The sequence below is a fragment of the Bradysia coprophila genome, unplaced genomic scaffold (genome assembly GCF_014529535.1).
Source record: "Bradysia coprophila strain Holo2 unplaced genomic scaffold, BU_Bcop_v1 contig_232, whole genome shotgun sequence".
Taxonomy (NCBI): domain Eukaryota; kingdom Metazoa; phylum Arthropoda; class Insecta; order Diptera; family Sciaridae; genus Bradysia; species Bradysia coprophila.
This window is the reverse complement of record NW_023503493.1, coordinates 16391100-16535278: the sequence shown is the minus strand read 5'-3', so window position 1 is coordinate 16535278 and position 144179 is coordinate 16391100. Positions and strand designations below refer to the sequence as shown.

The 144179-nt window shown below is 34.4% G+C and overlaps 2 protein-coding genes and 1 long non-coding RNA gene across 8 annotated transcripts; 1 reads left to right on the top strand and 2 right to left on the bottom strand.

Moving 5' to 3' along the window:
- Positions 1-17336: 17336 nt before the first annotated feature.
- Positions 17337-19027, bottom strand: LOC119075559. Its single transcript, XM_037182027.1, has 2 exons — positions 17821-19027; positions 17337-17755 (listed from the first exon to the last, which is right to left on the bottom strand). Exons 1-2 carry the CDS (start codon positions 19025-19027, stop codon positions 17337-17339), a joined length of 1626 nt encoding a protein of 541 aa, XP_037037922.1.
- Positions 19028-33807: 14780 nt separating this feature from the next.
- Positions 33808-130670, bottom strand: LOC119076979 (ADAMTS-like protein 1). 6 transcript variants are annotated; one of them, XM_037184077.1, is made up of 26 exons: positions 129641-130670; positions 90132-90194; positions 76370-76477; positions 76162-76314; positions 75725-75852; positions 72203-72359; positions 64720-64864; positions 61632-61761; positions 61462-61564; positions 61205-61300; positions 57316-57486; positions 56295-56566; positions 49296-49514; positions 48848-49133; positions 48634-48788; positions 48355-48568; positions 48216-48289; positions 48037-48156; positions 47766-47960; positions 47296-47392; positions 46207-46305; positions 39207-39390; positions 39058-39143; positions 38657-38989; positions 38378-38528; positions 33808-34424 (listed from the first exon to the last, which is right to left on the bottom strand). In XM_037184077.1, the coding sequence occupies exons 2-26, from the start codon at positions 90165-90167 to the stop codon at positions 34336-34338; spliced, it is 3801 nt and encodes a 1266-aa protein (XP_037039972.1). In that variant the 5' UTR covers positions 90168-90194; positions 129641-130670; the 3' UTR covers positions 33808-34335. The 6 variants fall into 6 exon arrangements, with proteins under 6 accessions (XP_037039972.1, XP_037039976.1, XP_037039970.1 ...); XM_037184075.1 differs by lacking the exon at positions 33808-34424 and adding an exon at positions 37995-38269 and having other exon boundaries at positions 39207-39372; XM_037184076.1 differs by lacking the exon at positions 33808-34424 and adding an exon at positions 37995-38269 and having other exon boundaries at positions 49317-49514.
- Positions 78666-94989, top strand: LOC119076997. The gene is made up of 3 exons (XR_005087729.1): positions 78666-78743; positions 84029-84032; positions 94977-94989. It is a non-coding gene; the product is annotated as an uncharacterized LOC119076997 (long non-coding RNA).
- Positions 130671-144179: the final 13509 nt, after the last annotated feature.

Sequence of the window (144179 nt, the reverse complement as noted above, 5' to 3'; positions counted from 1 at the left end):
ACCACCTTATTTCTTTGCTTGTCGAATCATGTACTGTTGACTAATTTCTAATTTCACATGTAAAATGCAAAGGCGACGTTGTATTTGTAGTAAGGCTCGGAACAGGTCAGGTCAACCTGAAACCTGACCTGGAATATCTGTTAACCTGACCTGATCTGAAATTTAATTACCTGACCTGACCTGAAGGGATCTTCAACCTGTTTAACCAAGGTATATTCTGCTAAGTATTTATAAATTAAAAACGAAAAAAAAAAAAACATTTTGAAAAACAGTCAAGCAATGAAGACTATTTTAAACGCGAGCCTGATGTTGATTTAGGGTACTTTTAAGAGGCAAGTCTACACCATTACTACAATACATCCCACCTAAATGATTTATATTGACAGTCAAATGAAATGCCTCAATATTTCATTGTTTTGTTCTGATAAGCGTCATGTAAATTGTCCTTGTATAACAAGGACATTAATGTTTTGGACTACTGAAAAGCCAATTCTGGAACATTTCACTCTTTCCCTCCCTAGACTTCTGTGGAACCGTTGACGTTATTACTCCCACCAGATGCTCTCGCACACACAAAACTATCCACGTGGCTCTGTGCGTTAAATCGTGGTACAGACCTTAAATTTTTGTTCGTCTTACGAAAATAATGAATTATTGTTTTTTATGTTTTTGATTTCTACCGTTGAATAAATCGCTAAGAAAACCAAAATAATAAATTGGCTAATCAGTTCGTTTGGTATTCTCTCCAAAACAATGCTTCTTGACTCAAATCTAAGCTGGAAACGCCCATAATATTCAAATTATTAAATTCAAGTCAGATCTCAGATCAGGTCAGATCAGGTATTTTTCATATTATTTCAGGTTCAGGTCAGGTCAGGTCTGGAAATTACCTGAACGTGACCTGATTCCCTCCGGTATTTTTTCTACTGACCTGACCTGATCTGAACCTAACCTGTTCCGAGCCTTAATTTTTTACCACCGTAATTAAGTTGCAAAAGAGGGTATTGAAAAATCACATGAACACAACTTCATCGACTTGTGCATTCAAATTCTGTAGAGCGATAAAAATGGTGGTAATTCAATTGTAGTAACTGATGTACCAGTTTCCGAGTCCAACAATATTATTCACCTATGTCCAAATGTTTATTTTGACGAGTGGGTGATTGTGATCCTAAGCCGAAGGCGTGAATCATGATCCAACTCATTTTTTATGCGTCGATGCAAAGAAAAACCCTGACTCCCTCTACGAGCTGATCCATAATGTCGGTCTTACCACACAGAGCATATAAACTATTTTCCTTTACTAGGGAGGGAAAATTGACCTTCCGTCTCTAGGGAAAAGTCTTTCCCTCCTTCGTAAAGGAAAACGTCATACTACACTCGGGAAATAATTTGATATTTCGTATCACGATGAGTAAAAGTACCTCGGGCTAAAGCTCTCTGACACTTTTACTCATCTGGATACGAAATATTAAATTTATTTACTTGTATAGTAATATACTATATGTTACACAAAAATATTTTACATGCTACATGCGTCGCATCCATTACATAACTCGGGATGAAAATAAAAAGTCTAGTTTTCGTGTGTTTCTTGACCTCGGCTTCGCCTCACACGAAAACTCTACTTATCATTTTTTTATCCCTATTTTTGTAATAGTATTTTACATGACTAGGGATAAAAAGATGAAAAGTAGAGTTTTCGTGCGAATTTTGTTGATCCGAGGCGTAGCCGAGGTCAATAACCACACGAAAACGAGACTTTTCATTTTTATCCCGAGTTATGTAATGGATTTTACATGCTGAGGGCGTCGAAAGTAGTGCTTGAAACATGAAAAGTACGGTTTTCGACGCATGTAGCATGTAAAATACTATTATATGCCTTTGATTTCCCTAAGGTCGAAAATGCCTTATTACCCTACTAAGGAAAACAAAATAATTGGTTTGATCGCCTCAGATCAACAAACTTCACACGAAACTGTACTCTATGTAAATAACTATATTTTGTAAGATTTGACCCTCTGCATGCCCGCTGACTGACTTTGTTCGAACAATTTTAATTCTTTGCAAGAAACATTGGTCATAAGGTCATGAGTATTAGGTAACACTGTAACACAGAGGTTTACAACAGATTAAGTTGGGGTTTTCAGACTATTTCTTTTGCAACACTTATCGATAGTTCAGACTTTGAAAACGCAGTGACGTTGTAAGAAACAATTTATAAAATTCAATGACGAAAACTGGACCTTTTGTTGTAATGCTGCCCTTGTTGTACAAAAATTAAAAAGTATTCTTTGCAACTCAGTGATAAATGATTTTTGAGGCATTACATGTGTAAATGTCACAATTTATTAAAATAGGAATACATAGGGCGTCAAAAACAATTTTTTAAGCTAAAATTTGCAATGAGCTGAACATTCATACACCTCAGTTCTTAGCGCACTAATTTTCACAGTGCTCTCACAGTCCATGGGATAAACCAGCTCTGATTACAAGGTACACATTTTGAGTGTGTATTATTCTTACATGAATGGATCGTCGTAAAAATCATTCAATATCACTTCTGAAAATATCGATGAGCAAATCATGTCTATTTTATCGTTATGATTTTTTCCCAAAAAGCAAAACAAATAAATCCTGAAATACCTTCCCCTAGGGACGATAAATTAATCAAAAATTGATAGATATTAATGAATGAGAAAGCTTTATTCCGTATTCTCCAACATAAACAAAACATATAGACAAGTATAAGTGTTTGATATCTGAACGTCACTGAACGTATGTATCGAGGCATAATGTTATATAATAAATTATTGAATTGATACTGTGGTATGCTTTTACCATACATATATAACATACATTATAATTATGTATGCATGTTTCGCCTAAAATATGTATGAAGCACTCGCTATATAACTTGTCATTCGATTTGTGTGCTTTACTCTCGAATCGATATTAAATTAGTTCCATTCGATGCCATTTAAAAATCCAAAAATTTTATGCTGCACATCCATAAAGTTTTGTGGCACTGTCCATGAAATTTATAGCGTCAAAAAGAAATAACATTTATACCAATGGACGGAACATATTACATTCGACTGGTTTTATTATTTGACTTCTGGGTTATCACAAAGTTTGGGAAATTATTTACGATTCCATTTAAGCAAGGAATGACGATGAATATTATGCTTTTTTGAGCGAATTAGAGTCTATGGAAATTATGTCTACGATAGAATTAGCCATGAAGCTATATATATATATAACAAAACCATTACCGACTGGGCATCAAATCATAGATTTTTCCAAAATAACGTTATCAAAACTGATGCGATTTAATTAGGTATGTTTGCAATATATAGACTCGTAGGAAATATAGGACTACTTCCGCTTTAATTGGTTGGTGAGCCAGATTTCCTAGATTTATTTCGCAATTAAGCTAAAATTGGCAGTTTTTTTTTGTGTAATTCTATTCTATTTCGTCATAAAATTACTAATAGATTAAGGAATTTGTTCACGGATTGTCCGGTGTAGCGGTTTCTAGCGGGTTTTAATCTGGTTTTTAGACCCGTACGAAGTACTAGGGTCTTATAGGTTTACGCATACGTTTGTAACACGTCGAATTGGACTCTCTGAGTAAGGGGAAACCTATTGTGGTTGTCTAGAGATGCCAAATCAGTGAAAAAAAAATGTCCGTCTGTCCGTCTGTCCGTCTGCACGATAACTTGAGTAAAACGCATACAATACCGATCGACAAAAAAAAAGTTTATGGAAATCGGATGACCGACTCGTGAGTTAGACCCCTTGGTGTGAAACAGGCACAGGGCGGCAAGCAGTTTTTGCTTGTAGGTCGGCCACATTTGAACACATTTCGTCTGTTTTAGCTTTATTAGATAGGTATTGACCGTACCAAAAATTATGTTCTCCGGAGCGTGAGCTAGGTCTTTTGGAGTGAGCTCTTATCTGGCTACTCGGCCGTACAGTGAACGTGGAGTATTTTGTCAATATCTCGAGTAAATTTTGACCGAATTTCATGATTTTTTTTTGTTTGAAACGTATTAACGAATGTAAAGCGTCGGTAAAATTTCCGGTCTCCTAACAAAATGGCTGCCGGTGGCCATATTGGATTTTAATAAAAGTGATATATCTTGGGAAGAATGGTACTTAGAGAGTTTCTGTTAACATGGAAATAATTTGTTATGTGTGTGGGGTGTTTCAGGCATTCCATATATGGACATCTATATCTATATCTGTATTCACCTATATTGAGGTATATACAGGCATATAGAGCTATATAACAGCATATTCATCTATGAAATGTTTATTTATAGGAAAATATAGGTAAATATAGCGGTATATAGCTGTTTAAATAGGAATTTATGAAAGTTGACTTCGTACGGGGCTGTCTATATTGCCCCCGGCAATTTATTTGTATATGCTAACAAGGCAAAGAAAGATAATGTAAGTGATTTTAAAGGGCGAATAGCTTTTCAGTAGAGAATGAAGTAAAAGAAATGAAGAGTTTCACAGTAAAGGCTTTTGATACGAATAGGTGTTTCGTACGGGTCGGCGTTAGCTATGTTTTTATATGTTCCTTCACGTTGTTGACAAATTTCTATTGGATTTTTATTTTACTGCCATGCCACCTACACGTAAAACCAAATACTGAACGAGCCTATCTTAACTAAGGTTCGGAATAGGTCGACTGCGGTCAAAAATAGTAGCGATCTGAAAATTCAGGTCAGGTCAGGTAATTTTTTTCAATGTTACCTGACCTGACCTGAACCTGAATTTCTGAAACCTGTCAGGTCAGGTTTCAGGTATACCTGAAAATTTACACTGGTCGACATGAAATCTGACCTGATTTATCTGACCTGACTAGCACTTTCAGTTTCAGGTCAATGCAGGTCAGGTCAAAATTTTTAGAATCAGGTTGAGGTCAAAACAGGTTTCAGGTAATTTCAGGTCAGTTTCTGGTAAACCTGACCTGTTCCGAGCCTAAATCTTAACCTATGTCAGCGCTCTATTTTTTGTGAACCAACTTCACTTCTATGTCATTTAATGGACATTTACAAGTGTAAAGTTCTTTTACCAAAAGCATAGAACACAAGAAGTACTGAAAAAATTGTGGCGACTCGACATGCCAACGGAGGTGACAGGTGTCAGCGATTGGCTGCGTACAAACTTAAAAGGGATAGCTCGGCCAAGGCCATTTTTTCGCGTTCGGCCTTAGACAGGTATAATTTTTAATTCGAAAATACCGTTTTTTGTTTCAGAGATTGTGGCGCCACAGTGTAATTTAGCAACAAATTTAATGCACAATTTTTACATAGCAACTTTTAATACGGAGATACCCTTCTAATATAATGTTCTCTGCATCTGACGCCTGCTTGTCGCTACTTTTTCTTAGTGACTCAACGTTTATTCAATTTTTTTTATTGATACACAGGACATGACCAAAACCAGTTCTTTTCAGTTTTCCCAGAGATGATCCCAATTCCCATTTCTGGGTTAAGAAGTCAGATTCACAAATTGGCAGGAATTGATTTTCGGTGTATTACACAACATATATTCGATTTCATCCATCATACTAACAAATATTTATGTTGGGAAATTCGCAATCGGGATATATATAATATTGATCGCCAATGTATACATAGCGCTCACAACAGTTACCAATTATAATATGTTCTGTTTCCCATTCTATAGCAAGGATTAATTGATTATAATATTTCGATTTCTAGCTTTCTGTTTACGGTTCCATTATTATTATTGTACGGTGCTTTGTACGAAAATCAAATATTATGTTATAACCGAATCGGTTGAAATTATATAATCTATATCTATCCCAAACCCAGTGCTAGACATACAATGTCTTCACATTGTTGGTTAAATGAAATGGTAAAATAATTTTATTGATGGTAGACTCGCTAGATGGACGGTATGATACGATTTGGAAAATATCATTTTTCTATGGATTTCCGGTATTTGTTGCCTTGAAACGTCTAATTTGTATCTTCTTGCATCAATGAATTTTCTTTTTGAAAGTTTGCATATTCCAACTTAAAGCTTCCGATTCAGGATATTTGTACACAATATCTTTCAGTACTTCATTCGTTGTGCTCCATTTTCAGGTGAAATAACTTCACACTGGTTTGTCCATGAAATTTGATAGCAGTGAAGTTGGTTCACAAAAAGAGCGCTGACATTACTAGTAATTGTACTAGAAATGCAATATAATTATACAAAAATCTATTACATTTACAAGACAATCGGTATAATTGAGACTTGAAGACAGCGCCAATACGGGTTTGTTCGATCAAGAACACCTGAATTATGTGTAATTACGATGAAAACACTTTAAAACTACTTGCCAGGAACACAACACAATTTTAGTAATTCAAACTTAGTCAAACCGTTATCCACATTGTGGTGTAGACGGTTAAATCAAGATTAAAAAGCTGGAAATAAAATTGTTTGTTCGTTTAGCTTAGCTTAGCGGTGAAAAGTATAGATTTTATACTTATTTTGGGACAAAAATCTCATTATCATTCGAATGTGTATGTTGCGAGAAGCAAGACAAACCAATTAAAAAGAAAAGAAAAAAACATTTTTGGCGTGCTAAAAATATCCTTAACACATTTATCAAACTACATGAGCCATAAAAAGTTTCCAAAATCACATTAGACTCGAAACTTTTCCCAGTAATCTCTTCGAATAACTTACTGTAATTTCAAATTTCCATGTGAAATGGCATAAAACACACGACAATCCGCACACATGCGACATTCTCAGTCACATAAAACTTATTTTCACACACAGCAGGAGATATAGAGAGCTTTGACAAACTTGCATACGCGACGGCAATAATGGGTTGTCTTGCATACTTTGGCACATATATATATTTCATATATTCAAACTCGGAGTCAAATAAAAAGGATTTAAAAAAAAGTTTTTTTTTCGCTAAGAAATTGCTCTTGGGGGAAACATTTAAATATTTTTTATCATTACAAATGAATGTTGATATTATAATTTAATGCTTTGCACGTAAGGTTTTTGTATAATCATATTTGAACGTCGCGTACGTCTTAGTCACATGTATCATGCATACAAACAGAAGGAAATGAAATGTTTTACCCCATATAATGCTATAATGCTACATACATGGCAATATGTTTTTCTTTATGGGTATATAAGAAGATTGATTAATAGATCCTCTTTTTACTCACGAATAATCGGAAGCGAAAGTGAAATAAGATTATCTAGCAAACACTCCGAACAACTGATAATTCTTTTCTCTCCGAAGTTCAGAAATTATGCTTACTGAAAATATCAATTACTCGAAATCTCTAAAAATTCACTTCTACTGTTGCATTTAGTCCGTTGCTAAATCGTAACGTAAAAAAACCCGGCGCTGGCCTTTCTACTTGTACATATAACCGATTCTCTTTATTTCCGTTAAATTCCTGTAGTTGCATTTAATCCGTTAGAAGGTGCCGTCCATAAAGGACATCCAACATAGAGGGGATGACAAAGTGCGACATGCAAAGTTATTGGAACAACGCTAACAAGGGGAAGGGAGTCAAAAATTCTGAAAATTGATTGTACGTAATTTATGGACGAGCCCAAATAGATTTTCAGAAACTTTTCGGTGATTAAAAAGTTTTAATTTCCAAGACTTTCTGTTACTTAGATTGAGCAATGCTCAATGAGCATATTGTCAGTATCAGTACCACCACCTCTCGTGGCGGTGTCTGCGTTTTCTACCAAGGAAAGCTATCATTCTTAGGGTTAGACAATTTGCGCAAATGAAGAAACGCAACAAGATTCCAGCCACGTTCCGTATGAAATTATAGTTGATTACTGTGCTGCCGCATCCGTCATCACACAAGACATTACGGTGTACCAGTATTCACGCGGACATTACGATCGAATGGACTACCAACTTAATCAGATAAATTTCCAACACGAATTCAGAATTAGAGATGCGGAAACGGCGTATGACTTCTTTGTACACACGATCAAAACTCTGATTGAGAATAATGTGCCAAAGAAAAATGTCAGGAAATATTCAAACAAGCCAAAATGGTGGTGTCCGGAATTGCAGCGACTGAAAAATCGACGTAACAAATTGTTCAAACGTAAGACTGGAATTCAAGCAACGTTGGAGTACGAAGATGCACAGAAGTTATTCAGCGATGAGTGTGACCGTCGATACAACGAACATATCAGACGTATTCAAGCGAACATCAATTCAAATCCAGCGGAATTTTGGAAATTCGCCAAACTGAAGGGAGACAACGACCATACGTATCCTGACATAATGTATCTTGACAACAGAAGTGGTAAAACAACGAAAGAAATCGCCGAACTGTTTGCGGATTATTTCGAATCGATTTATGTACCGGACGAATCGAATTGGGAGTTCGATGACGTGTACGTTCCGGTGAATGGAGCTACAGACATCAGCCTGACATTGTTTGACATCGAAGCGGCCATTCATACGATTGATTGGAAAAGTGGATCTGGACCAGATGACATTAAGCCGAGTGTAGTCAAATCATGTGCGACAGCAATGGCTTGGCCCATTTGGTTGCTATACCAAAAGACATTCGACGATGGTAAAATACCGGCAGCATCGAAGGCTTCACGTATTGCTGCAATTTACAAACGGAAAGGAGACAGATCAGATGTGAAAAATTACAGGGTCGTAGCCATTCAAACGATTTTATTGAAAATACACGACATCGCAGTTAAACGAAAGATCAGTGAAAGAATCCAGCCTCAACTGACCAATGCTCAACATGGGTTCAGAGATAAAAGATCAGTCGTAACCAATCTGCTCTGCTTGTCAACTTTGGCTCACGCTGCTTTTGAACGATCGTGTCAGCTCGATTCTTTTTATGGCGACTATAAGACAGCATTCGACAAAGTAGTGATTCGATCAATGGTTGTCAAATTCGCAAGATTTGGAATTGGAAGGAAAACGGCGAAGTGGTTGTGGCAATTCTTAGTTGGAAGGACAAATTACGTTCAAGTTGGCAGTGACAAATCCAGGACGTTCGAATCAACCTCAGGAGTGCCTCCTGGAAGTTCACTTGGACCAGTGATGTTCACCGTATTTATCGACGACGTGGTTGAAGCCGTAACATTCGCTTGTGTTTTGCTATTTGCCGACGATATCAAACTTGCTGCCATCATCAATGATCATATGGATATACGAAGATTACAGAATGACATCGATAACGTTAACAGTTGGAACACGGCAAACTGTCTTCAATTCAACATTGAAAAATGTCACGTCTTCAGTATTTATCGACTTGATTCAGCATTCATCAAAGCCGATTACACTTTGGGTGGTCAAATTATCGAAAGAGTCGAGGAAATCAGCGATTTGGGTGTTTTGGTCGACAGATGGTTCCACTTTGGTCACCACATCGAAACAATGGCAATGAAATGTCGACAGACGATCGGCTGCATAAAACACTTTTCGAACGGTAATTTTACGAAAGAGACGCAGCGAATATTGTATGTGGCGTACGTTAGATCAAGACTAGAATTCGCATCGACCATTTGGAATCCGGCGGCACAAATTTACAAGGACGACATCGAATCTATTCAAAAGCAATTTGTCATTTACTTGCTTGAGAGCCGAAGAAATGCGTCATCATATCGGCTAGCACCATACGTCGATCGGTGTAAACAGTTGAATCTGCAAAGTTTGGAAACGAGACGTACGATCGCGGACGCTGTTCTTGCCTTCGACATATACAAAGGGAATATTGTGGACGATATGATATCACCGAAGTTTGTACGCAACACGAGCGCATACGGCCTGAGGGATTCTACGATGCAGTTGCTTATTGAACCGCGAATGTCCAGAGCGTATCTTTCGAACCAGCCAGTAGTCCGGTTAATCAGAACTGTAAATGAATATAAATCGCTAGTGAGACGGACTAATAGCAGAACGGTTTTCAAGAGTCTTTTGTTTGATGTTTTTAACCTTTGACGCGCGTATCCGTTAACATTGTACATTGTCAAATTCATTGTATTTTTTGTATTATATTTATATTCAGCCAGTTTTTGGCGGTGCAATAAAGTTGATTGATTGATTGAACAAGGGGAAGGGAGTCAAAAATTCTGAAAATTGATTGTACGTAATTTATGGACGAGCCCAAATAGATTTTCAGAAACTTTTCGGTGATTAAAAAGTTTTAATTTCCAAGACTTTCTGTTACTTAGATTGAGCAATGCTCAATGAGCATATTGTCAGTATCAGTACCACCACCTCTCGTGGCGGTGTCTGCGTTTTCTACCAAGGAAAGCTATCATTCTTAGGGTTAGACAATTTGCGCAAATGACGCAAATGACCGTTCATTCCAGTTAAAGGGATTGTATCGGTTCCACTCAGAGGAATATGATAGACTATGATTTTACCATGATTGAATTACATCTGAATGGTGCGTAATTTTTCAGTTCCTATTTTTTGCACCTGAATCTCTTTAACCTTAAATCGTAGGATCGTAGAATTCAACAGATTGAATTAAAAATCTTTCACTTCATTTGCTTTCCGATGAACATCAATATCTGAAAAAGAAACACCTAGCATTATGTCTGTCATCACAAATATCAGGTTCAAATAAGAGTCGCTTTGACGTTCGAGATTTCATTACCCGGAACCTCGCACAAAATTTAAAAAACACATTAATAATATCCAACAGTAGCATTCACACGAATTACAATCTTTAATGCAATCATTCGACTTTTTTTTGTATGTAGGCAGCAGAGCTGGTATAACATTAATTTTTTTCAATACTCACATTCGCTTCAATCAATTAATCAATCTATCAATCAATCAGTAAAATCTGTATAATTAAAAACCTACAAACCTACAATATCCGTACGGAGAAATAAATAAATTAATTCGATCCATCAGAAAATGTAATTGTATTGAACGTAAAAAATGAATTATATTCTACCACTTTAATAGCAGCTCTTAAAAATGCATCCATCAATGAACCAACAAAAATGAAAGAGTAGAAAAAAAAACTGATTTCAAATGCATCCCAGCCACTGAATCTCGTTTCCAGTTAAAAATACATCACATTCTGCCGCCATATCTTTGAAGTGGTAGACGACTTTATATTTAATTTTATGCAAACAAGTAGCTGAAAGGCACAAGCATAAAAAAAGAAATTCAGCCGATAATTATAGAGCTACTAATATACCGAATCGTTGATTAGAATATTGGATATTGGAAAGAAGCATAAAAAAAATATCTTTTTTAGCCAGTCTGTCACTTCCGAAATTGGGTTGTCGCGGAACGTGATTAAGTTTGGTTTTTCAACAATTGAATTTTTTCCAAAAGAATTCTCGCCTCTCATATAGTGTTGGAGAAGTGGTAGACGTATTTTTACCGAACCGTATTCGGATTTAAAACCTAAAAGCGATCACACAATCTTATAATGGCAAATGCGAACCACAAGGCTACAAACTTTGTAATGATGATGGATCACATAAATCAAGATTAAAACACAGAAAGGTAATATTTTAAAGAATTATTTAACCACACTGTTATTAACTTTTATAAAATATTGAGGTTACTGAAATATTATACGTGTACGCAGTCGGAATTGTTAATTAGGGTGAAACCGGCTGTTTCGAAAATTCGACTCACAAACATATTTAATTGAATGTTTATTAACTGAAAATGTTAATGAGAGCACAATATGCCTACAACATTTTCATTTATTAATTAGAGACAAAAATGGTGTTTCACATTGTATGATAATCTCCATTTATCGGAAGAAATTTTTGCTGGTGTTGGCAATCCTTTCAAGCGAAGGTTATGGTTTTCGGGGCATTTATTTCTCTGACTGTTATACATTTATTTTCGCTTAATATACAGGAGTAGATTTTTAAATAATTGAATTCAAAGATGAAACTAAGAATTATAGGTCTGGCTGCGGTTCCGGCAGCAGATTGATTCTTTTTCCAACAGGAACCATTAACATGTTGATATCTAGGAACACAAAATGAATTCGAAAAGTGAAAGATTTCATTTCCGGTCATGAACGACAAGTTTAAGAAATATTTTACTATCAAATTGGAAGTACTCTTGGGTTGGCTTCCTCCTTGGGTTGAAGAAATGAAAGTCCACGGAGTGTCAAATATAGTAATAAAGCCAAAGCGGAGACATCAGAAGTGTAATTTCCAAAACAAATCCTTGTGGTTAAGGTCGAACAATGTATACGGTGAGGAAAGTGTTTTACAAAATGAAGTGTGGGCTCTAGTCTAGAAACATTGAATTTACGACACTTGAGTGTAGGTTTAAAATAAAATCCAAAAGACTTGACGAATGACCTATTTTTATCCCATTATCCTATTTATCCTATTTAGATAAATTCGTTACATTACAAGAAGAAAAGAATTCAGTGGTGTAGCCAAAGCAACTGATGTCGTTAGACATTGTTAAGCTTTCAGCTTTAACATCCAAAGATTTTACAACTAAATTCTTTACAAATTGAATAGCGGTTCTCTCAAAATAACTGAATTTTCTGAAGTATTTTCCATGAATCTGAGGCTCACAGTATGGCAATTTTTGGTCGATTTTCCTGTGTTGTTTTTTTACTTTACTTTCCACTTCCCGATAAATTTTTCCTCTAAATTGAAATCTTCACCATTTTCTGATCTTGTGAAGTTTCCATGGCACCAGAGAACCTCTAAAGAAGGATGATAAGGGAAATTATTTTTATTATTTTATCGTGAATCTTTGTGAATTCTTACTTTCTGGGAAATGATGCAACCTACTCAATACATTTTTGTCCATAAATGTGACGTCATCCAACCCAAACTATAAAACTGAAACAGTCCGTTCAACTTCAATCATGTCTCCAGACAAGTATCTTCAACATAAATGTTATATTGTCTCAGTGGCATCGCAAAATTCCGTTGTCATTTTTATATCCGAACGAGTAATTTCCAAATTTACTTTTTGATATACTTAACCCTGCTATACATTTAACTGCATTCAACTCTAAAAAAGCGAACTAATTTTTCTGCTCAAGTAACATATTATATTACAGTACGACGTACAGCACATAATGCACCAAAAAAGCATCATCATACATTTTCTCGTATTATACACATATTATCAATTTGGCAAAGCTCATTTCGTCTAGAGATGACTCGTGTATGTTCTGTATACACATGATATGAATGGTAGAGTTCTGTGTGTTTCAATCTCCTAAGCTTATTTAATATTTTTTCGTCGTATAGTTTCATAATTTCTGTTAGTGTACTGTTCATATACACATCTGTGTACTGTAGCGTAGTGTACACTAGTACCAAAACGTACATATTTGTCGTGATGTGGCACTATACTTCTCTGTACACATTCTTCTGGTTGTTAGAGTTGAACAAGCATACTACACACAACAAAACAACCTAAAAATCATTTTCTTCAGATGAAGATGGGAGACGGGCTCCGTACGTATTTATTATATTGTGAAAGAGTAAATACCATTACACAAAACACACAAAAACATATATTCCAGAACTGTAGTCCAAAATAAACAACATTCACGTCCTGGTACAAATAAAGGATTTTATTTTTCTTGAAAAGGGATGTTTAAGAAATAGACAATAAACTGCACTTACCATACATGGGGGGATGTATGCCAGCATGAGATGGTATTTTGTTTGACGTAGTTTTTTTTTCTAATTTCACAGGTTTACCCTTTTTAAATTGATTTTATTTCGCAACAATGGTGTATAGGATAGCTTCTGTATCTTTGTGAATGGGGTTAAGATATGACACGTTTCTGTTCTCGTTATGTTGAGTCTTTATCGACAAATGAGTTTTTGGTCAGCAATTGGATGGGAATGGTAAAGAAAATGTATTTGGCTTTAAGACGCATCGATCATCGATGCTTTACTGAAAAAACATACACTTGGGCGTTTTTTAAATACTGGTTTTTAGTTTACTTTTTAAGGATATCTTTCCGCCAGAATCCTTTTTCAGAAATATAGGACCGCAATAACGACCACGAATGTGTTAGCTTTCAACATAAAATAGATTTGGTTGTAGCAGTTGACCAGCTCTGAGAACCCTGAACAGTAGATGAAAATTTCGTTAAACTGATGACTTTCGTCAGAGTTGGTCAAACGACTACAACCAAAACTAATTTTTGTTTAAAAATTTTTTTTAGTGAAAAAAAATTCCCAACTTTTCCGTTCTTCCCACAGTTTTTCCGATTTTCCGAAAAATTGAAAATTTTAAATTTAGGATTAACGTTAAAAGATTTTTTTAAATTTATTCTAAAAGTTATTTTTTTTCTTGATTTACTTTCGAAATTACAGACTTTTTCCCGTACGAGCCATATTTCGAATTTCGCACATTTCCGCCAAATATTTTTTTTGATTTTTATCTGATATTTGGTGGGTCTGCTTAGAATGATCTAAAAACAAAATTAAACCAATTTTTACGATTTCAAAAAAAAATTATTTAGAAATCAAAATCTGCTAAAATATACAAATTTCCCTCAGTTGGTGAACTTTGCCGAGCACTCCAACACCTATAATGGACTCAGACTTTAAAAGATTACTTGTGACCCTTGCAAAGCTGTGACCCTCAGCTTTCAAATGATACCAAACGACCACTGGAATTTTTCCTTTTACAAATATTTTAATTCTCTCTACCGTTATATTCATCACATTGCATGAATATATTGGTAAATTGAATTATTTTTAACGCTCAACCAAAAACTAATAACGTTCGATTATTACCATCCGATACCAAACGCTCCACCTTTTGATAAAAAATGTATGACCTAAGATGTGAGACATGTGGTGCGACCCTATTTCAAGCAAATTTCGAAATATTTGGGAGGTAAGTGAAAAAGGCAAAACTGAGCCAATTATGACTATTACAATGGAAGATGTGAATATTGTCAAATTATTTCCATCCAAAATGTTCCCTTTCCACTCCTTCCCGCCCTTCCCAGGAGGACCTACAACTAATTTTCAACCATTAGGTCTGGAATAGGAAAAAATTGATTCCTTTCTACATCATTATTGCGTCTGGAGCACCCCTTCCGACTAAATCACACAATTTCAATGTGGAATGACAATTTATTGAAAGTAACTAAGTTGAGGACTTCTCACCCAGAGGTTTCACCACTCAGAATGCTTACATTTCACTAAAAATTCCTTTGAAAGGTCGTATAATGTAAGCATTCTGGGTGAGAAGTCCTTTGCGATACAAGTAATTTTTTTAATGTGGCTTCAATAATCGCTTCACAGAAATTCATCAAAGTTACCTCTACATCGAAAACTTTGAAGGAGGGCCAGCGGAGCATTTGGGGAGGAAAGTTTGGACACCCTATCCAAAAATGTTCAGAATTACAATCTTTATCGATGGTGCAATTTTTACGCCTTTGTCATCAAATGCACAATAAAATGACCTTTTGTATGAATATCCGTTGGTCGTATGCTAAAAATTGATTCTATAAACCATCAACTTTAGACATACTAAATGAAATGCTTGTCGACTTCAACGATTCATTTATCGCTCAACATGTACAACATTAGTTAATCTCATGGAACTTTTTTTCACCAATACTTCTTGACAGAATTGCATAAATTTGTTTTGTTTTTTAAAATGAAAGGTGAAAAGTAATTCCAACGACTTAACCGCTGCAAAGACAAGTGGACATTTATGTTTTCGCTGTGGAAAGCATGGAAAACGTTGTCTTCGATAGACTGATCTGAATAGCTGTTACTGTTTATGTTTTACAAAATGTTTATCTCTCTTTCTGTCTTCATAGGGAAATTAATTAGTTTTTGAGGTAATAAATTTAATTGAAATGCTCAAGAAGGTTGTAGATATTTATGCTTGAAATATAATACTGGAAGACGCAAAATTGATTCCCGTGAACTGTAGCATTAGATAATACCTTAACGCAAAACGGATACACATCGTCTACGATGTCGGTTACAAGATTATTAATTCAGTTATGTGTCTTACGATGAAATTTTATATTTGATTGAAATTTGAGAAATGAAACGACATTTTATATAATAGCGTTACTGCCAACATCTTATGTGTTAGCTTACAGTTCAATTTGGTGGAACTCAGAATAGATTTTCGTATAAATTATAGGATAATGCTTTACTGAAGTGGGCAATGATGTTGCTCTGCGACCATTGAGAGTGGATATGTCAAATACTTAATTTAATAATAATGTCTCGAATTCGTTATTATATTGGTTTGGCTAAAGTTGTCAATAAACGATCTACATTAATTTAATCCATCTTTAGCTACATATGACACAAATAGTAACGTGACGTCATACGTTATTCTAAATGTTTAAAATAAAGTGAGATATACAGCATGTAAGAAACTCCCTCTTTCATTGAGTGGTAGTTACTTTCAAAATTACTATTGGAGCCGACGTCTCCAGCTTGGTGATGTATGATTACCAACATGTAACACGAGAAACAACTCTTCATAAAAATAGTATTTTTTCCAACCAATACAAAATCAATATGAGAGTCACTGGTAATAACTTTATCATGTTCACAGTCATCGGTCAATGATCGGTTAACTGTCTTTTCGTCTGATTCATGTCAAAAGCTGTAAAATAGAGTTTAATTGTGATCAGTCAAAAAACCCTTGAAGGGTAAATGTGACGCAAGTCCTTTATCTTACTTACAAAATAACTGGTATCTCGGAAGGTGACGCATTGTGCGACGTACGCAAAAGTTTTATCAACGAAAAATTGGTCCAAAAAATTTGTGAAAGAAAATTTTACAAAAAGAAATTTGCGTCACAAGTGGCAGATGTTGAGGAAACTATTGTTAGGAAAATAGTTAAAAAATGTACTGAAAGAATTGAAATTGAAACGTAAGAAAACCGAATCATCTACTATTTGTGACGCAAATTTCTTTTTGTAAAATTTTCTTTCACAAATTTTTTGGGTCAATTTTTTGTTGATAAAACTTTTGCGTACGGCGCACAATACGTCACCCTCAGCGATATCAGTATCACGATGGAAAAATGGAAATAAGACGTAAATGGTTTTCTGCGAACAGGCCGTATCTCAAATTAGCAACTGCGTTATCATAATTTAAAATTTTGCCACCTTCTTTACCTTTCAATGCAAATGTCATTATTGTCATATTTTCAAAACATAACCACAGTTGATTTCGTCAATTCATCTCAGTAATTTTGAGGTTCAAGATTCCTCTATGGAATTCTTCAATAAGCAGAAATGCGTAAGTTTAATATTGTTTTATTCAAGTGAATTTCATTGACAATGTGTCGAAGTTAGAATTATTTAAGTTTTTGTATTTTTTCGTACAACTTTTCTCTTTGCATTTTCTCGAACTACTTTCGGCTTCACATTTTTATTAGTTGATGTGGCTTCGACGAGATTAATGTTCGCCATTACTTTTTTCAGTTTGTCGTTCTCTGATGTAATTTTTTCTTCGCCAACGCGGTGGGGAATGTTATCATAAAAAGAATGGCTCTTAGCGTCAATAACAGATTTAAGCTCCTGCAGGTGCTTCCACTTGGTCGCACTTATTGCCAGTCGGTCTTTGTGCAAATTGGTCGGCACCGAAATGTTTTGCTTGTTGAAGGCTTGTGGTAGCACTTTAAACTCGTCATCAAAATGAAGTTTATAGAAAATCTTTCCATCTGGATCGTATCGAAGGGCCCGGATATCAGTGACCTTAGGGTCGCCCGCTTTTTTACCTGAATTAATGGGAAATGTACAAATGAATGAAAATTGTCAATAAATTACTGAAGGAAAATATTACCTGGACGAATCGATTTCAATGTCAAGTAGTTCGGGTCATCGTAATTCCGGAAGAATTTATGTGTCAAATGCTCAACAATGAATGGTGATGGTTTGTCACGCGCCGTTGAAATGGCTGTTTCAAAGTCAGATGGTAAGTTGAACGTCATTCCTTTTGATCTTCGTTCAATACACGCATGCGTAGAATCACACTCCATGTGAGTGTGACCAACTTCCAAAAACTTCTGAGTAATCGATCGGGAATATTTTATCGCCAACAATCGAAGCGCATTCGCCATTACAACATTGCGATTCTGATAACCGCATCCATCAGAATAAACTGTTATCGGAAGAGGTCCAGACTGAAGACGTTTCTCCAAATGATGAATGATTATGCTAACAAATGTAGATGATTGCAGGTCGCTCTCGGTTTCATCCCAGACATAATTTGTTGAGTCGTGAGTCAATATATCGTAGATAGTAAAATTGTGCAGTTGAAGCTTCGATTTGAAATACAGGGCACTCGCCAATAATTTCGGACACAACACAACGCCCTCAGCATCCATACATAAAAGAGTGAACAGTTTCATAGCTGCGGCATTCAAGTCATTTTTTTTTTCCTGACTAGCTCGGTCAACGTTTCTTCGATGTTCAGCAAATTCATTAGCATTCAATGTTCCCACCTTAAACCCAATACATGTGTCACACTGGTCCTTGCGCGGTTTGAACAGAGAATAATTCAAATTTTTCATAGTTCCGCTAAAGACAGGGAATGATAATGAAATCGAATTCTCGTGATTGCAGATGTCAACATAGTCTTTGTACAAGTCAATTAGTGTTTGATGCGACGTCTGTAGATATTCTTTTCCGGTGTCTTTTCGGCAATAGTGAGAGTCTACCTTAGGATAGTCCATCAAAAAAGTCAGAAGCCCGATTTTTCTGTTGAGTAGAGCTTGATTGCTGTCAGATTGTTGCCGTTTTGTGTCTATGCGCTTTTGAACTGTTAGCGGATTTTCACGGAGACCATAAGTGCCCTTATGCTTCAACCATTCTCTCACCATCTTTTCCTTCAAGCCGAATGTGTTCAAAAACATTTTAATGCACACTTGAACATGCCGTTCATCCGTTGTTATCAAGAAATATTGCTTAGAACGTTTTCTTCGTGATGATTCCTCATCGACCTTACGTTCTTTTATGGAAACGTCCTTGACCAGTTGACAAATGTACATTTGTTTTTGGTCCCAATTCATTCGCCAAAAATTATCGAACAGTTCTTTTCTGTCCTTTTCGTCAAAAAGATTACATTGACGAAGAGAGCTTCGTACACAAAATTTAGAAGTACATCGAGGTCCTTGTCGCCGAGCTTGCCGATAAGAATTGTGTAAAACTTTGGAACCCATCCGAGAGTATCCCAAATACGCTTCACCTTTCTCGCGTTGAACACGAGCACTGTCCCTTTTGCTTAACTCTTTTACTTTCACAGCGCGCACTATGTCATTTGGACCGAAAGTGTCGTTGTCGTCTTTATCACTAATCTCTAATGTCGAATGATCCAAAGCATTGAAACCTAGAATGTAAATGATTCATAGATCTGCATCTGCAGTCGACATGTTTATGGAAATCTAACGTTTGGGCGCACCGATTTCCTCAATTATTGCAGCTTCGGCTTCAGGGATCGCATCATTTTGGGTTTCGAAAATTGGGGACGCGTTATCAAATGAAAAAAAATTGTCCAAGTCAATTATCTCTTCGAACTCATCGTCAACTGAAAATGAAAAATCTGATTCGCAAAAGTCGATTCTATTTACTTATTTATATGAAATTTTACATTGACTTAATTCTTGCTTCTCATTGATAACTTGATTTGTACACAAAATAGAATTTAAATTATCAATTTCGAATTCCATCAACACTTCAAATTCTGAGTTTTCAAATTTCATTTCCATTTTTTATTACAATTAAATGATTGAATCACATATCAAGATATTCTGTTTAACAGTTGGCTGTCGGCCGAATATCACAGGCTACTAAGATTTTTAAAATAATCGAGGAAGACTGTAAATCGATAAATGATAAAGAAGGTGCAGTTTCCCGGACTTACGTCTTATTGAGTAAATTGGACGGATCCGACATAGGGCCTATTAGCATTTTTTCATCGATCAGTTATTTTGTAAGTAAGTTGAAGGACTTGCGTCACATTTACCCTTGAAGGGTTTTTTGACTGATATCAACACTTTTGTGAGTATATCATTTCGAAAACATCAAAAAACCTTGTGGAAGTTCAAAAATTCCAGAGAAATGAGCCTGAATCCCAAAAACCAATCTTGGAACACCACACTTATGTCGAAACTAACCCAAATATATCGAAAGATCCGATGGAAGTTAGGTAGTGCTAGAGGAATCATCTGCCATCCCTAAATTTAGGAACCGACCTTGGAACACCTCACTTATATCGAAAATAACCCGAATCCATAAAAAACCGATTAAAGTTAGGTAGTGCCAGAGGAATCATCTGTCATCCCAAAATTTAGGAACCAACCTTGGAACACCTCACTTATGTCGAAACTAACCCAAATCCATCAAAAAAGACTGATGGAAGTTAGGTAGTGCCAGAGGAATCATCTGTCATACCAAAATTTAGGAACCAACCTTGGAACACCTCACTTCTGTCGAAACTCGAAACTAACCCAAATCCATCAAAAAAGACTTCGATGGAAGTTAGGTAGTGCCAGAGGAATCATGTTATTCCAAAATTTAGGAACCAACCATGGAACACCTCACTCATGTCGAAACTAACCCAAATATATCGAAAAATCCGATGGAAGTTAGGTAGTGTCAGAGGAATCATCTGTCATCTTAAAATTTAGGAACCAATATTGGCACACCTTACTCATGTCGAAACTAACCCGAATCCATTGGGAAATCCGATGGAAGTTAGGAGTGTCAAAGGAATCATCTGTCATCCCAAAATTTAGGAACCAACATTGGAACACCTCACTCATGTTGAAAATAACCCAAATCCATCGAAAAATCAGATGGAAGTTAGAAAGTGCAAGAGGTATCGTATGTCATCCCAAAATTTAGGGGCCATGCATCAAAATATACAACACACACATACAAATTGGCTTTTATATGGCATTTGTATTGTATGGAGACTTTGGAGAGCTTCATTTTTTTAAACATGCATTTTACTATATAAAGGACCATATTACCCAGAGCTTGTCATTATTTTTGTCGTCATTATCGATCCCGTATGTGATAGCAGTTAACCATACTGTCTAGATTAAATCTTATCAAATCTAAAAGTCTCTTTTCTAACCCATTTAATTACAACATTAATTCAACTCATCAACAATCAACACAACTTTTATTTGTCAAACTACTGACTCTTTCCGTGATTGAATTAACAAAAAAATTAATTTCAACAACAACGACGGCAACGTATATGTAGGCAACAACAAATTGCTTATCTCCAACTTCCAAACGCTGTACCGGCTATACCAACAAAACTGCGCCCTATTTTCAACAATGATACCGCCAAACAATAACGATTACTACAAAATTTCATTGGGAAAGGATTTGTATAATTTATAGGCTGTCTGGAGTTGAATGGTAACTACGAGTCAAACTTATAAGTTAATTATACTACTCAATGTAAGTCACAGTTTTCGGTTCAAAAGTATGATAAAAGAAAACAATTGCAATAAAACGAGAAAGTTTCACACAATTGCTTTTACATCGTACATAAATACGATTCGTGCAACTTGATGTTGGTCTTTGCTGACTAAATAATTAACCGCCCGAAGCTGTATATGGAACGGATAAATTGAATGCATCAGATACGAAATTGTCGGTAATTTAATTTTCCATAACATTAAAATTATGAAATTGTTCGAATTATCAATGTCTACATTCATTAAGTTCGATAAATGCAGGGCAGTAGACATCATCGGACACGTTGGATGATATTTTTTCATAATTAAATTACTGGACGAATATTTGACATATTTTATAGCTCGATGTGTGGTAGAATGACATGCGAAAATTGCGTAATAGACTATAAAGGTGTTGCCGGCGAAGTCTTGTCAAAAATGAAATGTATACCACATACCGAACGTTATTTACAAAAATTCGTTTGTTATCTCAGCAAAGAATGTTGGATACCAACAATGTATGCAAAAACAAAATTGCATTTAAGTCTTATTTTACACATAGCGCCAGAGGTTTTTTACACCGTTTACGATGGTATAATACGGTGTAATTTGCGACAAAAATTGTTGTTAGCCGAAAAGAACAGACGACATTAATGTCCACCAATTTTCGCGACAGAGAAGAAGAAACTAATTTACGTTTAATTGAGTAAAAAATTCAGTTTACATTTTTCATTTGATTGGTCCCAAAGTAAGTTATTAAAGTCGGAGGTCGACGTAAAAAAGAAAAGATAAAGTGGTTACGGCTAATATTACCAAAATTATGTCTCTTTTCGCATGAATTATTTGAATAAATTTTTTCGATAAGACGGCATAATGTTTTCATCATATCGTAAGTAATAAGTAAAGTTTTAGTTGACATTAGGAATATCACTAGAAAGAAGCTGTGACTATCATGTACCAGTATAGCATTGTGACTACCAGGTACTTTATTATCCTTAATCTGTTGCCGGTAGCGATAAAAACAACATAAGATTAGATTGCCGCGGTTTTATATATATTCAAACATTATGTTGAATGTTGAAACTAATGAAGTAAACGATTCTGGTGATATGTTTGCCGTATGTGAAAAGATGATTTTTTTTTCATTTGACAAGAGTCTTTTGTCGAAAACCTGTGTTAAAATATTATTCTGACTGGATCTTCGTAGAAAGAAACTTGGTATTCTTGAGGTCAGTAATTGATCATTCTTTATTAGTAGGACTCGCTAGTTGAACAAAATACATTTTTCGGTGCATTTTGGTATAAAAGCGTGAATTGATAAATATGCATTTTAAGATTCCAAAACCATTAAGAGGAGACTTTAAAAAAGTGACCTCTAGGGCCATCTACATACGCTTGAAGTTTTAGATGCAGAGGTAACTTCGATGAATTTCTGTGTAGCGGCAATCGAAGCTACACATGTGATATTGCGCTCAAACGAAAGCTAAAGGTTTAAAGTTTTTTTTTGTATTTTAAAACTCACATGAAAGTTAAGTAATTTTTAAAATTTAAGAGTCATATCGCCAAGACTTCAGGTGATTTAACTTTGGGAACAAGCCGACTCCGATTTTAATGAGTGATAGCTCGTTGGATTCGTCTTTCAATTCTAGGAAACACGTATCTTTTACTTTTTCTAAAAAAAATTTGTTTTCTGTGAAAAGTGTTCAAAAGTGATCACATGTCAGAGGGTACCGAAAACAGTTTTTCGGCAATAACTCAAGAAAAAATTATTTTAAATTGTTGTAATGTTGTACGATTGTCGGCCTTGGAAAGACCTACAGATAGAGTATACGCACTGCTTGGTGCTAGTTGATCCACGAGAGCTATGACTTAAAATATAGTGAATGTTCGGAGAGTACGGCTTCTCTGCAGCTTCGTTGTTCCACGGAACTAAGTATGGGGTGTTGTAGCTGGCCTCACCCACTATCGTTCCACACATAAATGAGCCCAGTACTTTTGTGCTGCAAGCCTACAGAAGTGTTGGAAAAAAAAGTTGGTGCCAAAATGCAGATTTTTTTCTTCTTTCCGGGGGCTCTACAGCTGGAACAGCATCTGGAACGGTACTATGGCAGTCATTCTTTATCGTCTACTATTCTTTTACCTTATCAATAGAAAAACGCTTCGATATGTCACGAATATATCAGATCCAATGTTAGTAATATCAAAAGAAAAATTATAAAATTTTTCTCGGAGGATTTTAGTCAAATAAAGTGTTAGCGTATAGCAAATGACCTCAGGACTCCGGAACAGTAATCAGTTTTTCAATCGGACCAATATTTGCTACGCGACAGAAGTTTGGCAAACCGTTTGCTCCCACTTGATCGTATCGTTTTTCCAAACTTCTGTCGCGTAGCAAATATTGGTCCGATTGAAAATCTGAAGTACTGGGCTCATTTATGTGTGGAACGATAGTGGGTGAGGCCAGCTACAACACCCCATACTTAGTTCCGTGGAACAACGAAGCTGCAGAGAAGCAGTACTCTCCGAACATTCACTATATTTTAAGTCATAGCTCTCGTGGATCAACTAGCACCAAGCAGTGCGTATACTGTATCTGTAGGTCTTTCCAAGGCCGACAATCGTACAACATTACAACAATTTAAAATAATTTTTTCTTGAGTTATTGCCGAAAAACTGTTTTCGGTACCCTCTGACATGTGATCACTTTTGAACACTTTTCACAGAAAACAATTTTTTTTAGAAAAAGTAAAAGATACGTGTTTCCTAGAATTGAAAGACGAATCCAACGAGCTATCACTCATTAAAATTGGAGTCGGCTTGTTCCCCAATCACCTGAAGTCTTGGCGATATGACTCTTAAAATTTTAAATGTTTTAACGATGAAAAAGTTTTTGGATATTTCGCAACAGAGGCAACTAATTTCAGTTTTCATCGAAAATTTGGACCCGTTTGCATAGTGGAAAAGATGCAAAAATCATTTTTAGATGGATATTGATTAGAAAACGGAAGCTGTCAAAAGCTGACTCATCCGAAATAATTAAAATCATTGTTGTTTTGCCTTTTCCACTTACCTCCCATATATTTTGAAATTTGCTTGAAATCGGGTCCCACCCATCACATATCTCACATCACAAATCATACAACCTCCGATCGGGAGGTGCAGTGTTTCGTATTATTTGAAAGCTTAGGGTCCCAGCTAACCGTTCAAAGTATTTTGGTGCTGTTTGAGGCGTTAATGGAATTTGTAGGGTCTGTCAAAGTTCGCCGAAGGAGGCAAATTTGCAGCTTTTAGCATATTTCGGGAACTTAATTTTTTGTCCGAATCTTCGATGAAAACTGAAACTACTTACCGTTGCGGAGAATCCAAAAAAAATTTCGTCGTTAAAAGTTTAAGAACGTGCAACGATAATAGTAAAGAAAAAAAAAACTTTTTTGAACCAATTTTAAAAATTATTGAACTTTCACGTGAGTTTTAAAATATCATTTTTAAGAAAATTCGGAAAAACTGCCGGAAAAAGGGAAAATTTTTGAATTTTTTTTTGCACCAAAAAAAACTTTGAATCTTTAGCTTTCGTTTGAGCCTAATATCACCTGTGTAGCTTAAGGAAGTTACCTCTGCATCTAAAACTTCAACCGGATGTAGATGGCTTTAGAGGTCACTTTTTCAAAGTCTCCTAATGGTTTTGGAATCCCAAAATGCATATTTTTCAACTCTTATTACCCTTATTTTCTGTGAAGTTTGAAACTAAATGTACAAGGTACTTCACACAAAACAAGTAAAACGTCGATGAAAGATCAAATATATATCACCGTAAATACCTAAAACCTGAAATACCTAAAAGAAAAGAAATATAAAAAAATGCCCACAAAAATTATTTGCGTTTTCAAAAATTTCGCGCACAATAAAAATCCATATCACCCTCATTCATTTGTTGTCATTGTATAAGCGGCGGATGTAAGGAACGAATCCGACGTTTAAAAATCGGTCAACTTTTGCCTGGTATAGAGCCTTTGCTTAGGTCCAAGAGCTAGGAAGGTTATGGTACTTTTACTAATTGGTGTTGTCTGGTGTGTAATTTGACATTGAAAGACTGACCTATATCTTGAGTTGAGTATCACTCACCCCACATCCAAGGATTCTTTATCATATTGATATTATTTGATTATTTAACAAATTTCAAAAGGTATTTCATCCCCTTTGTGTCGGTTACCACCTCGTAACGGTGGTATTTTTTTTGCTCCATAGCTTTAGCTGCTTCACTCCTTTCATTGTTTACGTTCTGATTAACTTTGTTCATTTGATTTAATTTATTCATTTTCAGGCCAAACACTCCGTACAATTATGTAGTGAAATGCATTTTCCTTTCTTTTCTTTATTCTCCTTTCATCTCTTTGCGCTTTAACGAGATACGATTTGAATAAGTGCCAGCATTCCGTGAGCATCTCGCAATTCAATTTGAATGGTGTAATATTTTCATAGTTTTGTGTTGCATCTTTTCCATTTTGAAAAATTTGATTTCTCTTGCGATGATTTTTCTTCTCTGACAATTTAGATATTATTTGCATTATCGTTCCGGATGAATTAACTTCTTTTATTTGTACGGAAGAATGAATGATTAGCATTCTGAACACGCAATTTGTATACTCGTTTAACGTTCTATTACCCATTAAAGATTTGAAAATTTTGTGATTGAGAAGATGTGTTGATAAAAATCAGCATGTAGCTGGATTGCAATGCATCGCGTGTGAGTCACCGTTTCAGATGAATCTGTAATTAAGTCAGGAATAACTTAGACTAAAAATGTAATTCCTATTCCTCCCTTCATACCGTTCATGTATACATTCACTTATGCATGTCAATCGAGCGTAATCCATTATTTCTGAAGTGATTTTAAATTCCAATTAGAAATGGTTATAAACAGTTGAGGGCAAAATTATAAATAGAAATAAACATTTTGAATGTCGACGTAATTTCCATTTCATAATGGCGATTTGAATACTGTGATTTTCTTCCACTTTTTATGGAAATCTGAATGCCAAAAAACTTTTTTTTTTTTGCGAAAGCACTACTTTCAATTTAGATTTTATTTATAAAATGGAAAATACGAGTTCGTTTTCGGAATTTACATGGGGAAAATGGTATTATTTCTAAATTAGCGAAAAATAGTTATTCACATAACTATGGACGAAAACTTTGTGAAATCGGATACGAAGCCAGGATCAAATAGCCAACGAAAACGCTACGTTTATGTTTTCTTCCAATCTACGACATTTTTATAGCTTGTATTTCGTGGACACAAATACTTATGCTTCGTCATCGAAAAGGCATCTTTGACCTGAACAGTTGTATTCACAACTCGATGTCATGAACAGCAATGAAAAAACATACTTTCGTCCTGAATGACTTTAACCTTCGCACTTCAAGCATGAGTGGTACTCTAAATTGAGTAATGAAGCTGGACAGTAACAAACGAAAAAAAAAACACTTAAAACCTTTTCGTGTAAAATAGAGTAATTTCTGCAGCTGACCTCTATGATCACTCATGCTTGAAGTGCGTTGCTTTAACTCATGTTTTCGCTCCAGGTTACAGACTCCATTCACGGCAAAAATCATTTAGCGCTTAGTAACAATGAATAGTTTCTGCATACTAAACTAATGAAAGTACGCTTTTCGGCTATGCAACATTCAACACAACATTCGAATGCCAAAATCTCTGTGCTATTTTTCATTTGCCATTTACAGCCAGGTGGGCTGAAAAGGGGGTTGAGAGTTTTTCTTTATTCTATATGCATGCCGCATAACAAATCGAGTGCTGTTCGTTTTAAACATAATTTTGGCCCTTCAAGGTTTGCAGCCAGAGAGTAAAATATTGTAATGGAGTATTGTAATAATTTGAAATTTTCTGTTGTTGATGAAAAAAATAGAATTTTAAATTGTGATAAGTGACGCGAAGTAAAAATTAGATTTTTTTTATGACATTGATGCTCACCGGGAATTTTATTTTACGTGTCTGACTGTTGCAACATAACATCCAGCTATTCTCCAAAGGATTTAGGTTCTACGCTCAATTGTTTTATGACTACACCAAAGTTAACTTTCGACATTCAAAAAACGAATTTTTCATTTGCCGAACAAAGTTTATTTATCACCCAATTTACCCACTATACCTTTTGCTGCAATTTTTAACTGAAGTATTGCATTTTTAGATCTCGTATTATCCTATTCTCTAAGGCGTCAACACTAACTGAAGTAACAAAATTCAGCAAGTCTGCATAGTCAAGCGGTTCTTTTTATGTGAAAGGTGTGAAAACTTAAGTGGTATTTCGACACCTGGGAGTTTAGGTATTCTGTTCAAACCACCAAATTTTACTTTGTGCTCTAGTTGTCTTGGAATTTTGAGCAGGTCATGCAGCTAGTGAATCAAACCAATATTCTCACGCTGTTCACCATGTATGCAAAGTCTGGCCGACAACGAATAAATAGTCAATTATTTATTTCGGTCTACGTGTTATGGTATCGAATATGGTTATATGGTTTACATAGCACAGTAAACCTGAAAATTTGCATGTCTACTGTAATGCTCTACAGACACAAAGTACGTTCTTGTTGCGAGACATAACAAACTTCTAGGCATAATCGTAAAGTCGAGTTAAAAGCATTAAGCAAATTATTCGACTTTAATACTTCGATTTTCCGATACAATACATCGGTAACCTGCATATTTACTAACCTCAAATCGATCATTCGCCTCGTATTATATGGTAGCGTCGTTCGATTTTATTTATTCGGTGAACTTTAGCACGATATTTCGAAAAGAAAATCTCATGCATAATTCATTGTTAGCATTTTCCGTCATAAACCTTATCATATTGCTACGACAAAATGTGTGATTCAACCGAACGAAACGACTATATGTACACTACTAGTGATGTGGTATTAGTATTGTCTTAAACAACTACGAAAATGTCCTTCGACAATATTGTTGATGGTTTTTGTACATAATAATGTCCTTGGAACAAGCGTTTGCCAACTTAAATTAAACCGATAGTCGCCTGACTGTCTGCCTCCAAAAAATGCTTAAAATGAAATAGAACGTTCGCTGCCGAAATATTCCTAGTTATAGTCGCTCGTACATTATATTTAACAAAATTTATACAAGGCAGGATTTTGGCAGTAAAGCCACTTGATCGATTGCCAAAAAATATATTTGTGCTTTATACAAACCATTTCAGAGCGCGGCTGGTATAGTTCAGGCTTTTCTTTTCCATGTACACACCGCATCTACATAAAACGATGTCATAATCTTTACGAATATTGCACAGAGAACCCCAAAAAATGTGTATGTCCCCAATGTGTGTCAGCGAGTATATTTTATATGTTTGGTTGTTTAGAATTTCATGGCATCAAAATGTAAAGTCAGGAGACAGAATAACGTTGTGTTAATAATATGGGGCTGCGATGGAAAAATGCCATGACTTTCGTATTATATGCTGGAGAGTTTTGAGACATTAATCTATCGTTGTTCTACGCTCAATTCGAACGTACATATTTCACGAAATTCCATTTTTTTTGTGTGTGTGAGTATTTCTTTCTGCTTTCGCGACCAATAAAATTGAAACCAAAACACATAAAAATAAATAACATTATATTTCCTTTTGACAATATAACCTACATCATTTTTATATAAATATTTACAATTATTCTGTGTGTCTTCCATGATGGTTTATTATTTATGCGCAATTATTTAAATATTTATTTGCATTTTTATTTTCAACATTTTATGGTTTTTGTCATTATTTGTCAAATAATATATATATTGAGTGCCTACACAATTTCTTCTCCCTTATTTTATTTCGTTTTAAATAGAGTTTGTTTTTTGGTTTTGGTTTTACTTTTATTTATCCTTAACTACACCTAGTTAATGTTTATTTAACACCGATTTTTATTCAGGGTTTTATCTCCTCTTGGAGCCCTTCTGTACAATAAATGTTTTTTATACGCGCATCGGTAGCACACGTGCCATTTTTTTTTTTGTTACACCGTTAACGAAAAATGCTTTTATCACTATTTATAGAACATTAAACAAATTAGACTTTAATTTGTAAATCAAAAAAATAAATAAATAAATTCAAATTGCAAATAATCAAGTGAATCTCTTAGATTACGATTGATTCTAATTTTATTTCTAAAAATGTTTTAACTTTAATTTCATTTATAAAAGAACATTTCTTGTCATTCTTTGCATTCAATGTCTACATCATACCGGCTAAATATCTACCATGAAGATTAATGAGCAATTCTTTCAGAGCATACGATACGATATTGTGAACGTATATGTTCAGAACATAATGTTCTATCCCTTGTATCTGCAACACTCTATTGTCTTAAAATACGAAGCACTTGAAGCCTTTAAAGAGGAATAGATGCTCTGGGGAAAGCCTACATTAGGGTTTTTTAAGTATTATATTTTCGCTGATATCTTTTTACAAAAATCTTTTCTTTTTTTAATTGTAAAACGATAGAAACCACTGCAAATGTGTTAGCTTTCAATAAAAAATAAATTTATTTTTGATCGTTTGACCATCTATGCAAACTTTATGCAAATTAAAGCTAACTATTACCTTTCTGAGAACTGCTCATGTGCTCAAGCTGCCACAAACAATTCTATATTTTATTGAAATCTGACACATTTCTGGTGGTTATTAACGTCATAAAGATAATTTTTGTAAAAAGATAGCGGTGAAAATACCCTGCTTAAGATAAACTCTAATTTCAGCGAAGTATCCATGTCTCTTAAATTAGGAAGTAGGAATTGTAGAGAGCTTAAAACTTTTCAACCTTTCACAGATGGAACAGATGTAATGGAACGTTTAACGAATCTATTACTTGACTTTATCTAAGTATTTTCAACTCAAATAAAATCTTTTACTTCATTTGTCTGGACACGTATTTTACGATATAAGATAACTTTAGCTAGAGTGCATTCAATATGGTCATCATTTTACCGTCCGAAAAAGGTGTAATCTAAAGTTGTCCATATCTTTGCATGTATGTTCACATACAAAAAATCAACGGAAAATTCAAACAACAATCCTCAGATGGACACGGATAGCTAAAATGTGCGTTAAAGTTTTCATTTTGTTTATTTTTCGGTCTAGACACTCACTGTTGTAAAAGCAGAAAAGGATGTCTGTAAGTTGTATTCATGAGGATGTGGTACGAGTAAGTTAACAATGCAAACTTGTATTCACATATACACGTATGGTCTTTAATTTCAATGTCTGTTTCATAAACCAACTTTTGATTAAATTAATTTAGCAAATGTTAGACTTCGTACGTGTCGGAAAGAAAGCTAGTACGAATAATTGGGTGGCAGGATACTTAGAAATGTTTGGATAGGCTGTAATGTGAAATACGTTATGGTGAACTAAAACTTTTTACTGAAGAGTCGTAGCAGACCTTCCCTTGTTATATTAAATTGACTGTAATCTGCCCTTTGACTTTCATGTGAAACTTTATCAAAACTCTGCATTTTCGTAACGACTTCTCTATAACAATAACATTAACGTTGTGCTGTAATATGTCGTGATAATAACACATAAATAATGTTTCTATCGCATAAACAAAATCATAATTAACACAACTGTGTCAGGAATGTCATTACTCTTTAATAGTTTCACATAAAATGTGTCACTTATCGAAATCCTTACGGAATCAAAACCAGCACATTTCTATTCCAATCATTACATTGCAAACATTGCGCTGACAGACATTACTAGTATACCATTTGATTGAATTCGATTATGCATGCGAATTTACACTTAGCTCATTCAAATTAAAATCAAATTTAATGATCAAACAACCGGCCGACATTATTTGTTCGATGGCTTTTTACTTTAATTTTGCTGCAATTTTAAAATTGTATTAGATAGAAGAGCCGACAAAATGTGTTTGTGAATACAGAAAACAGAATGTAATCGGAATAAAGCAAATGATTAGTCAGCTGTTATTGACAATACGACAAAAACGAGTGATCCACTAGTTGGGTGTTCCTTTATAAAACAAAATCTATGTGAAAACTAATTAAGTAAAAGATTTTGTTTGATTAAACACAAAGTCATAACTAAATGTGTAACAGATTTCATGATCTCGTTTTCCATTAGTATCATGAACACACGATCGATATGTTTTTATTTGAAATCGACTACTTGCACAAAAAGTTGAACAGACCATAAGAGCAGCGGAGAAAGCTAGTTAGTCAAAGACTAAACAACAGACTTTCTAATAGCAAGTATCACCTATTTCAGCCAACCTATTATATTACATCCTTGAAAATGGATTATCTTGCTATTGCTATGGTGGTCGCCAATTATTGCCCTGGTGATGAAACATTACTATTTTAAACCTCTTATTAAGGACCTTTCTACCAATCAATTTTGATGGAAGAAATTTGTTAATTTTTTCCGACCTTTTCATATTGTGACTTAAACTAATGCCATGTCAACTATCCGAAACAAAACATTTCAGTTTGACTCCCATATCATATTGGATGATAACGTTGGGATGCTTTGGCATTACTGTGATATTGGCAGATTAGATATTTGTCGAAGTCAGGTGAATTTACCATTGATAAAATCAAAACAAGTTTTCAAGTATTCAACAGTTATTTGTTAACTTACACTAGGGTTGCCATTCGTCCTCTTTTTAGATGACATGTCCTCTTTTTTCGTCTAATTCTTCTTTTTTGTAAAAATTCTAAGAACATCACTTTTTTCACAATACGTCCTCTTTTGTCCTCTTTTTTTCTAAAATCTTTTTAAATTTTAGCAAAGTTTAACAGATGTGGTCAAATTTTACCGAAAAAATTTCGCTGCGCGGCTACTTCTACAGCTACTTCTGAAATATCCTATAAGTATAATATTTACGCATTCGAATGATATAGTTTACCAGACCTCGCAGTCAAAAGTTCCACTCCATATTAAGGAATTAAGGAGGTTCTAGCATGAAGAATAGGAATTTTTATGTGTAAAATAAGGAGGAAACCAGGAGTTTAAAAAAAACGAAATTAAAATTAAGTTATAACCGAGTCATATTCTAGCAGCAATTTAAAAATGCACCTATATTTGTTCGAAATAGGCAGATTGTAGGAAATTCGTCAGAAACGGAAAGATTTTAGAAAATTTTCCAAGATTTGTCAGAAACAGTCAGATTTCAGAAAATGTGCCTAGATCAGGCCTAGAATTGTAAATTATTAAGAAACACGTTACTTATTTTTTAGATTTTTACTTCGAAACAAAAATGGAGTATCGAAAAAAATTTATGAATTTTTTCTGAGATAAAGAGCGTGTTTGTAGTTGCAGTACAAGAACTCCCAGTAAAGTTAGCAGCAAATAAGTAAAAGAATCACTTTTCCGGAAAAAAAGGAAGAATATAAAAGTTTTTATAAAAATAAGGAAAAATAAGTCATGTTTACAAATGTTAGGTACTGAAACCTCGAATTCGCCTCAAACTAATTAAAATTCCAATTTCAACTTTTCTCACTAATAATGTGAATATCTTTGGGTCCACATGGAATAATAAAAGAGCTAAGACTCAATATTTGTCCTCTATTGGTCCTTTTTTTTCAATTAAAAAGCGTCCTCTTTTTCTCATCCTTTTTCGTACGAAATGTCCTCTTTTCGAATTTTCAAAAATGGCAACCCTAACTTACACGCACTAAACCTAGAGCTTGTGCAGAATCAGCAACAGCTGAACATCTCCAGCTGGTCGACAGAGAATACACTTCAACGGTAAGCTACACACAGTGCATACAGTAGAGTGTGTTTGTTGATCAGTTGGTGACGTTCAGCTGTTGCTGATTCGGCACAAGACTTTGGTTTAGTGCGTGTAGTAAAAAAAAGTTGGAAATTTCATTTCGAGGTTGTTTTTTATGGTCGTGTACGAGGGTCACAACTAAGCTGAGAAAATTAAGTTTCCTCTTATTTATCGATGTTAATACACAGTGTCTATAACAAAGGCATCCGAAGTTTTAGCTGAGGGAAGAAAATGATTATTTTCTCATCCGCGTTGGAAAAAGAACTTATATTTTGAAATCGCCAATACGAACACTTTGCCGGCACTCTGTAGTCTGTCATTTTTCGATTGTAAAATGATCTAAGGTAAACATATTCAATGTTTAATCAATTACTTGTTTGTCATTTAATTATTATTTCAATAATAATTTAATTATTTCAACTATAAAATGAATATTTCATTTAATTTTCGATTTTTTTTCCATTAATTTCAATTTTACTAAATAAAAACTTTATTTGATTTCCCTAACTAACTTATTTGTTTGTTTAATTTTTTCTGAATTTTTTTTTATTTACAAATTTTATTTATAAATTTTTTTATTCGATTTTACAATATAATTACTGGTTTTGAAGAGAAAATTGGACGTCAATTAACCATATTCGAAATTGATTTTAATAATTCAATTTTTAACTTAAAATTGAATGTGAAACAAATACAGAAATGAAAGAGTTTAATTCAACCGAAAAATGAGACTTGCAATTAATAGTCAAAAGCTGTGTGTGTGTGTTCATTATTATTTCTTTAAATTTCAATTATTTTTTGTTTATAAATTTTATTTCATTATACTTTCACATGCATATTTGAAAAACACGTTGTGTGTGTGTTTTTTTTTGTTCTTTATTTATTTATTCAGTCATTTGCACATTAAATAATTCTGTAAATTCACATTCGCTATATTTATTTATTTTGAAAATTAAAACGTAAAAACGAATTGGCTTTCTTTTTATTCTCTTTTTTTTCATTTATTTTTTTATTTTTCAATGCGACATATAAAAAGCGCAACTGAAAAAATGTAAACAAAAATCAATTGATTAAAATTGTAAATAATAATAAAATTTGAAGCCCATACTGATGACAATCATATGCGTCCAACTAAAATTTGATATGCGCCACGATGATGCTGTAAATGGATGTTCGAAAAAAAAAGATATGATACTTACTATACAACAACAACACGTCTATACACACAGGCACATTTTAATTGATGGTTAGCGTCATATGAATGAATCAAGGATGAAAATGACGGGAATAATGAATTCGTTAAAACTGTATCTTGCATATTTATAGTGCAGGATGAGAAGGTGATGTGTGATGGGAATGTGATGTAGTTTTTGTCTAATGCAACGGTCGATGAACAGGCGACATTTAAAGAGAGAATAATTAAGCTACTAAAGGTGATTGTGATTATATCCAGCGTCAACAACAGAAAGAAGTGTGAACTTTCAACTAGGTTTTGTTTAAGATCAACATGTCCTTCGTTGAAATGTGTCATCGAAAGAAATTTGTTTCAACACCCAAATGTTGATTACATTTCTTCTAAGCAAAACTGTGTTTTTCGCCTCATCAGTTTTCCATAATTAGTCAAGTCGCTTGTGTCAATCCGCTCGCCTTCAAGCTTTTCAGTTATCATATATGGTTAGAAATGAAAAGTTGTGGAACAAAATTTTCTTTTCCGAAAATCGATTTTTTCTGACGCAAGGACCTTGATTAAATGATGTAGCTTATAGGAAAAGTTAAAAGGGTATAAAGTCGTGCATCCCTGGCCCGGACATTTCTGTCAAATCTATGAAAATATGCGTTTTGCTGATTTTTTTTTTTTAATTCGCTAAGTAAGTCGACCAGGAATGGCAGTATCTATTGCTTTCTGGAATGTCTCAATTTATTGGCTTTTGTTCAAATTTTCTGTACTAAAACTCTCAAGAAAGCAGTGCTGAAGTTAATGACAATCCCGAAAGATTTCTTTTTTTCAGAGAATGTTGAAAAGCTTTGCAAACATCGTTTCTTTATAGAACTGGCTGACTTATTTCCTAGAAGTTATTTTTTTTGTCAGTCCATTTGACATTTTCATTGATTGATTCTTTATGACACAAAGAGTCTGTCTATATACAACTTTAACCAGTCATGTTTTCACAAAATTGTCTGAGTGCTATAGCATGCAATTTTTCAACTAAATAAATTTATTCTTGACGTCCACCGACCGAAACTTTTGAAAATTTCAAAACTTTAATCAAATTTAAGTGTTTCTTTGATAGAGGCAAAATGAAATTTTCAATTAATAGAACCAATAAAGTCTGTGTATTGATTCGATTCGAATTGACTTCACACCGCAATTGCTTATGAACTTTGAATAGTAAATATTTTAGTGCAACCAATTATTTCTAAGGAATCAGACATTTCATTGTAATTGTATCGAAAATCTGTAAATAAATATCTATTCGACTAATTTTTCCTAGACTGATATTTCAAACGTGAAAATGTGGTCCCGACACCGACACCTACTCAGAGATTTAACATTCGATACGACGTCTAGTATAACCAAACTTCTGAAGGAACTAAAATATTTTTCTTGAAATGTCAGAATTTTGTTTTTGTTAAGTTCCATTTTACATATGAAATTCGAAGCCGTTGACGCAATTGTGTGTCACCGCCTTCCTGATCAACTCAGAGTGGTCTTAACCTGTTCTTTCAGAACCTTACTAACAACGACGTAGGTGGAGTAACCTTAGACGAATAATTCGCCTAAGGCAGAAACTATGTCATCTTCGGACTATTGCCGAGTTCTCTAAAACGCACGCATGACCTGACTTTTACCAGTTCCGCGGTCTGAATACAATTTTTGTTTTTCATCTTCTTTATAGAATCCTGTTAGCCGAAGACACATCTATTCGATCAAAATTTCATTTCTTTCAAAGTTGTAAAACCAGCCGGCTTAGACACGTGTAATTCTCGAATCAATTATGTTTAGTCGTGAAATATAAAATTGTTGGAATTCTTGAAATACGCAATCAAATTAAAAAGGACGGATGCCTAGCACGAAAGTGTTGGAAAACTTTCTCTTACCCTTTAAAACCAAAGAGGGTGGGAAGTTTTCAGTCTACTTTCGTTTATTACACAATTTTCAAATTCAACCTGTTTCATGTTCTGATTTCAGAAATTAAAGTTAGGAAAAACCACTTCCGGTACATAAATAATAAAATATTTTCGTTGTGGCAAAAGCGAGTATTTCGTTTACTTTTCTCTCGGTGGTATAAATCGATAAATATATTAAAATATAAATGAAAATGATGTTTGCTGTGTGTTTGAGAGTATTATGTTGCTCCTCACCTGTACAGGCTATATGTTGTTGTGGCGAGGAAAATACGAGTGCTACAAGTCGAGAATATATTAAAAGTCAAGTCAGGTCAATGCGGTTATTCGAGTGCATCGATCATAAATGCGAAGAACGGTCGCTCAATAAACTCGCTCAGCAAATTGTTGAAAAATTTGGTTCCTACTCGAAAGTTTCAACAACAAAAATAGAGATTTATGGACTGAACTTTTTATTTTTAGTTCTTTTTGTACAAAGTGAAAATTTACGCTTTTCAAGGAATTATAAGTTTCATATTTTAGTTTTAATAATTCATGTAAACATTGACAGGTATGTGTTCTAACTACAAATGATTTTCTAAGCAAATTTTGCGATAAATTTAAGGTTTAGGTGCTCCTTGAAACTGAATTTCCTTCCATGGTTGACTTATTCCGAATCAGTTTTCATAACATGTGAGACCAGAACAAATTAAACTTTCATTTTTACAGTCAGGCCTGCACTAACTATCCAAAAGTTTGATAGGTGTCCTGCTCAGGCTTTGCAACATATGCTAGTTGCACGTCTTATACGATTATACGATTTTATAAGAATATGGAGCAATGCATTGCAGAACTCTTCTATAGTTTTACTTCAAAAATGAGTTTCAATCTGGAATATGGAAGTTTTATCAAGTAAGAAATCCAATTCTCAGTTTTTACTAGCAAATTTTTGGATATGCAGAGCTGGTGGACAGAATTATGTATGCAAGTCAAATTGTCTTAGAGCTCACACAACAACTAACATACTGTTAAACAACTGTTAAAGAGAATTTTATATTGAAATGTCGGTTCACATCAGTATGAGACAAAAAGCCAAAACTGCGACACGATAAAGTTTACCGATGAATTAAAATTTCATTTCGATTATGATTCGCTAGACTTTTCTGTGTGTTACTTGGTATAGTTCGTTCTCAGATCGAAACAGTGGTGAAATGACCATCTACCCAGTATTGATTGTTAATATTTCTAAAGGTTATGGGTCTGATTTTCAAAAGGATATTTTCCGGTGTTCTTACAATCTATTACTTCATTTCTTTCAACATTTCAGCCAGTAAAAAAGTCCTAATACAAAGAAACTCTAACAATTTTGATATTTTAGTCTTCCTTTCGTAGTAGAATCCAAAGGCAAACAACTTTCTGTATAGAAATTTGGTGTTTGGACAATTTTAGATTTTAGTCAGCTAATTTTAAGGAATTATTTCAAGTCATTTGCTAAAAATTAAATGAATCTAATTCAGAACTCCGCGCCGGATATTATTTGATTACGCTAGTGATGCATTCGTTCTAATGGAATAATGGACATTACTGGTAACTGCCACATTTCATTACAAAAACAAAACAAAAGCACATCAATTTAGAAAATAATAATTTAATTTATAAAAAACATCTTTCCAACCTACATATTTACTAAAAATAATAATAAAAAATTTGTAACGGTAAAGTCTAACCTAATTTCGTGTTTTATACAAAAAAATCAAATAGCTGCTTTACTACTTCAGTTTTTCTTTAAAAAGTGTAATCTACATGATTTACAACACTTCTGTTGATATCGATGAAGTTTACATAATCCCATTGATCTCACATGTTTGCAATAGGGTGATGTGTCTGTACATTCAACGTCTTTAGCCAAAAAAACATAATTTTTTTTGGAAACAAACATTTGTGCCAATAGGAAGAATAAAAATGAGAAACGAGAAACAAAAAAACGAGAAGGTGCTATGTACTTACAGTTTGAGATGCACGGTTCTGCTCTGCATGCTTTCTTAACGGCTGGTCGAGGAAGCTTTTCACAGGCATTTCCTGCAGGTCTCTCTGTCCCATGCCAGACACATTTTAATAGTCGATATTTGTTCCCCTGCTCATCGCATGGTGCCATACACTGTGAACGATTAGCAAAATATGATTTTTAAAACTATGGAATGTTCTGTAGTGTATCTGCTCTGTACAATGTGTATATAAACAATCTCCTATTGGTCACTGTTAATCTAACAATAACTATGTACTCACCTCGGACCATAAATGAACCAACCACACGGCTTTACACCTGTCATTGTAGCACTCTTGTCTAGAAATCGGATTTTCGTCTTCTTTGCACAAAGTACTATCGACTGTTTGATTGTTAAACCAACAAGCCACTTTACGCTGTTGGATTGCCTTGTGTCGACTGATGCATCTCGATTGCGAACATTCCGTCCAATTAGTGGTTGCCCAATGTGGGCACTCAACGAGTCCGCATTTTTCAATCGTTTCCGGCACAGATAGACCAGCATCTTCACATAAGTCGTTTTGCACATTCAGCGTTGCATTGTCAAGACGAACCATGCAATGAGCTTTTCGAGACTATATTTTGGGGGGAGTTTATTTTCTTAATACCATGGAAGTGTGTCGAAAAGGTTGCTTGATTTTACCTTGATGCCTAATCCTTCTCCACAACTTTGAGAACATTCAGACCATGGTGTTATCATCCATTCAAACTTGACTTTATCTCGTTCCCCTAATTTTAAATTTGATTGTAAGTTGACCGGTTGCTCAACAGTTACTTCGTTGTATAACTAACCTTGCCCAAGTACAGTGACATTATGTGCATCTCCATTCAACAATTCCATTGGATGCAGACCGCCGAAACTACCAACTGGTACATCCTGCTCCAAATGTTCTAACTCATATCGGAAATCCATTCCCCGATCAACAAGCATTTGATGGCCGCGCGAATTGCTGAAACTCTGAAATGGCCAGAAAAACTGCCATTCAAATTTATTACTTGTGTTAGTAAATTAGTCTTTCGGTTTCTCACTGAATTTTCGTGGATTAAATAGATTTTGAAAATGTGATCCGTTTAACTACTTCTTTCTTAGCGTAGTAAACATAAATTTAAATTTTAAAATTAAAACATGTGATGGCCGATAATGATGTGATAATGTGGTGCTATTTTTACCTACGATGCTCTTGTTGCTACTAAAAATATTCATAAAAATTCAACCATTTACTGGGTGATGCGAAACTAATAGTGGATCATAGTACAATATCAAATGGATAAATAAGGCAAATGGGGCTTCTTGTGTACAGTTTGTTGATCTGAGACGAAGTCGAGATCAAAAAGCACACAAAAAGCTAATTCTATCATTTGTACCACTTAAATGAGAGACATTTACTCAAAAACAGGAAGTGACGTTATAACGTGAATAAATTTTATTTTATTTCAGGTTGATGAGTAAATAAGGTAAAAGCAAAATAAAATGATCGAGTCTGGTTTTTGACAATTAAATTTCAATTGTCAAAAATCAGACTCGATCATTTTATTTTGCTTTCATTTTATGTGAAAAGTGAATCGTTTTTCAAAATGCACTTATTTGGTACTGCAAACGAAAAGGAAAGGTTTATTGTGTTAACCTAAGAACATTTCATTTTGATTTGTTTTAAAGAGTACCGAGTTATCCCATTGTATATGGTGATAATAACAACGACCTCCGAAAAGTGAGACGCAATGGAGGGCTGAGTTAATCAAACATGTACAGTGGGATTGTGATCGTGCTCAAAGACAAAATCACCGTCACAAAGGGTTTTAGGTTTGTAAGTGGGCTCTCAACCTAGATGATTTCAACAAGTTTGAAACGATTTTTTTTCCTCTTCATCACACCACAACCACGTCAAATTCGAATATGGTACTATATTCCAACAAATGATTGAATTAATTGAAGCGAATGAATTATATTCCCAATTTTAAAATATGAAAGCATAATAAAAAGCTTAAAATTTATTCCATGCAATACAGTGTTATGCACAATGACGCTTGTATCGCAATAACACCAACAATATATATTTTTTTAAATATTAAAATAAAACAAAAAAATATAACAAAAATGTGGGATAAAAGTAATTACCTATTAAATTATCCTCGTAAACCCATTATTTTATCGAAAAATATTTAATGAAACAGAAAAAAAAACTCGTGTATAGTTTTTGTATTCAAAATGTAAATGTAAACTTAAAAAAATTGTGTTCTATTTCATAATTGGTTGATAAAACGTTAAAAACTCTTCAAACTTTTTCTTGAATTAATAATTTTCTTTTCAGGATCATTTAAAAAGGATGTCCAAGGTAAAAAGAAGGTTTAGACATCCAGACGAATAAGTACAGAAATTCTAAATAATTTACTTGAATTTAGTGTAGTCGATAAGGCAAATTTTGTTAAGGAACGTTCACCGAGCGAGTTCCAGCAAACGAGTGATTGGAGGTTGTTGAAGACATCGAAGAAATAGTTTTATGAAGAAGAGGCAAAAAATTTCACCTCACCCTTGTCCTGCCCACACCTTCAAAGTTTAAGTGCAGAGGTGTCTTTGTGGAATTATTGACAGGGCTGTGTGAAACCGAGAGATACGTGTGATAGCTCATTTTAAAGGTAAAGGTTCAAAGTTTTTTTTTGTTTAGTTAGATTTTCCGAATTTTCCAAATCTTTTAAGACTTTTCCGACTTTTCTTCAAATTGATGTATTAAATTTAAGGTTAAATAATTTCTTAAATATGCTCCGAAGTATTTTTTTTGTAATATTATTCTGTATATCATTTGCTACAAAGAAAGTATAATTGTATTTTACGAAATGTAGGCGCCACATTAATTTCTCATGAAAAAATTCCATGGCATAAGATTTTCAGACCCGAATTTCGGAGCATATTTAAGAAATTATTTAAGAGCCCTCACCCCTTGGCAAATTTGTAGCCTACATTTAGGCGGAAAAATATTTGTTTTGTGATGATTTCTCTGAACCAAAATCTTTTTTTTGAAAAAGTAAAACCATTAAAGCACGCAAAAATGTGTTACTTTTGAAAGAAAAATTGGCTTGTGAGTCATAATTTAACCCACTTGGAGAAACCTTTACAAAATACATAAATTTACACATTTGCAAAGGTTCCTTTAAGTGGGATAATTTATCACAAACAAACCAATTTTTGTGAGCAGTCTTTTTTTTCGCTTGTCAATAAAGAATTGTTACCTGATGTAATTTTTGCTTTAAAAGTAACACATTTTTGCGTGCTTTAATGGTTTTACTTTTTCAAAAACAAGATTTTGGTTCAGAGAAATCATCAAAAAACAAATATTTTCCGCCTAAATGTAGGCTACAAATTTTCCAAGGGGTGAGCGCTCTTAACTTTAACCTTAAATTTAAAACATCAATTTGAATAAAAGTCAGAAAAGTCTTAAACGATTTGGAAAATTCGGAAATCTAACTGCACCAAGAAAAACTTTAAACCTCTACCTTTAAAATGAGCTATCACACGTATCTCTCCGCTTCACACAGCCATGTCAATAATTCGACAAAGACACCTATGCACTTAAACTTTGAAGGGGTGGGGAGGGGAAGGGTGAGGTGGAATTTTTTGTCTCTTCTTAAGAAAACTACTTCTTCGATGTCCCCAACAACATCCAATCACTCGTTTGCCGGAACTCGCTCATATATAAGGGAAAAGTATACAACAAGAGAGTTCCTTCCAAGCCGATGCAAAAGGGAAATGGAGCTCAAATTAATTTTACATTATGAAAGTTGAAGTAATATTATTTATCAATCAAAATTTTAAAATGCGAGCATACTTTTTGAAAAGTTCCACATTCAAAAGGAATTAGTAAAACTCACAAACGTTTTTGTATGAATTTTGTTAATTTTTGCTGGCTCGAAAACTTTACTTTGTTTCTTGTCGTAGTATCGCATAATTTCCATTTCCACAAAAAATGTAAAGACTCATTGTAACAAATAGCACACTGAAAATTGAGGACAAGTAATTACGAGTTTATGTACTTCTAACAGTCAAAATATTAATGAACCTCTTTTACTTTAATAGTCTCACATCCATTATTTTTACCCCGCGCTGTCGATAGCAAATGAAATTCTTCGAATTATTCTAACTGTTCGATATTTTTAGAATTCATTTTTATATCGGAGCAGTTTTTCGGCCATTTTTTATCGATCCTACTTTTAATTGTGCTTTCAGTCCGAAAAGCTTTGTGTTATCTTCCAAGTATTTTTTGGTATTCAATACAATCATACTACTCGTTCGATGCGCAAGTAATAATTTGATATTTTCCGGAAACATGTCATGTAACAAGAAAATAAAATTAATGAACCCTTTGCTCTCAGCAAAAAGCCAATTAATGCTAAGTATGTGCGAGCTTGAAGACAGATTGTGGCAAAATTAGACTGCTGTGAGCATAAAATGTTGTTTAATGAAGGACCACATTAATATGTACCAGAGATGTCATATAGGTGTCATGTCAAAATTTCACTTCAATTTATTATATTCTAATCATTTGAACGACGAAAACGACATTCGTGCTGTATTACCGTAGCATGAAATGACATTAGAAAACGAATAATTTATGATGATTATAAGCAACCATTCGCGATTTCGTTGTCAAAATTTTGGAAAATAATTAAACCTGATGGGTTGTTCTAAGTGAAATGCTCATTCTCGAATGTTTATGGTATCTATACCATTATACACTAAGAGCACGCGCAATATCAGTTACTCATTAATCCACCGGTTGAAACCAGTTGTACTGGGTTAATTATACATTATTGATTCACTATACAACATATAGTATTTTATCAATGTGCACGGCAAAGTAAAATAAACCAGGCAGAAGCGGTTCATTTTTGAAACGTCAAATAATACACTGTATGAAAATGAACTCAAATGAACACTGACATAAATTGACAAATTTTATTCGCAAAAAATATAGATCATCTTCAAGGCCGTTTGAAATGCCATCCACGTTAAAAAAAAACTCATACAAATTAATGAATGAACGAAACATTTAACGAAACTTAAGTGGGGTTACGTGTGAAAGTATCGTACCTTGAAGATAATCTATAAGGTAACTAGATTATTCAGTCAAATCAGCGCTCCTGCCTGGTTAACAAACTTTGCTCTGTCGTGATTAATGTTGCATACACAAGAACGAGACAATTTTTACTACCTGCTCCACGCGAACGGTAACATTAGAAGGTTAGAAAATTAAGTCGACAAACCTCTTCCTGCCTTTTCCAATAATTTCCTGCCACTAGGAGAATTTAATTAGAAATGACCAACTTGTTATCGATTTGTAAAGTAACTTTTAGAAGCATTAGTCCATTTCAAAAAATTGAGTGGAAATTTGAGGCACCTAACAAAAATTGACTTAAATACTTGTCTTGGTCTACACTGAAAATGTTGAGTTACCAAATCGGTACTGTTGATTTGGGTCTGTAATTGGTAAATCATAAATCAACAGTTTTTTAGTATAAAGTACGAAAATGTCAGTTGTTGTTACAGATTCGCGACTTTACTAGTTTACTGTTACGACTGTTGATTTTACCAATTTCGATTTTTGTACGTACTTGTTATCAGGGACCATTCTCGCTGATAAATTTTACAAATGTTTAGCAATGGTTACCTATTTTTACGTGTTACGGCATGTTTCATTTTCATTTACATTGCCTAATCACGTAAGGCATTGTACTTACGAGATTCCAAGTTGTTATTTGACAAGTGGGGAATACAGCCCTCCCCTTCGGGTCGGGCTGTAACAACCCACTTATCAAATACACAACTTCGAACCTCGGAACTAATATACTATTAAGTTTCTTCTTGTAATTTTTTGTTACAAACTGGAGTTGGTAATAACAACAAATTTTCTATGATGGTTACGAATTTGCGGATTTTTACTGTTTTTGGTTGGTAATGACATTGGGAACATTATGTATGAGGTCGGATTGGTAACCACTACAAATTTTCTGTAATGGTTACGAATTTTTGGTTTTTTGCCATTTCTGTTGGGTAATGGCATTGGGAACATTATTTACCAGCTTGAATTGGTAACCATTACAGATTTTATGTAATGGTTACGAATTTTCAGTTTTTTGCTATTTTTGATAGGTAATGACATTTAGAACATTGTTTACCAATTAAGATTGGTAACAATTACAAATGGTTACGAATTTTCAGTTTTTTACTATTTTTGGTTGGTAATGACATTGGGAGCATTATTTATCAGGTCGGATTGGTAGCCATTACAAATTTTTTGTGATGATTACGAAATTTCGAACAGAACGGAAAATTTGTAATGGTTACCAATCCTAGTTGGTAAACAATGTTCCCAATGGCATTCCCTACCAATAATAGTAAAAAACCGAAAATTCGTAACCATTACAGAAAATTGTAAAGGCTACCAATCCGACCTGATAAATAATGTTCCCAATGGCATTACCTACCAATAATAGTAAAAAACCGAAAATTCGTAACCACTACAGAAAATTTGTAAAGGCTACCAATCCGACCTGATAAATAATGTCCCCAATGGCATTACCTACCAAAAATGGCAAAAAACCGAAAATTCGTAACCATTACAGAAAATTTGTAATGGCTACCAATCCGACCTGGTAAACAATGTTCCCAATGGCATTACCTACCAAAAATAGTAAAAAACCGAAAATTCGTAACCATTACAGAAAATTTGTAATGATTACCAATCCTAGGTGGTAAACAATGTTCGTAATACTGCTAGCCAGCAAAAATAGTAAAAAATCGCAAATTCGTAACCATTACAGAAAATTGGTAAAATTTACCAACTGAAATGGTAGCAAAATGCTATGTTAACATTACCAGCAAATTGTAAAATTAACAAACCCGCATGTTACATATATGTCCAGTAATCAATACAAACCAACCGTAAGCATAACAATTTCACTGTTGAGTTAACTTTCGGTAACATCTACCAACCAAGTATTTTGTAAAATCAACAGAATAGCAATGTTCATTCCAAATCAACCCAGCAGTTTTGTAGGACCTACACAGATTTTCGTAGGACCTACAGAGTTTCATTTTCAGTGTAATATGACAGAGAGCAATTTTTTTTATAATATTAATTCGTTATAGTTACAAATATTGTTTTTTAATATGTGACCGCACTTTTGACGATTAGTACTGTCTTACATGTAAAGTACAAAATAACATATTATGACGATGTGTAATCTGTAGTTCTGACAAACGCAAACAGAAAATAAATTACAAATAAAATGTGTGGCTCTGTGAAAACATAAATTAAAAACAGAAAAAAAATGCAGAGTATATGAAACAGGAACATTCGTAAATCACGATATAACAAGATACATAATCCCTTTGAAAAATATCTATAAACCAAAAAAAATTTTCAGTTACCAAAACAAATTACGATGAAAAAACCATAATAGTGATATAAATCCACAAAAAAAAAATCTCACAAAAACCTCACATGAAAAAAACATACGAACAGGGCGGATAAAAAACGGTGCACAAAAAAAGGTGCAAAATATAAAAATTGAGACTGTGACCCACCACTAACACAAAACGAAATTTATGAGTGATTTTTTCATTTTTTTTATACTCCATTCCGGTAAAGTTGAACGAATAATAATTGCATGCCCGGATGTAAACAAAATGTAATTTTGAAGTGATATCGATAAATACACACAACGGATGGTAATAAGTACGAGAATGTTGCGATGAAAAATAATAATAAAGAAAATTTCTTGCTTATTTTCATCTCACCTGTAAGCTCACTAGCAACTGCTGAAAATGTGGCATCGCTACCGTTCGGCTACCCGAACTACTGGCTGCAGTATGAGGACTATCGTCGTTTAATTGTTCCTTTTTTATTGCATTGTTGGAAAGATATAGAGGTAATTTATTGGTTAAGACTTTAGACTAGGTAGAAATTGAATGAAAAAACGACGCAAACATCGGCGCAGATCATTTACCAAAATTTCCCAAAGATGAGAATATTAAAAAAGGTTCTGTCACAATGACGGGATATTTGTTGGCTTCATTTTGGCTCTGTATATTTATTGTGAAAAACCAAATACTGAATTGAACTAGCACGTATGAACACATGTCCAAAATCTAGTACTTAAAAATCGAGAAAAAAAATACTTTGGAACCACGAGAACACTCAAATGAAAACCAGTTTAAATTTCACTTCACTCCAGAGGACTGAACAAACCTGAATTAGAAATTGCAAACGATGCAGTTTGAAGGACCAACCAAATCCTTTGGGACATATTTGGAAACGTCTCACCATTGTTAATTGGGAACCAACCAATCAAACAAATGCACCACAGACTGACAACTTTACTGTAATATCGTGCTGGATTATTAGCAGCATATTTTAGCAGACTGACTATAAGTCGCTTGGATGACGGTCCTGGACATAGAAGAAGAAGGGAAGTTGAGGAATTTGAAGTCACATTTCTAAGACTAAAAGGTTGCCCGTCATCCTTTCTATCAACTTCACAATTGGACTGATAACAGCCCTGTAGTGCATTATCAGCTGTTGTTATTTCAAGCAAGATATCAAAATTGAGTCATTAACTTAAAATTCAAACAAAACAAAAAACACGAAATAAACACTATGTCAATCCCAACGCCCGCAACCCATAAGAAAAACACATTTTCTCACCAAAAAACGTTTAAAAAACCACTCAAATAACAGTCACCATTGCATATTATACACACGAATGTATACATCGCATTCATACTCAAGAACAAAACGAGAGACGAAAAAAAAGGGAAAATGTTATTAACCCATATCTGGGGTTTTCGTTCGCAAGTCACATCATTTTATATCGGTAATAAACTCACCTCGTTCGGATTGTCTGCAATATTGCTATCAGCATGCCGCATATTGTCGGAACCTTTTTGTCTATTGCGATTTTTATTCCTTTCACGTTGTTTCGTTCTGAAATGAATAAAAGAATAAAAATAATGATCCACTCTTTCTCCGTTAGTTCTGTGGGATTTTTCGGTACAAAAAAACAGAATTGAAACGAAGGGCGTGATAGAAAGTAAGACCAAAAATGGTACAGTTTCTGGTAAATTTGTTTTTAAATGGATTATAAATTGTACAACCTAATGCCTTCTTTTTAAGCATTCTACGAACGATGACCATATCACTCTGTTACTTCTTTTAATCTAAATATTTTCTAGATATTGATGCAAAATCTATTACTTCGTCGAATTTAACAAAAAAATATAGCTCAGTACAGGACATAACAGCCGTCCGTAAAAGTGTTACAGCATATAATACGAAAGAGTACTAATAGCATACTTACTTTGCATGTTCAACACTGCCATCAACTAACGGATATTGTTGAGAATCCGCTCGCGTATGATCACCCAACGTATTATGTCCGTCGTCATATTCATCTTCATAATCTCCTTGCTGTACTGGCATGCTATCACCCGGTTTCGGTTTGACCGTCAATTTCAAATCAGCCACACTTAAACCGGCATGACACGCGTAGGTGCTGATAGGAACAGATAACATTGATATTAGCTTATGAGTCGCTTTCCATTAAACAAATTGGCAGGTAAGCAACGTACCCTTGATCGCGATAGGTCACATCTAAAATTCGAAGTGCACCCTTTTTCGAAATTTTGATTTTCTTCGATTTACGTAGGGTTTTGCGATCTCGACTCCATTGAATTTTGGTCCGATTGAATCTGGCAATAATGTTTTCGTTTGGAAAATTGCACTCAAACTGACTTTCATTGAAACTCACCTTTTGACTGGACATTTGATTTTGACTTGTGTCCCGAAAAAAACTGTCGCGGCGCCACCAATTTTTAATGTTACCTTTAGAAGATAATCGAATCGGGAGTTATTGAACTAACTTTTCATAGATGTCCCCCTTTTCTTACCTTATTTTTCTTCGGATCATGTTGAATATATGTAGAGTTACTAGATTGTATTGGTGGTTTTTGATCTTCAGGGGCACAGGGTTTGGCATTACATGGTTTTTTCTCTTGAGGCTTGATACTTGGACACAATTCCGGTCGCCTTTCCACTTTGTGCTCTTGAGCCATAATTTGTTTGCATTCCACCCGTCTTTCCTTTATTCCACTTCCACAATGTCTATAGAAAAATATTCCAATTGTTTAAAAGTTGCCGGTTGGTGAGTAGGTATATTGGGGAATTACTTTGAGCACTTTGACCACTCAGATACCTCCCATCTGACTGGACAATCAAGAACATTACAGTATTGACGCTCTAGCGGAGGTGGTTGTGGACACATGTTGTTTGGAACGACCATCGTATTTTCACCACCCCTTGTCACTTCATGTATACATTGTACCTGAATTTGTTATGCTTAGCACAATCCAGTCCGATATAACTTCATGAAAATACTCTCACCTCTCTTTCTCTAATACCAATGCCACAGGACTTAGAACATGGTGAATAATCCGAATAGTTCCACCTCGGAGGACAGGGTCGATCATTGCAGGTCCGAATTCGTGCCTCTGGTTTCGTTTCAGGCGAACATAAAAATGGTGAGACCACTTTCCCGGTATCCTCTCGAATACAATTTACAATTAACTCTTCTACGCCACCCAAGCAGGAAGCACTACAACTCGTATAGCCCTGTTCTCGCCAAACATATGTCTTCCCCGGCTCAGAAACTCCAACTTTTATAGAATCTCTGTAAAGAATATTTCAATGAATGAAACGAATGTAGTTGAGTTGTCAGTTATTTTGTTATTTAAGTAAATCCAGCCAATCCAAGGTGACAAAATAAAAATAATTTAAATTATTTTGATGGAAACGATAATGTGGCAAGTCTACATTCTAAATTGGGAACTACCTGGGATAGGAATCGTCATACCCATAAGCAAGTGAACACGGTTCCATTAGGCATCTTTCGACTTCTGCTTGCGGTTTAGGTCCTGAGCACAACGATTCATTATGTATTGTTGCTACAGTTCTAGATAGCTCCAAAAATATTTTACAGCGATAGAATTTACGACGAACTCCTTCGCCGCATGTCACGCTGCAGGGTGACCAGTCTCTGTCCTTGACGAATCTATGTAGAAAATATGCAAACGTGTTTGATTACATAATAAGAATAGCAAATCGCAACAATGGGAAAACATTCGACCTTTTCGAAGGACGAACGATATTTTCAATCAACGAAACACTCTCAAAATAAACATTTATTGATTCGAATCGAAGTTTCATTACATCGACGCATGCAATCTTTTGAGCTTTGATTGAATTAAATAAAAATTGTGGTTGTGATCTGATTGCGGCTTTCCTACTTTAAAAAAATATTTTTTGGGCACGAAATTCGGATTAAGTTATTACGTTGTCAATTTGCATGCCACAAGTCACTTAACATTAAATTCAAAGGGAAAGTAGAGAAAATGTATCATTTTCCACAGAGGGGTAGGATTTTATTCAATCCTTTATTTTAACATTCTGATGAATCAGAAAAAAAAATACGATTGAAAAATCGTAATTTATTTTCAATTAGAAAAAGTAAAGAAAATGAAAGAAAAACAAAATGAAATGAGGAAAAGCATTTGGTAAATACACAATAAAAAATTAAACAAAAATACTTTGGTTGTTATTTCTATTTCATATGGGAAAACACATCCAATTTTATGAAAAACATTCAGGCCACAAATGCGAATATCTCGTTACAGGCGAAATAAAACATTTTATTAATTAATTTGGTTAACATACGGGTTGGAATATAGGCGAAATATAGATGTTTTTGGGCTAATTAAATTTACAAGTATATAAAAGAAGCATATCAGCGATATGATTATCGAATTTACTACCTATTTTGAATGAGGAATTTTCAATGGATTGAAACATTGAAACATTGAAACATTGGAACATAGATGTTCTTATAAAGGTAAAGGGCAACGTTACCCCAGAGCACATCGCTTATTTTCTCGTTTTTCGTGGATAAAAATTCACACAGCCGTACTTAAAATATTAAGTTGCTCTGAAACTTTTTAAGCAACAGAATCCGCTTTCTATAATACGCCGAGTAAAACACTCATGTATAACAAATTATTGCAAACAATTAGGCGCTCGGTGTAATGCGGGGCCTATTTTAAAGATTTTTTCTTTAGAATTTAACATAAATTTCAACAATTTCCAATTATAAGAAAACGTTTTCTAGAAAAAAAAACTCCTGCTAAGCTAAAGAGAGACGACATTTGGTTGATTCAATTGATTACAGTTGGAGGCGGTAAAATTTCAGCATGATGCATGAACTTGCTTCAGCTGTTTTTCAGCTGATCCACACAAATAATGAACACTTTTAATACATCTTTATACGGTTTTACCATTACCACGTATGATTGTATGTGTGGATCAGCTGAAAAACAACTGAAGCAAATTCCTGCTGAAATTTCATTGCCTCTGACTGCAGTAGTTTTCGATTTAAAAAAGGTCAACAATCGGACCTCATTTCCATACAAATGAACTTATTTAATTTTATTCCTCTGTTTACATCAATTTATATTAATTTATATTCGATTTCTGCTTGGGCAAAAGATAAAAGATTTCTCCAAGACCATTAGTTGATGGCAACGTTCCTAGTACAGACATAGCATTGCCGCGTTGTATATCTAAACTAATTCTTTGTTTAAGATATAATGTTGACCTCTTTTCGTTTGTTGATGTTCAAATTCTTTTACCCAAATCCTCGATGAATTTTTTTGCGTGTGGACCCCATGGACCCATTGTTTCGAAGCCAACTGGAACGAAAATGTATTGACCGAGTAATGATCGATATAGTGAGATCTTCTTCTCTTCAGCTGTTGACGCGACCCAACCAACGTTTCGCGACGTGTGTTTAACATATGATTTAGCGACAGTATCTCCACAAGTTGCGTCCCAAAGCAAACATTTACCGGCTGACCAAGGAATTAATGTTATACATCACGCTTGCCGTCTTCTCTTACAGTTCCTGGAGGTTCGCGAAGTACAGGTATTCCAGCAGACACCAGGCCTCTACGAATTGTTTCATTGAAAGAATGATGACGGGGATGACGACCAGAAGCTTTTAAACAACTTAAACCATGATAACCATATTCGTCCACCGTTTTAATTTTAATTTCCTTGTTGGATGACCGTTCCTTCTACTTTAAAAGAATTATAACTTCTAGCCATTTCAATTCAGTGTATTCATTGGAATCGACGGATACAAGCACGCACATAAAAAAATTCGTTTCTATTTTACTTCGGATATGCATATCCCAACGTCTGACATGTATTACCATACATGTTCGACGCATAAACATACGAGAGACACGAACAATCACGAGCAGTATGTATGATTATACTCCGCACATGTACGGTATACATGTTACACGTTGGAATATACATATCCAAAGTAAGGCAGAAATGAAGCTGTCATACATACTGGACGTAAATTGACGAATTTCTTTTTATCAGTGTGCGTATGGCCCTAACAGTACTTCCGTTGGTGGGAATAATTACCGTTGTAAACCATGTGGGTGGTCTGCGTATGAGAAAAGCCCAATGTAGATGTTACATTTGAAATGATTACCTATTCATTATGATCTGTATTGTATTGAAATCAAACAAAGTTATAACTTTACTGCTGGATTGGAAAACGGAATTCGTTTTTCGAAACGATACCACCACAATTTTCAAATATTTACTTTAAAACAAGAAAGTTTTCTCTACTCTTCAACATTTTGATATGAACGGAAAAGAAAGTTTAATTTATGTTCGATCTGAACATTACCAGTTGCACCTGTTATACATATATATGTAAGCATATTACGACCTCTTCATCGTTATATTTAGATTCTGAATGTGTTTTAAATGGCGAACGTTTACAACGTGTTGGATGATTGCATGAATTGAATACTCCTAAGCTAGACCGAAGTCAAAAGGATAACTGGAGCTGTGGGTGCGATTAATTTGGAGATTTGAAAATCAAAAGTTTCGTGCAAATAATCTGACTGTAGGTAGATTTAAAAAACAGAGATACATGAATTGTGGGTAGTCACATTTCGAAACATTATGCAGAAAGTACGATCTAGGCTTAAAAGACCAAAAAATGACTTGCAGGAAGTTTCATGCCTAATCGAATCAGCAAGCACCATTAAATTTTTCACACAATCAACTAGAAAAACGTGAAAAAACTTCGCTCTGAAATCTCTCTCCCTATCTATGGTAGAGGAAACAATCATACCCAACTGCGTCTAATCAACTGAATTTCAAAGCAATTTACATATTATGCAAATTATGTAAAACATCATCAATCACAAACAAATTTGCCACAAACTCAGGTAAACCGTAAAATTCTAATACATTACGTAATATTTCCCACAGCGGTGATGATGACCGAACGCAACGCTTTATTCGATAAATTTGTGTTATTTGCTTTTCCACTTCTCCAGATTTTAGGCTAATTGCAACATACCGGGGTTGGATTTGTTTTTTCATGTTTCGGAAAGTCAAGCGGAAAATAACAGAATAACATTTCATATCTCCAGTGCATGTACGTATAGATGCACAAACAATGTATCTCTGCATTTTAAATTGCAAGAACTCCCACAGTCGGATATTTTTCATTTTTGTACGCCTCGTACACCATAGAGATACTCATATGCACATTGCACTTTATGCATTTCGTTCGTGCTGTTGCATTATGGCATAAAAGGGATGTTTTTCTGTTTGCTTCAATACATTGCGCTCAATTTAAATTATTATTGATGTTGTGAATCCGAGAAATTTTATTATTTTCCATGTTTTGCTAACATCAAAATTGTACTTTAATTTGAAACATGTATTCCATTCTTGATTTGAAATCTGATTACATTTTATGCGTTCCGTTGTTCGTTGAAAACTTGATCGTGCTTGCAGAAACTTTGTTATGATGGAAGTGGGTTGGACTCGAAGAAATATTCATTCATGGAAAACAGCATTGTATACCAGGATGGATAGCGGTAGAATCTTAACGGCTAAAGAACTAAAAGTGTTGAGTAAATTTCATCGGATTTTCACGATATTGTCTTCTGAGATTAATAAGTATTGTGGAATCAAATTCGAACGTGGACATATTTGAATGAGTCCTTGAGTTCTAGGGTCTTCTTTGTGGTTCCAGATTTTCCGAGTATATCTACGGTAATATCAGCTCTGCAAATGAAACATATCAACACCAACCTATCGGCAATCCGCACTCACATCCGCTCAAAAATGAAGAGACTGTGTCGATGAATTATAAAGGGACTAATGTGCGAATAGCCTTTTCTGTTCACAAAACTGAATTATACCAATAAAAGCTGACAAAAACGAATTGGATTGATGAATAGAACTATTTTATTTTCTATTCGTTTAAAGTGTTGCTATACCAGTTGTATGTCGTCAATCGATACAAAATCCAAACTGTTTGATCGTCATTCGTCATTGAATTTGAAATCATGAAAACATACGAGCTTTTCATCGCATCATTTCATTATAAAACTTTGTTTTTTGACAGACAATGTAGTAAGACAACATTTAAAACATCCCAAATTCAATTTTCGATTCCAGATTTTATATGTACCTCCTTCGGCCTCATTTATACATTTATGGGGAAAAGTTTGCAGTATAAATGAACGGCATAGTGTGAGGTATACGAAAAACTTTTATTCCCTAAAACAACATTCGACTTGTGTATACTGTGTATACCAGAAAGTAAATGAACGAAAACGAAACTATAAAGCGAAATGTCTAACGCATAGACTCACATTGAAAAAAAGGGTGTAAAAAAACCTAGAAAAAACAGTTGTTTTATGTGTACGTGCACATTTTAGGAATGTAATACATAACGCACGATATACAAGTTGCTAATTTTACAAGCTATCTGGTAATTACAGCACATCAACTAAAATTAGTAGGTTACATTGGATGCTGCGAAAGTAATTCATTACATGAGGTAACAATTTTGTGATAAAAGGAAACTCACAAATGTGTGTTTGAGCAACAGACTTTGGTTACTGTCTTATCGACAAGTGTGGAGTTTCTACATCGGAGCCAAAGGCGAGGTATACAGCTACACTTGTTGAAAAAACAGTTGTCGAAACTTGTTGCACAAAAACACACGAGTGAGTGTCAATGTATTCTACTACCTGTTCATGCAAAAGTTGATTTCCACATAGGAAATTGAAAAATAAAAATTAACCGAAAATAGTCCACATGTAATGGATCATTTTCAAATAGTAAAAGGGATTCTCTTGAAAATCCACCTATCAAAATCGGACCCATTTCGTCTGGGATGGATATATACATGGTTTGAAAGGTCTTTGCCAGTAGACCTCAAAACAGGCCTCACACAGTCTCGAGCTACACCTAGTTGCTGGTGGAAGATCTCCGAAGTTGGAAAAATAGTGTTTTTTATCCGAAATTTTAGGCCGTTATAAATGATCGTTCCGGGTGAGAGTGGGCTCGTTGGAAAGCTGAGCTCAAGTACTTTCGGGTCATGCCTAGTTTGATTAGATTCATTGATATATGTTTGCAAAAAATGCAAGAAATTTTTTTCAAAATCTGTGTGAAGTTCACACTGTGAACTTTAGACAGGTCTTTAGACGCTTAATGTGAACCTAAGATGCTAGTCGTAACATACATTGTCTAAGCTTCTAAGATACCTCATTTGTAGTGCTGGTGATTGCTGGCGAGTTTTACGAGTAGCGGTTGTACTAACATAAAGTTCTGTTATGTCAGCAATCACCAGCACTACAAATGAGGTATCAACGGAAAGCTTACACAATGTATGTAACAACTAGCATTCTAGGTTCACATTAAGCGTCATCAGTACCAGCCCAGACCTGTCTAAAGTTCACACAGATTTTGAAAATTTTTCTTGCAAATTTTTGCAAACATATACCAATGAATCTAATCAAACTAGGCATGACCCGAAAGTACTTAAGCTCAGCTTTCCAACGAGCCTAATCTCACCCGGAACGATCATTTATAACGGCCAAAAAATTCGGATAAAGAACACTATTTTTCCAACTTCGGAGATCTTCCACCAGCAACCAGGTGTGGCTCGAGACTGTGTGAGGCCTGTTTTAAGGACTACTGACAGAGACCTTTCAAACCATGTATATATCCATCCCAGGCGAAATGGGTCCGATTTTGATAGGTGGATTTTCAAAAGAATCCCTCTAAACAATCGCATGGGGCTGGTAGGAAAATTATTTTCCTTGGATCCTCCATAGTAAATAGAATTTAGTAGGCATAGGAAACGTCAAAAATTGCGTTTTGTAGGTAGTAAATAGAAGATTGGCTGAGCTTCGTATCTCTTAAATTCTCTGCATAATATCAAGACAGAGCCTTTACCATAAAGGAGGCCACATTTTTTTATCGTTTTTGTGTTTGCAGTGCGAAACGCCGGGCAAATTCAGCGATTATAAAGAAAATTCGATAAAGCGCAAAAAATTATATGCTTTAACCAGAATGGACGGTTGTATGTGTATATGAATGTGCTTGTGATGGAAATCATTTGGAAATTGAATAAAATTTAGTTGGGTCGCCTTTGTGTACGATAAAGTCTTGCATGAAAAGTTTGTTGTTGTTGTTTTTATTTGTGTAACAGTGTGTGTACGTTTGTGAATAGCTACCGAGAGCGTACAATTAACTATGCTCATCGGACCTGAATTTAATTTAATTTTGATTATTGAAATTAATTTCTCAAAGAACATTTTTGAATCAACTTGTAAGTTACCACACAAAGTTAGAAAATAAATGTAAATTTCATTTCAAAACTTATCGTTCCGAGAATTTCGTTTTTTTCAATTATTTTCTTTTTAAATGAAAGTGATTTACTCACGTTGCTTCACTGGGCACCTCCTGATTATCATGAACTAGCCTAGCAGCAATCGGCGGCAACTCATCATGATGCACATGCGACTTTGTCATGTGATGTTGGCGACTCGGTTGATCAGCATACGAAATATGTTCAGCCGAATGTTCGTCGTGAACGTCTTCGTGTGTGTCATCATGGTCTTCCTCATGGTGCTCATCATGTCCTTCATTGGTTTCGGTTTGAACATTTTCGGCGTGTCCTGGATGCTCATATGAATCGACATGTCCATCGTCCTCCTGTGTTAATGTAATTGATCGACATTAAAGGTGAGTTCAAATTTAACTTTTAGGGAGATGTAACCGAAATGTTGATAGATTCATATTAAGAGTGGGAACATAAGTGATAGACTGTCATTATCAACATTTTACCAAGCGTTATGTTTGGAACTCAATAATTTGACATTGTATCGCTCAAACAAGACACAAACTTGCAAACTCCTTCCATTTCATCATATATAATTTACCGGGTGTAGTAGCATCATCATATAATTCACCGGATTGACGTACACTTCAATTACATGTGAAGTAGAAAATCCATTTGAAATGTGATTGTACGCTGGATGAAATACCCGAATCGAAAATTCATTTATCACTCTAATTCGCTACATCTATATCACAAAGAGACATGCAGAGAGATTCAATCACACACTGTAATCCAATGGGATGCATTCGAATAGCTACAAAGAGTACCAAAAATGTGAAACGAAATCTTTTGTGATAAAAAAACGTATGATGACGGAATTATTCCGATTTGTTGGATGAAAGGTTTAAACGTTTCAGGCTATAATCCTTTTGCCATATGTGACGCAAATCACACGTGTTTCTACCGACACCGACACAACTGGTATAATGATCATTATATGCAAAAGATTCTGGCGAAAATTTAGAATTATATAATGGCTGCGCCAAAGCTTTTTATGGCATCAATATTTCAAAAGACACCAAAAAACCAAATTATTTTCAGCTTATGTGTGAAAGAGCCTTACCTCACTACTAGTTTGGTCAATGTGTTGTTCACTCGAACACGGAATGCCCGTTGAACACTCTTGTGTTGTTGTCGGTTTTGCACTAATCTCACAACCTGTACTCAAGCCACCTAAGCCATCCACACATTCGATTTTTCTCACTTGAATTCCGGTTCCACAGGATACCGAACACTTCAAAGGTAGAAGACAAAACCGAAAAGAAAGAAAAGTGAAACAAAATTTAGAACCACAAAATGAAAAGTGGGTATATGGGTGGGCCACAAACATTAAAATGGTTTCAATTATAATAAGGGAAATTGTGAAAATTCTAATTTTAGAGTTTCGTTGTGCATTTAAATAATAATTTACTGTAAGAGATAGTGAACATAAAACGGGCTGGGAAAATGTTGTTATAATAACAGAACAAGCAAAACATAAGCCAGCAGGTTGTTTAAATGGGATTCAGTTTCATATTATAACGGAACAGAACATTGTTTGATTGTTAATGTTACATCTGAACTGTTCACGAAATTGTGTCCATACATGCATACCAAAATGCATGGTTGAGGTTTTCAAGAGTATGACAAAACGACATGCACACAGAGCTTAATTGCATATTGGACGAATTCTTGACGTAATATTGCAAATTTTCGAGCGGATCCATTACATTCGGATATAAATTAACGATGAACGTTATTTTGAGGGTAATGTAGTGAATAAGTGTAATTAAAGGTGGATGACATGGAAGATTTCAGCTGCATGCATGTTACGATATATAAATGGGATATTTATCACGTAATACATTCCCACTATTGTTGCGCATCGAAGGTTTTCGATTCGATGGTAGCACAGAACAATAAGCATATTGGATTATCCCATGTGACCGAAAAATTTATTTGACACGAAAATGATTGAAGTATCCAAAAGATCAAGGATTTCGTGCGATTCTATTTGTTCAATTATGAGTTTTGGGAAAATGTAGGTTCATGAATAAGGTCAACTTTGATGAGAATGCGTTTGTAGTATTACGGAATTTCTGTCGATTGAATTTGAGATGCTTGGTAACATTTTCAAATTGTGTATGGAATGGAACGCAGAGTTAAGTACCGTAATCATGTAACAAAGGAAATTCTCCAATTTATCTCTACAATGTAGAGTCTACATTGTTTTAAGGTTAGAAACGATGTCGATTTTCATGCGATGAATTAACGCACTTTAAGAGTCAATTTGCCAAAACTTCGAACAACTAAAAAACAAGCCATCGGCGATTTTTGGAGGGTATAAAGTAATTGAATCAGGGGACCCTCCTGAGTAATTTGCAACAAAAAAAGTCGAGAATTTTTACACAAATTCACCAATACGAAAAATTTAACATATTTCCAAATCCTTCCGGTAAGTGGCTAACGTACAAAATATGATCATAATATGCTAGTAAACACTTGATAAAGTGCCGCACTGGCCATACTGGACACCCGAAGTATAGATGAATTTTTATACGACAAAATTGAATTAGTTGACTTTTTTCAAATTTTGTAGCCTGCTACTATTTCATTGATTTTGCACTCTTTGTACTCAGGGAAGTGAAATTCTTATATATACTTTACCGCACGAGCTGAAAATTCTGACATACATATTGTGTCAAAATTTCATTTCACCGACTACACTAGGCTTTAAAAGGTGAAAAACAAGTTTCGCTGCGCGGCAATAGAATCAACTTTTTTTACTAAAGTCATTGTACAAGTTTCACAAGAGATTTCTTTTAGTAAGATATTGAAGGGGCAAAGAACACAAATCGGGAACGATTTGAAATTTTTGATGCAAAGTTGGTTTTGCAAACACCTACCAAACGGCATTTATGTTAGTAGTTAAAATAATGGCTTCAATTGAGAAAATTCGAATTGTAGTAATCCAAGTGTCGTTTTTATGGCGGTTAAAATACTTGAAATATTGTTACAGTTAAGACCAATCATTTGACTGCTAAATTGAAGCCTGAACATATGCGCAAAAAATGTGTATTTTTTATGATAACTTTGTACTCACATTCTTTTTGGACAAAGTACATCCATAGATGTCAAGAGGTGGTAACTTTTCATTGAGAAACGTTTGTGGTAATCATCAATAAAGTCATTAAGTCATTAAGTCATTAAAGCATAAAACGATGTTATACTTCGTCCAAAAAGAATTAAGTACAAAGATATTACTGAAGAAAGATTTCTTATTGATTTTTTCCTACTTTATCAACCGTACTCTTTTGTACTCTTTTCAAGTCAAAAGGCGTGGGGTAATTTGGCACACGGTGCTAAAACAACACATTTTTCAACTACGTAAAAGGTGAACTCGCACACGAATTTTCGATACCAAAATTTTGTAAAAGGAGTCATTAAGTCGTCGATGACATTGGCTAAAAAGCATTTGCAGCAATGAACTTGCGTGTGTGAGTTCACCTTTTACGTAGTTTAAAAGTGCGTTCTTTTGGCACCGTGTGCCAGATTCCCCGATGCCGGCAGTAGCTCCAACCCTGCCTTAAAAAGGTCTAATTCGTCAGAAAAAATTAACTAGACGCTAAGAATATTGGAATTGGCCAACATGTGCGCCCTCAACACCTCTGCCAACCACCATAATTTCAGATAAATGCATCACGTATTGTTGGTAAACAGCCTCGAGGCTATTTAATTGTTGGTGATATGCAACAAAAACTATTTTGGTCACCCTAGTGCAGACCATTTTTTCATGATTTCTGGCGTGAAAACATAATTACTTCATTAGTTTCATACAACTTGTTAGAAGTTTTGGCAAATTGACTCTTAAGCATGAATAGTGGTCAGCTGTAGAAAGTACTCTATTTTACATAGAAATGTTTGTTTTTTTGATCCCAACATCGAAAGTTGATACTTTCGCCCTCGAAATCCGGGGAGAAAGTAAAAAAATGCAAGTTATGTGTTTGAGCGGGGAGAAAGAAAGAATACATAAAGCGAAAGTCAATATACATAATGCGAAAGTCGACTACATAATGTAATAGTCGACTCTTGTCAATAAGTGTACTGCGATCAAAATTGAAATAAAGCGTGCGCCAGTGCTCTTATTGAAATTAACATACGAAGTTGATAATTTTTGTTGTTAATGATTTGTTAGTTATTTGTTAATTTTTGTGTGTGTTATTGTTGTGATGGCTAAATAATTAAATTTTTGATATACCAGGGGGCTGCCGCCCCCTGGACCCCCGCATTTTCTGGCTAAATGCCTTTATATTTCAACATTTTGTTCTGCTGTTTGCAATACGTATCAACTTTCGATGTTGGTATCAAAAAAAATAGTATGAACGACTCGGGGCAAAAGTAAAAAAAATTCAACCTGTGCGATTGAGGCCCTTGCCTTCGGCGCGGGCATCAACTCTCGCACACGGTTGAATTTTTTTACTTTCGCCCCTTGTCATTCAATGTACTAATGATACACTGTCAAGTCTCAGTACTCTATTTAGAGTACCACTCATGCTTGTAGTGCGTTGGATGAACGCACAACGACTTAAAATTGTTAAGAGATTTTCTTTAATTTTGAAGATAAGAATTTCAACAAAAATTGTGTTTTGGCAAAATTACAAGTCTTTCCCAGAAGACCTCTACTTAGAAAACGTTCGAGACCTGTTAGCCGGATTAAAACAAAAAACGAAGGGAAATCCTCGAAATAATAATCTGTAGGACTCAGTCCCATCTCTACTGTAATTTGGCAGGACTACTACACATACGCAAAATCATAAAACATCGAAAGCAAAATAATGAGTTGTTTTGCTAAAATTAATGATGAATAATGCCTAAAGCGGCAGCACAGGTACTAGTAGAACGCAACGTAATGGCATTTTACTTTTTAAATAAAAGCATTTGATGAAAATAAAATGATAAAAATGTGTACTTACGCCCGACCATTCTCGTATAATCCACTTGGGACAATCGTGTACGTTACACTGTTCCACATTTGATGGCTTTGTGCTTCGGCAAACGTCGTCTGGGACCTGTTTGGCAAAAACAGGCGGAAAACGACATTAAATCAAACTATATACTCTTCCATACATTGGGCACATCTGCCTTTTGAATTATTTTTTTTTGTTACAAGAAAAATATAACGCTTTGAAAGCTTAAAATAATTTTTTAAGTAAAATAAATTTAATTTTACCTTATTCTTAATACCATTACTCTCTTCGGTACAAATAACTGTTCGTTCCATTATACCACCACCACATGTTTTGGTGCAAGCACTCCATTCGTCCGCAATCCACCTGCACAAGGACGATAAATAATTTAATTCAATAAAAATGTCTTTGCATTCAATCCGGCGAAAATTACTTTGGCGGACACATGTGTGTATTACATTGTACCACAGCTGGTTCTGGTCTGGTGATACCACTGCATAACTGTTCATCTACATCGCCGCCAGTAACACGATTTCGACAAGTCGGTCTGGACATTTTGTAGCCTAATTTTGATAGAAAGTTTATTTTGAATTAATTTGGAAAATCTGCACAAATTGCCATAAAACGTCGTCATCATCATCACCATCATCAACAACAATATGTTGGTACATAAATTTAGCAATTTGAATTATATGTTACATAAATATACATGCTAAGCTGACTATATGCATGGTTACTAAGTCATCTAAATGCTTCACTTGCTCCAGTTTCTATTTATACGATTGTGTACAAGGACTTTTTGCCGTTCAAATCGCATATAAATTGAAAATTATTTTTGTCTATTTGTTTTAGTAATTTTAAAAATAAACGCCACCATCCGTACACTATGCTGTTTCCACTAACCACCCTTTCGCATATTATATACACTAAACAAAGACAATTGAAGTTTTCCGTTGCAAATTATAGACGTTACAAAAGTTCACAATACGAGCCTCTTTCTCTATCAATAGGTTAATTTAATGCGGATCCTCTTCAGACCTTTTGTGTCTATAAATTACATGATTTATATTCAAATGTCGTTTAAACATTTCGATCAAACAGTTTTCTATGTTTCTGTTGTCATTTTTAGTCTGATGTGTAAGGCGCAAAAGTAGAAAATGAGTTTTTGAGTTTTTCTTTTCGTGTTTTTCGGATAATGCTCGATGTGTCTGGAATTACTTTGTTTCTATGAGTGGAGTGTCACCAAGGATTTTTATTTCCATATTGTTAATTCGATGAAACAATTGCGACTAATCTCCCATCCGCCTTATACAAACATTGTTTCAAGCTTTAATTTTTTGTGAAAGTAAACAAATCACTCGAAAAGGCTTTTTTTGAAGTTAGGTTTAGAAATAAAGCTTCAAGTTACTCTTTAGGCCAGGCCCTCGTATCAGCAAAATGACTACGTTCGTCAAAAATGTGCTGGAAAAGTCGATTTCCGAAGAAGAAAATTTTTTTGCACAACTTTTCATTTCCAATCTTATATGATAACTAAAAAGTTTGAAAAACTTAAAGCGAGCGGTTCGACACAAGGGACCCGACTGCTATGAACTCCTTGTTTTCAAAATGTCCTACTACTTTTGGATATCCGTCTGTTATATGAATTCGGTAATTTCATTTACAAGGAAATAGTACACCAATAGAAGGAAATACTACGCCAAAAGATGCGCCAATGGAAGTAGATGGGACTAATAATAGGCATTGTAGACAACGGCGACAAAAAATAGCGACAAAGCTCTGAAAGCTCTGTCGAATTCGCTCTTAAACAGCGAAATGCAAATTAATAGAAATGAAGCAAAAGATTTCGCATTAATCTCTGATCTTGTTAGATCAACAAGAATGTCAGTTATCAGTAGTCTGCCTTAAATTTAGCGTTCAAATCTACAAAATGTAGACTGGAGTATTTACGATAATGACCAGATGTTCACACTCAGATGACCAGATGTCACTTAAGATGTATAGTTGGATGTAAGTGTAACCTCTTAGGAAGTAGAAAGTACATGTTGACCTTGATTGACCATGTATTGACTGTAAATAAACTGTAAGCATCTCTATGACAAGTATTATTATCGGGTCTATTACTTCCATCGATCAAATTATTTTTAATCGGTTGATTTCAACTCTTGTACTTCAAATTTTAAACATGCATTTTTCTATATAAATGACCATATTACCCAAAGCTTGTCATTATTTTTGTCGTCGTTATCGATAACAGATGACAGGTTAAACACATATTCGTCACATTCAATTTGGTTTATGATCATTTTATGAAGTCAATTGAAAGAGATACTTCACCTAGTAGGAAGAAAATGTAAGACAATTTCGCGCTAAACATGTGATTTTAGTTTGGTTCATTCCATTTAAAGCGCTCCATCCTGCTAGAGGACCATAAATAATTGAAATCATTGATAAATTTGGGTCTAGACGTTTTAGGTACACTAACATTTTGTCTTGCAACACACTATCTGGAGCATGGTATAGATGGAATGAAAGAGGGTAGGATAGTTAGTTCCGTGGTAATGCGCTCTTGCAAGCCAGCAGAACCCTCCAAACATTCATCATATTTTTTGATAATAACAGCTAGTGCATACCATTTCTCCTGTCCAGAAAAGGAGGGTTGCATCTGTCATCAAACAACAACGACGAAAATAAGCGATGAGTTGGCTATCCTTCCTATTACATAACCAATTTTATGGCAAACTAATGAAGTACAAGCTATTAGAAAAACTATCTTGGTTTCGGGATGGAGTGACCGAGAAATAGTGAGATAGAGTCGATTGGGAAGATTTTCTGAATTTTTATGGCTGAAGTGACAATTTTCATAACTTTCCTCATACGAAAATAATTCCATTCCACAAGTAACCATAACCAATTTTCAGGAGCTTACTACTGTATTGAAAAACAGAAGCAAGCTTCAGAGCCCATACCCTTTAACATTCTTCGTTGGAACTTGGATTGGTGTTCAGTATACCCTTTTTTTAAAACCCGCCACCCAAATTGAAAATTTCGGTTCACTGTCCTTCACTTGTCAATAAGACAGAAGAATAATTCGAATATTTAAGGAATTTGTTCGGCGCGTTGATTTCAATTAATCCGATTATTTACTTAGAAAATCCAGCACATTATCAGATTTCGGAATTGTCGGCTATCAAAATGTACTGTCACATGGCTGAATCAAAATTGGCTGTGTTCTAGAGTATAAATAAGTAGTTCTCGTTCCTCGACAATCTTTTATGCAAATCCAAGCAGGAAAAAAAAACACAATCCCATAAACCTTTTATATATATTTTCATGAGATTATATTTGACAACTTTGTATGTCAATAATGATAAACGACACTGTTTTGCATATTCTATATTTTACTTGAGCTTTTATTGTACTTGTGTCGACTTGGTGTAATATATCTATTGTCTATTCCGAAGGATATAGGGAATACGCACACACATATATCGCAATGAAAATTTATTTTTTTTTAGGCTTACCTCCTCCGCACGTAACTGAACAAAGTGACATTGGTGCTATCTCCCAGTTGTAAAGAGGTTGTGTACAAGAAGTTCCATCACCACCACAAACACCGCATGCGTCTACCTTTTTTGCTGATCCAATCTTTAAATCACAACCAACACGCTGAAATATACAGAACGGAAAGAAATTTAATTTAATTTATTTTTGTTTAGATAAATGAAAACCATTTTGGTTTCAATGTAAAGGATCGAGATGGATAGTTGAGTCTGTACCTGTAATCTTAAATGTGTTAACGTTACATTAACATTAAAGATGGATTGGGTCGAATGTTGAAATTATTGTTATACTTTTGGTTGACGTAACACAGCATCTCAGAGACTCGTTCAAGAAATATTATTGTTTCAGGGTAAAAACTATGTTTGGGGAACGTTTACCTAAAACTATACCAGTAACAATCAAAGATAGCTCATTAACTGTTGAAAACAATAGACAGGTTGAGCTAGAAAGAACTAGAGAATAATTAGATAACTATTTTGAACTTATTCAGTGTAAAACAGCCCTTTGTGTTCAAAACTTATTTCTTTTGATCAAATCTATGACAAAATTCCATATCCCGTAGTAGGTACAATTTGCGGTGGTAAACTAGAGCTTGATTAAACGATGTATGCAAGGTATGCTTGTTTGTCCATCGTAGATGCGTTCCTCTATGGAATATGGAAATTCACATAAAATCGCTTGACTAAGTATAAAGCAATAGATTTGGTAAAATATGTTATTGGTTTGTCTTCTCATGCAAATTGAACAATTTTAATAGCTTCTCTAAGTCTTTGCATGTGCAGTTGGTATTTAAGCCTAATGAAAAGTTTCTCGTCTTGGCTGTTTTGTTTGAGTACAGAAACTATGGAGTGTTGTCTATGTAGGGCATTTGTATAATACCACTAAAAGTAGAACTAGTACAAGAATTTTAACTTATCGATTATCAATCTCGACGTAGTCTACAAATTCTGCATATAAAGTTTATAAATTATTCTAAAATTGTGATTTTCTGATGAAAACCTAGGTGTTCCACTAAAATTTTCAATTAGTCTTTGTCTTCAACAAAATTAATTTTTGTCTTCTATTTATTTTGTCGTTCAAATATTCAATTTAATAAACTACACGCGTGTTACCTTGCCATATATAATAATCAGTATTATAAATTTGTTATCCTCTTCTGTTTAAAACTGGGCCTTGGGTCTGTCATTTAAGAGAACACGAATCACAGCCTTTATTATTACTTATTATTATCATTGTTTTGGATTGTTGTAAAACCGTGATCACTGAGTACCACAAGGACTTTGTTTAATGGGTTCTGAAGGACAAGATAATACACTTACGGAATCGCAAAATTTTACAGTTCAGCGGATTTTTCCATTAAAATTTTTGAGACATCAAAACGTCATACCCCCTTGTTCAGAACATGGCCAGAAATATTTCTTCCGTTTTGAATTATGGACTGTCGTACTCTCATTTCTCTTGCGTAATGAAAGTGTTACAAGCTTTAAACAATTAGTTGATAATGTTAATTAGTTGGTAATGCCTTAGCATGTAGAGTATATTACGCAACGCATTATTAAGTGATAAATCTTGGGTTGGTTAGTTATTCAAAAAAGAGACAAGAAAATAAACATTGACATGGTACACCAGAATGGTGTTTTGTATGTTAATGAATGTAATGAGGAATTTTATATTTTCTTTCGTGCCATACTGTTTGATTGTCCTACATTTTCGACTTATTTAGTTCTTGAGTCACATTCCCTCCTATGTGGTATTATATACACCTCAAATTAACGAATTACGCTAGGTACAATCTGAGAGAAAATTAAATAAGCTTGAGTTTTGACTCGTATCTCTAGAAGAATTACCGGACATTGCAGGCTGAATTAGCTCCTAAATAAGTTTAGGCTTTCGGAAACTCTAAGATGTTGTTGCAACGTAGAAATAGAAACGGGCATACATTTAATATGCGATTACCTAAATTTCTTCAACAGAAATTCCTACAGTCCTACAGACAGGCAACAGGAAGGCTTCTGTGATTTACATGATGAACGGGAATTTATTTGTCGTCCCAAACTGATATATCCAAATATACGTATGTGCAAACTCTTGCGATGAAGAAAATAAAAGGAGGGATTCTTTTGAAAATCCACCTATCAAAATCGGACCCATTTCGTCTGGGATTGATATATACATGGTTTGAAAGGTCTTTGCCAGTAGACCTTAAAACAGGCCTCACACAGTCTCGAGCCACACCTGTGGAAGATCTCCGAAGTTGGAAAAATAGTCTTTTTTATCCGAATTTTTTGGCCGTTATAAATGATCGTTCCGGGTGAGAGTGAGCTCGTTGGAAAGCTTAGCTTAAGTACTTTCGGGTCACGTCTAGTTTGATTAGATTCATTGATATATGTTTGCAAAAATTTGCAAGAAAAATTTTCAAAATCTGTGTGAACTTTAGACAGGTACTGATGACTGGGCTGGTACTGATGACGCTTAATGTGAACCTAACATGCTAGTTGTAACATACATTGTGTAAGCTTTCCGTTGATACCTCATTTGTAGTGCTGGTGATTGCTGACATAACAGAACGTTATGTTAGTACAACCGCTACTCGTAAAACTCGCCAGCAGTCACCAGCACTGCAAATGAGGTATCAATGAAAAGCTTAGACAATGTATGTTACGATTAGCATCTTAGGTTCACATTAAGCGTCATCAGTACTAGCCCAGAACTGCCTAAAGTTCACACAGGTTTTGAAAAAAATTTCTTGCATTTTTTGCAAACATATATCAATGAATCTAATCAAACTAGGCATGACTCGAAAGTACTTGAGCTAAGCTTTCCAACGAGCCCACTCTCACCCGGAACGATCATTTATAACGGCCTAAAATTTCGGATAAAAAACACTATTTTTCCAACTTCGGAGATCTTCCACCAGCAACCAGATGTGGCTCGAGACTGTGTGAGGCCTGTTTTAAGGTCTACTGGCAAAGACCTTTCAAACCATGTATATATCCATCCCAGACGAAATGGGTCCGATTTTGATAGGTGGATTTTCAAAAGAATCCCTCTTGAGATCTCTGACTAATTCGATCCTATATATAGACTATTGAAAGTATTTAGATCAGAAAAGAAGGTAAACAGTCGATAATTATAGTGATGTCTATGAAAATGTTTTTATGAATTTTATACTCATGGGAAAGTATTGACAAACATACAAATTCACTAACAAACGCCCAGTTCTACTTCGCGGTTTATTTTTTAAAGAAAAACCGGAAGTGATTGAGTGATTGAAGTACTGCTGCTGTTGAGAAGACTGTGCACGTCTAAACAGAAATGTAGCTTGCGCACACAAAGACTAATGTTGGATGCAAAAAGATGGGTGTTTGTTGAAGCTACTGTTTGTTGGGTTTATATTGGATTTGTATGCTATTATAATGGGTCGTATTAAAATATATTCTGAGAACTATTGCCAATAACCTTTGGTGATTCTCAAACTAAAGCCCAAGTCAAATATAAAATTTATCTATTCAACGCAATTATCGAAGGGATTCGAAATACACCTACAATGTCGACTAAACATACCATTTTCCTCTGTGTATTAGAAATATCACCGGTATATCGTTGGCGTACAGTGACATGGTGTTTTCAAGATTCTTACAACTAACAACAAAAGGCGTACGACAACAAAATCAAAATCCTTGGAGAAAGCAACAATAACTACATGTCGATAAATTTCGAACGCGAAACAATAAGCTTAGTTGTTCCATTCAATTTCGAGAATTTATGGAATCTTGGAAAAGTCATTGTTCTTCAGCATGCTGGCGGTGTAGTCAAATCGCTTTCAAATAAAGGTATATATAGGACAAACATTCCACTTAGGTATGAAATTGTGAAATGTGTGCTCCACATCCACGTATATATACTTTATAATACGAAATGAATGAAAAGTGTTTATTTAAGATGGATTTTAAGAAGTGAGAAGAACTCCAACGGGACCAAAAGCTTTACCGTGTATAAAACATGTACTCTCTCATGAATAATGCTTAGCACTTCACATTGAAAGCGAAGGCGAACAAACTTTCAAAATGATTTCAAGTTTTGTGTTTTAATGGAAAACTCTACAAATTATATGGAAACAAGTTTGTTTGACATTTAGATTCCATTAATTACATTTTCCATTTCAGTCGTAGATTTTCTTCGTCCTGGGCTTGCTTAAAAAGAAGCTTTTTCGTATAAAATTTCTATATTTTTTTTTGTTTTAATTCGCAGCCGTTCTCGGTTCGGTTTTAAAGGGAGATATCCATTAATCAGTTTCAAAGTCGACAGAGAAAGTTAGTTAAATAAAGAGTTTGCAGTTGCGAAACGAAAACCGGGAAATGTTACTTGAATATAAAGATTTACTTGCAATTATAGTCGGTGGTTCAACATTGAAGGGGTGCCACAATTTAAATGTCTTTTCCGAGTTTTTAGTGGTTCATTTCGGTGGAGCGACATAATACATGCTCCGTGTGTAATGTGTATGTGTGTTGTGAGGTGATAAATTTAATGCTACACCATCGCATTACAAAATATATTCTAAAAGCTTTTTAAATTTAATTATTGGTAAAGTGCACTACTGCATTAATGCCTAAATGAACGCAAGCACTTGATCACAAGGAACTTTATCTGGAAGCAATTTATTATATTAGAACTTTGGGCACTGTTCAATTATTATAAATTCCAAACTACAAAAGATTTTGTTTGAAATTTCGATCACAAAAGGTTTTTGTAATTGTAATTAAGTATAAATTTCCTCAGGACATACGAGTCATTTTAGTTACTAAAATTCAACATATTTTTCATATGTGCGGTCTCATATACCTCATTTTCTTCCCTCGATAGGCCATGAGAAAATTGCGTTTTGTTGACGATTGGTCGAATGACGTTTCCAGTTAGAAAGTTGGGGAAAAATAGAGATTCCTCATGTCACTTTGTTTATGTTTTGAGAGATGGTATGGTGAATTGATGCTTTTTGTTTCGTGGAGAGAAACAGTAAATGACACCTCTCACATTTGAAAAACGTTGTGTTCACCTCTCTCATTGGAATTTCCTATTTTATCCCCTCGCATTGGTAAACAAATAACTATAGGAGACATAGGTTGATATGCTACTATTCAGTAGACGTTAAAGCTTTTACTTTACTAGTGAGGTAATATGGCCATTCCCTCACTAGTGAAGACCCTTTCCCTCGCTCGTAAAGTAAAACGCCATACTGCACACGTGAATGAATTTGATATCTCGTATCACGATGAGTAAAAGTACCTCAGCCTGACGTTCTCAGCTACTGTTACTCATCCGGATACGAGACATCAAATTCCTTCACTGGCACAGTAATCTACTATTATATTTATAGTTCAGTGCAAGTTGTGTAATTTTGTTTGGTGATACATTCTGATATTTCTTAACACAATCAGTAGTCAGAAGAAATCAATGATCTGTAGGGGCCATTCACAAATTACGCACGCTCTTAAGGGTGGAGGTGGGGTTTGACAAAAGAGTACGCTTCATACATTTTTGAAATTTTCTCCATACATTTTCGCGTGAAAGGGGGGAGGGGGGTCTGAAATTTCGAATTTGGTGCGTGCGTAATTTGTGAATGGCCCCTGTATGTCTAATAGACCTGAACTAAGGTTTATCAGAATGTATCACCTTGCGTGTAAACTTCATTAAATGAGTCCATAACCTAAGGTGGTTTGACATAATTTGTAACTTTATTTCGTCTAAAATTGGAAATAAAAAACTTCATAAAAAATCTTTCGAGTACGTTGACTTACCCACATATTTGACATCGTAAGGAATACAAGACAGATAGCGAATAGGGCTGGCAAGGATGGTATTTTTGGAAAAGTGCGGTCTCAGGCTATGAGATATAGTAGCAACTGAAGTTCTACTCAGCAGTGGATGAGCTAGACATGACCAGAAAGCCTCCCGATGGTGAAAAAATCAGTGAAAGTTGTCCACATTCACATCGTAAAAATGATAAATTTCTTGTTAGTTCATATAATTGTTCGGTAGACCAGAGACAACCAGTACATAGCAATTAATTTAATTTTTAGTCCTACTTTCCATACATTTCCATTAAAAATTCGCAGGAATGTGGGCATAAGAAAGTTTTTTAAGATTTTTTGAAAAAATTGAAACCCCCCCAAATTTTTTATATGTTAAATGGAATGTGCTGGCCTTCATTTTAAGCCAATAAAATGAAAAATCGAAATTGACAAAACCATAAAATTGGACTTTGATGCCACACCCTGAGACACAGCTACAACCTTTCGACCCGACGATACTTTTATTAGAATCGTCTGTCAATTCTCTATAAACTACCATTAGATCAAAACCGGTCGGGTCGTTTCATTTCGGGGAAAAATTTTCTTAGAGTCACTCCGAGCCGGAGAGGTCGCTTTAGTGTCCGATTCAAAAAAAAATCACCTTGTAGTCCGAGTAGGTCACATTATCTACTTTTAGTTTCCAGCATTTTAGTTGACGAGCCCACGATTTTAAGAATAGCGTCATCCACGGTATCAAAAATGAGGAATGAGCGCTGAATAGTGCTCCTGATATTATAACAAAATCAATAATAACGAAAGTAAAATATTTTGCAACAACACCAGAAAGTTAAAAACAATAGAAGTAATAGACGTAGTTGTTCACGTATGTAATCAGTACCTATACAAGTAAATTGTTCCCTCAAGATTTCGTTTCAATTTTGCTGTATCACTCGAAATGGGGAATTTCCACCTTTCGTTTAACTTAAAACATTGTTACTGTACGCTACGACGCGGCGTAATAGAATACTTCGACCAGCATGTTCCGAAACAACTTTCTAATTCAATATGAAATGTTTCTTTGAAAAGTTGCAAAGAAAAACGATATTCGATACCAAGCACGATAACGACTTTAAGCTAAATTCAGTAATTAATGGAATCTCAAAATTGGAGATGCCATTTGTTCAGTAACTCAAAGGAAAAGTTCAACGCAAGCTCTTATATCAATAATAATGAGGTAATTAATGAAAAGTTCATTAGTGTAAGTTTACTTTACTGTGTATGCACTGTGCACTGCACGTTTTGTTACGAAAGATTGTTTTTTTTCCTTTAAGTTGAAAGCTGTCTATAAATGAAGTGAAGAAGATGTGACAACAATGGGGATAGAATAACGTTGACATTTTCGTTGCGGTACCTAAAGTTTACTTAAAATAATTTTCTTTGTACTAGTTTCGGTTGTCAAGCTCCAGGAAACTTTAATGTATACGTTGAGGAGCTTTGTGTATGTAAAAAACACCAATTAATGAGCACGATGCGACACTTTCTGATTGCATTCGTTAATATTTAAACGATGGACTACTGCTAAAAGCAAATTCTCATTTCGCTATCAAATTGAACCTGAAAAAAAAATGATTTTCCACTGGAAATAGGAACTTACCTGACATTTTCCTTGAATACACATGTCTAAACTGCCGGTACGGCATCTCGTACCATCTTGAACTCGATTCAATAGTTGAACGATAACAATTGGCTCCTCGTCTAGACCAAGGGAATCTCTGTCGTCGCTATCATCTGGCAAATGGGCTGGTCGACCTCTATAAATATTCATTAACGTATCAATTTCAGCTGAATTGTGTAATTGTGGTTAAAGTGGATTGTTTTCTTCTCCACTTGATTTTCTTTATATTATCTTCGTTGCCTTACTAGTAGTAATAAAATCAGAAATAAAATGTTAAATGAAGAAAGTCTATTACATAAATTGATATAACAACCGTATGGCATTCAGATAGATGTTCTTTGGGGTGATGTTGTGTGTTACATATATAGTGTGTTGTATATTGGTACAACAAACAATATGAAAGGAATAGCAATAGTGCTCTTAATTTTCAATGAAGATATGTATACTGAACTAATGGTATATGGTGTGGTATGTGCGTTGACTTAATTAAAATGAATTTATTCTAATTTTAATTTATTGTTGTTTACCGGGAATACGATAAACATGGTAATAAAAGCGTGCTGGAATTAATTTATTGGACTGAGTTTTGCTAATGGAGTACGGACAAATTAATCAACAAATCAACCATCGCATAATAGTAAAAAATCTGTTAAATGAAGATGTTGAGGGCATTCAGTTTTTAATGGCGTTTGTTGAATGAATGGAAAGTTGATTTCCTCAATTACATTTAATGTTGTCGCTTGCTTCTTCAAATTACCACTCCGTTAAGGATTCCTATTGGCTTCCACAGACTTAAAATTTTAACCAATCCTATTCGCTTAAGAGTGAATTCGCCAAAACTTTGAACAGTCGGGATTCAAGCGGGCGGCGATCTGATTGAGGTATGTCTCAAACAGGGACTTAAATAAGGATTTTTTTCGGTTTAGCCACATCTTGTCAGGGCCCATGTTTTTTGCTCTGAAGGGGCCAAATCTAATTTTCATAAATCTGTCTATTATTCGTGAATATTAGACTGACCCACCAGAATTTTTTCAAATAGACAGATTTTCATAAATCGCACTTTTCGGGTCCTAGGTAAGAATTTTTTTAATACTGACTTATGATGATACAAAAAGAGTAAACTGCACAACTCTTAAAGTATAAATGAATCTCTGATTCGAGCCAATAATTATTTAGGTATATAAAAACATTAAAAGGAAAAATGCGACGCAAGCGAAATTTTTAAATTTCTTGGTTCGTGCAGCCTACAGGCAATCATCTGACCAGAAGTAGTTATAATTCATCGGGTTATTTATTACATCGACTGCGAAGTACTTTATTATGCTATAGATGTGTAATTATGGCACGAGACCGCAGGCCGTGTGTCATAAAACACATCGCGACTCGTGATCGTGAGCCTAATCAAGTACTTCAAACGGTTTCGCCATAAATACATAGTGAAATTGCTGTGGTGGCAAATGTCGACGGCAGTGTCGCCACTTTGAGGGGCACTGTCGCCAATTGCCTACACACTTGTTCCTTACTTTAGTCCCTGGTCTCAAATGAATCGTCGTTCAATTCTAAGAATATCGTTTAACAACTATTTGCCCGAAAAAATTTTGTTGGGCTGTCATGGTCCTTAGTAAATTTTTCTCGGAAGTGGTCACGAAAATCGTTTTTTATCAATTACTCCAACATGCGTGATGTGAATAATGTCAAATTGTGCCCTGAATATTATTGACCAACAAACGCCTATGTTCGGCCCACCCAGCCGCCGCAACAAGTGAAAAACCTCGAAAAAACCGGAGTTTTGTAGCTTACTTTAAGCTCTATCCATTGACGCCCCACTTGACCATACCAACTGTCCCAGATACAAATGGAGTTGATTTTTCACAATGTATCTCAAACCATCAAATTTTGGAAAATCATCGAACTCTAAAGTTCCCCAAATAACGTTTTTTCGAGTGAATATTGTTATTTATAGGTTTTCGAGATAGTAAAACTAAATTGATACAGCCAGAAGATGTCTCATAGATTTTTTTTGTAGAGGACAGACTGACGAAACGAACCAAAATTCTAAAATTTTACTTCATCAATTATTTGAAAATAGTAAATCGACCTCAAAATTGTTTTCCTGTTTAGTTTCTGTTTCACCAACTCACATATCTAAAAAAATGCAGTTCTCAATATAAGATAAAAGTGGATATAGTGCCTGGATGCAATGTATCGAGAAATTCCAATTTCTGTAATTCACGTATTTTGGTTAGACTGAATTGATATAATAGGAAGATCCTTTATCGGGTAGATCAGGAAAACAATTTTGAGGTCGATTTACTATTTTCAAATAATTGATGAAGTAAAATTTTAGAATTTCGGTTCGTTTCGTCTGTCCTCTACAAAAAAGTTTTATGAGACATCTTCAGGCTGTATCAAGTTAGTTTTACTGACTATTATCTCATAAAGCTATAAATAATAAAATTCGCTCGAAAAAAACGTTATTTCGGGAACTTTAAAGTTCGATGATTCTCCAAAATTTGATGGGTTGAGACACATTGTGGACAATTAACTCCATTTCTATCTGGGACAGTTGGTATAGATAGAGCTTAACGTAAGCTTCAAAACTCCGGGTTAGAACTTCCTGATACTAACTTTCCCAGTCGCCCAGAGCCCTTCAAAACTTTCGGTTTTTTCGGGGTTTTTCACTTGTTGCGGCGGGTGGGTGGGCCGAACATAAGCGTTTGTTGGTCAATAATATTCAGCTCATTGACCTTCATAAACGTGCACAATTTGACATTATTCACATCTCGCATGTTGGAGTAATTGATATAAAACAATTTTCGCGACCACTTCGGAGAAAAACTTTCTAAGAACCATGACAGCCCAACAAAATTTTTTCGGGAAAAAAGTTGTTCCACGATTATCAGAATTGAACCACGATTCATTTGAGCCATAGCTCGATTGGATCGCCGTCGGCTTGAATCCCGATTACATATAAGCTGTTCGAAGTTTTGGCGAATTGACTCTTAAGAAGCGAGTTTTATGGTAAAAAAAATGAGGTCAAAATAGATATTGTAATGGCAAAGTGTAAGATAGAGCATGTTCACTTTGGTTGATGGGGAATATTCAGAATAAAGTATTTCAATTTCAGTTGCATGAAAAGAAGAACCTAGGCCAATAAAGCACTCACGATTATGTTGCTATTGATTATAAAACTTCTAGCTTACCAAAAAAAATCTTGCGTAGCTTTCAATTAGTGGTAATGTAATGATTATTGTGGATCGTAAAAACTTTGTATAACGACCCACGTATCAACATTCAGAGAATTCATTTAATTTCTCCCAACAAACTATTCCAAACTATTCCAATAACCATTTTCCACACCACACACACAGAGCACTACGATAGTACTCTGCTGTAACGCATCATCATATAAATTCTATTACCCGAGTACATTTCATTTGCCCAAACGATGAGAAATAACAATTACTCAACAACAATTTATTCTCCTCTGTAAATACATACCTGCACGTCAGAGCACATGGCTCTGAATAGTCGTAATGTGTCGTCCACTTATACAACTGGCCATCGTAAGGAACTTCGTCGAACGCAGCACATTGGGCGGCTCGAAAGTCTTGTGATTCTGGGCACGCCTGAAATTAATTAACTGGGTAAGACAATGGAACGATAAAATTTACATATTCCCAATGGAACATTAGTCTCGATGAGATCAATGGATGTGAATTGGATATGTGTGTAAGTACATCAAGAATATAACACGAAACATTAAGTCTCAAAGGACAGATAGAAAAAGGGCATTGTTCTGTGTATTGCACTTATTTCGAATGATAAAATAATTTTGTTGATGACTTCGATCATCGGTGACCGCTCAATCAAATATTTAATCAAAAATTTTGTTGTTCGATAAATATCAAAAGTGAAATTCTACCCGAGAAACGTACCTGCATATTACAAATCTTATGTCGAACTGGTTCGCCACGACAACCGTTCGGAGCACGACATCGACGCAACTGTTGTGCTACACCACCATCACAAGAACGAGAACATGTCGACCACTCCGACCATGATGACCATCCAATGTTTTTGACACGTTTCTATTCGATATTATAATTATAATTTGAAAATATTTGAAAGGAGTTTCAACCTTACCTCTAATTCATTTTCCAAATCACTTTCTGTCGGCCACACACCATCTATTGTTTTATTCGCACCATGATGATCACTGACTACGGTTGATATCAAGTAAGTTGAAACACTCTGCGTGAGACATGACAAAAAAAAATGATTTGATTTTCATTGAAAAATTTCTGCGAAAATTAGCTAAATGAATGCGACGGTAAATTCGATTAATAATTTTTTCTTCAATTGCAAATCAATTGAAAATTTTAATAATTATTTTTAATTAGAAAATGTTTAACTTTCCAGACGCCTACAAAATTCAATTTTATTCCCATCCCCCCCGCGAAAATATTATATTACCGCTTCACATTTTCATCCCCCCAACCCAATTAAAAGGAAATTCTGCAGAAAAAAAACGTCGTCTTCGAAAAGTGTATGGTTCTCAGACGATTAAATTGAAACTTCGAGTAGAGCAGTGAGAAAAAATTAAGTTAATTAAAAAAATAATTGGCTTAAAAATGTCAAGAATTTTAGCGTTCCTTCAAATTGAATTATTTACTTAACAACAACAACAAAAAAATGTTCTGTCGCTAGTCATTATACACAGCTTTTAACATTATTATAAGAGCAGAGGACATAGGAAAATGTTTAAGTAGATAAAAGATTAAAAAAGGTTCATATGTTTAGAAGTTCGTCGGGCAACGAAAGCTAAAGTTGTAACGTTGTAAGCATAAGGGGTTAATCAAGTGAATCATACTTTGGTGTTGAAAAGACGTGATTGCTCTACAGTTATAGTAGTTAAAGGAATTCTATCCATTTGTTCATTAAATGAAACCAAAAGTATGACGTTGAATCGGGAAATTATTTTTAGCGGCATAATGTCCAAAGTTAGCGTGAAAAATAGTCTTCTTTCATCGCGTATTTCGGAATTTATTTAAAGTTCAATGTTATTTTTGGCATTAATTTGGCGATTTGAGCGCTTGTAATCGCTAAAAGGAATACCAGAGATTATTTCAAGTAAATTAAATACTTTCAAAAAAAAATTAAATTTGACAAACAATTTTTGCATTTTTCACTCCTAGGATCGCTTATCGAAATGCCCATGTTCGTTTTATGACTTTCTCAGGTCCTCGAGCCAATCAGCTAGTTTCGTATAATATTTTTTGCATTTAACAAAAAAAAAAATTCTGAATTTACCTCCTTAAAATTTGGGCCCTGGAGGTTGCATTAAAAATTTGGACTGGAAAAAATTCACAAAATTCATGCAAAATCACAGTTGTTAGAATCTGTGAGTCTACAAAGACAAAAATATGGGATTTAAAAAGTAATTTTTTCGGGATTAGATTTCGCCAGAAATTGAAAAAATGTGATTCCATCAGGGATTAAAAGTAGGTCTAAACAATAATATTGTGGATTGAATGATGATACTACTGCTTATTATTTTCCGTTTATAATTTGATTGTCTTGAAATCACACTTTTGAGTTAATTGAGTTCGAACACGATTTACGAGCAAGATACGGTTTTGTGAGAAGAACTAATTTGGTCTTAAAATGTTGCAATGGGACTACCGATGGATTATTCTGCCTTACGATACCAGGCTCAGAATAAAAATTTTAAGTCGGTTTGTAAAGATACTACCAGATTCAATAAATCATTAAATCAATGTAAACATTACAAAGATAGTATAGATAAAGAGAAATTCTAGATCAAAATTGGCAGAAGGGCAAATTTTAGCCGCGAACTATCCCCATTACCACAGGAAACCAGACATTTTTGAATTTAAATGGTTAAATACTTATAAAAAATGGTGAGAAAACTTCAGAAGAAAATAAAAATGAAGATCATGAAAAATTATTGACGTTTGAAGTGACGATCTTGTCATCTGGCAATTTGAATTTTAATCCCAATTTTGATCCCACGAGGAATTAGTTTCTTTGAAACAATGGTTCACAATAATCCACGTTGGGATTAAGAACAAATTGCAGCAGTGGTAAGATCGTAGACTGAAGTGCAAGAGGTCCCAGGTTCAAATCTCGTCAGGTAAATAAAAAAATAATTTCTGTTTAATAAAAACATTTCTCATTCCAGATTCACAAAAAAGCTTCTTCTCATATCAGACGTATAGATAAAAAATATAATATCACAATATCCGTAAAAATCGTTTTTTAAATTTCTTTTTCTGAAGTAAAAGTAGGAAGGGTTAGATCAGATTAAAATGAGTAAACTAGTAAACAAGCGTCAAACGTCAGGGCCTAAAAGATTAAAATTTAATTCCTCTAGGGATTACTCATTTGGGGATAAGTTCAAATAATCCCTGGGGGGATTAAATTTAAATTCTAAAAAAGATTCGGTCGCGTACTGTAAATCCCAAAAAGATTTAGATCTAGGTCCATATTTTTATCTGTGTAGAATCTGTTAATCCCACATTGACCAACACTTTGGGAAAATATTTACAACTTCGCTTCATTGCGTGTTCGATTCACTATAGATATATCGGTGCAACCTCAACTGTTACGGAAGTTGTGTCACGACCCTCAACTGTGTCACTTATTCTTCAGTCGATATTGGGAGTGGATGTAATTCTTTTCAATGAAAGTATACTCTATAGGTGTTGGGCAACGCTGCAAGGATGACAGCACCGACTCAACGACGAGATTGCCAGATGGCAACAAAAAGTAGTTGAGTGACAGTTGAGAGATTTTTTGTTCTTTACATTTCGCCGGCCGACCGTTTAAGTTGATGATTCAATAGTTAACCAGTATTCGGAATTAAATTTAAATTTAAAAGTCGACACAAGTCGCATTAGCATTAGATTAAGTTTCGTGAGTGAAAATAAAAGCGAAAGTCGTGTGTGTGATTCTGTTTAGCGACGGAATTTCCGAAATAGCCGAAAGGTAAATAAATAATTTGTTCAACTGCCATGTGCGCAACTGAGTAAATGTTCCGATGGATTTGTAGGCCTAATTTCGTCATCGACACAGAATACGTTCATGCTGGGTCGTAGCTTTAAGTTTAGCAGAGCGGTATAGAGCGTAAGGATTTTCTTTAGTATTATTTGACCGCTGGTAATTTGAGGTTATGTTATTTAGGATCCGGATGTACACACACACTCGGTCTTTGTAATTTGAATTGTTTGAGCATACGCAGAGGATACAAGATGTAAGAAAATTGTATTAGTGGATTAGATTAACTCGTTACTCAACTTTCATTGTTTATTTTATAGAATTTTGAAGTGTTATAGACAGTAACACGAGCGACAATAAAATTAAAGGAAAACGCAAACTACCGTCTATTCACTGGTCAAAACCAACTCCTTTGCGGGTGCACGCGTGAAACGAATTTTTCACATTCTTCAAAATTATCTTTACTGGTCATGGTCGAAGCATAACCTTCAAGTCACGTCAAGCTATCAGTGGATCGTGCTGCTATCATTTATCAACACTTTGGTACAAATCGAGTCGAAAATGTCATCCAAAAAGGGAGCTATTCCTAAACTACGTTCGAATCAGCCATTTAAGAGATTACCAAGACTTGCCCGAACTCCTCCACCGATAGCCAGCCCAACACCAACAACACAGAAAGCTGCCGAGACTACAAATCCAACGAACGTCTCCGTTTATTTGTGTCAATTGTGTGGAATCATAGATGAATTTCGGAAGATCTGCTGCGACAGTTGTTCGCTATGGTATCATTTCACATGTGCGAATGTAACCGAGGATGTCATGTTGCAAGAAAGTTGGACGTGTGATAATTGTAGAAACAGGAGGAAGTCAGTGGTTCCTGAAGGCACTTTGGTCGATATCAATTTCGGAAATCCATCTGGGCAATCGACTTTACAGACACCCATGGCGACCACAACTGGCGACCTCAACTTACAGCCACCTCAAACAACAGCTGTCGAAGTGGTAACGGCCACGAGTGAAAACAACAAGTCCCGTAAAGCTCGGTCAACAACGTCCTCAATGAGTCGTAGAGCATTGCTGGCTCTACAACGTTTAGAAGAGGAACGAGATTTGCGTGAGAGACGTGAAAGTGAAGCATTACAAGCTCAGCATAGGCGAGATCAGGAGTATATGCGACAACGATATGCGATCATAGAAGACGATGCAATGTCAAACCTAAGCTACGATGATCAAGAATTGGAGCAACAAAAGTTGGAATCCGTTCGTCAATGGGCCGAAGGAATCATAGCTACTAGTGAACCTCAGCACGGTGAAAGGCAATTCAACGACCTCGTCACAGAATTTCCAGTTAGTGGTTTAATTAAACTTGGAATGGGCGACCAAATGACTGACCAACCAGTCGGGGCAATTGGTGGAATCGACGTGAATAAAACAAATAGCAACGTTGAAGTAATAGCCTCAGGTCAAACCAACAATTTACCCGCTTGGCTAACAAATCCGAAAACATCCGTAAACCCATTAACACACCCGAATGACCAGCAGCCATTGGGTACTAGTCAACCGCAGTCAATCGGTGCTAGTCAATCTCAGTTATTTGGAACAAGTCAACAGCAGCCATTCGGTACTAGTCAACCGCAGTCATTCGGTGCTAGTCAATCTCAGCTACTGGGAACCAGTCAACCCCAGCCATTGGGTACTAGTCAACCGCAGTCATTCGGTGCTAGTCAATCTCAGTTATTTGGAACCAGTCAACAGCAACCATTGGGTGCTAGTCAACCGCAGTCATTCGGTGCTAGTCAATCTCAGCTACTGGGAACCAGTCAACCCCAGCCATTGGGTACTAGTCAACCGCAGTCATTCGGTGCTAGTCAATCTCAGTTATTTGGAACCAGTCAACAGCAACCATTGGGTGCTAGTCAACCGCAGTCATTCGGTGCTAGTCAATCTCAGCTACTGGGAACCAGTCAACCCCAGCCATTGGGTACTAGTCAACCGCAGTTATTCGGTGCTAGTCAATCTCAGTTATTTGGAACCACTCAACAGCAGCCATTGGGTTCTAGTCAACCGCAGTCATTCGGTGCTAGTCAATCTCAGTTATTTGGAACCAGTCAACAGCAACCATTGGGTGCTAGTCAACCGCAGTCATTCGGTGCTAGTCAATCTCAGCTACTGGGAACCAGTCAACCCCAGCCATTGGGTACTAGTCAACCGCAGTCATTCGGTGCTAGTCAATCTCAGTTATTTGGAACCACTCAACAGCAGCCATTGGGTTCTAGTCAACCGCAGTCATTCGGTGCTAGTCAATTTCAGTTATTCGGAACCAGTCAACAGCAGCCATTGGGTGCTAGTCAACCGCAGTCACTCGGTGCTAGTCAATCTCAGCTACTGGGAACCAGTCAACCCCAGCCATTAGGTGCTAGTCAACCGCAGTCATTCGGTGCTAGCCAATCTCAGATACCTGGCATCAGTCAATCCCGGCCATTGAGTGCTAGTCAAATCCAGTCATTCGGTGCAAACCAATCTCATTTAATTGGAATTAATCAACCGCCGTTATTCGGCGTCAGTCAACCATCGCCGTTGAACACAAGTCAAGTGTTTGGTAGTGGTCAGCCGTCAAACAACGTCAATCAATCGGCGGGTTACGGTCATCCATATGACATTCATCAACAACAATCAACGATGAATAGTAGCAGCTACATTCCAGTTGGTCATGTGTCTCAAATGAATCAACCAATGAACTCATCATATGTCATGAATCAAGGTGTTAACCATGGAAACACATCAGCAATTATTCCGGCAAGATTGACTGTAGAGCAAATTGCAGCTCGCCACGTTATGCCTAGAGACCTTCCTTGTTTTGGCGGAGATCCATTGGAATGGCAAGCGTTCATTAGTGCATATGACAATGCCAATGAGACATGTGGATTCACTGACAGCGAGAACTTGGGTCGGTTGAAGAAGTGCTTAAAAGGAAAAGCGTACGATCTCGTAAAAAGCCGATTGTTCCATAAGGACTCAGTGACCGGAGTTATTCACACGTTGAGGATGATGTATGGAAGACCGGAGCAAGTCATAGATGCAACCATCAAAGACGTTCAAAAGCTAACACCACCGAGAGAAGACGATCTATCGAGTTTGATAAAGTATGCGATTGCGGTTCAAAATATGAGCGCTACGATTATAAGTTTTCAAGCGATAGAACATCTGCGAAATCCGACATTAATCAACTCGATCGTAGACAAGCTTCCTACGCAACATAAATTGAATTGGGCTTTTTACATACAAACGGTTGGAGACGTTCACATTGGCCATTTAGGAGAATGGCTGTATCGAATAGCTGATGTAGCCAGTTATGTTGTCCGGAACACTAGCAAATCGGATAAATCACAAGACAACAACAAGAAGAAAGCCGATGCAACGAAACCTAATCCATTCCTCAACACGCAAGTGGAAAATACGCCGACCAAAGGTACTCCGAGTCACAATACCACAAAAAGCGAAGGAAAAAGAAGTTGTCCAGCGTGCAGTAGCAATAAATGTGTCAAATTGGCACAGTGTAAAAAATTCAAAGACGCAAACCGTGAAGAGAGATGGAAAATTGTGAAGAAAGGCAAGATATGTGGTCGATGTTTTGGGTTTCACAAGTACTATCACTGTCAGTCCGAGCAAAAATGTTCAATTGAAGGCTGCACAGCCAATCATCATTATTTGCTACACAAGCACGAACACGATACATCATCGGAAACTAAACCAATCGAGTCAACTGACGCTGCAGAAACTCAGAAGAATACGTGTAATTCTCAACGATCGAAATCCAGCCAAAGAATCGATAAATTTCGCATTGTACCGGTGATGTTACATTACAAAAACAAATCGGTTCGTGACTATGCGTATATGGATGACGGTTCTAATATGACTACTATGGAAGACAGTCTAGCAGATGAACTGGGATTAACAGGTTCAGTGAAAGAATTGTGCGTAGACTGGGCGTTTGGACAAACACACTCAGTTGTCAACTCAAGGATTGTTGCTGTTAAAATATCCGGATACTACGACAACGCACCTCGTTTCAATATGACGAACATTCGTACGGTGGAAAATTTGCACCTTCCAACTCAGTCATTAACAACGAGCTGGATTGCACAATATCCACACTTTAAGAGCGTTCCGATTGCCACATACGAGTCAGCAAAACCCAGATTGCTCATTGGATTGCAGTATTCAAGGTTGATTACGTCATTGGAAACGATCGAAGGAAAAGAAGATGAGCCAATTGTTTGCAGAACCCGACTAGGATGGGTCGTTCAAGGGCCAACATACGAAATGGATAAACCACTAAATAGTCAAAGGCTTAGCATCAACATGTGCGTTTGCCAGTCGAACGATAACGAGCTACACCAGTTAGTGAAAGATTATTTTACCCTCGAACATTTGGGCATCAAAATTCCAAATAATCGACTGGAATCGAAGGATTTGCAACGAGCAAGAAGAATTCTTGATTCAACCACAGTCAAGAAAGGAAATCGATATGAATCCGGGTTGCTTTGGAAACAAGATAACGCACAACTTCCTGACAGTTATGGTATGGCATTGAAGCGGTTTATTTGCCTGGAAGCAAAGATGGAGAAAGATCCACAACTAAAATTGAACTTGCATAACCAAATCAAACAATTTGTCAAGAAGGGCTACATTCGGAAATTGTCGAAGGAAGAGGTGAAGCTATGCGAATATCCAGTTTGGTACTTGCCGACTTTCCCAGTATTCAATCCGAAGAAACCAGAAAAGGTGCGTTTGGTGTGGGATGGTGCCGCTAAGGTCCAAAACACGTCGCTAAATTCAAATTTATTGGTTGGACCAGATGAACTTGTTCCGCTACCCGAGTTACTTCGCCGCTTCCGAGAACGTAAAATTGGCATCATTGGAGACATCGAAGAGATGTACCATCAGATAAAAGTGCCAGAAAGCGATCAACACGTACAGCGATTCCTATGGAGAGACGATCCGTCACAAGAGCCCGACGTCTATGTTATGATGGTCATGACATTTGGGTCAAAATGTTCTCCAAGCACAGCGCAATACGTGAAGAATAAAAACGCTAAAGAATTCGAAGAAAAGTTTCCACGAGCAGCCGAGGCTATTATACAAAATCACTATGTCGACGACATGATTGACTGCACCGATTCGGTGGACGAAGCGGAAACATTAATTAAAGACGTAAAGATGATTCATCAAGCCGGTGGTTTCAACATTCGAAAATTCAATTCAAATTCGAAGAAGCTATTGGAAAGAATAGGTGAAAATGCAACGACGCAAAACAAAGATCTCAACATTGGCGCCGAGCTCAACAAAGAACGTGTGTTAGGCATGTTTTGGGACACTACAAACGATGCATTCACGTATTCACTCAGATTCACGAAAATCAACGGAAAAATGATGTCTGGCGAATATTGTCCTACAAAGCGGGAAGTCCTACGAATATTGATGTCAGTGTTTGACCCGATTGGACTGATCTCAAATGTTCTCGTTTACGGTAAAATTCTACTGCAAGAGATCTGGCGAAGTCAGATCGAGTGGGACGACAGGCTTACCGAATCGCTTCATCACAAATGGGTTAGTTGGATACGAGCTTTACCAAACGTTGAAAAGTTACAAATTCCCCGGTGGTACTCAACTAAATTGGCACCAGAAGTTCAGAAATCCATTCAATTGCATACATTCGTTGACGCTAGTGTTGAAGCGTGCGCAGCGGCAACATATTTACGGATCGAAACTCAGGATGGAGTAGATTGTTGCCTAGTAAGTGCAAAAACGAAAGTTGCCCCAACGAAGCAATTGACTGTTCCACGACTCGAGCTGCAAGCAGCTGTAATTGGATCGCGATTAGCTGAAAACGTAAATAAGAGTCTAACGGTGAACATCGAAAAACATTTTTATTGGACGGATTCGCAAACGGTAATGGCTTGGATCAATTCAGAATCGAGACGATACAGCCAATTCGTTTCATTTCGTGTTGGGGAGATATTGGAATCTACAGATTTGGCTCAATGGCGTTGGGTACCAACAAAGCATAATGTAGCTGATGAAGCTACGAAATCAAAATTGGTTCCGAATTTGAACGCCAATGCCAGGTGGTTCAAAGCTCCGCCGTTCTTGTACAACGAAGAGAACAGCTGGATCAATGGTATCGACAAATTCACGACTGAAGAGGAACTCCGACCGTGTTTCGTTTTGTCGATTCGAGAAATTCACCAAGAACGACTTATTGATCTGGATAGATTTTCGCAATGGAATCGACTGGTGCGTACGCAGGCCTATGTTCTCCGATTTATTGAAAACACGAGACGAACCAAGTATAGTCGCATAGTTGGTGTTTTGACCCAAGAAGAATTATGTGAAGCAGAAAATCATCTATTTCGAAGAGCCCAACGAGACGTTTTTCTGGACGAAATTCTCATTCTGAAACGAAACGAGTCTGCAGAAACACCAGAAGAGTTTGAACCATCGAGCGAACTTCGAAGGTTTTCGCCGTATTTGGATGAACAAAACGTTTTGCGAATGAAAGGAAGAATAGACGCCGCACAATCAGTTACACAAGATACAAAGCGGCCAATAATACTTCCTCGTCGTCATCGAGTCACTCAACTGTTGGTCGATTCGTATCACAAGCGATACAAACACATCAATCATCACACAGCTATCAATGAAATTAGACAAAAATTCGTCATTCCTGCGTTACGAGTTGTGATGAAAGGTGTCAGAACTATGTGCCAGAAATGCAAAAATGCATCAGCAATGCCGAGGATACCAGAGATGGCCGGATTACCTTTTGCCAGACTTGCCATAAATACACGGCCATTCACATTTACTGGAGTCGATTATTTCGGGCCATATTCTGTTAAAGTCAATCGCAGTATCGTTCCGAAGTACGGAGTCCTGTTCACATGTTTAACCACAAGGGCAATTCATTTGGAAGTGGCAGACTCTCTTAACACGAATAGTTGCATCGATGCCATTATACGATTTTCCGCACGAAAGGGACAGACCCGAGAATTCTTCAGTGATAATGGAACCAATTTCCATGGAACGGATAATGAACTGAAGAAGGAATTTGATAAATTGGACAAAGACGCCATTCAACAACGATTTACGTCGTCTGAACAGAAGTGGACGTTCAACCCGCCTACAGCCAGTCACATGGGCGGTGCTTGGGAACGGCTGATTCGAATTGTTAAGAGTTGTTTGATGCAAATGCTAACAACAAAGACTCCGAGTTACGAAATGTTGGTTACATTGATGGCAGAGGTCGAGAATATAGTCAATTCGCGACCCCTAACATATGTTTCGCTGGAATCAGATGAAGACGAAGCATTAACGCCCAACCATTTTTTGTTTGGATCATCCAACGCATTGAAGCCAATTGGAGATACCACACCGAGAGATCTTAACCGAAACGATTGGCGGGCACTTCAAGAGATGACTAAGCATTTTTGGCATCGGTTCGTGTTAGAATATCTACCAGATCTAACAAAGCGCACAAAGTGGTTCAAAGCTGTAGAGCCGATTAAAGTGGGCGATGTCGTCCTCAACATTGATGAACGCAATCCGAGAAATGAATGGCCGAAAGGAATAGTAGAGGAGGTCATCGTCGCCAAAGATGGATGCATTCGGCAGGTAATGGTGCGATTCGAAAAGAAAACACTGCGAAGACCGGTGTCCAAGTTGGCCATCATGGAGATCTCGCCGCCCAACGAAGAGCAGAAAGTTAACCTGAACCATATGGGGTCAGTTAACGGGGGGAAGGATGTTGGGCAACGCTGCAAGGATGACAGCACCGACTCAACGACGAGATTGCCAGATGGCAACAAAAAGTAGTTGAGTGACAGTTGAGAGATTTTTTGTTCTTTACATTTCGCCGGCCGACCGTTTAAGTTGATGATTCAATAGTTAACCAGTATTCGGAATTAAATTTAAATTTAAAAGTCGACACAAGTCGCATTAGCATTAGATTAAGTTTCGTGAGTGAAAATAAAAGCGAAAGTCGTGTGTGTGATTCTGTTTAGCGACGGAATTTCCGAAATAGCCGAAAGGTAAATAAATAATTTGTTCAACTGCCATGTGCGCAACTGAGTAAATGTTCCGATGGATTTGTAGGCCTAATTTCGTCATCGACACAGAATACGTTCATGCTGGGTCGTAGCTTTAAGTTTAGCAGAGCGGTATAGAGCGTAAGGATTTTCTTTAGTATTATTTGACCGCTGGTAATTTGAGGTTATGTTATTTAGGATCCGGATGTACACACACACTCGGTCTTTGTAATTTGAATTGTTTGAGCATACGCAGAGGATACAAGATGTAAGAAAATTGTATTAGTGGATTAGATTAACTCGTTACTCAACTTTCATTGTTTATTTTATAGAATTTTGAAGTGTTATAGACAGTAACACGAGCGACAATAAAATTAAAGGAAAACGCAAACTACCGTCTATTCACTGGTCAAAACCAACTCCTTTGCGGGTGCACGCGTGAAACGAATTTTTCACAATAGGTATGGTCTAATGTCAAAATTTTTATGGAGCGGAGGAAATAGTAGGCATGGGCGATAATGAAAATGATTATCGATAATTATCAATTATCGATAATTATCGACTTTTTTTATCGAAAATTATCAAAAAAATATCGATAATCGATAATTATTGATATTTTGATAATTATCAAGATATCGATAATTCGATATATCGATATTTCGGTCCGAAAATCCGATATTTATCGATATATTCCGATATATCGGTATATTATCATGAATTTTCAGATAAATATCTAAATATCGATTTTTTGATAATTATCGAATTTCGATATTTTGATAATTATCGATAATTATTAAATTATCGATAACGATATGATTAATCGATTATCGATAATTTCTTTCGATTGATATTATCGATAATTTTGAACGCCTCCCATCTCTAGGAAATAGCGATTTCGTATAAACAAACTCACCTCTCAATGAAAAAAATCATTGAAAGGTGAGTTTGTTTATATGAAATCGTTATTTCCTCCGGATTGTATGGAAAGACCATACCTGGTTTGTACTTTCATTGATTCTTCTGATATACACTATACGGTCGCTTGTCATGAACGTTATATTATTGTCAGTCTAATTTGGATTCGCTGATAATGACAACGCAAACCACCAGCTGCAACGAATGCAATGGATCAGTTGAATCCTTAATACATATACTTTAAACTTTATATCAACAATACATGAAAAATTCAATATAAGTGGGAAAACTGTTAACAAATGTTCATTCTTTCCGCTTGTGTCATTAGTTTGTATATCAACAATTCTGGAAATTTTCTCCGTTTTTCAATGAATGAAAATTTAAAATAATTGCTTCTGTGAAAATGAGCTCCAAATAGCCACATAGTCACGAGAATTACAAAATAACAGCATCGTTCTGTCACAGACATGGATTGACAAGAGAAAAGCAACGAGACCGGAGGAAAATGTTTATAAAGCAGGTATAATGACCGGAAACGACGATACAAATTGTTCTACTTTGTGTAAATGTTTTTTTTAATTACCAATGGCGATTTGTTCTCATTCTTTTCAAAATGTTTTTCGTTTGACCACGCTTTTTAAAGGCAGCAAAATGTTACCTGCGTATTCATATAAAATCAATTTCGTCATTTCATTTTACAATTAATTGGGGATCAAATCATAGTTACTATAGGAATACCAGTGTATGTCAGTGTTGCTAAGAAATGGCGTTTATGTGGAAATCGATATCAATTTATAATTTAACATCACAAATGTTTGAATAAACTTGGTCAAAAAAAAAACAATTTTTATAAAGGAGTGTGTGGAATATGAACGAACAAGGGTAGCTTATATAATACCAGAATAACATTCACAGAATTGCAGATATAATTGACATATTCCATTATTGTTCCATAGAAATGCTTGGGCTTATGCATAATTCATAAGATCTACGATGGTTATATAATCTACAATGTTTTTGATGGCGCCGTGCAATTTTAAAAATTCATAAACTCATTTGAATTTGAAGTGAAGGTTTAATCAATCAAAAATTATTTATAGAATGTTTCTCTCTAGCTCCAGTGATGCTATGAGGGTATATCCGAACGATACAAAATAACGAAAGTGCTGAAGGAAAGGCGAATTTAATATTTATTTTCGGTTTAAAGTATTTCCGTTTGACTTCCGGTAACAATGACGTAACCACTCTCCGACGAGAGTACGAAGATACATAATATATTTTCAAGGTTTTTTTTAGTTTCAGGTATTCACCTTACTATAATAAATAAATTGAAAATGGGAGAAGAGAGATGGGTTATGCTTTCAATGCATTAACATCCATCACCGGCATTAGTGTACAATATACACTAAATTTTCTTGCATAATGTGTTCTGAAGCTATAACCTTTTAATGTAAAAAAAACCATCACGTATACTAAGACAGATAGTACTAACTTACTGACGCGAATTATGTTTCGCAGAAGTGGATGTTTAGCGTTAATCAAAGACAATGCAATGAGCGCACGCTACCTATTAGTCTGTATATATAAAGTCACCTTTACATGGGGGCAATCTCCCCCGATGCAACAGTAAACTCGACGCCACTGGGCAAATGTCGTTTAATAGAATTAAGAAATGTTTTGAAAACAGAGATGGGTTTTTAGTGATTCGGATATTAACACCAAAATAGCTGTTCAAATAGCAGAACCATGAGTGACAGAATTTAAGCTGTCATTTACAAACGCGCACGTTTTCTTCTGATCCCACTTCCCCCTGATGAGCGTGCGAACTTTTTGAATAAGCGTCATCCACTGTATGATAATTTTTCATGAAAATATTGAGATGAACTCACCACATAAATAATAATATGCCGTAGATCCATTTTCATCTGTTAAATGTTAGCACCATTTTTTATCTGAAAATAAAAAAACGTTTTTTTAGTAAATATGAGCCACAATAGTAGACAATAGTTCATATCTGACACTATAGCATAGAATGGGAATGAGTTGAATTGACTGACATATGCGTCTCGCCTCATTTGTTTTCTTAAAAAAACAAGTTAGTCTTCAATGGGAGTCTAGACTGTTTCCCTAGAACGTGAATTTCATAATTCAAGGTGACGAGTATTTTTTATGGTCTGTTCTTACGTGCAAGGTCGAGGTGTTCGTGTTGAATAACATACAAAAAGTAAGATATTTCTTGAGATTTTCGGTGATGAATGTATTTTTATCATCTCTCATTTATCTAACGGACATGGTAGCCTGCCATCTACAAATGGAGGCAGTAGCAGCATTAAACTGAAAATTGTACTCAATCTATAAAAGTAAAAAAACCATTTTTTTAAATTGTGTCAAAGCTTCATACATCCATCAAGACTTCAACATTATTTCAAACTTTTAATATCATAACCCAACAGCATGCATCTAAAAAAAAAAAACGAAAAGTTGCTAAAGCCGAGAAGCAACAAAATAAATGGTAAAACATATATTTGTTTCAGTACTTAAAACTACAGCAGAAAAAAGAACACCACTGAGACCGCCGACTATGCGAGACAAATTTTTGTCTCTTCGTTTACGAGTTTTTAGTTAAATTCATCACCACATGAATCTCCCCACCGAAGCGAAAATATATACATGGTGTCAGTGTAATCTAACTTGTCAACATTCATTTCCAAATTGTCTAGACTAAAATATTATCTCGACGAAGCAACTCCTGTAGCAATTTGTTTGTTTCTCTTTTTTTTTTTAAGAAAAAACTCCTAATAAAATATTACTGAACTTTCATCTGAAGTACAGGCACCACTTTGATGTATATAATACCATATTAATCTCACATTCAGGTTCACATTTTATTCTTTACATTTCGTTAGGCAGTGAGGTTTTATTTTCCTTAGCTATGGTATGTTCAAATTAAGTTCTAGGCTTTCTAAAAGAAAGTTTTTGTTTGATAAAATGTATGGAAAGCGCTTCGGTTAATAAATTGGAAAGATGATAACATTGCTTCCGTGGTGTTAAATGATGTTTGTCGCCATGTTTTATGATGGTTCTCTCACGATTTATTTATGCAACCGCTAAATTCACGTAATTTTTTTTGCTAAGTCATGTGCGCTGACCACACTACTTAGGTAAGTTAGAGCGAGAAAATATAGACGTGGTAGGCAGTATGAAACAGCATACATTGGATGCTGCTACGTAATTCATTCATTCGGAAACACTTTTGTTATACTCGAAGATTCCCAAGCATATTTTTGAGCATTTTGCTTAGGTAACTGATTTTCGGCACACGTAGTTGTAAACCTGTAGATATACATACTCTACACTTGGGAGTTTGCTTTTATCACAAAACTGTTACTTCATGTAATGAATTACTTGCGCTACTATTTCTGGATCCTCTGACCATGTCAGAGGTGGGTTAAAAAAATCGGTAAACTTTAACAGGAGATCAAACATGAATAATGAACTAAGTAATAGTACATTACTATACCAGTGAAGTAATTTGATATTCGCCATACTTTACACGTGAAATAATTTGATATCTCGTATCCAGATGAGTAAAAGTATCCGAGGGCTTTAGCCCGAGGTACTTTTACTCATCGTGATTACTGGTATAGTGATGTACTATTACCAATCTATTGAAAATACTCAAATCAAAAGAAGTAACAGATTCGACAATCCTATTGGAAATAAGCTTACAGTCTGTGATATTTTCTCTATTCTTTAATTAAATTTCAATTTAATGAACAAAAACGCGTGTATACTGTGTATTTACAAAGGTTAAAAATCCTTGTTACTGCTGCGGAAAAGTGACAAGACATGATAATGAGAAACCCTTCACTTTTTATTCATCATTTTTGCTTGCCAGTTTTGTTTTTGTGTTGACTTCACATTTCACACCTATACATCTAGTACCCATATTGTATACCTTCGCCCGAACCAGTTTTAACAGAAAAAAAATTAATTTTAAAAACTCCTCAAAAATATTTTTTTCATTATTTTTCATGTATGCGAAACAAAATTATCTTTCGGTGCAGGGATAAAATGTGAAAAAGCTTAAAATGTAAAACATCTCATCTCATCATATTCGTTATACGGACGAGAAAAAAAATAGAAGGAAATTATCCCGAGGACATTCCACATAATTTCATAATAAACCAGGTGTCGGTGCGACGTTTCCGACTACACGTACCAACATACACATATAATATTAAGTGTATAATACCATCGTATGTAAAATGATCTTTTGATGGGTTTAACTTTGGTGTAAAAGGTTATGGTAGAGGAAATAAAAATAATAAGAGAGAAAATCTTCCACCATATCAGATGGGGATTTTTTTTAGTGCTTTAAGCTTAAGCTCTAGCACATAAATTTCTAAGCTTTCACGAATCTTATAACGAAGTATAGACGCAAAAGTATTTAAGCATTTAGTGGAAAGTTGGAGAATTTAAAAGATATGAACGAGCATTTTGTTGCGCTATGGATATAAGTACACCCTGTGGGGTATTTTTTTTTTCTTATCAAAAGTAAAATTCCATGTGTATACTAATGCTCAAAGTTTCGTGAAAAAAGTTCGAAAAGATGAATTAGGATGCCTTAAATTTGAAATAATTTATAATGACTGCCATTTCTTGACCATTTTATGTTTGGCTTCTTCAAATAAAGCAATTACGAATGAATTAAGTCGGAAAAATAATTTTTCATTTTCATAAATATTTTATTCGGTAAAGTAATTTGTAAGCGAACGAAAAATAAAACCGTTCACAACCTAATGTAATTGACCATTCACCATAATTTCCAAAGTCAAGTTCATCATAAATGATTACACCGCAACACCGTCAAAATCGAACACGAACGAAAATAATAAATCATTTCGATGTGAAGTGTTCAAATAACACGCTTTTTATTAACATATTTACGGATCTTGTGTCTGATAATTAATACCAATTATTCACATGCAGATTGTTCTATGCTGATGGAAACATTAAAATAATTTTGTTTTATTAAAATAGCGCCGTCATAGTCTAGCTGCTGAATCACTTAGGTTTTTCATTGTTAACAAAAAGATTGCTTTTTTCGGCTGATGCATTGTATTTTACGATACAAAACACTACAAGGACCTAATTTCGTACCTTTCGATAACTATGTATACGACCGACAATTAAGTCAAATTCGAAAAACATTTTACACTGTTCGTGTTTGCCTCCTGCTGTTAGACAGCATGCAGTTTTACATTCCGTTTAAAATGCAGTAATGATCTGATGATACGTGTTAAATTATTACACAATCAGTTGGACATTCAAGAAAGATTAATTTACGGACAATAACAAATTTTCTCTTATGTTATGCACGTAGCCACTTCAAAATCTGCAATTATCTGTATAAATATCTAAATTAGGTCATTAATTTCAACGCACAACCTCAACGAACTTATCGTAGAGAGTTAGCAAGAGAAATCGACAAAAGGTGAGGAAGGAGGATACGTGAATTATTTTTCATGGCGCTGACGTGAACGTGTTGAATTGAGGCGAAGCAGAGCTCAATAAAAAAACGACAACATGACTACATTTTGTCAGGCTATGGCTAAAAACTTCCCACACGTCACATTTCTCCCCAGTAGCTATTTTTCCAACAATTGTCTTGTTTTCCGGGAAAGATGAGAAAAATGTGAAACAGAGACGAAAGTCAAGATAGACTGGTTGGCAGCACATCGAGTGCTCAATATATCCATTTAGGCAGGAGTTACGAACGATGAACGACGTGATGTACAAAAACGTTTTACATTTGATGAAAATAAATATTTGAGAGCTCAAAATGAATATCAAGGCACCGCTGGCATCTGATGTTTTTAATCACTTCATTTGCACAAATCAAAAATCTCAAGGAATATCTTCTTTAAGAAATAAAAAAACAGTTAAACGGTTGTGTGCTTGACAATTAAAACAAACAAAAAACTTTAAAAGAAATGAAAATTGAGAGACATTGGATGTTGGAAAGTTTTCTGTTTTCTTTCTAGTGTTTGCTATTTATTCTTCTTCTTTTTTTTTGTTAAAGAATATTCTACTCATTTATTATAACTGTCTTGCATAAAACACAAAAAAAAGCTATGAGACACCAGATGCAAATCTATAAAAATAGTTACTTTTTAAAATGGAAACGAAAATAAAATTTATTTTCCAAGCTCTAAATGGTTCGTTCGAATCTAATACGACAACCATGTCGAAAACTAAATCCAGTAGTTTTAGATTATGGAAACTTTCTCTAAAAAGATAAAACTTTTCCATGCATTTTATACCTAACCCCATTTCGGTAATAATAAAACATTACACATCAAACATGGCATATAAAACAAAAGTAAATCGATTTGTTCGACAAGTTTTCTACACACTCCTTTTTGGATGCAAAGTCACCAAAAATTGCTATCTCAATCTCTTACTTTTTTATGTCAACCAAAAACTACAATAAAATAAGTTCAAACGTTGGCGGAAACTTTTACGTTTGTTTGCCAAAAAGATTTTCTCAATTTGCCAATAAAAATACACATTATCAATAACCAGAACATGAACTTTCGTTGAATTGGAGTTATTTATTGAAAATTTTTCGAAAATGTTGTTAAGATTCTGGGTGTAATAAAAATGGATGTTGAGTGGTTTTGAGGTTACAATAAATATATGTGCGGAATGAATGACTATAGTTTCAACAGTTCAAAAACCAGCCTAGCATTTATAATTCGATTGTTTTTAGTTCGGATTAAAAGGTCATAAAAGTCAGAAATCAAATGATGTTCGTACGAATTTAATTTCTATCACAACCATCAAGACTTAGATCATAAATCAAATTTAGCTATTAATCATTTCGTGCATACCAATCGATGTAATAGGATTAAATTAAACAAACCTCCAAATCGAAAATAAACATATGAAATCAGATGTTCCACACATGCTTCTTGCTTAGTTTTATTAACTACATAGATTTCTCATTTAATTCGAAAAGCTATAAAATTAAAATAAGAAATGGGAATGTTAAGGCAAATTATTCCTTATAGTGGGAAAATGACGTCTTTCTGGAAGGATTGTAGGCGACTTTTGGTTGGAGCTTCTGACTCGTAAGTATATTTGAGTAGATAGCAGGTAGGTGCAGGCTCTCGAAGAGCAATGTAAACCGTTCAGTACCTTCGTATCATTTTTACTGTCGAATCTATTGCTTCATTTGATCTAAGTATTTTCAGGATATTGATCTCAAATCTAGTACTTAAATTTTTTGAACATGATTTTTGCTAAATAAGAACGCAGAAGCAGAATGTCGTTTATTTTTGTCATCGTTATATCGATAACAGATGAATAGCCTTTTCTAACAGAATAATTGCCAGACACCTTCAAGACATATTCGAGAATTATTTATATAAATTTGTTTATTAGTAACTGGAAGGCAGTGCCGGATTGGCTCTAAAAAGCCCTTCGGGCATTGTATGAAGAAATTTTTTAAAAAGCCCTTCGTTGCCTTTTATCCGTGCAAAAATTAAAAGGCCCTTCGGGAATCGAGCGAACGCCCATAGGGCCAGTCCGGCACTGCTGGAAGGTATTTATAAAAAAAATTCCAAGACGAAAACGTGACTTTCGTTTTTATCCTGAGTTATGTAAATTATTTTACTTGCTGAAGACATAGAAAAAATTGAAATGAATTAAGGAAATAACTGTTATTTAAACATATTTAGCGAGTAAGAATCTTTTACTTCATTAGATTTAACAAAATGTTTAGGACCACTTCAGCTAGAACTCATCGCTTATTTTTGTCATATGGGCATCGATAACAGATAGCCATTAACAGCTTCTCGAATTGATGATGATTACATTCTATCGGTTTTATAGAGCAATTGTTTCCCATAAATTTTTTATATTATTTGTATTTATACTGGCTACCTGAATATCTCACCTTCATCTGCAAACATTTCAAATTGAATAGGTACATACCCAAAATGTAAATTATTGGATATATGCAATCGTATAAAAAACCACATTCGTTCTATGATGGGCATAAATTGATATGAAGAATATGCTTGAAGTCAATAAAATATTTTCCATATTTCAAAAATAGATATCTTTATCAACAAAACACAGTCGATAATGCTGAATACAATGCGGAGTATGTTGTAGCCTCCCTTATATCGGGCACCCAGGTTTACTTTTTTTATGTTATTCACAAGTTCATAAATGTCATATTATTATTTGTATCAGTCTATAAAAAACATGTTGTGTTCAACGTTGTGGCACATACGTATGGCAATTCGTACATAGTTATTCAAAACCGAAAAAAAGGAACAGAAAATAATAAAAATAAAAAAAACCCGACGATAAAATATTTTTTTGTTCATATTATGACGTGGTACATGGTAACATGTAAAGTGTTCATAAATATTTGCTTTTATCTTACCTGTCAGAATTGTTTTTTGCCAACTAAATATGTGGTTTATATCTGGCATATCACATATACACTCAACTGTTTTATTCGGAATTATACTGCACATCGATTTTTTTTCTATTTTGATGTGATATTCGAGCCGCTATATTTGTCATTGTTGAGGTTAACTGAATTTGTCATAAAAAATTGGAGTTCATCTCACATTCCTCGCCAATGTGTTTTATCTATTTGGAGTTGACACTTTCAAAACAGAAGTGTCAATCAGAATTGCCTCTCATCGAATTTAAAATATTTAACAGAAAAATGGAATCTGTTTTCGGTCGTACATGAAATATTTATCCCATTTTTATCACTGTTATGGGTTTAAAGGATGTTCTCTATTCAATGGTAAAAGCGATTTCGCTCGTCTTTGGAAAGTCAACTTGCGTGTGCTCACTTTTTCCATTCAACTGAAATATCGAATGCTTTAGTTTTCAAGTCCCACAGTTATGGGTGACTGAAAGACTTCCTTTTCAGGGGACATTTGATATCTTCGTGAGCTTTTAATGAGTTAATCCGATTCATAGGGTCTATTGGACAGTCGTGTTTAAATTTGTTAAAAAATATTCGAGTTTTTTCTCTCAAAAGAATACCGCAAATAAAGAGTGCGAAGAAAGCAGGGGCATGTCATTGTTGATTAACTTTCCAACGTAGGTTAAGCATGAGGCGAGTCTTTTTCGTGTGACGTTAATATTGCTTTAAAAAAGAGCGCGGCACCGCAACTCTATTACGAGAAAAAGTCAGTGTCACATTTGTCAAAATAAGGTGGCATTTTGACTGCGTCAAAACGAAGTTTAGTTGCTAGAGAGGGTATTGGGCGAGTCGTCAAACACCTAATGTTTAAAAAAAAATTAATGAAAGAACAATAGATGTCCAAGGACTCGGTCTTCTCCGAAGATTGGTACGCTTACCTTATATCCCTTATTTTGAAGCATCATTCCGTGTCAACAAAAACAATTCATCACTGATAGATATTTGTAATTTGTCAAAAATGGCTCTTGATTTGGAGTCGACGACAAGAGAGTGTAAGGAATTGTAACATGAGTGAAGAAAGTCAATCAACAATAGCAAAGAGCATTTGTTGTTTAAAAAAACTTGATTTTTGTCGGAATTCCGCATCAACAAAGAAGCTTTTTTATGTGAGTTTGTCTTTCGCATTAAACTTAATTGAATAATGTTCACACATCCTATCCTCCAATGCAGAACAGATACCCTCTGTATCAACACCAAACACCACCATCCATGTTGATACGTTAACAAAACGATTTTATGTTGCCATAGATTTCGCTATAATAAATCCTCCACGCTTAATGCAGTCACATAATCACCGCTTTCAACATTTTATCCATAAAAATTTATTGTTTTAAGCGGTGAGCTTAAAATACTGAATCACAAAATTCAACAGCTCTCAACGCTACCGGTATTTAATTCCTATATCGCTAAGAAGCCAAACCGTTTTCAAAATTGTTAAAACAAAAATCAAAATTTTCAATTCGAATATACTGTCGGCATGGATTTATAATATTTGGTTTTGTAAATTCATTTAATTCTTCTACATTTTTTCCACGAAAAATATCATCAAAAACCATCCGTGATATGGTGAAATATAAGTTCATTTAATACCATACTTGAGTATATGTACACAATGGCTGAAAAAATATTCAATGTGCAAACTGTGATATTGGAACATTTTATACCGTACGAAAAATTATGGTTCGACATATTCCCATCATTCATATATTCCTTTTCAACGGAGTCGATTCTCGTGATTTATTAAAATTTGTTCCGAAAAAAAATAGAAAAATTTTACGGACACTCATTTTCAATTTCAAGTTATAAAGTGCATTCGTTAAATTCCATTTCGATTGATCGAAATGGAATATTGAATTTGTGAATGCATTTTCCAATATATAAGTCGCATACCGAATTCGGAACGAAATTTAAATTATTTAAAAAAAGGAATGCAGGATTGCTTATCCAATTACGGGAAGAAGAAGTACCATACCAAAGAAAATCATTTCCATTTTTCTCTGTTGAATATGAGCTGGCACTTAGACTTTAGAACCCAAGAGATTTGATATTCCACTCTTGTATAACATAAAGTCTTCTTTTATTGAATTGTACTTCAATTTGTGTACTCTAACAGACTCTAACCGCTCTAACGTAAGACAATGATCCATGACTAGTATCTTCCGAGTACCGGCTTGTCTGATTATCCGAAACAACCCAGTTTTGTGCACCTCCCATTTCACACATTCTTTTCGAAATACTGTTGAAACATTCTATAAATTGTGCTTAATCGAATTTAATTGAATGTCGAAAGTACCATTTTAACGAAACAAACCATTCCCACCCAAGTAATTTATAATTTACGCCGCATATACTTGCGGCACATGATAAAGTGTATTGCATTGATTCATAAACTACGGTGTAAAATGTAATTTATTTCAACAGAAACTATTTTTACCACTGACGATGACTGTGTGTTGAAAATTATTAATTCATATTTATGTTATTTAATTTCTTTTTACCCGTTCACATTACATATTTACATGGTTGCGATTGACCCAGCCATTTAACGCTAAATAATAAATGAAACATGCAACGTTCGGTTTCGTTTTTCTTTATTTTCGTTTCGTATATATATCATGAGTACAGGAATAACTTGCAGAAAAACGTATGGCTCTCCACGTTTACATATCACAACGTATACCGGAAAAAAAATGAGAAGAGCACACCAACCTATAACGCACACAGAACGGGATCCCTACGTTCAATCAGTAGGTGTTCGAAGCGAAACGAACAAAAATCAATAATGTTAAAATGTTAAATTTTATTATCCATGACCGAATCAATTTAAAAGAATATGAAGAGCAAAAAAAAACGGACCGACGACGACCTAAGCATAATATCGTTTTGAAGAAGAAAGACGTGGTCAACAAAATTCCGATGTTGAAAATATCAACAAAAAAAAAAAGTTTCATTTTACCCGTAAAACGAGGTCAAAATATTTGTATTTCTATCAGTTAGGATTAGAATCGCATTATTACACCTTTTTCGTAAAGTGTTAAAACCTAAAGAGCCGTAAATGTAATCATAAAACTTCCATCACTTTGTCGTCATAAGGATACAATCGAATGTTCCTTTATTTCCGAAGACTCAGTAATAAAAATAAAACTTAAGAGATCGAAGAACGACTTTCGGTCAGATAAAATATTTACAATGGAGCCAAATAAATATTGGCCTAATTTTTTTTGTTAATGGTATGAGGCAAGTGAGTGTTGTGGTTGGAAGCTGCGGGAATTTGCTCATAGATAGGCCTCACAGATAAATGGAATTTTTGGCTAATACTTAAAACATATAATTCCAGTCATTGAAAGTGTATTTAAAATTCCACGAATCAATGCTAACTTTTTGCATTATTGTTCTTTGAAGAACGAATTAAGTACAATGACGCTCTTAACGATAACTCGAAAAATTAGAACGAAGTTCTGTGAGATATGAAATCTCAATATTCCCATCTGCGTAACAAGCGCCTTTTGCAATTAAACCAAAAAATTCATTTTATTATACGAGCCTATCACGCAATTTTTTTCATTTTAAAATTAAACCTACCAGCTACCAGTCTAAATAAAAAAGACAAAATTTCGATTCTGTGAACAATAATCATTCAAAATCAAAATTATACACAAAAATGCGCGCCAACAATGCGAATTGAATGATTAAAGTGTGCGCATTCCAAACGTTTCAGATGTATGCATTGCACAGTGCTTTTTACGGCAATAAGATAGCCGTGCCTTTTTGCCCACAAATGTTCTGAGTGATATTTTGACCAAAATGTCCGATCAATCTTCACCAAACTTTAGAGAATGAAAGTTCCCCACGACTTTTAACGATATTCCCAAAAAACAAATCAAAAAGTTAATATTTACTATGAAAACAAACTCTCTCAAAAGGGCATTTGGGGTGCTATATAGCACCCCAAATGCCCTTTTGAGAGAGTCCGTACGGGAACAAAAACAAAACTTTTTGAACTTTTTTTGGGGAGTACCGCTAAAAGTCGTGTGGAACTTTCATTCTCTAAAGTTTGGTGAAGATTAATCGGATATTTTGGTCAAAATATCACTGAGGACATTTGTGGGCAAAAAGGCACGGCTATCTTATTGCCGTAGAAAGCACTGTGCAATGCATACATCTGAAACGTTTGGAGTGCGCACACTTTAATCATTCAATTCGCATTGTTGGCGCACATTTTTGTGTATAATTTTGATTTTGAATCATTATTGTTCACAGAATCGAAATTTTGTCTTTTTTATTTAGACTGGTAGCTGGTAGGTTTAATTTTAAAACGAAAAAAATTGCGTGATAGGCTCGTATAATAAAATGAATTTTTTGGTTTAATTGCAAAAGGCGCTTGTTACGCAGATGGGAATATTGAGATTTCATATCTCACAGAACTTCGTTCTAATTTTTCGATTTATCGTTAAGAGCGTCATTGTACTTAATTCGTTCTTCAAAGAACAATAATGCAAAAAGTTAGCATTGATTCGTGGAATTTTAAATACTCTTTCAATGACTGGAATTATATGTTTTAAGTATTAGCCAAAAATTCCATTTATCTGTGAGGCCTATCTATGAGCAAATTCCCGCAGCTTCTTGTGGCTGCAGTCGAAATTATTTTATTGTCCTAAACGTGACTGCAAAGCCCAAATTCTATTATGATTTGAACGTGATTTTTTGTTTGTTTGTTTAGAGCCCTCACTAACAGCCTTTAACGGCCAATGACAAGTGCAGTCTGAATCACCGACTTAATAACGTGACTTCAGAACCACGGCTTGAAGTTATCATTCCATTTTTTTTTCTACAACATAAATTTCAATTAGCTGTCTGTCTGAGGAACGTTAGGTACTTAATTGAAGTCTCGCCTAAATGAAGGCTAGGCACTAGACATACGCACACAATCGTATTTGGATTACGTAATTCAGTGTGTACATCGGTCGCAGTCACTGTAACTCCCAAACAGGGCCTATTTTAAGGAATTTAATTTCCAAAAATTTCCAAAATTTCACAAATTTCACAAAAATTCTTAAAATTTCCAAATTTTGTTTTCTGTTAGATCTCACTCCGAAGTAATCAGCTAAGCTCAAAGACATGAAAAACAACTAAAAAGGCAGTAAAAACAACATTTACGATGCAATCTGTTGTGTTTTTAGATGAAATGATGAAAAGTGATGGACAAATTTGAGAATTTTTGGAAATTTAATTTCCTTAAAATAGGGCCTGCTCCCAAATTATGAAGCTTAAGTGAACTTTAATACGTTATCAATGCGATATAATCGCTAGAAAAATTAGAATTGTCTGATACAAGAATCGAACCAGGATCCTTCTCTTCCATCAAAAAAAATACGCTAAATACGCAATCACTGAGCCATCCTGATAGCCAATCAGTAAATAAAAATTATACATTGAACCTTCCTCAAATTCCTCAAGCGACAGTAAACCAATGGCCAGGGCCATTATTCATCTGATCGTGACACCGACAACCAAAAAGTAAGCAATGGATCTCTGGCTTATATTGTCTGATACAATGTTGGAATATAAAACGATATTGGAAGTGTATGTCCTGTGATTCGTTTATTTACTTTGCCGAACGTGCATCAAATTCAATCAGATCTTTTGTGTCGATAATGATACGAACAGTGACCAATTCTGTATAAAATACTAGCGAAACGATGTTGGTATGGATTGTCTATTTTAATAACATTTTCACTCGAGTTTTCATTCTATAATAGACCGAAAATACACTCCGGTAAAATAGTTTTCGAAACTTCCATTCCAATTTGATGTGGGTCATTCTTATATGAAGATAATGGAGTGTTCGGTGTTCTCTATAGTTCCGCTGTACTATGCACCAACTCTTGCATTACTTATATTTTGAGAGGTTACTTACTTATATACTTCACTATTTGAAGATATAGTCTGATTAAAATTGTTGTTGGTGCACTGTAAAAAACGTAGAAGCGTTGATGCTTTCAGGTAAATAATTTGCTGAGCAAACTGAACGTAACGACGGTAATCCAATTTCCCCCAAGACTGTTTCCTTCTGAGTATACTTATGACTGAGTTAAGAAAGCTGTTCGTCACCTATATTTCCTTTCTTTCAACAATGCATCACGTACACACTTCTCCACACACACACACACACACACACAATCGTACACGCAATCTTCATCATAATTTATGTACATTTCACATGTGACATTATTGTTAGGTCATGTTACATTACGGTTACATTGTGACCTGAATGTCCTCACTTAATACAAATGCGTGTGGCCCGCATATCCTCAATCAGATATAAACATAATATAGCGCACTCTGGCTGCGATATGTCGGTTTTAGTGTGTATAATCTACCAGTGAAAAGTCGATGTCAATATTTTTCTTTTGTGCTTTTTATTCTTGTTGCCTTTTTTTGTGAACTAAAGAATAGGACTTTTTCCCCTTTCTTCCTTTAAATTTATATACTTTTTAAGCAATTTGAAGCCACAATACAAACAGCTTCCACTTTCTGTGCGAACATCTACTCTTTTTTTTTTTTTGCTCGAATAAAATATACTAACCAGTCACAAATTTCAAGCAAGCGAAGGAAAAAACGACTTCCCATAAAATATACAAAATCCTCAACATAAACGTGACTACAGATTAAAGTTGTTAAAATAGGTTTGAATAAATGATGCTATCGACAAATCACTGCGGGTGTGCTTTTTATATGGGATTGTATACGTACCTTTCTCCGTATAAATATACGTATACACCGCCATATAAACTCTCTACCAGCGTCGGGATACGAACGTAATTTATGCTTCCAAACCATCGAAATGTGTATCTTTAGCAGACAAATTTGTTACCATAAACATTTACCCTAAAAAGAATGTCAAATGTTTTCTTTTCGAATTCCTTTTTTTCCCTCTTTACTTTTCTCCAATATATGATTTGAATTCGGTGTATCGACATTACAATGATCAAATCAGCGGAATAAAATGTGTTTGGACACGAGTGATTGGGTCTGCCTTTTATTTTAATATGGTTTTAAATGAAATGTTCGGTTTATAGTTTGACGCGTGCTCTTGTAAGGTGCAACAGATTACGTTGCGGTGCATGACAATACAAATTATTCTCTACTATCATTAACAATTAATCATTTACAGACTGCAAGCAAATAATTGTCGAATCTATTACTTCATTCAGTCGAACGTTCTTTTTCTTAGAAAATCTTCTACTTCATTAGTTTTTCACAAACATTTCTGTTGACAAGAATTTATTAAATGTTGACCATCGACTATTTTCGCCGTCGCGCTGTTGATAACAGATGACATTATCTCTTAAATGCTTAGTTCTTGCTCTAACTATTTGTTAATCATTGAAACTTCCATCAACGTCTTTCCTGTTTGCATCGTTTAACATCAACGGCGTGCAAATCTTTGTCTCGATAAAATCAAACTTCGATTAGCAAAAGGCTGCATCAAGTTAATAGCGCAATTTAGGACGACATGATCGGAATGGTGACCTCATTAACAAAGCCAGCTCTTGTATTAAGCAACCATGCAAGTTCGTCGAAAAAATACTCTTTACAGTTTTAATGTTGCACTTAAGTTCTAAACGAATTTATGATTAATGCAAATGGTTCACAATCTTCAATCAAAATGGTTGCGCTAATCAACGCGTTAATTGATATTGTAAAAGGTTTTCTTTTTAAATTGACTTTTAAAAAAAGCATTTGTTGATAAACAAATAATTGTGACAATGTTGTACGGTCCGTAAGAAATTTTAAATGGATTTTGATGCTCTTCGTAGTAAATACAATGAAGATGAGTCATGGTTCTTTGTCTGAGTTTTTGAGTGCGAAAGCATAACAGAGTGTAACTGAAGTGACGAATGTTTTCGGCAGCCGCGATTATTAACGGTTATAGTGAGATTGCATACGAGAATTTATGTTGCAAGCTGTAACTAGTGACACCCGTGACAACCTTTTGATTTAACCACGGAAGAGTAAAGTAAACCATTTGTGGTTGACTTAAGCTCAATCTGTCCGAATGAGAGACGCCTGTGATTCACCTCAGATTGTACTCTTAACTGAGTATCAGTATATAGAAGTAAAAACGGATAGATTAGGCTTAGTCCAAGCACTAATGGTTTATTTTACTCTGCCGGGATTTAATTAATGACGAGGGGGGAGGGAGAAATATACCTAAGAAAATCTTCAAATTCGTTAAAAATTCAGAGAAATACTCTAGAAAATCAAAACCATAAAAAATCCTTTAAAAGGCCGTTTTGCTACTTTTGTAGACTGAAGATCAATTTCTGACAAAATCAGGTTTCAGGTCAATTAAGGTTAGGTCAAAATTCATTGCATTAGTTCAGGTGGAATCTTCAGGCAATTTCAGATTGATTTGACCTGTTCCGAACTTTACAAGCTGATGTAAATTTGATAATTTGTGTCATTAAATCCGGATCCATAATGTCCAATGAAAATCTAGAACAGGTATGGTCGATCGGCAAATTTGTCTTAAACGCACTCACATTTTATGTCAAAATAATATGAAAATGAGTGAGTTTAAGTACGAAAATCAAATATTTATGTCCTCCGGGCGGACCATACCTGTTTTAAACTTTCATTGATAATGTCAAAGTAAAAAGTATTGTGAATGCAAGTATAGGCCTCTACATTGACAAAATCATTTTTCACAAAAAATTGGATATTACATTTTCTTGTATGACACAAACAATACCCTGCCTTCCCTCGTTGAACAAATAACTATTATACGAACGTCATACAACTTTACGTAATACATAAAAGTGGCGTTAAATTGAACTTCGACAGGTTTCTGATTTTCTGAGTTGTTGTAGTTTTTAAGTGATTCCATACAAAATTGGATTAGCATATTTGTTGTAGTTTTAGTGAATCGTAATCCTACTGAATTTTTAAAATATTTCCTCACGGATTTAAGGCTCAAATCTTTAAAGGTACTTTGTTTAAGAAAACTATCGATGTTGGTCCAGTCCTCAGATCAGACCTACGAAAAATGCATTTATGCTATTTTTCACCTATAAGTTCCTTGATTTAATTTTTATTCACAGCCAACAGCGAAGCTATATAATCACTGATTGCTTTAAAATAATACCAAGGCAACGTTTTATGACTTTATTTATCATAAAAGCGAGATAATTCTTTTTTTTAGAAATCTTAAATTAATAAAAACCTTCCATAGAATACGATACTATAAAATCCATCAACGCAGGATTCAACAATAAAATGAATGGTATAAAAATGAATTCAAAAAAGAAAACAATCACGAAACGAAAACTTAATTAAAAAAATTTAAAACCGCCAGTCGGCCGCAATGCACTTTTTTTTAAGTGCATAAACCAGATTTTATTATCCTTGTTAAACCAATTTTTATTTAAAAACAATAAAATAATTGAAAAATATTTCATGACTTCATTACATGGTGATTACGAGGAATCGTTCCAAAAACTATAAAATCTCCAAAATGGTGTGAGATTTCATTTTATGATCACTTTATAATTCCAAAGTTGTTGTATAAAGAAAAAGAAATATGAAAAATAACTGAAATCCAAAGAATTTATCACATTTCTCACATTGACTATAATTGCATTCCTTTAATTCAACAAATAAAGTGCTGCGTCGATGTGTGGATATTGAATCGACATACCGCATCTTTCGTATAAACGCGTAAGGAAAGACGGTTTCAAAAAAAAAACTACGACACTATCATTGCTTTACAGTTTATCGTTTCGTCTATTTAAAATAACATAAAAATCTTCAAGAGTTTTATTTTCGTCTTTTCTACCAGAATATTTTAAGATTTGTGTTGGTCGTTTGTCGCTTTGATACTGGTATAAGGTATACTTATCTAAACGAATAGAGAATAATGCCACAGCTCTTGTCTATTATCTTCTTTTTACATTTGTTTTGGAAAAATTTACGACTTTCCTCATTATCTTGTCTCACCTTAAGTCATCCACACTAAATATCTCTCTGTGCATTATGTGTGTGAATACATATGGCGACACGACCGAAAAAAGTAACGTTAAGCGAAAACGTTCTATGCTATATATCGTCTGAGGGTTATTATTTTCGGCAGGGCGCATACTGTACCAGTTAACATTAACAGGGAATTATATGAGTTTTCGGTGGTTAAGTCACACAAAGAGATTTCTTCTTCTATTTTTGTAAAAGTAGGCCCGACTCCTTTTGTACCAATAATATGAAGAAGTGTGTGCTTTTGATGAAAGGGATTCTTTATTATTTCCAACCCCCATTTTGACAGTAATATTTGCCTACAAAATTTTATTTTTTATTCTCAATTTTCGAAATGATTTATATTACGTGACAAATCTATTGAAATCTTTTCAAATTTATTATATTTTATGTTATGTTGTGTGTAGTATACCTACTGTATGAAGCAAGGTACACATACATACCATACCTGTATTGTGTGTATGTCATAATGGAAATATATTCTTGGAATATTTTCGGTTGGTTAGACTGAGGATATTAAGTGTAGTAATATCTTTCTGGTTGTATATGTTTGGGAGTACGAGTTATTGACACTTAAGAGGATTATGATGATATCCATAATATTTCTACTTAATGCAAGATTGAAGGAAAATTACAAATTAAGTTTGTTTTATAAACGCTTCTTTACCCATTATTTACGTGCGTCCTCCCACCGCACCGGAATTCAAATCGTTGATTGTTCTATAAAAGACAATATAACTCCAAAAACTTCGTAACAATCACTTCACATAAAAGGATGCTTCTTCACAATGTAATTCCGCGAGAAATTTTGCGACAATTAGTACGAACTTTTCAAACGTTGATGGAATTTAGGCAGATGAAATGCAAAAAAAAACCTTTTGGGAACGGCTACGTATCTGTAATCGACGACGACGAAAATACAAAATAAAGACACCTCCACTACATAGCAATAGTATAATCCTTCCGAGGTTCCAAGTTGTGTATTTGATAAGTGGGGTGTTACAGCCCGACCCGAAGGGGAGGGCTGTATTCCCCACTTGTGAAATAACAACTTGGAACCTCGTAAGTACAATGCTTTACGTGATTAGGCAATGTAAATGAAAATGAAACATGCCGTAACACGTAAAATATATAGCTAAAACAAACGAGGTAATAGAGTTTACACCACATTTCGGGCGACAGTTCAAACTACTGTTGCAAATCTGAGAATTTTGTATCCAATTCCTTCGTGAGAAGATGAAATTGAGAGAAAAGTGAAATTCAACTTGTTTTCTGTTTTGGGAGTTGTTGAGGTTCGTGAATTATTCCACACCAAATTTGTTTAACAAATGAAAATTTAAATTTAATTCTTGTTACGAGCGCGTGCCTAAACGAAATTCTTTTGGAATCAATTACAGACCTTAACAACTCTAACTCTTGAATTTGAAAACATGTCGAATTTCATTTTTCTCTCCCTCTAGATGTAACACTTTTTGAGATATTGAACGAATTTCAACTTTTAACCAACTTCAATAATCAATATTCAAGAATGAAGTATAATGTTTTTCTATAATGATTGTGATTGTGACGCGCTTGCCGTATACAAAAGGTGAAAGAAATCAATTTTTCATTGGGTCAATCACCGCTATAACCTCTACATCGTTTCAGATCAATTTTTGAAACCCTTTCAATGATTTTGGAAGTTCGATCGAACTAGCGTCTTTTATTAAGTGCACGATTAAGTTCACATAGCTTGTTGTCCAGTTCTTTGAAGTAGCAGATTTTAAATTTATTATAGGGTTTTTAAGTTTCAGTTTTCTTTTATGACTTCATTGTCCAAAACATATTCAAATCGATTGAGACAGATGAATTTGCATTCTCAATCAGAATTTCTGATTGCATGAATTACGATCTTAGCTCAATTTTAAACTAAAAAAAAATCAATCGAGATAAATATTAGAATTGAACCTTTAACACGTAGGAGATAAAGCTCGAGCGGGCACTTTAGGCACACCGGAAAGTGCTAAGGGAGTCAAGGAATACCTCCAAATAAATTTCTAAAAATCAAAAGTCAAATTTGTTATTTTTAGAAACTTATTTTTAGGTATTCCTCGACTCCCTTAGCACTTTCCGGTGCGCCTAAAGTTGACAAGTCACAATAACCGGCAATGTGTTAAAAGCATTGAGTAGGTTACGAAGACTTAAATGGACTGTGTGTAGGTACAACCACAAAATTCTGATGCTAAATTTATGGCAGGGTAAATTTGCAATATTCAACTATAATATAGCATAACACTTCAACAATCAACAGTAGTTATTGTGTCAACACAGCATAATGTAAATGTTGTTGATAACAACAGGATAAAGCAAGGAACAGGTTCCTAATTTTCAAATACTTAATGAAACTATTAAATGGATTAACGACAAAGTAACTGAAAGTGTTACATTTGCAGTGGAAAGACAAATTTATGAGCTCGTCGTTTTTTCAGTTTTGAATAATTACGGTCACTGGGTGGAATGTTTAGGTATTATGATAATTCTTTTACAGCATTGGACATTATACGACGATTCTAATCGGATTATTTGTCTAAAGCTGAGGGAAGAATGATTAATCCAAAAATAATGTAAAGGAAAAAAAATCAAGTTGATTATCATCGTATACATACCAAGGTGTACGCACTCTTTATTATCATAATTAATGATAATCAAGATACATATCGAAATGTTATATAGATGTCTGAAAAGTTGTGAGTTTTTTTTGATTATATGTAGAGCTGACGCGACGGTAATGACAGTTAATGTTGGTTTAATAATTAAGGATTATCGAACTATGCTGGGAGAATGTATTCACTTTATTATAATTTATGTTTTACCCACATTAAATGTCAACTGTGACAATTTGTAAGCCACCGTCAGAAAAGCACACGCTTTTTAAAATTCAAATTTTCATCCGAAACTTTGTAGACGTTTACTTTATTATTTAAACAAAAAATAAAATTTAAGATTTGACTGACCAAAAGTGTCACGCACGACCGGTTTATTTTAATGGATGTTGAGATGTCGTACTTTGTAATTAGAATCTAGAAAATTACAGGCTATTGGAGTTTATTCATTTATTTAGTCACTAATATGACGGCAATTTTCCTATTCTTTGAAACCATCCCTAGGAGGAAACACTGACGCCTTTTTTTACTTTGGTCAGAGATTTCTGTAGTGATTGAAAATTAAGTAATTTTAAGTGAACTAAAATGGACAATGACATGCAAAGTATCTTAGTTATATGAACTTGTTTTTATAAGTGTAACTCGAATGTACACTGTCGGATTGGGGTAAGTGAAATCAAGAAAAATAAATGCTTTGCGTTGGTAGAACTGAAAAAAAAACTGAAAAGTACTTGCAATTAGTCTGAGCTCTGTGTACTTTTGTATATTTTCGTAATGTAATTCCCAAATTCAACTGTTCTATTTATCAAATGCAAAACTTTTTTTTATTTTATTTTCAATTAACATGCGAAATCGTGCAGAGTTGAAAAAACTTGAACAACGTAACATAATCTTGAGAAAAGCTTTTATCCTTTTAAAAATCCATGAAAAGTCTTGCATTAAATTTAATTGGCGAGTAAATAGTCATTAGAATTTTGTGTCTCATTCCGAAAATAGTCATCCTATAAAAGGCGAGACGTCGAGTTAAATTCTGAAAAAATGCCTCAAGAAAAATAAAAACCATGCGACAAAGTATGGGTGAAAAATAATCAGTGAAAAAGTTTTTATAATCTACAAGAAGGTTTGGTGTGTGTTGTGTCAGCATTGTTGCCTACACGAAATAAAAGAGAAAAAAAATTGATAATTTAATATAAAACTGAAAATAAGAAACATAAAATTAATTAATTAATTAAGGTGAATATTAAATGATGTTACAATTCATTCAATTTTATGTGTGGTCATTAAACGAACTGACTTATGGTACTGGAACATAACAAATTTTATGTGGTTTAATGTTTGACTTTATGTGCTTTATAAAAATATAACAAAACCATCAGGAAAAGTAGCTTCTTTTAATGAAATTAAGAAATAAAACACAGAGAAAAAAAATGTTTAATATAAATGTTTGTATGCTTGGGAATTCATCACCGACAGTATTATGTTTCCAAATTATTCATATTAAAATCAACATTAAAATTCCTGGTAAATAAAAGTCGATTTGAAAAGTATACTTAAACTTTTAGTGCATTCTTAATTAAATTATATTTCTATGTGAGTTTCCCCAGCGAAACAAAAGCTAATGAAAATTCATGCAACAAAAATATGCAACAAAGAAAGAAAATATCTCTGACGGAGTTGCCCTGAACATTTGAAGGACAAGAGGACACGATTTTGTTAAACGTTGAGATTTTGATTCCCAAAGTTAGGCTACATTCATGTGTTGAATTCTGAGAATTTAGTTTTCAAGAATAGAATTTTTAGAATTATTTAATTTGTGAAGGAAGGTAAGTTTACTTCGCCGATGTAATTTGAAAAATTCGAATTAGTAGGGATCACTAGCTGTATTTTGGTGCATTTTGGTATAAAAGTTTGAATTTTTTACCATTGATAAATATACATTTATGGATTCCAAAACGATTAGGAGACTTTGAAAAAGTGACCTCTAGCGCCATCTACATCAGTGCCTATTTTAAGGAAATTAAATTTACAAAAATTCTCAAATTTTTCCATCACTTTTCGTCATTTCATCTAAAAACACAACAGATTGCATCGTAAATGTGGTTTTTAACTGCCTTTTTAGTTGTTTTTCATGTCTTTGAACTTAACTGATTACTTCGGAATGAGATCTAACAGAAAACAAAATTTGGAAATTTTAAGAATTTTTGTGAAATTTTGTAAATTTTTGGAAATTAAATTCATTAAAATAGGCCCTGCCACATCCGGTTGAAGTTTTCGATGCAGAGGTAACTTCGATGAATTTCTGTGTAGCGGAAATCGCAGCTACACAGATGATATTAGGCTCAAACGAAAGCTGAAGATTCAAAGTTTTTTTAGTGCAAAAAATTTCTCGAATTTTCCGTTTTTCCCGCAGTTTTTCCGAATTTTCTTAAAAATGATATTTTAAAACTGAGGTGAAAGTTAAGTAATTTTTGAAATTGGTTCAAAAAAATTTTTTTTCGCTATTATCGTTGCACGTTCAGTTTCCAAACTTAAAACGATGAAAACGTTTTTGGAAGTTCCGCAACAATTTAAACTAGTTTCAGTTTTCGTCGAAAATTTGGACCCTTTTGCATTACGAATTTTTTTCGACACAATTTTTTCCGTAAATTTGAGACTAGTACTGGGAATGCTAAACATGATCTAAAAACGAAAAAAAAAACAGTTTTTCGATTTTAAAAAAACGATTGATTTCCCGAAATCTGCTAAAATTTGAAAATTTTTCTTAAGAATATTTCAGACACAACATGAACAGATTCACCATATTAAGGTTGATTGCATAAATTTTGCAAGGTAGCAGTAACTGCAGCCCTGATTTAAAATTGTCTCATACGTCAGAAAAATTTAAATAGACGCGAAGAAAAGTGAAATTCTAGAGAATTTTTGTGTTAGTACACTTCAATCCAAATTGATGCTCAACGAAAGTCGTGCCGCGGTAGGTTTATGGTGTCATGAATAGTAGAGGTCGCTACCTACCCAACGATACCCATATCTTCCAAGTCTATCGTTGTAACTTTTTGAAAACACTCTGGAATTTTTTCCCCCTAAAATAGCTACTGCACCACAAACACGAAAAATTTCGAAATGTTTTAAAGGCCAGCTTATGCGGCGTCAACACCTCTACCAATGACCATAATTTCAGATAAATGCGTTACGTATTCTTGGTGGTATGCAACCAAAACTGTTTTGGTCACCTTAGCGCAGTACATTTTTTCATGATTTCCGTCGTGAAAACATAATTATTTCGAGGATTTTTTGTTGTTGCAAATGACTCAGGAGGATCACCTGAATCGATTACTCATCACGAAAATCGCTGATGGCTTGTTTTTAAGTTGTTCGAAGTTTTGGCGAATTGACTCTTAAATGACAGCTCTTTTTTGACATAAACATTTGGGTAAAATAAAACACAACGAAAATAATCTGAGGTTACGTTTGAAAGTTCCGTAACCTGAAGATGATCTATAGATTAGTAATTCATTCTGACAATAACATAAAAAAGGTAAGGATGATTTTCTATACGTCATATACCTCTTCGTAGGTGTACCTATGCGTTCTTATCAGATTTTTAATTCTCTACTAAATTGATGTCATTTTCGAACTGAATAGAGGTCAGTTGCTGATAATTGATCATTATTACATGTTTACCTTTTAACTGTCTTAATAACATAAATTCATAAGAATTTTAAAAGTCTGATATTTATGAATACTCGTTTAAAGTATAAAAAAGAAAAATCGAGAAAGCAGAAAACAATTTGAAAATCAAATATCCAAGGTAATGGAACCATATATCCTGTAATTAGAACGAAAATAAAAAAGAAACGAAAATCAATCATTACAATTTGATGTTTGTCAGCGGTGATTGCGTAATGCAAACGTTCAATACACTTCGAAATACGTCGAAAAGTTATACAACATAATAATGTGTATCATGTTATATCATATTGTATAATCCGTCAAATATTCCACCAATCAGAGAGTATTACCACCCGATTGAACCATTCCATGTTAAATATCATCATCATGTGTGTGTATTATGTACTTTGAATATCATGAGTAATCATCAAATATTACTGAAAGTAGAGGCACACATATACTCAATAAGATATTGATGGATTCTTTACAAGAAAGTTTATACCGAAAATTGGTTTACGAATTATTAATTAGTATCGATCAAAGGAATCTTTGATTTTCTTCCACACTTTCTAGAGATACACGCAACTTAACTTGGATTGTATACGATAGTATCAGTTTTCGGAGCTTTTAATACACAATAATTTTGATGGAATATATTGTGTTCAATAAATTGTGTTTCCAGAGGACCTTGGTGTATATTGAATGTTCCATGTTCAACCTCCTTACAGTGTTGTGTCTACAATATACCCCCATCTCTATTACAGCTTAATCTAGCTGATATTTTATGTACAGATACGATGGAGATGATTAATTCAGTAATCGAGGGTTGGGCAAACATGCGATTTCACTCGAAAGCTGAAACATTCATGTGTAACTTGTGTACACAATGCTTAACTGAGCTGGAAAATTGTTTTCTACCATTCGGATGTACTTTACGGATTAAAATTTTAGGTCTTCATCTCGTTTGTTACATAATTTTATTAATAATACGAATCGGACATCGTAAAACAAAACCTTTATCTCTCTCCGCCTGATAATATGCAAGAGAATCTCCAAGGATAAACAATTTCTATCATGAAATGAAAACAGAACAATTTGTATAAATGTATGTTTGTTTCATATGCGAGGTAAATGTTCCACATAGATGCATGTGCATTGGACATTATTATATCGGTAAGTGAAGTGGATAACAACTCTTGACTTCCCCATAGACTGTGACTGTATCAGTTCATGTGCTTCATAAGGTCACGGTTGGAACATATGCCACTTTAGTTCCAGATACTTTTGTCGTACGACTATTGATTTCTCAGAAATCATTCCAAAAGGACAGATAAAAAATTAGATTTAATAGATTACATTGGATGCTGCGGAGGTAGTTCATTACATGAGGGATAAATGTTGTGATACGAGCCGAACTCACAAGTGTGGTTTTAAGCAGCAAGCTTTGGAAACGGTTATTTTGACAAGTAGAGTTTGCATATCCGAGCCGAAGGCGAGGTATGCAACTACACTTGTGAGTTCGGCTCGTATCACAAAATTGATTCTGAGTGTAATGAACTATCAAGCAGCATCCAATGTATGCTGTTTTATTGCCTATTCACCCGGAATATTGTTGTTACGAGTATATTTTTCCACCCAAGGACTTGACAGTTCAAAACCAAAAGTGTTCAAGAAGTCACTAGCAGATTTTTGAATACGAAAAGATTATTCAAAATTAATGTATAATTTCACAACATATATGTCGCGCTTTTTGATTCGCTGCCAGACTAATAATAAGCATAAAAAATACCGATACAACAAAACCAACAAAACAATCTGTTGTTGCATTTTTGAAACGTTTATAAACGAATCGAGTCTGCTCATGAAATCGGCTCACACTTCTTCATAACATTAATCCCGAAAGCATCACTGGCAACACTACTGTTTTGTTGACATGTTGACAAACTACTTCGACTGTTTTGTTTTTGTGAAGTGCTAGATTCATATTTTGCGTAATATCTGTCGATTTTGGCGGTGTTACAATAAATTTTGCTGTGAAGTGAAGTGAATACATGATAATAAAGACAAAAGTGTTGATTGTTTATGGAAATAAGTGAAAAATGCAAAACTTAAAATTGTTTGGCCATAGGTGTTCGTCGAAGTTGAAAAAATTGAAATTATGGCTATAGACAAAATGGCCGTCACTTTTATTTTTGTGTTTTTATTTTATTTTATTTTTTCGAAAGTTTTTAAGAGCGCTCACCCCTTAGCAAAATTTTAGCCTACATTTGTGCGCAAAAATATTCGTTTTTTGATTATTTCTCTGATCGAAAATCTTTAAAAAAAAAACCATTAAAGTATGCAAAAATTTGGTACTTTTAAAGTAAATAAGCAATTGCTTTGTGAGTGATAAGTTATCCCACTTGGATAATTACACATTTTGCAAGGGATTCTCCAAGTGGGTTAAGTTATGACTTACAAACCAATTTTTGCTTTAAAAGTAACACTTTTTTGCATGCTTTAATGGTTTTACTTTTTTGCATGCTTTAATGGTTTTACAATCGCTAAACCGAACTGGTGTGCATACGTTATTTTGCACCAGCTGGTCACATACAATTCCAAATAGGACCAGCTGGTGCAAAATAACGTATGCACACCAGTTCGTTTTAGCGATTGTACTTTTTCAAAAAAATATTTTCGTTCAGAGAAATCACCAAAAAACGAATATTTTTGCGCACAAATGTAGGCTAGAATTTTGCCAAGGGGTGAGCGCTCTTAATGAATTTGCTTAGATTGGCGTGCACATAATTCAAGTGACAAAGTTTGTGATATCAAAACTAAAATAACATCGCGAATATTGTTTCGATTTCAGTGCTAAAGAATATTTCATGTGATACATTTTTGCTGATAAATAATGAAAATCTCCTGATATGTAATGAATTTTCATATGAATATTCCTTCACTTGTAATGTAATGAAAAAGTTCCATGTAACGACAGCTTTCCGCGGGTGGGAAATGTACGTGTAACAACAATATTCCGGGTGGATAGGCAATAAAAAATTTTAAGGTCCAGAGGGATTATTGAAAACAAAAAAAACGTAATTCTGTAGACATTACATTTTAGTTACCTAATGATGTGGGGTTAAATGAAAGTAATTCTCGAGTGGATTCAAATTGGTGAGATCTGGAATAATTCAAAATATTTCTTAGAAGAACTTATGTTAAGCTGGTGGCGTTAATTCGTTGACCTGGTGACTACCTAGGTACTGTATACAAACAGTTACAAAACCTGTTAACTAACATAATTACCTGGTGATCCAAGCCTAATAATCCGAAACGCTTGCCATATTGTCATATGTAAAATCGTGGCACAAAAGGTGAAGTCCGTCGATACATTTTGAAAATATCAATCAAGATAATAATTTAATAAATTGCCACTTCAGCAGTGAAAACATAAAAAGATTGAAATTGGCCATTGTTCAAAAAGAAAATCTAATAAAAAATCCGGGCAGGTCCGTAATTTTTTATGTGTATACATACACAATTCGAATCAACACCGGAAATCAATCCATAAACCAACACCAACTGAATTATTAAAATTCAATTTCATATCTTTCCTTTCGCCCTTATTTTCTGGTGTAATACACAAAAAAAATATGGAAATGATTATTGTAGTCTGCCAAGCGTGAAATTTAATTTTTATGCAAAAAAATCTCCTTTCGGCTGTTTGTTTTGGAAACTTGTATCTGGAACACCATATTATGGTACGCCGCATAAGTGGCTCTGATGCCGGTTTTAGATGGAGAAAACAATTAGCTGTATCCAGATTAGACCACATTCTGTTTCAATATTTGAACAATGCGAAAGCCTTTACGCAAACAACAAATATTTTGAAAATGTACTTGGTGTCTGTATTTATAATACCATGCCACCCTCTGCTAATGCATATACGTATATTTATATATAATGGATGAAAGTGGTTTACTGTTGGGATATATTCTCTCTGGCAAACTGTACCGAAACTTCTGAAATCGAGTATATGTAATGTTGTTCTCAGCCACACCGACAAAATAAACTCAAAAGCTGTTTGTTTATAATCCATAAAATGTGATATCTTTATTTGGACAGATCACGCAATGCAAATTATACATGCAATTTAGATTTTATTTTTGTGCCGAGCGAAAAAAAAGTTTTCTTTTGTTTGTTGTAATTTTCTGTTGTTGCCTTTTTTTGTTTTTCGTTTTATTCGTTTTTTTTTAGTCGGTTTCGCTTTCTATAAATGGGGAGATTATGAATCGTTTTGTTGAGGCTCGCATGAGCCGTTTAGAGTGAGGGAACGAAGTGATTTTTTAAGTACTTTTCAATGGTTTGGATATCGATCGTAGCATTAAATTATGATAGTCGTCTCTTGAATTCATGCAGTTTTCGAGTGAAGAAATTACGTGACCTACTTTGTCATCTAAAGATTATCCCACACAAACCTCAAAAGAGGAAGCAGTGACGCTAGTACTGTAAAAGTTAAACTTCCCAAACATTTTACATCAGTTTTGGTGACGCATTCTGCGCCTCAACGTAATCAATTTTGACCAAGAAAATTTCAACAAGAAAATATGTCAACGAGAAGTTTACCGATGAGATTTTACAACGAAAGCTTTATAAAAAAAAAAAAAATGCGTCACAAAGTGGCAGATGATTATTCTCGTATGAGGGGTTTCGTCAGCATTTGCCACTTGCTACGCATTTTTTTGTAAAACTTTCGTTGATAATGATAATAAATTTTTGTATTTTTACTGCCTGCCCTATGCGAAAGCTGAACATTACATAGCAATTTGTCACCTGCGAAAATGATCGATTGCATGAAGAATATTTCCGGCTCATTTTTCGTGAATTTTCATGTGAAATTCAACTTTTGCATGTGGTAGGGAGTAAAATAGAATACATTGGATGCTGCTACGTAATGCACTAATTCAGAAACAATTTTGTGATACTCCCTCGTGTATTGTTGAGTAGCTACCTTCGGTAATTTTTTTTCCGAAAAGTGTCTCTATGTCTCTTATAAACAGTCAACTTCTTCCTGAATGAAGGGCGAACATTGAAAATTAGCAAGCGAATTTAATCATTCAGACGTAGTCATACGTAACCTCTTAGTTTCTTTCATCCAGAAAAAGTCCAAAGTCTATCCCAATTTTAAGTATTTATTTCTGTTTGCATTGAATCGTACGAGTCTCACTGCAGAACGAGCATTCTTATGAGATGCGGGTGCAGATTTACCCAATAAACAAACAAATGTCTTTGGTAATACTCAGCTTTATGTTGAAGATAACGTTCTGGGTCACATTTAAAAAGCGGACTGGCAATTTTGGTAAAAATTACTGAAAAGAATAGAATGTTTTCATTCAGCAAAGTAGAAATTGATGAGAGACGACCATATAGCATCAATGTAAAGACGAATACAGATTTTAAAACAGTTTTGTTTATTGGGATGTGGATACGAATGAGTTTCTACTTTAATGTCGGAAAATTGATTTTGCACACACCGCAAAAGTGTAGTTGAGCGAATATAATTGAAAATGATTAAATATTCCAAAGAGATGCATATATAATGTCGGTCAACGTGAATGGCTAAAGTTGGTTCAAGGAGCTATGACCTTTTATGAATATTCACAGAAAATCAGTAGTTCTTTAATATGGAAGCATTTAACATCCAGTGAAAAAACACGAATATGGAAAGTCCATCATTTTTGATTTACCGATTTACTGATTCTCAATAATGAAACAGCAATCAAATGTTCGATTTGGTTAATTTCCTATAATTTGAATAAAAAATTGAAGAAGAAAAAACTAGAAAAGACAAACACAATCATTACATTGCTTCATATACGCTTTACATTACTTGATCAAGAATATTGTTTGTAATTTCAGTTATAAAACCTGTAATAGCTGCCACTTTAAACGCACCTATAATCACTTTAAACCATGTAATGAGACGTAATTTCGTTGACAGGCCAACCAATTCAATATTTATGCTTTTTTTAAGTTTTTAAAGGTAACACTCGAAACTGAAACGAGAAACATAAACTAAAAAGACAAACACATTAACCAGTGTTTTAACAACATATTGTTGTAATAGCCAAATAATGCTCGCTCATGCTCGCCGCAAAAGTATTTTCTTTTTAACCTAAATGCTATCTAATAATAATTACATTGTTTACAACTTAGTGTTTATCAAAAGAAGAAAAATGTTTTTGTGCGCGTTTATTAATTGAATACTTTCATAAATCATCTTTCCTCATTTTTTTCCTTCGTCGTCTTTCTTTTTCGGTTATTAAAAAGACATTTTAATGGTGGATGTTTGATGTTGTGTACTCGAAAACATAATAGCTTCATAATCAATTATGTTGCATGTTTTATTCGATTTTTTCATCATCGTTTCCTTACTCGTACTCGTATACACACAACATGTTAATTATTCAGAATATTTTTTTTATTCGGGTTAAAGATGATGCTGACATTTTTTACTTTTTTTTAATAAATGTAATCAACCAAAAAATTATTTACAAGAACTTTAATATTGAATTATATTCACAATAAAATGTTTTCGAACGATAATTCTGTAACTGATTTTTACCACTCCCCCGAATGTTGTTATTTTGATGTAAAAATTGTAATTACATTTTTAGAAACATATCTTGTCAGATTAAATTTTTTTTTGAAATTTACATTTTTTTAGATTATGTCATTTACAGCATTTATGGTCAAATGGATGTTTTATGATGGCAGGCATTACGAGAATATTAATCGACATTTGAGTGTTATCTACCTCCATTTTTTCGGTTTAATTTTTTACAAGAATTTATGTAAAACGAATTGAATTAAATATTGATTCTGTTATGTAGGTGGTTTTTCATAAAATACATCGTTTTGTGAATCGAACCAGAATCCTTATTTTATAATTGACTCAAAAATGTGTCTGGTAAAGTGAACTTTACTTCGCGGTGCCATGACGTTAACTCAAATTTTGTGAGTAATAGTTTTACATGCTACATGCGTTGGAAACCGAACTTTTCATGTTTCATGCACTCTCCTCATGTAAAATCCATTACATAATTCGAAATAAGAAGATGAAAAGTCTCGTTCTCGTGTGTTTTTTGACATCGGCTACGCCTTGGATCAACAAAATTCACACGAAAACTCTACTTTTCATCTTCTTATCCCTAGTCATGTAATAGTACATTACGTCCGAGGTTCCAAATTTTTATTTTGACAAGTGGTGACGTTATGGTCCGACCCGAAGGAGAGCGCGGTAAAGTGCACTTTACATCACTGTTAGTGACTGTGAAAAAGTGCTTGCGTGTAAAACATAATCACGAGGGGACACTTTTCCCTCAGGTACGTATTATATGCTGAGAGTGTCAAAAGAAGTGTATGAATTACTAAAAGTACGGTTTTCAACGCATGTGGCACGTTATATAAGATTATGCAGCTATTGCCAAAATTCTTATCAAGACGTGTGTGCATTGCTGGTCGAGCCGAAGATAACTCATAATTCAAGATAACAATTTTGGCAAGAGATAAACAAAAATACTCTAGTGAAATAAGTGGGAAATTATTGTTGCGAGTGATGGAATGTGGTCTTTCGCTCACTAATGAAAAGCCTTTCCCTCGTTCGTAAAGTACTGGAACAGTAATGTACTATTACTTTACTAGGGAGGTAATGTGGCCTTTCCCTCACCATGGAAAACCCTTTACCTCGCTCGTAAAGTAAAATAGCATACTGCACACGGGAATTAATTTGGTATTTAGTATCACGATGAGTACAAGTACCCCGGGCTGATTGGTGATTGGTATTTACATGGATGGCTTAGTATGAAATTATTATTATCAAACATAAAAAGTCACTTTTAAATGTAATAATAGACATCGGCTTCGCCTCGGCTCGAAAAAAAGTACTCCTCGAAGCAAATATAAATATACCAATTAACAGAGAGTCTCAAATAGGAATATGATTCGGATTATCATCAATCAACTTGCTCATGGAAAAATTATTTTCGTTTCATTTGTAAATGAAAATTTCAATTTGTCGTCCGATAGAATTTTAGCCCAACGAGCCATTTTAATGTGATGTAATCCATCAAAATGACCAATGCTGTTTGTTGTACGATATTTCGATATTTTTAGCGAATGCATGTTTCAATAATTGAAAAAAGAAATTAAACAATTTTAATTAGATACAAACATTCGTTGCTGATACATGCATGCAGTTATTGGACAACAATGTGACAATCAAAAATTCAAAACCGAAAATTTTATTTTTCCGGCAAACAACAATAAATATACTCGAGGCACCAAAAAAACTGATGGTCGTTTATGCAAAATTTTAGTAATTAAAATAAATATTCGGTAACACTGCACGTTTTATCCATTTCCATGGTGCACCATTCGTATATATGTTATTAGAACACACATTATAATATGGTCTAAACTGTCCGCATTTTTTTTAAATTTATCGTTGTTTATGTCGTTTTTTCGGTTTGTTTTAGTTTGCTCAAATTAGCTATAATGGACTGCTTTTGCACCATAATTTATATAATCAATTAAGCATTTAATTGGTTAGAGACGGGTTTATCAATTCCATTAATTATAATTTTTGCGAGATAAATCACTGTCTTATATTGTTTGCCTGGTTCGGGATTATTAATTTAGATAAAGCGAATGAGCGCAGAAACGTACATAGGAATCATTATAATATTATTGACGACAGAAGCGAAGGTCTTCTTTTAAGATATTAAAATTAAAAACTTTTATCAAACAATTTGGATTTTGAAAAGCTCATCAAAATTGATGGAATTCTTTTCAATTCGTTTTTAAAAGACTTCTCTACCTGGTATCCATTTAACGCAATTTAACGTAATAAACGGGGAAAAAATAAATTTTAATTTTACATTAATTCACAGCATGTTTGACAAAATGCTCAACATAAACTTTGATTTAAAGTTTCCAACCAAAAAAACAACAACCCAGAAAACCCAAAAATACAAAACCGAAAACATGACTTCTTCATTCGACATCATTTGTTGTTGTTATTCCTCCGTTTTTTTGTGTGTGCGTTTCGTTCTTCCCATCCAAAACAATCTTAAATCATTAAACAATTTTCTTTTGAACATTTCGGCAAAATCTTTTTCTCTCTATTTCTTTCACCACAATTAAACGGAATGGTAGTGAAGGCGATACGATAGTATGCTCGAGTGATATAATATACCACATTCTATATACCATTTAATTCAATATCGTAGGAAATTCCGTGCACGCATAGAACCTATAAATATACTGAGCCAATTAATTAAAACCCATCGAATTAACATATTGATTTATATGCGATTTGAACAAAACAATTTTAATAATTCTGTCGATATTTAGTTTATTGTGACTGCGATGATTATATGGTAGGAAATAGCCCAAGTCATCAATTTTTTGTGTGTTACCTAGATCATATGGTGTTTTGTTAAAAGGCCACCTTTTAACTTTTTTATGTTTAAATGTATTCAAGAATATTCCGTTGCCCTCGGAGTTGCCTGATGATAATAATCGTAGGTTTGACAAATTTTTACAATTTCTTGTTTCCTTGTGTGTGCTTTTTTTCAAATCGAAAAATGGCCCCTCTGTGGATGTATAATTTATAGTGACAAAGGTTCAATATGAAGAAAATTCGGTAAAAATAGCGACCTCAGGAAAAGCAAAGAATTTTTCAAATTTTTGTACTAGGTGTTCAAATGCAAAACATCGTCCTTTGAAATCTGGCTCGTCATCTGTTATCGATAACCAAGGCAAAAATATATGTACAATGAACTTTGGCTAGTGTTCTTTATAGCAAAATGTGTGTTAAAACTAATGAGGTCATAGATTTTGTAGGCAATACTTTAAACAACGAAGTAACAGATTTAACAAAAAGGTTAAAGACATACAAAATTCAATGACAATAATGAGAAGTCGTCCATGGTCCGTAAGTTAATGTATATCTCCACTCGATACTCGATATCAGAAAAGTGTAGAAAGTATAAGAAGTGTGACGTGAGTAACTCTGAACTTGTTTTAGAGTCGTTGAAACGTGGAATTTTCACTTTTTAAGCTAAATATGTGGATTACATTAAGACATCAGAATACATGCCCTAAACCTTTCTTCCAGTGCAAAGACATCAGTAAACTGTTTTCTTTTGCAGATTTGTTGTGGCGACAAACCCGCGGACACATAAATTCTGAGGAATTTTACGCTCTCCTGATCATATTGTACTTAGTGATAGATGATCAATATAAATTTCCTTTAGTAGAAACTTTCAATACGTGGAAAAGTAGTATCGATTCGTCGGGTATTACAATAGTTGATATGCTACCAACTTACTCCATACCGAATATGATAACTCGATTTCTTTTGATGACTATGAAAAGTCTAACATCAAATACATAAATTTGTTCAATTAATCGAGCGAGAGAGAGAGAAAAGCGAAACGAAAAAAGTTGGTCTTATTTATGGCTTTCAAATTAAGCGACGTATAATTAAATTAAATCGAAAAATTTGGTAAGAAAAAACCGATTCTATATATGGTATGAAGAGTATAATTACGAAAATAAATTAAGAGAAGACGGCCAGCATACAATATACATAATATGCATGCATATGCACATACATAATATGTGATGATGTACATAGTACAATACATTTATCAGTAAAAAAAGTATTTGACTAATTCGTCTCTGCTTGCAACATGATAAACATGATGAACTATAATTTATTAAAAGAAAAACCAGTAAATAAACTCATTTTTCGTGGGGACATGTTTGACTTCTGTGTATAAAAATAATGTCGGTGGATAATAAATTTCATTTTTAATGTTAACCTCCGCTGGTTTCAGTTTCAGTTTTGGAGCAACATTTTGAATGGCACAAAATGCTTAAATTGAATAACTTTTCTTGGATCTATTCGTATCAGTAAAACGAACATATATAGTTATGAAATTTTTACCCATAAATAGGATTCGTATAATTTAAAAGTAAATTCCAGTAAAGGGAAGCAAATTATTGTGTAAGCTCGCAATCGTTTCTTTCCAATTTTAAATTATTGGTAAAAGTTAAATTGCAGTGATTTTTCTATTCAACGGAACTACTACCATTTGCGTTTACCGTATACCGCCGTGTGGCTCGAATAGAATTACACCATAATACGGCCAACACAAATGATGTATATGACAGCGATATTACAGAGAGAAATAGAGTGTTCCAGTTTGTTGTAACACAATTGTGGTCTGCACCTCAACTGTTCGAAAACTGCACTAATTGTTCGAAAACTGTTCTAACTGTTCGAAAACTGTGCGAACTGTTCGAAATCTGTGCAGACTGTTCGAAAACTGTGCTAACTGTTCGAATTGGAACATTTTATAATGGATTTGTTTTTCGTTTCTTTAATAACATAAATCACTCTAACTACGATCTCTTAAATAATCTCACATTGTGAAACTATGGAACTTCTTTTTCGTTGTTAAGAAAAATCCTTAAAATCGTATAAAATACTCTACACTCTACTACCATCATCATGAGCTTTCCCCAAATAATGAAACACTGAACGACAGACCGAACTCACATGATGACGGTATAAAGTCAACTAAAACTTTTCAATGAAGTGTTTTTTCGTTTATATATTTAATTTTTCTCATTTCAAATTGTTCCGAAACTTTTTACTTTATAAATGTGTTTCCATTTATTAACAAGGGAACTAAGAAATTAATTTAAACGCAAAGTTCTTAGAAGTGTGTGATTGTTTAGTAACCATAATTTGTAGGAGTTTTACTCACTGGTGGTTTGCATTTAGGTATATAAAGCTGCTACTACGTCGGTCTTAAAAAGTTTCGGGAAGTTGTTGTTCAGACATTTAGTGATAATGAAATCAAAAATAAATAAGTTTCTCGTGGTGGTTTTGACTGAAGCTTTCACACAAGACACATTCGTTTTAATTATGAAATACATTTTGTTGTAAAAGAGATTTTTTATCATTTAGAGTTTAAAAAGAAAATGCACACAATTTTTTGCACTGTTGCTAAACTTTTAGAAACGGCTCGTCGTCTTTATCGACGATGACATGAGAAGTATCGATAAATGGTACGTGCAATCAATGAAAATTTATGCTGAACGACGTTTATTTAAATAGTTGAAACTTATCAAGTGAGAAACAGGAATCAAGTGGCAACGATTTTTTTTTAAACACACGGACAACACTTACATGTTACGCTGGTCAGATAAACATTTTGACGAGATACATTACAGAATTTTCGACGGTTTTAAACAGGGTTCGATTAAAATAATTAATTTTAAATATTCAATTCATTGAAATCAAAAATTTATCAAAAACAGATGTGAGAAATTAATTGGAAAAGTAGGAAACTTTTAAAAAGTCAGGGAATATGACCCGTCCCTATCAGACACAGAGTTCAGTAAAATTATCGAACGAATTTAGGTTGTGAGTAATTATGTGATTATTGAAAAAACAAACAAATAATATAATAAGAATTGTGATAGGTCATAGAATTCAGTAGACTTCGTTAGGGAACCACAATCAAATAAATAAATGTTTCAAACGCGAAAGTATAAAATGAAAACTTATTTAGTTGGATGAATAATTTATTGGTTGTGAATTTTAGCAAGAGCTCAAACTTTCACGGACGGCAAGTACATCACTGTAAACAGCCTCGATGAAGCTTCATCGAGGCTGTTTACAACACTGATATTATTATCGAATCTGTCAGACACTATTCTTTTACTCAATAGCCAGATCTTATAGTTTATGTGTTTAAACGGTAATCGATGGTACAGTCACTAAATCTAGTACTTCATTCATTAAAAAGTTAGATTATTTGCATTATTTTTACCATGCATTCTGCTGTATTGGACCACTTTAGTCAGAGATTGAATATTTTGGTTGTTGCTATCGATGACTAACAGATGATTTAGCTGTTTAATTTCAGTCTTTATGATTTAAATTGTAAATTGTAAATTGTAAATTGTAAATTTACCTTCAGTAATTCTCGGTCATCCAGTGTAATAATGGTTCAAGTATGTACCCTTCTACGTAATGATGTCTAATATAAGTATCAATATCACTCTCCATTCACACAATTTGTTACTGATGTGTTTATAAATTCGATAAAAAAATGATTTTTTTTAAAGAGTTCATTTCAAGGTAAATTAGGATTCATTTGATTGAGCATCAAAACGAAAAACCTGTGGCACGCATATAATCCCGATAATGACTTCATTTTGAAACGTTAACTGTGTGTGTTATATCTCTTCTTCGTAGGCTGGTGTGTATGTATGTGAGTAATTCAATCAACATCAACAGAAATCCAGCCGAAAATTAATTTCCCAATGACATTCTCACACGATCTCCATAATAATAGTAATTATTCACACATTTCGGATTTATTCGTTATCGATCAAGGGATCAAATTAGAGAAGAAGAAAAAATATTTTGTAGGCGTTGAATGAAATGATGATGATTGGTTTTCATTTTGGTAAAATATTTTTTTTTCCCATTCTCTATTCATTTCGAAAATATTCCGACAAAACTTTTATTATGACTGAAAAATATCACACAAAACGAAACAATTCTCGCGTCGATTTTAAATTGTAATTCAATCAAATTTGAATTTTATCAATAAACAAACACGCAGCAATTACAAAATTTTCATATAATATTCACTTGATTCAATTGAATTCAATGCACTTTTATGTAAATATATATTTTCATAATCATTTTTCAATGTTTATTGTCACAACATAATATTATTGTAATCGGGAAAAAGCGTCTGCATATGCATACGTTGAGTACATTAACAATAAGTTATTCATCAAATTTATTATATTATATGATGTATGGCTGAACCGTTTACGTACAGTGAGATATTTATTTATAATAAACTAAATTATACCGAGTCGGTTATCGAATGTAATAATGATGCAACTGTGGCCGAAATTATATTCACATAATAACATCGAAAATGCATTATTCAGAATGAATTTTTGAACGATCTGTTTGTTTGTCAGCAGAATGGAGTATAATTATGCAAAGAGAATTAAATAAACTCGACCATGACATGACATTTCAAAGTTTCAACAAAAAAAAAAGTTCTTCGACAATAGAACTATCTTCCACTATTTTTAAAATCTATTTTATATTCTACACATTATCAGATCTTAAATTGCTGTGAAAAATTGTCTAATTTAACGTTGGTCTTATGTTAACGATGCGCTGAGAGTTTTAGTTTTAGTTCTAAATTCAGACGTATTCCGAGAACAGAAATTTTGGCAGGATGAATAAAAGATTTTCGCCTAATGGATTTATCACTGCGACAAATAGTATAGTAGTGAGAAAGCATCGTAATTTGAGTGAAATAATTTCTTTATTTCTTAATGAAATCAGACTAATTCCCTTTTTATGAATTCACAGCAGCTCCTAGTTGACAATCAACATAATGCAGTTTTGGATTTCTTTATATTTATCTTATAAAGGGTCTTGCTTCGTACGACAAGCATATCACTAATATAATTTTCAAATCTATTATGTCAATTGTCAATTCAAAATCTTCTACTTCATATGTTTTAGCATTCATTTTGCTGTATAAAACTTTACGCCGTAACTCGGCGTTCGTCTTGGTCGATGTCACTAACAGATGGGATATGTGTCTATAAAGAGTGCAGAATGTGGTTTTGCCGTTTAAACGTTTAAGTTAACGTTACGAACCCCAGGCTGCTTTTATACTGTAATTCATATTTTTAGTTTACAAGTCATAATCAATCATCTAAATAGAACTTCCAGTATGCTTTTTGTCTTTCATTATAGTTTCGATAGCCAAACTACTTCATTTACAATCCTGTCCATGTCTGATCAAATTAAACTCGAGATTCTATTTTAAGAAAACTGGAGAAAAATTCCTTACAAAAATACATTTTAACTAATTGTGAAAGTGTTTAATTCTTCAAAATGTTCCTATTTTTTTGGTATATTTAAAAGCCGATTAATATTTGGCAGCCACCATTGTACCATCGTACCATTGTATGATAATAAAGCTCCTAAAAAATACTTGAAAGTGATCTCGAGCGGAAATATGACCTCGAGGAGGTGATAAACATTTCAGACATTTCTTATAAAATTAAATTCGTGCAGAAGAATGATGATAAGGAGTACGGAAAAATATTATGTCGAAATGTGTTGAGGAAAAAAAAAACAATTGTGAAGATTCATGAACTGCCACTTAGCACGTACTAATACAAAATTTAAGACTTTGACGACGACCGGTATTATAAACAATATCAAAAAAGGTGACAGTCCCGCAAAAGTTAATCTATAACTGAATAGCATGGACAATGGAAGATAGCTTCCAGCAATTAGAACTGGCAGAGTATAAATCATTAATTTATTTTTGAAAACAAAAAAAAATTCTCGTATCCTCGTATGTATAAAGCTTGAAATGTCCGGAATTAGAAATGAAATGGAGCAACGAAGTCACAGATTTATTTAATTTTAATTTAATTAAGCATCCATTTCAATTTGGTGACTTCATTTTGTAAATAGATAATCCGTGTGACGTTGAGTTTACATATGGATGTTATTCCCGATCCTAGTCTTACTGATATCCATTTTTAATCAGTTCTGAATAGTACATTCAATGAAAATTTAAAAACTAAACCGGATACGTCGATGCTGGATAATTATGGATTCAAAATTAGGAGTAAAATTAACGTTGAACGAAAATGCTGGAAAATTGTGGAAAACGAGCAAATTCAGTCAATCAAAATTTACAGTATTTGCTTTTTGTAGTTTGATACGAAATTTCAAGTGTATCACAATAGTTACCGAATCTATTGCTTCTTTTTCTCAAAGTATCTCTTAGTGTTTGATATAAAATCTTTTACTTCATTGGTTTTAACAGACATTTCACTATAAATGATCACGCTAACCGGAGATCGTTACTTTTATTTTTCGGTGCTATGGATAACCGATGTTTCAGTTTCTTGTGAAAGCATTATATTTGAGTGAAATATTTGACACCCATCCGAAAAATTTTCTGTCCGCTAATTCTTCTTTTTCGTAGGAAACCTTACTGATATTCGAAAACTCTGTTGTTTCCTCCGAGAAGGTAGGGTTGTCAACGGTAATTGATGTCTTTAACCTGTCACCCGGAAAATGCTTGATGCCCCCCGAAAAAACGACTGCTCGATGAAGTGCAGCATAGATTGTGGCCCGCCATTACTTTTTACTATGAGGCGCAGGTGAAAATATCGGACCTCCCGCTCAAGTGTGAGTGGTCGAGTCGGACGTATTTTTTTTTCAGTGCCTTGTTGTAGCCGATTATACTAAACCTTCCTAACAAAATCATTTTTAAAATTACACTTTTTTGTTGTGTTTTATAAAAAAAAGTGTAAAAAAACAAAGATGATGTGGGTTAAGTCTACAAAAATTAGTTGTTTCCTTCACACTTTTTTTCTAAATAATAAAAAAACAAAAGAAACTTACATAAAACGTTAATTTATGGGAAATTCCATATATAATATTTAACCAATGTCCAATCAGCGACAGTTCTTCTTTTGTGTTGATTTATGCCTGCAGTGTGTATTCCGAATTATATATATCCAATTTAAAAAGTTTACACAAACAAATCCAAAAAGAATTTCTTCTCAATCTTAGAGCTAATTTGTTTGATTTAATGCAACTATGGAAAACATTAATTAACACATTTTCATTTTTAATGAATAGACCACAATTAACAAACACTTCATAATTTCAATTCAAGCATTATTTGTGTCACACCACACACAGACACATATGCAGCACGTCAAGTTGTTCCTTTAATTTAATTTTTTAATTCGTTTTTCACAATTATATGGATGGTAATTGATATTATATATAAATTCATGACATTTTCAAATATAATTCCCACTAAAATCTATTAAATTAATTATTTATTTACTTCCTAAAATGCATTTTAAACAGTCCATCCATAGACGTTTTGAATTTATAAAATGCATTTATAATGCATCCACCGTAATTCGGTTTTATCTTATTTACTTTTCAAATCAAAGTCATATCGATTTTCGTTTAACTGCCGTAATGCAATATAATTTCATTTATACATTTCGGAAAATATATATTTTTCAAAAAATAAAATAAAAAACAATTGGAAAATATCCTTTTCCGATTTAATTTGTCACTGTCAATTTTATAACAAGAGTATTCAATTTGGTTAATTAAAAAAAATATATTTTTTAAAACTATAAAATCCTCTCGTTCATTCACCACCGCATAAATATTTAATTAATTCACGTTCCAAATTTGGTATATTGCAATGAACTGGCGATAAACAACTAGTGCAACGCAACCGAATGAATCGTAAAAATATCGTAACCGCTATAAAACTTTACACGACAACGTTCCACAGTAGAATGAACTGAACTGAAGAGTGTATGGTGTAAAGTGTAAAAGCTCCTCGGAAAAGAAATCTCAGTTCAATGTTGCTGTATGCCAGAAAACGATGTGAGAAAACCGCTGTGCACCAACAGTAACATACAATACGATACTGACCTTTCCGAGGGCAAAAGGTTACGAATTGGAAGGAAAGAAGAATGGTGAAGAGATTGAGAGAGCGGAAGAGAGGAAAATATTCGGTAGAGATTTGAGCAAATCACGTGGTTGCCATATTCGTTCTGAATGGGAGAATATGTCGTCTTTGCTATCATCATTGTTGAGAGTTTTCTTATATTGTAGATGAATGGCGAGAGATAATGTTATCATTTGTTATTTAGAATACCTCGTGTTTATAAAACGTGTTTTTGGTTCAATTTATTGCTTATACCTCTTTTGCAGCACGTCTTCTTCATGCTGCATTACGAAAAATGTATGTATAACTATGAAATATAGAAATATGTGTGATAGGATGTAGTTTCACCATGCAGAGCAAATAAAGCCGTTTTCGGTACATTGTTTGGAAAAGCTTTTTGTTGGTAAAGTTTATGAGGAGGAAAATAGAATGGAATGACTGGAATATCAGTTCTAACAATGGGTAAAGTATTAACGTGAAAGTAGTTTTAGTGTCAGCATTATAAAAGGCATGAATTTGGTAGGTTTTGTATGCTGCTTGTTATTAAAATGTAAAACGATCATAAAATATTCGGTTCTGTTTTTAACTTTTTATAAAATTTGATGAAATATCTCAAACTGATGCGAAATAGGTGCTTGCATGGAACTGGCAGTATTTGAGTTGAGGTAATCTGGCACCTTTTATAAGCGAAGACGGTTCCGAGAAAATTTCACGTATAAGAAAAAAATGATTCGTAAAAAGTGATGAAGCCCGGATGCATTGTAATTAGAAAATCCCAACAAAAACCACGTCAATTTATATACCGTCGGGGTTTCCAGATTTCAATTAAAATTACCGAGAGTAACCCATTTCAAACGCCACGTATGAAAACTTACATCGAACTGTAATAATAAAAGCTTTTCCAGATAGCCAATATGCTTCCAGATCATATATAATTCTGTTGGATTTAATGTCAAATAAAATGCTATATTTCCGCAAATTTTTAATATTTCACGGAAAAAAATCCTTAAATTCCATTTCATAAAATTGAATTTAAATGTTGGTCACGTACAGCGAATACATTTCGGTGCGCTTATGGTTTTACATTTACCCAGTCTAAGAATGAGCAAGTTATGAAAATCTATATACCAACCACCACAATAATGGTCGATATGGCCATTTTTTCTCAATATATTCAACTTCGTTCGTTGGTGTGTCGGCATTGAAAGGATTTTTTGATGTCTATTTTAAGATATGAACCGAGCATAATGTATGGAAGTATTTACTTTATTATCGTAATGACGTTAAATCAAAGAAATCTTTCGTCACTCAACACAAACGATTTTTCAATTTTACTCCAAGGTCATGGGTATATAAATTATATTGTAATTGCGTTTTGAAGCTCCAGTCTCTGAGATCTTCAAGCCTTCAAGGGTTAAATTGCACCTGATAGCATCTAGTATAAAATATATATACAGATCACAGGACTCGAAAATTTACAATTAGCATGGTCTTTCAATCCACATCTGGTATCTGCGTAAATGATAACAATGAGTAACAAATTACAGTTGTCCTCGTAGCAAATAGTATGTTAAAACGAATTAAGTCATAGATTTTGAATCAATATATTAAAAAGAAGAATATCCTCGGTTGTTATGCTGTTGTTATGCTTGTTTTATATCTTTAGGAGTTGGTAGAAACAAGAACACGAAAAAAAGCTTCGAAGTAGCAGGACTGCTGAGCCAATTCTCAGGAAATACCTGAGGGGTTACTCACTCGGAAAGAAATACCCGTACGAAAGAGCAAATTTTTGGTGAAAACACGAGTAAATGCCAAGGAAATTAAAAAAAATGATGAGACACAATTTTGTCCAGTGAGTTACCCCTTGATCTTTGGTTACCTTTGGAAAACGTTGTTCCTAACTTTTCTAAAAGGCTTTTTTGACGAATTCGATTCCAGAATCGTAATGGCGATACAGTGGCCGACTTTCAATTTTGTGCACTATTTTGATTCAGCTGTTTGACCAGCTGGTCCATGTAAACAAACAAACTCAGGTAATTTTATAGGCTTCGTTGTTTTTTTAATGCAAATGTATGCGTCGGTTGACATTTCATGCCATGGATATAAAAGAGTAGAAGGTAACGTCGATGCGACGCAAAATTTGAAAACTTAAATTAGAAAAATTATAATAATTTTCTATGAAAAGATATTATTTTGCATGAAAAGCATATTTCGTATGTAAAAGCATATTCATAATGGAAAACATGTTTCAAATGGAAAACACGTTTCGCATAGAAAACACGTTTCGAATGGAAAGTATGTTTCGCATGGAAAGCATATTTCGCATGGAAAGTATATTTCGCATGGAAAGCATGTTTCGAATGGAAAACATGTTTCGAATGGAAAACATGCTTCGAATGGAAAACATGTTTCGCATAGAAAACACGTTTCGAATGGAAAGTATGTTTCGCATGGAAAGCATATTTCGCATGGAAAACATGTTTCGAATGAAAAACATGTTTCGAATGGAAAAAAACGTTTCGCATAGAAAACACGTTTCGAATGGAAAGTATGTTTCGCATGGAAAGCATATTTCGCATGGAAAACATATTTCGCATGGAAAGCATATTTCGCATTGAAAGCATGTTTCGAATGGAAAACATGTTTCGAATGGAAAACATGTTTCGAATGGAAAACATGTTTCGCATAGAAAACACGTTTCGCATGGAAAACATATTTTGAATTGAAAGTATGTTTCGCATGGAAAGCACATTTCGCATGGAAAGCTTGTTTCGCGTGGAAGCATATTTCGCATGGAAAACATGTTTTGAATAGAAAAGTTATTTCGAATGGAAAAGCATGTTTCGCATGGATAACATATTTCACACTGAAAACATATTTTGAGTTGACAACCCATTTTCTAATTTATTGAACTTCATAAAGTATTATATAAATTCTTTTATTTGAACCTACCTTCTAGTCTCTTTATGTCCATGAAATTCATGTCATCAAACTTCTCATTGGTTCTTACTTGGTCAAAAATTTTGGAGAGCATTTTTGTTTCATAACACAGATTTCGGCATTGAAACAGAAAGTTTTTGTATTTTGGAATTCACCTACGTCGTAGATTTTTCTATGCAACAGTCTCAGCATCTAGATTATTTTAGTAAGTTTATACTCTACGTCTAAAATGATTTTAGTTTCTAAATAATCTAAAGATTTTCATTATATAAGTAATGTACCAAATTCGGATTGAAACAAATGTTCGCACGACGTTAGTGATACATGCGACCGACTCATATGAGACTCTCTTTAGTTGAATTGTTGACGATAATAACAAAAACACTTATCTACTCCTGATAACAAAATTAACTTACTTTGTTTACATGGACCAGCTGGTCGAACAGCTGAATCAAAATAGTGCACAAAATTGAAAGTCAGCCACTGTATCCAACTAAAAAATGGTTAATTCTATCAAATAAGTTTTGATCACTATGACGTCGCTTTTAGCTTCATCGGACCGACTTCATAATCAGTTTTTGGTCTAAAAATCAAATATTCGTAATTTAATCGAAACTTTTTTTTTCACTCATTTGTGGTATCCCGAAAATCAGAATCAAATTTTAAAAAAAATTGTCCTTCTCTTCATTTTTTGTGTATATGCCGAGTAGGGTTCAATTCAATAAAACAACAATTTCCATCTACCAAATTTATATACACAGAATTCCTTTCAACCGTAATGTATGTCTACTCGCGATAAAGTCTGGTGTTGTATGTATATTTGCGATGCCAAAACTTTTTTCAACAGCCATAGTCCCTAAGTAATAATACTCCACACTCGTACAGTCTACAAAAATATTGCCAATAAAACAACCATGAGGACAGACTGAACGTCGCCATTTCAGCATCCGAAAGCTAGTTTTGTATTTAGAATATATTCATTCATCTTCCACATATATTCAACCATTTTATATACATGAAAACATTTGAAGAAATAGGCAATGTCTGAACTGAAATGTATACAAATATATACCTAAATGTTACGAGTTACGATGCTACATTGTAATTTGATGTGATGTTCATATTATGTATGTTTGTACTGCAGAGAGTATGCCACATTTTCACTAGTCTGATTTCAAATGCAATGATTTTCTCGCTCTAAAACATTATTTTCACCCTTACATTATGCAAGACAAGTATACTCTAAAGCCCTTTTTGATGTAATATGCATTATATGCTTCAAATGACCCAATTTCACAACACCGGAATTCACTTTTTATGTACGAAATGAATGGGAAACAACAAAAGAATCAGAATTTTACTCTTTTTTATTTCCAAATTCATGTTCTTATGTTACCAGCGTGTGTGTGTATGTGTTCCACTGTTTTTTTTTTCACATAGGTGATGGGCTATGTGGTGAGAGTTTTGAATGGGAAAACAGGTAAATCGAAATTTTGGAAAATTTAACTTGAATTGTCAATGTAATTTTGCATATAGTTTTGAATGAATGCGACATTTATAATTGAGTTGAAATGAGTGAATGGTTCTGAAAGGGGGTCATATTGATTTTGATTTCATGCCAAAAACTTACTATTCGACAATGTATAATTACAAAATCGTATGTAAATTTTTGGAATACCTTATTTGAAGGTGAGATAATCTCATTAAAGAAGTACGAAACGGACATAACGGCCACTTGGGTTTTCCCGAGTTTTCCTCATTAAAATATTCTAATTAATATAACAGATAAGTAAGAGGTAATCACAGCACTGTGATGTAAATGGTCGCCGGTCTAGGGCTTCTGTTGTTTATGTACAATTACAGTTGATAGTTTTGTAATCATGTAACTATTTCGAGGCAATAGGGATTGACAAAAATCTTGAACTTTCCGAACAAAAACCTAATAAGAAATCTCTGCACTCAAGCATTAGTGCAACCATTAATTATTATAACAACTATGATTCAAATAGTAAATTGGTTGACAAGCAATAAATCATGTAAAATCCGTCCGTTGTTTGATAAACGGTAATAAAAAATGTATGCAACCTCGCGGCTATAGGTCATGCAAGAATATCAATGAACTGCATAACCTGTTACATACGGCTATTCATCTGTTATCGATAACGACGACAAAAAAATATGAAAACCTCTGGGTAATATGGTCCTTCATATAGTAAAATGCATGTTAAAAACATTGAAGTACAAGATTTGAAATAAACAGATTAAAAATACTTTGATCGATGGAAGTACTAGACTCGATAATAATACTGGTCATATGCTTGCCGACTGTAACCGCAGCGCAACATTTCTCATCAATGTGAAGGCACAATTAGTCTGCGAATAGCATTAATATTGACTAATTTTAGAAATTGTGATTAAAGTTTCGTAAAGGGGCGCAAGAGTCTGTACAATCGCAGTTTGTAATATGCAGCAAAAATCTGTAATGTCACAGTTTGTAAAAGGGAAATATAGTCTGCAATGTCACAGTTTGTAAAGGGATCAACAGTGTGTAATGTTACAGTTTGTAAAAGGGATCAACAGTCTGCAATGTTACAGTTTGTAAATAGGAGTAACACTCTGTTATGTCAAAGTTTGTAAAAGGTATCTGCACTCTGTAATGTTACAGTTTGTAAAAGGGAGCGACAGTCTGTAATGGTACAGAATATAAAAGCGAATATTACCTTGTAATGTCACAGTTTGTAAAAGGTAGTAGCAGTCTGTAATGTCAAAGTTTGTAAAAGGGATCAACAGTCTGTAATTTCACGGTTTGTAAAAGTGATATACACTCTATAATGCTACCGTTTGTTATTTCACAATTTGTAAAAGGGATCAACACTCTGTGTTACAGTTTATAAAGTGTAGCGACATTCTCTAATGTTACAGTTTGTAAAAGAGAGCGACAATCTGTAATGTTACCGTTTGTTATAGGGAGCAGTACTTTGTAATGTCACAGTTTGTCAAAGCGATCAACAATCCGAATGATACAGTTGGTAAAAGGGATGATCAATCCCTAGTTTTACAGTTTGTACATGTCCAACAGTCCTCAAAGCTTATATAATGGATAAACAGTTTCTTTCGTTGCATTTTGCAATATATATACTTTACAAATTATTGAACAATTCTTATTTTTTGACTGAACGAATTTTCTTTGTTTTAATATAAGTAACAAACCAACAATCTTCCCAACTTACTCTACTTTTATTTTAGAAGATATTAAAAGCCTGAAAGCCTGAAAGTTTGGCCCGCCCGATGCCCGCTCTCGCCCAATAGCACCAGGCACGGGCGGGCCAAAATTTTTCGGGCACGTCGTCGGGCACCAATATTTCGGGCGGGCATTGGGCGTTCATCAAAAATTACTTGGGTGGAAAGCATCCTAACTCTATGCAACAAAGCAAAATATAAAACTTAACGAATGAAGTCTAGGAAAATTTCATAAGTGTTAGTACTGCTATGCTATTCTGAAGCTAATTGCATATAAAACTTCTTGGCTGAACAAATTTTACATCGGGCATCGGGCAGTACACAATATATCGGGCGAGCATCGGGCGGGCGCCAAAATCGGGCTCGGGCGGGCGGGCATAAAAATTAGGTACGCCCGCACAGCTCTAATATTGACTATTGGCAGTTGACTGCGAATAGCATCAAAATTGACTATTGGCAGTTGACTGCGAATAGCATTAATATTGACTATTCGCAGTTGACTGCAAATAGCATTAATATTGGCTGTTTGCAGATGACTGCGAATAGTCACTTGGTTTTTTTTTTTCTTGAAAGACAGTGTCAATTCTGGGTTATTTTATGAAAATGGGCCCCTAAATGTTTTAAGATTTTTTGAGTATTGCTGAAAAAGATAAGTCTTGTCGATACCAACCCAGAAAATAAAGTTCGGTAAAGCAGAGCAAGTGGACCGTGTGTTAGGGCCCTTAGAGTGATAGGCTGGGCGACCCCAAGTGTTTTCTCCTTCAATTTTTTTTTGCATTTAGCTAATTGAACATCGAACAGAATGTTGATAAAAAAGGTATTAATCGAGGTGCTCTGATTGAGACCGTTGCTCGTGTTTTGCATTAAAATCGAATAGATTTGATCTGATTTTCCGTTATAATTCGATTTACCGTGTCTGGAGCTAGAGCCCCGAGTGATTGTTGTTGCTAACTTTAGTTGATAAGTGCTTTAATATGCTTCAACTTTTTACTGTTTTTCAGCTGGTCCAATTATACAAACAATCGCCTAGAAAAATTTAGTAGTCATACGTGCGCGTGATTGTAGAAAATCCGTTGAGACACGTATGAGAAACTGTGTTGTTATGAGTAAACTAAATGAATGACTATGACTGTCCAATATTAATTTAACTGATATAAGTGCGGGGAGAATATCCCTTCCAGGAGCTAAAGTTCAAGTAGTAATTTGTAATCGCTCCGATTGTTCGAAATATTATAAATTATAAATAACTTCGCTGTAAAAAAGCAAAACATCGAAGTACTCAATTGAAATGAAATGAATCAAACTACCAGTGATTTGGGTAAAGTAGAAATTAGCAAAACAGTCGTTCCGGGTATAAAACGGAATACACTAAAGTTCCGAACAGCGATCATCAAAGAACGAAGCTTTTAAAAATTCGAACAGAGTCTGTACGTGTACACTCATGAAATTAAAATTTCTTAATTCAATACACAAGAAACTATTTTATGACTGGCTTTAAATTCAACCACTTGGTTGTTGCTTTTGAAAAACACATACAGTGGCCCCACTTGCTGATGAGACAGAGGCCAATTTAGAAAAACTGCAACGGAAAAACTGCTAATACGTCGGTGGTCGATTCTGAAAAACACCATCGGATGGATGGCCTTTAGAGGCCGTAGAGGTGACGCATGGTGCATTGAGGTGACGCGTGGTGCATTGAGGTGACGCGTGGTGCACCGAGGTCACCAGTGTTGTAAAAACATAATTTTCATATGTGCGGTGTGATTAACTTTATTTTCTCCACTCCAAAGGTCATGAGAAAATGCCGTTTTGTTCACTTAACATATGTCATAAATCATGCACTTGGTATGAAAAGTCAGGTTTTCGTTTGTTTGTTGATAAATTTTTTCCCCTCTTGTGTTGACAGTGAAATCTTATCCCCTGAACTGTCACTTTTGCTTTTATTTTGAAAAATTGTGAAAAAAATTGATCTTTTCGTTTCATGGAGTGAATGGAAAAATTATTTGTGAATGTTACCGCACTGACAAATTTTTAACGGTAAGTGATGCTTATTTTAAAAATTAAATAAATTTTTATTGCATTGGATGATCTTGCAACATGTCAAAAAATAAACCGTTGTGAACACCCAAAGTTTTGTTTTTAGTAAATTTGAGTGAATTGCGCACTTTATGTAAAGATATATCGACTATATATTCGAATATATTGAATATGGTTATTATCATCGAATATATTGACTATATACTCGATTACATTTAAATATATCGACTACATATTCGAGTTCATTCAAATATATCGACTATATTCGCATATGTCAAATATACTCGACTATATTCGAATATATTAATTATGTACTCGACTATATTCAAACATATCTACTATATACTCGATTATCATTGAATATGTCGACTACAGACTCTAGTGCATTCTATTTTATCGACTATATACTTGACTATCATCGAATATATAGACTAGATACTCGATTAAATTCGAATGTGTCGACTATATATTCAAGTATATTCGAATATATCGACTATATTCGACTAGATACTCGAATATATTCGAATACATCAACTATGTACTCGACTATATTCGAACATATCGACTATGAATATTCAAATATATTGAGTGTACTGAAAATATTCGAGTTAATCGTTTTTTTATTTGGGAGTTATTCTGTCCGGTGTAATTTTGTCCGGGTTATTTTCTCCAGTGTTATTTTGTCCAGGGGACATTAGTCCGGATTTATTTATACCTCTTAAATTGCGTTCTCTCATGTGTTCTTTGTTTAAACTAATGCAGTAAGAGATTTTCAATCGATCTATCAAAAATTCCAACGCTCTCTCACCCCAGAGAGAGTATTTGAAATACTTCAAATTTGATTGTGATCTACTGGTGATATTCTTACCTTTTCAAAATGCGATGGACATCGTATCGTATGTTAAGACGGTAGTGCGGATTATTGTTCTAAAGTTGATGATAATTTGATTTAATTTGCATAACTGAATCAAAAGGAATGGAAATTCAATTCATTTTCCTCATTGTGCACAATGAAGGTCATAATTAATTAAGTTCTAACCTAGACGAAACGAATCTCTTGGTTATTTTAGATCTTTTTAACGTTTAAAATGGTTCGAAAAATAACTGGTATTACAACTGTGTTCATCTCTATTTGTCCATCGGTCAACGTGATATTGGTTTGGAATTTTTTAATCATTTTAAAACGCTTGGCTCCAACATTCCACCCTATTTATGCAAACTCTGCTTTTACTCTATTTATAACGACATCAAACATTTCCTCATAATACAAAGTGTCATAGATTGTTCATTAAAATTTAAATCGTCTCATCAAAATATCTCATCAAAGAATAGGGCGTTACTGAACGTAATTTTCAATCCACATATATATTTTCTCCACACTGCTAAATATAGTCGACATATTTAATGGCTTGTTATTATGTTCGTTTTTTTCCCCCGTGATGTGTTTAGATAAATTGTGCCGATAAAAGACTTTACGTCTGATTAATAGTATCGACATAAATTTTACGTGTTTTGTTTTCTTTTTCATATGGAGTGTGGTACATGTTAAACGGGATTTATTAGCAAAATGTTTGGCGTTACAAAAGTGTTAATAATGAGATAATAACCTGCTTTTGGTGTGATTGCATGTTGATTTATATAGACATGATGTTATTTTGGTATTTAACCAGAACCATTTTGATGATCCTAAGGGTCCGACTCAAATGTAATTGCCTGCTTCTCTTTAACATAGTTATGCAGCCTGAATACGGACACAACAGTTGATCCCAGGTTGACTTTGTTCAAATCTAAAAATCACTTTTCTCATTCAACGGAAAATGTTGTTTCATGAAAAAAAAAAATGAAAATAAAGTCTCACACAAAAGCGTTGATAAGTTGGCAAGTCCATGGCTATAGCTACACAGTCGAAAGAATGTTTCCGAGTGTGTGCTGTGTACAGTTTCTCTGATGTGAAAAACAAAAGCGTATAACACAAAGAAAATATGTTTCATTTTATTTTAACCCTGAAGGAATCCAGAAAATTGTACCCTTGGTATATCACACAGTATTATAACAAGGCTTTGCCGTTGCCAGAAAAAGTTATAAATTGTTGGACAAATAGCTTTGCTGCATTCGATTATCATAAAGTGGAAAAATATGATCTAGAGATAATGTGTAGAGATTTTCGTATTTTCTTTTTTCATTTATTTTATTGGATATGGGACGTTCTTTTTATCACACACAAACATATTATACTTATATAGCACATTGGCTATATATGTTGACAATTTATGACATATTCGTTTGGAATGGATTTTTGATGAATCGACTTTTTAAATTACTACATTACTTATAGTAGTCAGCAAAGTTATATAACCTTTTTTGAACCAAAATTAACAAGTCTAATAAAGAAAAACACAGAAACTTTCTCTCTTGTATTGATCCAAAAAAACATCTCTGAATCTCGAGTAAAAATAACAAAACTTTGATCATTAGAAACATCAAGGTTGTCTTCTTCCACGCTGAAAGAATGTCATGAATATCAGATTAACAATGTTGTTTTGGTAGCATCATCGAGTCATGTAAAAAATAAAAACTCAAATGATTCGCAACATTAATACACTGAACAACTTGCACGGCGAGATAGCATATAGCCTAAGGATTTCATTAAAAATGCATGTGTAAAAAATAGGCGATAATTCATGTGCATCAGCTCACTTTTTGAATGAAACACGCTGCGAAAGAGTATTAATGTTGGAAATGGTGATGGATATGGAAATTTGATTCGCTTACGAAAGCATATTTTATAATGAAATAGAATTGGTCCTCTCGTGGTGAAAATTATTCTTTGAAGGCAAGTTTGGAGATCCGATTAGGGTGATATCGAATGAACACTGACATTATACTATAAGGTCGACCTAATTCGCTGATTCCCGTCTACACGCCCCTCCTCAACAAAAAAGAAGTTTTTCCGAAATGCACCCAAAAACTAAGAACGCACATCGTCAACAAAGTGATTTTTCTTACATGGAATACATTGAGTGGGGTATCGTTAGAAAGGTATGCCCTCTGACAATAAGATAAAAATGAACTTCGATCAAAATATGTTCACTCTTTTTTTTTTGTGACAAAACGGTTCCAGAGAGGTGTATGAAATTTCATGAAACTAAAAATTTTGTATGGGGATGGAGATGTAATGGTCCGATTTTACTGAATGCTGTTCTGAACTCTCAATGGGTCCCTGAATCGATTTGCGTTCTTAGTTTTTGGGTGCATTTCGGAAAACTTCTTTTTTGTTGAGGAAGGGTGTGTCTACTACTACTGCTACTGTCAATGGTTTTGACCTCAGTCCTTGTGACAAATTAAAACGAAATCTTTTAGCAAATACTTTACTAAAAAAGAACGTGATTGCAAGAGCTAGTCGCTTATTTTTATCGTCGCTGTCTATAAGAGTTGATACCAAAGACATTTGACTTGTTTTATAGTCAAACATTGACATAGCTCTATTTTAGTCCGTTTTCTTGCCAAATCTATCGCCCACCGACAACTGCGTTATCAGTATCTATGGTTATCGCTATCATACAAAATAGATCCAAAAGTAAAGCTGGAAGGACGTTCATCTTTTGGTTTAATAATTTCAACAAATTTCAACATTGCACTTCGTATCTATAAAAGAATCCACGCCATTAGTGCGGCAACAGCTTACGCCAGATTGAGCTTTTCTCTCCTTTGTTCATATATGTCAGTTTTTTGATTTGATGATTTTGTATGAGACTGAAAACTAAAAGTGTGATATTTCTGTTAGGAAAGCCGTTTACTTCTTCTTCTTTTTTTTTGGTCCAAAATGTTTGATTAGAATCGACTGACAATCGGAGTTTGTGTAAAATTATTTTTTTCATTTTATTATTCCGTTAATGCTCGATTCTAATAACCTTTTTAAACATTTTGGACCAAAAAAATAGAAGTAAACAGCTGTCCTAACAGAAATATCACACTTTTAGTTTTCATTCTCATACAAAATCATCAAAACAAAAAACTAACATATATGAACAAAGGGGAGAATTTTTTTTTATAATTTATTCTTTATTAAAAGCGAAAAAAAGGCTGCAAAGTGCAACCAGTAAAAAAACGATCTTTTCAACAAACAAATATTTACAATAAATAAAAATCATCAATTCTATTACGTCCCAAGGTCCCTAAAATGCAACTAGAATTTCTTCGTTGAATCGCAATGGAAACCTTCTGTAGCAGGTAGTCCATAGAGCGCGGTTCCTCAGAAGCCTTTTGCATCAATGATCCCAATTTCTTTATAAATGTATTTGTCTCAGGACCCATGCTACCTAGCGATTCAAAAGCAATAGGTGTGAATAAATAATTATCTTTTAAACAAATGTAATGATTGTGCTTAGATCTTTCGGCATTATCAGCAATCGAACCAGCTTTTTTGGATGACTGATTAACATAAGAAGGGGCTAGGGTATCTCTAATGGTTACATCCCACAAAATAGGTCTACCGTGACTCCATGGAATTAGAGTCATACCATCCGGTCTTTTCCCGTCATCTCTAGAAATTCCCGGAGGCTGTACTAAATTCGGAAACCCTGCAGAAGAAAATGCATGAGAAAAGATTTTGTTAACTTCATCATGTCCAGGAATCCATCCTCCGCTTTTATTGCAAGATAAACCATGTAAGCCATCCTTCTTAACGTTTTTACCACAAAGACATTTATGTTCTTCGCATAATTGACAACCTAGTCGAAGACCAACAGCAATTCGTGCAGAATTGTTATCTAATAATAAGCCTTACTGACTCGATGGAACTACTTGTAGCCACTTTGAAGATTCTTTATTAGATGACGCAAGCAGTCGAGCACGAGCAGTTGGCTCACTAGAAGCAAACATTTCCGAAAATTTACTTTTGATCCTCGGTAGGTCCCAATTCTTTTGCACTTTCTTGTGGGCATCATTATCTGGAATAAAATCTTGAGGAATATCCTCCATCAAACGTAAAATGTTGTCATTTATTATTCGTAAATTAAATTTTTCAAGTAATTTGCCTGACAGATCGGATGATGAATATACAGAAGACAAATATGCTGGCAATGCCAAATCCTCTACTTTCAATCCTCTACAAAAAACACCTCACAGAAAAAAGTTCAATATCCAGCTGTTGCCACCACTAATTGCGTGGATTAAGCCACCGTCGTCACATACATGTGCGGCTTATGAAAATTTCAAAAAACGTTCCTAAGTTCACATCGT

Excerpts from the sequence above, each read along its gene's own strand:
- LOC119075559 (XM_037182027.1), bottom strand. The coding sequence starts at position 19,027 with ATGTACATTTGTCAACTGGTCAAGGACGTTTCCATAAAAGAACGTAAG. Across the intron at positions 17,756-17,820 it reads ATTGAAATCGATTCGTCCAG|GTAAAAAAGCGGGCGACCCT; the intron begins GTAATATTTTCC and ends CCATTAATTCAG.
- LOC119076979 (XM_037184075.1), bottom strand. The coding sequence starts at position 90,167 with ATGAAAATGGATCTACGGCATATTATTATTTATGTG. Across the intron at positions 48,789-48,847 it reads TTGGTATTAGAGAAAGAGAG|GTACAATGTATACATGAAGT; the intron begins GTGAGAGTATTT and ends TAACAAATTCAG. Across the intron at positions 38,529-38,656 it reads TGGTTCATTTATGGTCCGAG|TGTATGGCACCATGCGATGA; the intron begins GTGAGTACATAG and ends AATCGTTCACAG.